We start from the raw sequence: 144,179 nt of genomic DNA on the forward strand, positions 1-144,179 counted from the left end.
ACAGAACTATTCTCCCTGGAAGATGTTTCTTACTAACCATGTAATATAACATAACTAGTTGGGCACTTGTCTGATAAAGCACTAATGACCCCTACGCTTGGTCTCCATGCATGCCCCGGTTTTTTCATAACCGAGAAGGTATTCGGACACACTCCGGACTCTAGGGTCCCGAGGTTGAAGCGAAAAGGTCGGCAAAGACAAACGATCTACAATCCGGCTAGAAGGCATTTTACATGTCATTTTAAATACATCGTCAAATCGACTGACTGTACTCCTCCTCAATCCCGTCTAATAGGCTGTCTAATTTACAGTCCCGTTGGGAATACTTAGCAGCCAACTCTACTTGACCGTACACTAAGCTCACAGGGATCTCCTTCCCATCGGGCCCCACAGGTCCAACCTCAGCCATGTGGTTTGGATCCGCTTTCTTGTACCGCATCTTCACCATGGCCCAGGCCTCCCTGGCGCCTTGACGGCAGGCCGATATCTTCCATAAACGGAAGCGCTGTCATGCTCCCTGAAGCTTCTCCGCAAGCTCTCCAAGGCCCTCGGGCAGGGAGACGGATGGCCATAAGGCCTGGGCGATGCCACTCATTGCCTGCCGAACACGTTCGAGCAGTTGCACCAGCTCGGGAAGTTGGTCACCCGTTGAACCGGGCATTTCCTCCGCAGGGCAACCTGTGAGAACACCTACAGACATATTTCTGTCAATCGACTTCCTCGCTGAACTCTTATTTTCAAAAGAGTTTGCTCAAGCACTTACTATAGATGCCGCGATGAAGCAGCTGATTCTCCTTCACGGAGCCAGACAGCTGGGCCCGCACACCTTTTAGCTCTTCTCCGAGCTGGGTGTGGGCATCTTGGAGTTTGTTCCTCTCCTGCTGCACCTTCATAAGCACCCTCTCGCCGGCCTTCAGCTGGCGCAGTAGTTGTTGCTTGTCCGGATCAAGTCCAGCAACATCTGCAATATTATTGTCAGAATTATACGAAAGCTGCACGCCATAAAACATTTTTCGAAATATGTGTTACCGGAGGGGGTCTCTGTGTCTCCTCCTGCAGCGGCTAGTGCAGCCTCAAGTTGGGCCTTGCACTCTTGAAGCTCCTGAGACAATTGGGTATTCTTCTCCGTAAGATCCTGCATATTGAATGATCCTTAAATCAGTTATTCTACACTGCTTTAAGTCTCGGGGGCTACTGGCATATATAACTATTAAAATTCCTTAGCCGTATGTCCTTCACATACTGCTCCGTGGCTCTAGTCAAACCATCTTGAGCGGCGCGGAGGTGCACGTCTCCCGCATTAAAGGCATTTAACGCCTCTAGGGAGAAACACGCGTCACGAAGAACTGTTCGGCGGCGCCTATGATTCATGGCGCTCTCCACCTCAGACCTGGTGGCAGACAGCCTGTCGGCATCCTCCGTTGGAGGAGTATCCGGCTCGCGCCTTGCGCTCGCCTCCCCCTCCGGACCAGGTGTTGGAGCCTGGCTGGTGGAGGCTTGGTTGGCAACCTCTCCGGGCACAGTCCGGCGAGCGCTTTTTCTCTTGGAAAAGTCATGAGCATTAATACACCTCCTAGGAATCTTTTCCTTAAAACAATGGTGGCGAGCTATACCGTTGCGGCGACATTTCGATTAGCACCGCACCCCTCTTCCGCCTGCTGGGCCGAACTGACCCTTGTTGGTCAGCCGCCGTGGCTTTGGCTTCCCGCCTTGAAGGCACCTCCTGCAAGACACCATTGGTATACGGTGATCAGAAATACGCAAGGACGAAGTAATGGTGTCAGGACTCCGGTCATAATTACCTGGGAAGCCGAAGATAAACCGGGGTAGTCAGCCGTAATGGCGACTAGAGCATTATCCATGCTAAGTTGGTGGAACACCCCATCAATTAGCTCCACCTTTATGTCCGGATCCTCTTCGGAGGCTGGATCAAGGGATCTTCCCGGATCCTCGGGTTGTGGAGCCGGACTGTGTATGCCCTCCACATCCCGACGCAGTTCCTGCGTCGAAATCATAAAGTAAGGCACTTAACTTTGAAAGCACGGGTCGGATGAATAAAAGTCCGCTTACCTAGCTCCGAGGGTTATTCATGGAGAACCCATTCAATGGGCTCGTTTGGAGGAAGTCCTAATTCTCCCCCTTGTACAAGCCGGACAGGATCTTCACCAGATCGGCGGCCGATCCCGGCCCCTTGCGGCCATGACGTGTGGCATCATTCTCCCTATTGAAATCCCACATGGGGTGGCCCCTATATTGGAGCGGCTGCACCCCTCACATAATGCACGTGGCCATGACTCCAATCATGGTCAATCCGGAATGGGCCAACAACCTTATCCGGCCCATCAGATAATGGACGCTCCTGTCATCCTCCCGTTCAGGGCTCCGCGGGCGCCAACTCAGGCGTTTCTTCAGAGGAGCGTTGCTGCACTCCGGGAGGCCGATCCGAACTGGGTCCGACAGTGGAGCGTCTTCTATGTAAAACCATTCCGAGAGCCAGTCTTCAGACGCCTTCTTTGGGGTTCCGGAAAGATATCCGGTCCCGGCGATGCGCCATATTTCGGCTCTGCCCACTTGATATATCAACCCCTCGTGAGAACGGGGTACGAGGCAAAACAATCTCTTCCACAGTGCGAAATGGGGCTCGATGCCCAAGAACAGCTCGCAAAGAGCTACGAAACCCGCAATGTGCAGAACGGAGGCGGGCGTAAGGTGATGAAGCTGGAGTCCGTAGAACTCCAGAAGCCCCCGGAGAAACGGATGTATGGGAAATCCAAGCCCCCTTATTAGATAAGGGACGAAACACACCCGCTCTCCTTTGGAGGGACTGGGGGTATTCTCCGCCTGCTTTCCACCTTTGTAGGTGGCCAGCCCGGCTCGAACCGGGACCATAAAGGCCGGATGAAGATATCCCTCCGGTTGGAGCGTCATCAGCTCGCTGTGCGGGACCGAACATCTCCTCCAATCCCCAGGCTGAGGGCTGGGAGCGCGAGAGGAGGAGCCGCGTCGACGGTCCATGGTGGAATGGATTTTTGTCAGAAGCACTCCAATGAGACCTCACGGAAGGAGGATGGTGTGATTTGGATCTAGACTCTTGCCTCTCTTATAGGCAACTTATTCGTGCAGCTTGGGGGATAAAACGTAAAAATACCCTGGTTTTTCGCATTCGTATAACACGTGGAAGAGGGCCATTATTGGGCGTGGAAGCCAAGGAGCGCCACATTTATAAGGAAGCCGGACACTATTCGGCGAGCACATAGAATTTGGAGGAGAACCCGCCTAGCAACGCCGAAGACAATATACGCGCCAGACTCGTCGTCATTGAAGCCTGGTTCGGGGGCTACTGAGGGAGTCCTGGACTAGGGGGTGTCCGGATAGTCGGACTATCATCATCGGCCGGACTCCAAGAGTATGAAGATACAAGATTGAAGACTTCGTCCCGTGTCTGGATGGGACTTTCCTTGGCGTGGAAGGCAAGCTTGGCAATACAGATATGTAGATCTCCTACCTTTGTAACCGACTCTGTATAACCCTAGCCCTCTCCGGTGTCTATATAAACCGGAGGGTTTTAGTCCATAGGACGACAACAATTACAACAATCATACCATAAGCTAGCTTCTAGGGTTTAGCCTCCTTGATCTCATGGTAGATCCACTCTTGTACTACCCATATCATCAATATCAATCAAGCAGGAGTAGGGTTTTACCTCCATCGAGAGGGCCCGAACCTGGGTAAAAGCAACGTGTCCCTTGTCTCCTGTTACCATCCGCCTAGACGCACAGTTCGGGACCCCCTACCCGAGATCCGCCGGTTTTGACCCGCTTCTCCGCGGGAGAGGACAACTGGCTAGCTCGTAGTAACAACCTGACCAAAAACCCTGGTAGTTCGGATACCAAGGACAGCAACGGCAGGTCACGTCGCAACAAGCACAAGCGCCGCATTAACGGCGATAATACTGAAGATACGGCAGTCAATGCCATATTCAGAGGCTCTAAACCCGGTCAGCGGAAAAAGCCATTCAAAAGAAATACTCCGGGCCCGTCCAATTTGGACCGAATACTCGATCGCTCGTGCCAGATACACGGCACCCCCGAAAAGCCAGCCAATCACACCAACATGGATTGTTGGGTGTTCAAGAAGGCAGGCAAGTTAATTGCCGAAAACAATGACAAGGGGCTACATAGCGCTGACGAGGAAGAGACCCGGCCGCCGAACAATAGAGGACAGAAGGGTTTCCCCCCACAAGTGCGGATGCTGAACATGATATACGCCACCCACATACCCAAAAGGGAGCGGAAGTGTGCACTCAGGGACGTATATGCGATGGAGCCAGTCGCCCCAAAGTTCAATCCGTGGTCCTCATGCCCGATCACTTTTGATCGAAGGGACCACCCCACTAGCATCCGCCATGGCGGATTCGCCGCATTGGTTCTAGACCCAATCGTCAACGGATTTCACCTCATTAGAGTCCTGATGGACGGTGGCAGCAGCCTGAACCTGCTTTATCAGGATACAGTGCGCAAGATGGGCATAGACCCCTCAAGGATTAAACCCACAAAAACGACCTTTAAAGGTGTCATACCAGGTGTAGAGGCCAATTGTACAGGCTCAGTTACACTTGAAGTGGTCTTCGGATCCCCGGATAACTTCCGAAGAGAGGAGTTAATCTTCGACATAGTCCCGTTCCGCAGCGGCTATCATGCACTGCTCGGACGAACCGCATTTGCAAAGTTCAATGCGGTGCCGCACTACGCATACCTCAAGCTCAAGATGCCAGGCCCTCGAGGAGTCATTACGGTCAACGGAAACACCGAACGCTCTCTCCGAACGGAGGAGCATACACTGGCTCTCGCGGCGGATGTACAAAGCAGCCTCTTAAGGCAATTCTCGAGTCCGGCTATTAAGCGGCCGGACACAGCCAAGCGCGCCCGGAGTAACCTACAACAAGACCACCTGGCACGTTCCGAGCACGCATAGCAATGCGGCCCCAACCCCAGCCCTCGCGAAATCACGAGACCAGTACCACGTGTACATAACAACGCTCTGGAGATACCATGGGCACAGGGGGAGGGGCACGACCACGGCATGCCCGGAGAGCGACTCAACCGCACCAGGGGCTCCCAATTGTGTCATTCTTTTTTTTCTCTTATTCGCAGGACTCCGTTTTCCAGAAGCCCTGTCCGGTAGTAGACTTGCCGAACTCACGATGCAACAGCCAGGGAAGCAGAAAAGCTACATCGAGTGTCCATGTGGTCTCTATTACGAGCATTATACCTGTTTTGCATACCATCCCGCAGCCTACCCCTGGAGGGGGACATGTTAAATAGTCCAATCCCTTGCTTACCGCACTATTTGTATCGCTCTGCTTCCATTGCAGTATTTTTTGAATAAACAATGCATCGGTTTTTGCCTATTATTGCATTCCCTTTTTTATCTATACATGTTCACTTATGACATGTTGCACCCGTACACTTTGGTACGGCCAAATACACCTGGGGCTTAAGTTCCCCAAAATATGGTGTGATAAGTCCGAACACTTTCACAAGTGCGGCACCCCGAACTTATAGCATTATATGCATCGGCTCCGAAACATGTCTTGGGTCAATAGTTGGGTTTGCCCGGCTCCCATGTTTTGGTACCTTACGTTCCGTTATATCGGCTAAGGTAGCGCTGGGAGAACCACTGCGATTGTGCCCTAGTTGAGCTGGGTTGAGCACCTCAGTGGAGAAAGCTAAAACTAACCGTCATGATAGGGCGAGAGCCGGTCGCTGTTTGAGAGGTTTTTTCGAATCCCTAAAGACTTATGCCGCTTAGAGCAAGGAGCCGGCTTTGTCCGGCCCAGGCGTGGATAGCGCCCTGAATTCGGTCTTCCGAACACTAGGGGCTTCGCCGAAAATTAAAATTATAGAATTCAATGGCTAAGTGGGAGTGTTCAAGCATTATAAGTCCGGTTGCCATGTTCATCGTGTTGATCGCCTCCCTCGAAGGACCCAAAAATGGGAACAAGAGCGCTCAAGTTTATCCCGAACACCCCAGCACTCGTGGCATGGGGGCTGAAGCCAATGACTTGCCATCTCTGAAATTTGATAAACGGCCGCACAGAAGGTAATATTTTAAATTAACAAGCATTGCTTAGCGCATATGAACAAAGTTTTCAGCGCACAGGATAACAAAACGCGAGTCTACTCAAAAATTACATCTTTGGAGCATTCACCCGCTATAAGGCGGGCACCCTTCAGGACACCCTTATAGTACATCTCGGGCGTGCAATACTCCTTGCCCGGCGGTGGCGCGTCCGTCACAAGCTTCTCGGTGTCCATCTTGCCCCAGTGCACTTTAGCACGGGCAAGGGCCCGGCGGGCACCTTCAATGCAGACGGAATGCTTGATGACTACAATCCATGGACATGCGTCCACCAGCCGCCGCACCAGACCGAAGTAGCTCCCAGGCATGGCTTCTTTAGGCCACAGCCGAACTATGAGGCCCTTCATGGCCTGTTCGGCCACCTTGTGGAGCTCGACCAGCTGCTTCAGCTGGTCACTTAGGGGCATCGGATGTCCGGCCTCAGCATATTGAGACCAGAATACCTTCTCCATCAAGCTCCCTTCCTCGGCCCGGTAGAATGCAGCAGCATCGGATACACTGCGGGGCAGATTTGCGAATGCTCCTGGAGAGCTCCGGATTCGGGTAAGTAACAAGTAATTCACTTTTACATGCTTGCTTTGCATGAAGAATGCCTTACCCGCCGCTATCTTCTTTACTGCCTCAATTTCCTAGAGGCTTTTTGGGCTTCGGCCTTAGCGGCTTTGGCACTCTCAAGAGCCGAGGCGAGCTCGGACTCTCGAGTCTTCGAGTCACGCTCCGAACTCTCGTGTTTTTCCACGAGAGCCTAGAGCTCTTGCCACACCTCCGCCACCCGCGCCTCCTGCTTCTCTCGCTCGGTGCGTTCCGCGACCGCATTGCGTTCGGCCTCGGACACCGCTTCCTTCAGGGTCGCCACCTCGTTCGTGGCCCCTGCAATACTCACGTTATTCCTGTCATTTTTTGCAACCAAATCCTTTCTATAAGGTATTACTTTAACAAGGTATCACTTGCCTTCCTTATCCTCGAGCTGCTTCTTGGCATGGCCGAGCTCGTTCTCGGACCGCTCGAGGCTCTTCTTCAATGCATTGACCTCCGCAGTCAGTGCGGCAGAGGTCAGCAGCGCAACCGGCATTCCCATATTGACATGCTTATGTTAGACTCCTGCGTATATCTTTGTAGATCCTCAGTTCGGCTTTTCTTTCCGAACACCAAACTGAGCATCAGGGGCTACTGTCTATGTGGTACTATTTTTTACATATCTTATTTACATACCTCAAAGCCTGTTAGAAGGCTGGTACAGGCTTCAGTCAGCCCGCTCCTGGCGGACTGAACTTTCCGGATCACCACACTCATAACAGTGCGGTGCTCCTCCTCGATGGATGCGCCATTAAGTACCTCCAGCAAGTCATCTGGTGCCTCTGGTTGGACGGAGGCCAACGGCGTCACAGTCTTGCCCTTCTCACAAAGGGGCTGCCTGCCAGACTCCGGAACCACTAAGGGTTCCGGTGCGGAGTCCGGCACAGGTCCGGACTCAGAACCCTTTGGGGGTTGATCCCCCTCGTGCCCAAAGTCCGGGAGGTTGCCTTGCGGCACCTCCGGGACCTCCTCCTCCTGGCTAGGCCCCTTTTGGGACCCCACCTCGGCGTCATCAGCAGCGCGAGGAGAGGAGGCGGCCAGAAGTGAAGTACTATTCACGCTCGATGGAGCCAGGGAGCTGCTCGTTGAAATATCGAGCCCGTCCTTGGGTGGGCTGCGGGGTTGTATTCGGCGTTACGAAATTCTATGTGACAAATGAAATGCCTTGAATTATTCTGGTGTCCGGACACTTACGATGTCGCCAGGGGCTTAGTCCTTGGTGGCCACTCCTCTTCATCATCGTCGGTGTTGGTGGAGTAGTCCGGGGGGAGGGTCCTCCCCTTCTTGGACCCTTCGGCCTCCCCCGTTGGGGCCTTTTCTTCTCTCCCCCCGCTGGGGGAGAGGCCTCTTTTTTCTCCTCCTCTTCTTCGCGGGAGGAGTCCGCCTCTGTGTCATCGGACGATGGGTCCGATAACACCTGGCACCGGGAACTCCTCCGAGTTCCCGTGGCCTTCTTCTTGGCCTTCTTCTCCGGCACCACGTAAGGCGCCGGAGCGAGCAGCACCGTTAATTGGGCGTCTGCTGGGTCTTCTGGCAAGGGAGCCAGATAGTTAACCTGCCCAGACATCTTTTGCCAGGCCTTTCAGAGGTAGGGGAGTTTTAGATCCCGCATAGAGTCAAACTATGAAAAACAAGTGTCCCGTAAAGGGTAAAATAGCTTACCTCGCTGGCATGACGCTGCAAGCCGAATCCGCGATCTTCGGTAGCGGATGTGGGAGCCTCGGCACCCTTGAACAGCACCCTCCAGGTGTCTTCGTACGTAGTGTCGAAGAGCCTGGTCAAGGTCTGGTGCTGTGCCGGATTAAACTCCCACAATTTGAAAGCCCGTTGTTGGCACGGGAGGATCCGGCGGATGAGCATGACCTGGACTGCGTTGACGAGCTCTATCTTCTCGTTCACAAGGTTTTGGACGCAGGTATGGAGTCCGGTCAGCTCCTCCAAATCACCCCATGTCAGGCCCTTCTCTTTCTAGGAGGTGAGCCATGTGGGGATGCCAGATCTAAATTCGGGGGCCACTGCCCATTCAGGGTCACGCGGCTCGGTGATGTAGAACCACCCCGATTGCCACCCTTTGATGGTTTGCACGAAGGCGCCCTCGAGCCATGTGACGTTGGGCATCTTGCCCACCATGGCGCCTCCGCACTCCGCCTGCTGGCCGCCCACTTCCTTTGGCTTGACATTGAAGGTCTTCAGACATAAGCCGAAGTGGGGTGTGATGCGGAGGAAGGCCTCGCACACAACGATAAACGCTGAAATGTTGAGGATGAAATTCGGGGCCAGATCGTGGAAATCCAGGCCATAGTAGAACATGAGCCCCCGGACAAATGGATGAAGTGGAAAACCTAGTCCGCGGAGGAAATGGGGAAGGAACACCACCCTCTCATGGGGCCTGGGGGTGGGGATGAGCTGCCCCTCGTCTGGAAGCCGGTGCGCAATATCGTTGTGCAGGTATCCGGCTTTCCTCAACCTTTTGATGTGCCCCTCTGTGACGGAGGAGGCCATCCACTTGCCTCCCGCTCCGAACATGGCAGGGAAGGTAGAGGCGAGACGTGCGGACTTGGGCGCTAGAGCTCGAGTACGCGGAAATGGATAAGCAAAGGAGGAAGAAGGCGTAGGTAAAAAGGTGGATCCTTATCCCCTTATATGGATGGACGAAAACTATGCGTCCCCACCAGCCTGGTAAAACTCGCTTATCTCCCAAGCGCCGCAATCAATGGCGCGGTTGGGTTACCCATGCCCGTATTGATGAGAATCCCGGAGTAAGGGGACACGATATCTGCTTTGACAAGACATGCCAAGGAAACCGCTTCGCTAAACGTGCTGAGGTGGAACAGTAAAAACAACTCGAATAAAGGCTTGGCCGTGGTGTGATGTCATGCCGCGAAATATGTCAGCAGATTGAACTTGTGTAAATATTATTCTCCCTACGGTGGTATGTGGAATTTATTTTGCAGAGCCGGACACTATCCTGGTGTTCAAAATTGTCTATGAAGTATTCGGAGGAGGAACCCGCCTTGCAATGCCGAAGACAATATGCGCGCCGGACTCGTCATCATTGAAGCCTGGTTCATGGGCTACTGAGGGAGTCCTGGACTAGGGGGTGTCCGGATAGCCGAACTATCATCTTTGGCCGGACTCCAAGACTATGAAGATACAAGATTGAAGACTCCGTCCCATGTCCGGATGGAACTTTCCTTGGCGTGGAAGGCAAGCTTGGCGATACGGATATGTAGATCTCCTACCATTGTAACCGACTCTGTGTAACCCTAGCCCTCTTCGGCGTCTATATAAACCGGAGGGTTTTAGTCTGTAGGACGAACAACAATCATACCATAGGCTAGCTTCTAGGGTTTAGCCTTTCTGATCTCGTGGTAGATCCACTCTTGTACTACCCATATCATCAAGATTAATCAAGCAGGAGTAGGGTTTTACCTCCACCGAGAGGGCCCGAACCTAGGTAAAAACATCGTGTCCCTTGTCTCCTGTTACCATCCGCCTAGACGCATAGTTCGGGACCCCCTACCCGAGATCCGCCAGTTTTGACACCGACAGGGGGGAAGAGCTCCGAGACGACGAAGTGGTGCGTGAGAGAGTTACGGGCAAAGAGCCAAGGAATTTGTGTGCGTACGATGAGTGCACCCAAGATATCTAGCTTGGACTAGCTAGAGTATCATACATAGTGTGCGAGAGAGACCTATAGATGGTGTATATATGCATGCGAACTAGAAAGACCCCCCCCCACACACACACAAAGAGAGAGAGAGAGAGAGAGAGAGAGAGAGAGAGAGAGAAAGGGAGAGGGACCAACAAGGTTTTTGTGTTGGATGCGTGCGACAGAATTGAAGATTGTTGGAGAGAGAGAGAGAGAGAGAGAATAAGAGTCCGGGAGAGGGGGGGTCGCGTTTTATGCATCAAAGACTGATATAAACCATGTTTCAATATAAACTTGCATTCAAATATTTAAATTGGAGAACATGTTGTCTGCAATCCACACATCAACGGGTATATGCGTATATCAAACAAGTTCATTAATTTGACTTTCAACATGTTCATGGAGTACTATAATACTGTACAACATGCTACTCGATTGAGGTGTTCAATTTTGGATTTAGTTCACTATTTTGACCTAGTGAATGAGCTATTTCATTGAATTGAGATATTTCATTTTGGGTTTGATTCACGTTTTTGAGTGGGTCAACTATTTTTCATATAGTAAATCGCTAGCAATGAGCATGTAAAAACACATTACTCCTGAGCATCATCTCTCCATCTAAAAACGAAGTGGCAAGCTAATATTTCAAAATTTGATTCGAATCGACTTGGTAAGGTAGACGTCGATGCTTGTTCTCCCAAAATTTGAATGAACCGTTAAACATCCTCTCTGCTCGGTGGAATTCTCCCGAGCAAATAAATGGGAGACGCGAAATTACCGTCCTATGTGGGGCACACATCAATTGGCCCATTGTACATTGAGGGTAGGTTCGTAACTTCATCCAAGCGCGCCTTCTCCTCAGCCGAAATGACATGTGCCGAATAATTCATAAACCATGGTCGGCAAAACACGCTCTCCTCGCCCGAAATAGCTCGCGCCCACTATTTCAAAACACGCTCTCGTCGCCTGAAATCGCTCGCGCCCACTATAGTTCAAAACACGCCCTCCTCGCCCGAAATCGCTCCTGCCCACTATTTGGGGAGAAGCAAAGTTACTCTACTATCCCCGACCCTCAGTACACAGACCCAAGCCGAGAAGCCTAAAGGCAAGGGTAGAACTGTAACTCTCCCTCACATTTCAGACAAATGCGACCGTAAGACATGGTTCCACTCCCCTCCCAACTCCCCCCCCTGCATTCATACCTCGTGGGCGCCAAATCACCTTCTCCTGAGCCGCGAAACCTCAGCCCCACCTCCATGGCGCCCCCCACCGCACCAATTTCACTGCCGCCCTCCTCCCTAATGCCGGAGACGCTGTCCATTTGCCGTCGTGCACTGGGCCATGTGCCTCTTACTCCGTGCTGCTGGTGCTGCCTCGACGACGGTCGCGTGAACTGTACCGAAGCCGATTCACACCCGCCATTGTTCACGGCGCCGGAGCGGCTCCAACTTAGGATCCATCCAGAGTCTTGGCGCTGCTTCCCCGTAGCCGTCGACCATCGCGACTTCGTTGTTTCCCTGTCGCCGGTCGCCACCACAACTGCGCTGGCCTCACCGACTCGGCAGATGGACCTGCCTACTTCACCATGCCGCCAGATAGGTCGCACCCTCATCTCAAATCACATTATTTAGGCGTAAGTTGTCTGAATTTTTATTCTGGGCCAATCGATTCCCAATGGGAAGCAACACCCCTCGAGGCGGCGGAGCTCCTAGGCTGCCGGTTGGCTGGTGTCTAACGTAAGGGTGCGGGGCTGCAAGTTCGCCGTGGAAGCCGCGCTTAGATGGCTATCTTTTAGAGTTGCGTGGGTTGAAGGTACTGCCGTCGCCGGATCTAGATGACGGGGAGTCTTTGTGGATTGGCCCGGGGGCGGTGCAACCATGGTAGTGGGGCGGGGAGCGGGGTTTTGGCCGGGGCCACGGACGGCGGAGGCAAGCTGCTCTGCCGTTGGTCGCTGGCTCTTCGGGGAAGATTCCAAACAGTGTCAGCAGGAAGGCACAAGATGGCCATCAAGCCATCCCGCGTAGATCGGACAGTACCAAAATAAAACAAAATCGTGTGACCCCAATTTAGTCTTCAATCAACAAACGTGTGACCACTCTCGTACCTTGCTGTTGATCTCTTAGTGTATTTCTTCAGATCAAAGAGATATGTCATTTTTAACATTATGCGTCATCTGCATCTTCAGACACACCGTCTTCCGACTCACCACAGCTGCTCCAACAAGGGAAGCATACACCAAAAGGGAGCTATAGTCCCCACTCAACAGTTCCCTGCATCGAATGCGCATGCCCGACATGTACAGCCACAACAACTGCAGGGCCATCGACAAGTCAGGACATGATGCTCACTCCTATGGATGGCAGCGAGATAGGTTGTACCCTCATCTTACTTGTGTGCAACATTTATGGATTTGTTATTCATCTAAGCATGGAAAATAGATCATCACATTTCACTTTATATTCATGTTGATCTCTTATGGTTCTTGTTCAGGAGTTAACGTTGTTCCATAGTTCAGCTAAGATACTTCTTCTTTAGGTAACGATGTTCCATAGTTATCATCCATCAGCCAATGCTATCCCACAGGCTGGTGATTATAGTATTATACCACTTCTAGTATTACCTATGTTGTTCTTTAATACTTTTGTGTGCCATCTAGTTAATCTCGAGTACAAACGATACATATTCTGTAACTTTCATCTGTGTTCTCCCTTTAGTTTATGAGACCTGTTGCTGCTAGTTAACCCCAGTCCTACTATTTGTGTCGTCTCCTATAGGCACTCATTACATAAATCTAACTACTAGTTGTCTTCCATGCATGTCAGATATAATTGCACACATTGATATATCCACAAGAACCTCACGGAGCAATGTAAAGGCCAATAAACTTGATGTCAATGATACCCAATATGATGGAACATGTAAAGGCACTTCTTCAGAAGACTTGCAAAAACATGATGAATCCTCTTCACCCCACAAGGTCCTTGCTCCAACTTGGCCTGTGATATGGGTACAACATGCATATAATGTCCTGGAGTGCATCTACTCTGTTGCAATGCCATGTGCTTAGCATGCTGATCATGCATGTAAATATTTCATGCCTTCCTGTTTTTCAGTACCTATTCCATTCATGATAACATGTTTTCAAATTCAAGTACTGTCATTCTACTCTATCACAATGCCATCTGCTTAATTTGGACATCATGCTTCTGAATATCTTATGCATTGTTATTCATCAATATGTACTTCATCTGTCTACAATACCATGTTTTTTTACATTGAAGTGTTGTTCTAGTGCTTTGTTGCAATGCCATCTTAGTTTCCCAATCATACACGTGTATGTTGCCTTAGTTATTTCTGTACGTATTCTGCTAGCATACAGTTTTACATTCAACTAGTGTTTTTTTGCTGTGTTGTCCTGTCGTATCCCTAGCTCTTACACCATACTCCATCCGTCCGGATTACATGTTCTCGAAATGGATAAAAAAAGGATGTATCTAGAACTGAAATACACCTAGACCCATCCATTTTTTTCAGATGGAGGGAATACATGTCAATATGTCATGCCTTTCTATTCTTCAGTACCTATTCCATCTCTCTGTTGTCGCATGTTTTATAATTAAAGCACCATTCTTCTATACAAGGCATGCAAAGGGAAGACGACTATGTTAAAATCTGAAGGGTTTCAAACAAGGACTTTGGAAAAGATCCAAACGCTAGGAGATAATAAACCAACTCCAGTTTTTATAGATACTGCTCCAGCACAGAGAAACCCAACTCCTACTGATAATAAGCAGATTCCAGTGGCCAAAGAACTAGTCCGCTCCAGTCCAGCAAAAATATGTCAACTCCATTCTAAGAAGCATGTGTGTATCCTTGCATCATGAAATTTTATAGCATGCTGATCATATTTTCTACATGTTTCTTAGCCATCTCTCTTTTAGAAAATAAGCTTAACAGATAGAAGAATTTTTGCAATGGTATCGTTTATGAGGAAAGATTCTTGCAGGAATTCTCTGTGCTCCAATGTAGATGTAAGTACCTATTGTATATCACTATATTTTTACATCAGCATGTATTTTGTTAATCGACGTGAATCCAACCTTTATCTGATCTAAATTTAGTTGTAGCAAAATGTATGATTAAAGGCCACAATGTTGATTTTTGTAAGGAAAACTGCCTGGTAGTTTTGCATCCTGAGCTGCATGAGTGTACTATCTCATATCAGTGGGTTTGAATACTTTGGTTCTCGGGTTTTTTAGTGTTTTTCTACTGTGTTGTCCTGTCGTATCCCTAGCTCTTACATCATACTCCCTCCATCTGGATCACATGTCGCAAAAATGGATAAAACTGGATGTATCTAGAACTGAAATATTCCTAGACCCATCCATTTATTTCTGGATGGAGGGAATACATGTCAATATGTCATGCCTTTCTATTCTTCAGTACCTATTCCATCTCTGTTGTCGCATGTTTTATAACTGAATCACCATTCTTCTATATAAGGCATGCAAGGGGAAGACGGCTATGTTAGAATCTGAAGGGTTACAAACCAGGTCTTTGCAAAAAATCCAAATGCCAGGAGATAATAAACCAACTCCATTTTTCATAGATACTGCTCCAACACAGACAAACCCAACTCCCACTGATAATAAGCAGATTCCAATGGCCAAATAACTAGTCCGCTCAAGTCCAGCAAAAGAATGTCAACTCCATTCTAAGAAGCGTGTGCGTATCCTCGCATCCTGAAATTTTATAGCATTCTGATCATATTTTCTACATGTTTCTTACCCATCTCTCTTTTAGAAAATAAGGTTAAATGAAAGAAGACTTCCTCCATTGGGATCGTATTCGAGGAAAATATCTTGCGGGAATTCTCTGTGCTCCAATGCTGATGTAAGTACCTGTTGTGTATCACTATATTTTTACATCAGCGTGTATTTTGTTAATCGGCGTGAATCTAACCTTTAACTAATCTAAAATTAGTTGTAGAAAAATGTTAAAGGCACCAATGTTAATTTTTGTAAGGAAAACTGCCTGGTAGTTTTGCATACTGATCTGCATGAGTGTACTATCTCATATCACGCACATCACTAAATTGTAGTGCTTCTCTGGTTGCCCATTCATTCATTGTGTCAATGTTGCTTTCGTATTACCTTACCTGGCTGATGATAGCTGTGCCATATTGTGTTAATTTGGTTTAGGATAGTTGTCCAAATGTTCGTTGTGTCAATGTTGCTTTCCTATTATCTGACTTGGCCAATGATAGCAATGCTAGTGTGTTAATTTGGTGCGGGCTGCTGAAGATAAGAAGACAAACTCTGAAAACAGCAAGGCAACCCCATTGTTTCTTTCCAGTAAATCTAGGCCAGGTATATGGCAATAACTCATGATTAATCTTTTTGGTTCTCGTCCTAATTTATGTTATGATGCAGTGATCGAGACACTCTCCACTATCAATAATACAAGCCTGCCAAAATCGCCATCTGAATTTGTTCAGTATCCTCTGTCTCGAATGCAATGGAATAAATGTATGTTCGTGAACCAATTAATGGTTGAAGCAATGATGGAAACGGTGGATGAATCGGAGGTGCAGAGTTGTGCGACACAACAACTGATCAATGTTTTCACAAACAATGTAGCAAAGCAGCAAGAACTTGCCCACATGTTTATGGGCGTCATCTGTGCTAAGGTTGCAGATTGTGATGTTGTAGATGGTTAGGTTCTGCTCATTTATTTGCACTGGCATCAATCTTTGATTGCCCAGTGGATGTAATTTCCTGTAATATATGCTGGATGTGTAACATTATCCCCTGTATGCCGTACCTTTGCTTGATCGGTTTTGGTCCTGTGCATAATTGCTCGTCGTAATGGGCTCAAATTATCTATTTGGCCTAAAGACATGTACGAACTTTAGTGGGCCCATTAAGTTAATGGGCCGTTACTAGGCCGATTAATGGTCGGCCGTCTTACCTCCCGGGTCGTTAACAGGCCGACATCAAAGCGGGCAACAGGTGGGCCCAATTTATTTCACGGGCCGTTAACAAGCCGTTACTAAGTTTGGGATACATATGGCCCAACTATACTGTAGGCCTTTAGCAGGCCAAAAGAGACAGCGGGCTTGTACTGGACCATGAAGAGCATGGGCCCCTAAGAGGCCGAAAGTTAGGTCATATTGTAAATGGCCCAAATGTGTTATGGGCCTTTAACAGGCCGAAAGAGAAATCGGGCTGGTATTAGACCATGAAGGGCATGGGTCATTAAAAGGCCAAAACTAAGGTCCGACTACAAATGGCCCAACTCATTTATGGTCCGTTAACAGGCCAAAAGGCACACAGGGCCGGGAATTGGCCCAACACTTAAATGGGTCGCTAAAAGGCCAAAACTCAGGTCCGACTACAAATGGCCCAACTGATTTATGGGTCGTCAACAGGCTAAAAGTGACACCGGGCCGGAAATTGGCCCAACACTTAAATGGGCCGCTAAAAGGCCAAAACTCAGGTCCGACTACAAATGGCCCATCAGATTTATGGGCCGTCAACAGGCTGAAAGACACACCGGGCCGGAAATTAGCCCAACATTTAAATGGGTCGCTAAAAGGCCGAAAGATGTACATCCTGAAAATTGGCCCATCCACTGAATGGGCCGTTAATAGGCCGAAATCTCATCGAGCCGATATTGAGCCCAAATATATAGCGGGCTATTAATGGGCTCGAACTGACAATGGGCTGCAATGGTGTCAAATCTTTAACGGGCCATTGACGGGCCGAATTGGCACATCTCGTATGGGTCGTGGGCTTAAATGGACCTGACACAAGTAGGCCTTATATGGGCCAGCCTGCTAATTTTTACTGGGTCGGCCTTTTTCATGGAATGGGCCACTGTTGGGCCGTGCCACGTGTTGACCTATCATAGGCTCCTCCTGTCTAATGAGTGGATGACATCTGTCCCAACATTGAGGCAACACGTGTTTCCTATGGCCAATGATGATTTTACACGTGCAAAGTCCCCATTGGTCCGGGCTGTTAACGGGTTCTCGGATCCAAAACTGGACCCGATAGCTTAAAGGCGTTCCGTTACGGTGGATGCCACGTGTCGGTCACCCTTGACGAAAGCACTTCTATGACGCGCGATTTATCGTCATGGAAGTGGACACTTCCGTGATGATAATTTTGGTAATGTCATGGAACACTTCTACGACAGCACATGTATGACTATCTTGATTCTTTCATAAAATCGTCATGGATGTACATGCATGACAAAAAACACGACCTACTGTGACAAACACGTATCATCACGGAAGGGTATTTTTTTGTAGTGTTTGTGCATATCCAGTTTAACCGCTGTCAGTGTCAAAACCGGAAGATCTCGGGTAGGGGGGCCCAAGCTGTGCTTCTATGGATCGATGGTAACAGGAAGCTTGGGGACACAGTGTTTACCCAGGTTCGGTCCCTCTTGATGGAGATAAAACCTTACTCCTGCTTGATTGTATTCGACGAGTATGTAGATTACAAGAGTTGATCTACCTCAAGATCGTAATGGCTAACCCTCGATGTCTAGCCTATGAGGATTCTAGTGATGATGAAAAAGGTGCCTTCTATGGGCTAACCCCTCCAGTTTATATACACATGGAGGGGGCCTAGGGTTTGTACAAGGTCTGTTTATCAGGGAGGGAAACCCCCAGACTCTATTCTTGCCGTCCACGTACTGAGAAGTCCCTTCCGAACATGGTAGAGAATCTTCAGCTTGATCTTGTATGGCCCATGCAACTCGGTCCATACTCCTAGGCCGGACACCTAAGGACCCCTGAATCCAAGACTCCCTTAGTAGCCCCCGAACTTGCCTTTAATGACGATGTAGTATGCGGACGCAAGTCTTTGGCTTTCCAAGGCGGGTTCCCCATTATATTCCGGATTGATGATAGTCCGGCATTGGTTTCCGCGCCAGTATTTATGATTCCTCCCTACCGTCGCCTTGATTTCCACACGTGTGAGTGAATGCAAACAGTCTGTTATCCCTGTATTTTAATATTTTTACAGGCACAGGCCGCGCCTATAAAACAAGGGGAGATCTTCAAGATGCCATCCCGCATCACACCAAGAGCAACAGAGCAAGCCACGAAAAATTTCAAATCATGGCGAGTGCCCCTGGCTCCTCCTCGCGCCCTCATGGCCCTCAAGAAGGGGACTGGTAGAGTTACTTCATATCCCACCTCTAGCTCAGTCGGCTCCAAACGCAAGGATATCTTCCTCTCTCGGATCTAGTCTTCGTACGGGTGGGGTTAACTTGTATAGGTGTTAATGCATTGGCAGAGAATTTCCGCAATCCCAGCCAAGGGGAGAGGGTGTGCTTCATCTAATTCCTTTTGAGGGGTGTAGGATTCCCAATCCACCCCTTCCTAAGGGGCCTACTGGAACACTACGGGATCCAGCTGCACAACCTCACACCAGGTTTTATTTTACATATCTCTGGTTTCGTCGTCCTTTGTGAATTATTCTTGGGTTTCGAGGTTCACTTTGAACTATGGAAAAAGTTCTTCTGCCTCGTCCCCCGCCATTAGGGTGGCGGGTCTATTTTTGAAGTGGGCGGTGCCAAAGTATGGCGTATAGCCGGATCCGGCTACCCAGTCGGGACATCGAAGAAGGGATCCGTCGAATGGTCTTCAAAATGGTTCTATATCGATGATGTACCTCTTCTGACCCTGTTCGGCGCGAACTGCCAGAATTTTCCAGTGCCCCCTTAAAGAAGCTATATAGCTAGCGTCCCAAGTCCCCTGCTCAGGAGGACAGCACGGAAGTGATGAGATTGGTAAACAAGGTCAAGGTACTGACCCATTCTGGACTCTCCATAGTGGAAGTTATGGCCATTGCGATACAGAGGTGTATCCAGCCGCTTCAATCCAGGGTAACCCCCTTATGGAACTATAGTGGGGAGTGAGGGAGTCCTGGACTAGGGGGTGTCCGGATAGCCGGACTATCATCGTCGGCCGGACTACAAGACTATGAAGATACAAGATTGAAGACATCGTCCCGTGTCCGGATGGGACTTTCCTTGGCGTGGAAGGCAAGCTTGGCGATACGGATATGTAGATCTCCTACCATTGTAATCGACTCTGTGTAACCCTAGCCCTCTCTGGTGTCTATATAAACCGGAGGGTTTTAGTCCATAGGACGAACAACCATTACAACAATCATACCATAGGCTAGCTTCTAGGGTTTAGCCTCCTTGATCTCGTGGTAGATCCACTCTTGTACTACCCATATCATCAATATCAATCAAGCAGGGGTAGGGTTTTACCTCCATCGAGAGGGCCCGAACCTGGGTAAAAACATCGTGTCCCTTGTCTCCTGTTACCATCCGCCTAGACGCACAGTTCGGGACCCCCTACCCGAGATCCGCCGGTTTTGACACCGACATTGGTGCTTTCATTGAGAGTTCCTCTGTGTCGTCACCGATAGGCTTGATGGCTTCTTCAATCAACAACAACACAGTCCAGGGTGAGACTTTTCTCCCCGGACAGATCTTCGTGTTCGGTGGCTTTGCACTGCGGGCCAATTCGCTTGGCCATCTAGAGCAGATCGAAAGCTACGCCCCTGGCCATCAGGTCAGGTTTGGAAGCCTAAACTTCACGCCTGACATCCGCGGAGACTTGATCTTTGATAGATTCGAGCCACAGCCGAGCGCGCCGGACTGTCACGATGGGCATGATTTAGCTCTGCCACCGGACAGTACCCTGGAGGCCGCACATGAGTCCGCTCTGACCCATAGTTCGGAGCCGACCGTGCAGATGGAGGATAGGTGGCTGGACACCGCCTCGGGGGCTGCAACTTCTACGGCGAATACTGACCTTCTCCTTTGCAAAGCTCATGACTCCAAGGTGCCGGACTCCTCGCCGGACTCCGAACCTCCTGCGCCCCTGCCAATCGAATCTGATCGGGCACCGATCATGGAGTTCACCGCTGCGGACATCTTTCAGCACTCACCCTTTGGCGACATCCTGAATTCGCTAAAATATCTCTCGTTATCAGGAGAGCCCTGGCCGGACTGCGATCAGGATGGTTGGGATGCGGACGACGAAGAAATTCAAAGCCCACTCACCACCCACTTTGTAGCCACTGTCGACGATCTAACTGACATGCTAGACTATGACTCTGAAGACATCGACGGTATGGACGACGATGTCGGAGACGACCAAGAACCAACGCCTACGGGGCACTGGAAGACCACCTCGTCATACGACATATACATGGTGGACATCCCAAAGGATGGGAACGGCGAAGAAGCAGCGGAGGCAGATTCCTCTAAAAAACAGCCCAAGCGCCGATGTCAGCGGTGCCGCTCTAAATCCCGCCACAACAAGAATGGAGATTCCGGCACCAGAGATAATAACACCCCATAGAGTGCCGAAGATAACCCCCTCCAGCAAGATTCAGCACAGGAGGACGGAGAAGCCAGCCCTCAAGAGAGAGCGGCAGACGAGGAGATAGAGGATGACAATTACATGCCTCCCTCCGGAGACGAGGCAAGCCTCAACGACGACGAATTCGTCGTGCCCGAGGATCCCGTCGATCAAGAGTGTTTTAAACGCAGGCTAATGGCCACGGCGAACAGCCTAAAGAAAAAGCAGCAACAGCTTCGAGCTGATCAAGACCTGCTGGCCGACAGATGGACCGAGGTCCTCGCGGCCGAAGAGCATGAACTCGAACGCCCCTCCAAAAGCTACCCAAAACGCAAGTTGCTCCCCCGATTAGAGGAGGAGGCATACAAACCTTCATCACCAGCGCACAATACGGCAGACCGACCACCTCGTGGCCGCGACAGAGAGGCATCTAGGCCCTCCACCAAAACCGTACCCCGGCACCGCTCGAAAAGTGCGAAGCCACGGGGGAATGCACCGGACTTGCGAGACATATTGGAGGACAAGGCAAAACAATCAAGATCTATCTACGGATCACGTGGGTGCCCCACGATCCACGACGACTACCGTCGCGCCGGATACAGCAACTTCGGCCGGGCCGAGCACAGCAGACAAAGCTCTCTTGAGCTACGTCGTGATATTGCCCAGTATAGAGGCGCCGCACACCCACTATGCTTCACAGATGAAGTACTGGATCATCAAATCCCTGAAGGGTTTAAACCCGTGAACATTGAATCCTACGATGGCACAACAGACCCCGCGGTTTGGATCGAAGACTATCTCCTTCATATCCATATGGCCCGCGGTGATGATCTCCACGCCATCAAGTATCTCCCACTCAAGCTTAAAGGACCAGCTCGGCATTAGCTTAATAGCCTGCCAGCAGAGTCAATTGGGTATTGGGAGGACCTGGAAGCCGCATTTCTCGACAACTTCCAGGGCACATATGTGCGGCCACCAGACGCCGATGACCTAAGCCACATAATTTAGCAGCCAGACGAATTGGCCAGACAGTTCTAGACACGGTTCTTAACAAAGAAAAATCAAATCATTGACTGTCCGGATGCAGAGGCCCTCGCAGCCTTCAAACATAACATCCGCGACGAGTGGCTGGCCCGGCACCTAGGACAGGAAAAGCCGAAATCCATGGCAGCCCTCACATCACTCATGACCTGCTTCTGTGCGGGGGAGGACAGCTGGCTAGCCCGCAGTAACAACCTCTGCAAAAATTCTGGCAGTCCGGACAACAAGGACCGCAATGGCAGGTCGCACCGTAACAAAAACAAACGCCGCATTAACGGTGATAACACTGAGGATACGGCAGTCAATGCCGGATTCAGAGGCTCTAAACCCGGTCAGCGGAAAAAGCCATTTAAAAGAACTACTCTGGGTCCGTCCAATTTGGACCGAATACTCGACCGCTCTTGCCAGATACATGGCACCCCAAAAAGCCAGCTAATCACACCAACAGGGATTGTTAGGTATTTAAGCAGGCAGGCAAGTTAATTGCCGAAAACAATGACAAGGGGCTGCATAGCAATGACGAGGAGGAGACCTGGCCGCCGAACAGCAGAGGACAGAAGGGTTTCCCCCCACAAGTGCGGACGGTAAACATGATATACGCAACCCAGATACCCAAGAGGGAGCGGAAGCGTGCACTTAGGGACGTATATGCGATTGAGCCAGTCGCCCCGAAGTTCAATCCATGGTCCTCTTGCCCGATCACTTTCGATCGAAGGGACCACCCCACCAGTATTTGCCATGGCGGGTTGGCCGCATTGGTTTTAGACCCAATCGTCGATGGATTTCACCTCACTAGAGTCCTGATGGACGGCGGCAGCAGCCTGAACCTGCTTTATCAAGATATAGTGCGCAAGATGGGCATAGACCCCTCAAGGATTAAACCTACAAAGACGACCTTCAAAGGCGTCATACCAGGAGTAGAGGCCAATTGTACAAGCTCAGTCACACTAGAAGTGGTCTTTGGATCCCCGGACAACTTCCGAAGCGAGGAGTTAATCTTTGACATAGTCCCGTTCCGCAGTGGCTATCACGCTCTGCTCGGACGAACCACGTTTGCAAAGTTCAACACAGTGCCGCATTATGCATACCTCAAGCTCAAGATGCCAGGCCCTCGTGGAGTCATCACGGTCAACGGAAACACTGAACGCTCCCTCCGAACGGAGGAACACACAGCGGCTCTCGCGGCGGAAGTACAGAGCAGCCTCTTAAGGCAATTTTCGAGCCCGGCCGTTAAACGACCGGACATGGCCAAACGCGCCCGGAGTAACATACATCAAGACCACCTGGCACGTTCCAAGAACGCGTAGCAATGCGGCCCCAACCCCAGCCCTTGCATGATTGCAAGACTAGCCCTTCGCGTACATCATTACGCTCTGGAGATACCATGGGCATAGGGGGAGGGGCACGACCACGACAGGCCCAGGGTGCGGCTCAACCACACCAGGGGCTCCCAAGTGTGTCGTTTTTTTTCTTTATTTTTTTATTTTATCCACAGGACTCCGTTCACCAGAGGCCCTGTCCGGCAGTGGATCTGCCGAACTCACGACGCAACAGCCAGGGAAGGACGAAGGCTACGACGAATACTCAGGTGGCCTCCATTATGAGCATTAAATCTATTTAATACACCATTCCGTAGCCTACCCCTGGAGGGAGACATGTCTAATAGTCCAATCCCTTTCTTACCGCACTATTTGTATCGTTCTGCACTCATGGCAGAATTCCTTGAATAAACAATGCATCACTTTTCGCTTATAATTGCATTCCTTTCTTACATATATGTTCATTTGTGACGTTTTGCATCCGTACACTTTGGTACGGCCGAATACACCAGGGGCTTATGTTCCCCACATTATGGTGTGATAAGTCCGAACACTTTCACAAGTGCGGCACCCCAAACTTATAGCACTATATGCATCGGCTCCGAACCATGTCTTGGGTCAATAGTTGGGTTTGCCCAGCTCCCATGTTTTGGTACCTTACGTTCCGTTCTATCGGCTAAGGTAGCACTGGCAGAACCACTGCGATTGCGCCCCGGTTGAGCTGGGCGAGCGCCTCAGTGGAGAAAGCTAAAATTGACCGTCATGATAGGGCGAGAGCTGGTCGCTGTTCGAGAGGTCTTTTCGAGTCCCTAAAGACTTATGCTGCTTAGAGTGAGGAACCGGCTTCGTCCATCCCAGGCGTGGATAGCGCCCCGAACTCGGTCTTTCGAACACTAGGGGCTTCGCCGAAATTTAAAATTATAGAATTCTATGGATAAGTGAGAGTGTTCAAGCATTATAAGTCCGGTTGCCTTGTTCATCGTGTTGAGCGTCTCCCTAGATGGACCCAAAAATGGGAACAAGAGCGCTCAAGGTTATCCCGAACACCCCAGCACTCGTGGCATGGGCGCTGAAGCCGACGACTTGCCATCTCTCAGATTTGATAAACGGCCACACAGAAGGTAATATTTTAAATTAATAAGCGTTGCTTAGCGCATATGAACAAAGTTTTCAGCGCATAGGATAACACATTGCGAGTCTACTCAAATATTACATCTTTGGAGCACTCATCCGCAATCTTGCGGGCACCCTTCAGGACACTCTTATAATACATTTCGGGCGTGCGATACTCCTTGCCCGCCGGCGGCGCGTCCGTCAGAAGCTTCTCAGCATCCAGCCTGCCCCAGTGCACTTTTGCACGGGCAAGGGCCCGACGGGCACCTTCAATGCAGGCGGAGCGCTTGATGACCTCCACCCAGGGACATGCATCCACCAGCCGCCGCACCAGGCCGAAGTAGCTCCCAGGCATGGCCTCTTCGGGCCACAGGCGAACTATGAGGCCCTTCATGGCCTGCTCGGCTACCTTGTGGAGCTCGACCAGCTGCTTCAGCTGGTCGCTAAGGGGCACCAGATGTCCGGCCTCAGCATACTGAGACCAGAAGACCTTCTCCGTCGAGCTCCCCTCCTCGGCCCGGTAGAATGCGGCAGCATCAGACACGCTGTGAGGCAGATCTGCAAACGCTCCTGGAGAGCTCCGAATTCGGGTAAGTAACAGGTAATTCACATTCACATGCTTGCTTTGCATGAAAAATGCCTTACCCGCTGCTATTTTCTTCACCGCCTCAATCTCCTGGAGGGCCTTATGGGCCTCGGCCTTAGCGGCTTTGGCACTCTGAAGAGCCGAGGCAAGCTCGGACTCTCGAGTCTTCAAGTCGCGCTCCAAACTCTCATGCTTTTCCACGAGAGCCTGGAGCTCTTGCTGCACCTCCGCCACCCGCACCTCCTGCTTCTCTCGCTCAGCTCGTTCCGCGGCCGCATTACGCTCGGCCGTGGACACGGCCTCCTTCGGGGTCGCCACCTCGTTCGTGGCCCCTATAGTGCCCACGTTATCCTTGTTATTTCTCTCGCAACCAAAATCCTTTTCTGTAAGGTACAAATTTAATATGGTGTTACTCACCTTCTTTGCCCTCGAGCTGCTTCTTGGCAAGGCCGAGCTCGTTCTTGGACCGCTCGAGGTTCTGCTTCAAAGCATCGACCTCCGTAGTCAGTGCGGTAGAGGTCAGCAGCGCAGCCTGCAATCCCATATTGACATAATTTTTAGAACTCCAGCGTATATCTTTTTAGATCCTCAGTCCGGCTTTTCTTTCCGAACACCGAACCGAGCACCAGGGGCTACTATCTATGCGGTATTACATTACATATTTTAAAATTTCTTACCTCAAAGCCTGTTAGAAGGCTGCTACAAGCTTCGGTCAGCCCGCTCTTGGCGAGCTGAACCTTCTGAATCACCGCACTCATGACAGTGTGGTGTTCTTCCTCGATGGAAGCGCCGTTGAGCGCCTCCAACAAGTTGTCCCGCGCCTCCGATTGGACGGAGGCCGCCGGTGTCACGGTCTTGCCCTTCTCACGAAGGGGCCACCTACCGGACTCCGGAACCACTGCGGGTTCCGGGGCGGAGTCCGGTGCGAAGTCCGGGAGGTTGCCCTGTGGCACCTCCGGAGCCTCCCCCTCCTGGCAGGTCCCCTCCTGGGATCCCACCTCGGCGTCTTCAGAGTCACGAGGGGTGGAGGCGGTCGGAATGGAATCCACATCCGACGGAGCCAAGGACCCGCTCGAAGAAGCGGGAAGATCGTCCTCGGCCGGACTACAGGTTGTACGCGGCATTAGAAGGACACCATGTGGCAAAAAAGAGAAATTATAAATCATTCAGGAATCCGGATACTTATGATCTTGCCTGGGGCTTGGCCCTTGAGGGCCACCCCTCGTCGCCGTCGTCGGCGTTGGCGGAGCAGTCCGGAGGAAGGGTCCTTCCCCTCTTGGACCCTTCGGCCTCCCTCGTTGGGGAAGCCTTCCTCTTCTTCTATCCCCCCTCCTGGGGAGAGTCCTCTTTCTCCTCCTCATCTTCGGGGGAGGAGTCCGCCTTGGAGCCATCGGACAATGAGTCTGATACCACCTGGCGCCGGGAACTCCTTCGGGTTCCCGTGGCCTTCTTCTTGGCCTTCTTCTCCGACACCATGTAAAGGGCCGGAACCAGCAGCCCCGTCAAACGGGTGTCCGCTGGGTCTTCGGGAAGGGGAGCCGGACAGTTAACCTGTCTGGACGTCTTTTGTCGGTCCTGTTAAAGGCATTGGGAGTTTTAGATCCCACATAGAGTCAAACTATGAAAGAAATAAGTGTCCCATAAAGGATAGCAAAGCTTACCTCGCCGGCCGGGCACTTCGTGCTGAATCCGCGATCTTCAGTTGCGGATGCGGGGGCTTCTCCGCCCTTGAACAGCACCCTCCAGGCAGCTTCATACATCGTGTCGAAGAGCCCGCTCAGGGTCTGGTGCTGTGCCGGATCAAACTCCCACAAATTGAAGGCCCGTTGCTGGCAGGGGAGAATCCGGCGGACGAGCATGACCTAGATCACGTTGACAAGCTTAAGCTTCTTGTTCACCAGGGTCTGGAGACAGGACTGGAGTCCTGTCAGCTCCTCCGAACTACCCCATAGCAAGCCCTTCTCTTTCCAGGAGGTGAGCTGCATGGGGATCCCAGATCTGAACTCGGGGGCCGCTGCCCATTTAGGGTCACGCGGCTCGGTGATGTAGAACCACCCCAATTGCCACCCTTTGCCAGACTCCACGAAGGCACCCTCGAGCCGGATGACGTTGGGCATTTTGCCCACCATGGCGCCTCCGCACTCCGCTTGGACGCCCTTCACCACCTTCGGCTTGACATTGAAGGTTTTAGCCACAAGCCGAAGTGGGGCTGGATGTGGAGGAAGGCCTCGCACATGACGATAAACGCCGAGATGTTGAGGATGAAGTTTGGCGCCAGATCGTGGAAGTCCAGGACGTAGTAGTACATGAGCCCCCGGACGAAGGGATGAAGTGGGAAGCCCAGTCCATGGAGGAAGTGGGGAAGGAATATGACCCTCTCATGAGGCCTGGGGGTGGGGATGAGCTACCCCTCGTCGGACAGCCGGTGCGCGATGTCGCTGGATAGGTATTCGGCGCCGCGCAGCTTCTCGATGTGCCCCTCCGTAACGGAGGAGGCCATCCACTTGCCTCCCGCTCTGGACATGGCTGGAGAAGGTTGAGACGAGATGTGCGGACTTGGTCGTTGGAGCTCGAGTGCGCGGAGATGGATAAGCAAAGGAGGAAGAAGGCGTAGGTAAAAAAGGTGGATCCTTATCCCCTTATATATGGGCGGACGAAGACTATGCGTCCCCACCGGCCTGGTAAAACTCGCTTACCTCCCAAGCGCCACAATCAATGGCGCAGTTGGGTTACCCACGTCCGTATTGATGAGAATCCCGGAATAAGGGGAACACGATCTCTGCTTCGACAAGACGTGCCAGGGAAACCGCTTCGCTAAACGCGCTGAGGTGGTATAATAAAAATGATTCAAGTAAAGGCTTGGTAGTGGCGTGATGTCATGCCACGAAATACGTCAGCAGGTTAAACTTGTGTACATATTATTCTCTCTACGGTGGTATGTGGAATTTATTTTGCAGAGCCGGACACTATCCTGGTGTTCACAATCTTCTATGAATTATTCGGAGGAGGAACCCTCCTTGCAATGCCGAACAATATGCGCGCCGGACTCATCGTCATTGAAGCCTGGTTCAGGGGCTACTGAGGGAGTCCAGGACTAGGGGGTGTCCGGATAGCCGGACTATCATCATCAGCCGGACTCCAAGACTACTAAGATACAAGATTGAAGACTTCGTCCCGTGTTTGGATCGGACTTTCCTTGGCGTGGAAGGCAAGCTTGGCGATATGGATATGTAGATCTCCTACCATTGTAACCGACTCTGTGTAACCCTAGCCCTCTCCGGTGTCTATATAAACTGGAGGGTTTTAGTCCGTAGGACGAACAACCATTACAACAATCATACCATAGGCTAGCTTCTAGGGTTTAGCCTCCTTGATCTCGTGGTAGATCCACTCTTGTACTACCCATATCATCAATATCAATCAAGCAGGAGTAGGGTTTTACCTCCATCGAGAGGGCCCGAACCTAGGTAAAAACATCGTGTCCCTTGTCCCCTGTTACCATCCGCCTAGACGCACAGTTCGGGACCCCCTACCCGAGATCCGCCGGTTTTGACACCGACAGGGAGGATGATGCATCCTGCTACAGGCGAAAGGGTCCGGATAGCCAAGCCGCATTAGCCGCAGCACTTGCCGACCTTTATAAATGAGAAGAAGAAGACTTCCTTCATTTAAATTGCCGAGAGGACTTCTCCATGTACAATCCCATTGAATGGGTAAGTTTTCTAACCGCTTAGTACTTTTTTACTCATTGAGATGCATTGACCGAATACCATGGTTACTTTTTAAAATAGTCATGGAGACAAATTGTCGAGAACATTAACTGCCCCACCCCCCAGTCAGAGGATCACAATTGCACTGAGGACCCCGGATTCCATGAGGATCCGGACATATTTGTAGTGTTTGAAGATGGAGTATACTAATAGGCGAGCCTTGACGGCTCAGAGGTATTTATTGCGACTGACTACCCCGACCTCTATCCTTTTGTAAAGGTAAGTATTCGGGAATTGTATTCTCAGGGAAGAGAGATACTTTTGCTCGTCTCTTTATCCTCCGCATTGGACCATGTTTCACAGGATCGGCGCTCAGCGAGCCGTGGTCAAGGGCAGGAGACCAAGAGAAGGTCAGCACCTTCATGGAAGGGTCGTGCGAAACAAAAGGAAGTTGGAAGCACCACTGAACCTGCTCCATCACCGAAAAGGTATATTACTCTTATTTAGTATTCAGGTGTGAAGCCGGATTGTCATTCGAATCCTCATTCTATCATCATAGGAGGGGTATACGGTGGACCGTGAGTAAGATCCCAGCCAGCCGAGCCGCGACTAATGCGGCACCGGAGGTACCAAATTTGACGGGGTGCATGCTGATGTGGCACAGACTCGTTCATCTCACGAAGAGCCGGATGAGATGTCCGTTACCAACTCCGAAGTCGAGAGTGCGATGAATCATCGTCACTTAAAAGAAGCCTTGAGCGCCCCTGCCTTATCGGAGCCGGAGTTTACCGCCCTAAGCACTTTAGGTGCATATATCCGAGCTGCCCGGGATGGACTCACCAGGGTCGCTCGCCTGTTCTCAACGGATATGCAGGTACAAATCTTTATGAACTTAGTGGATAGATAGTAGTAGCCCCCAAGACTTAAGCGGGTGGACAAACCTGATTTAAGGGTCGTTTAATGACCACAGGTTCTCAAGGAGAAGAACCGTGTGTTAACCCAGGAGCTCGAGACAAGCCGGACATAGCTAAATGCTGCTGCCTCTGAGCTTGAAGAAATAACGAGTCCCAATGTATTACGGCAAAGATAAGAAACTAGAAGAAGAGGTGAAGAAACCAGCCAAAGAGATAAATAGCTTGAAGGCTCAACTTTTGGAGGCACAACAGGAAAACCAGAAGCTGAAGGGCGGCATATTCGGTATGATTTGTGAACCATCCGGATTGTTGATTGATAACCCACAACTGTAGGGGATCGGTTGTAGCCTCTTTCGATGAGTAAGAGTGTCGAACCCAACGAGGAGCTAAAGGTAGAACAAATATTCCCTCAAGTTATATCGACCACCAGTACAACTCTACGCACGCTTAGCGTTCGCTTTACCTAAAACAAGTATGAAACTAGAAGGACTTTGTAGGTGTTGTTGGATAGGTTTGCAAGATAATAAAAAGGACGTAAATAAAAAGTAGGGGCTTTTTAGATAAAGAAGCAATAAAGTAAATATAGCGAGTGTGGAAAAGTGGTGGTAGGAGTTGTGAAATTGTCCCTAAGCAATTGACTACTTTACTAGACCGATAGCAAGTTTTATGTGGGGGAGGCATAAGCTAAAATACTTTCTCTTATTGGATCATATGCACTTATGATTGGAACTCTAGCAAGCATCCGCAACTACTAAAGATCATTAAGGTAAAACCCAACCATAGCATTAAAGCATCAAGTCCCCTTTATCCCATACGCCACAACCCCCTTACTCGGGTTTATGCTTCTGTCACTCAAGCAACCCACTATAAGCGAATCATGAATGTATTGCAACACCCTCCAGCAGGAATCCCTCACGCTTGCACGACACGGAGGGCACAATAAGACAACAACATAACCACAAGCAAATTAAACCAATCATAGCAATTCATCAATCACCGGTAGGACAACGAAAATCTACTCAGACATCATAGGATAGCAACACATCATTGGATAATAATATGAAGCATAAAGCACCATGTTCAAGTAGAGGGTACAGCGGGTTGCGGGAGAGTGGACCGCTAAATATAGATGGGGGAAGGTGATGGAAATGTTGGTGAAGATGATGGAGGTGTTGGTGTAGATCACGATGATGATGATGGCCCCCGCCAGAGTTCCGGTGCCACCGGAAGCAAGGGGGAGAGAGCCCCCCTTCTTCTTCTTCCTTGACCTTATCCCTAGATGGGAGAAGGGTTTCCCTTCTGGTCCTTGGCTCCCATGGCGTGGGAGGGGAAAGAGCCCCTCCGAGATTGGATCTGTCTCTCTGTCTCTCTCTGTTTCTGCGTTCTCAGATTCTGCCCTTTCACCATTTCTTTTATATCCGGAGATCCGTAACTCCGATTGGATTGAAATTTTCGCCCAGATTTTCTCTGAAAATTAGCTTTCTTGCAGCAAAAGAAGAGTGTCAACCACCTTACGGAGTGCCCACGAGGGTCAGGGGCGTGCCTGCCCCCTGGGGCCCGCCCCCTGCCTCGTGGCCCCCTCGGGCACCGTCTCGCGTTGATTTTTCTTCCATAAAATCATAAATATTCCAAAAATATTCTCTGTACGTTTTTATCCCGTTTGGACTCTGTTTGATATGGGGTTTCTGCGAAACATAAAACATGCAACAAATAGGAACTGACACTAGGCACTGGATCAATATGTTAGTCCCAAAAATAATATAAAATGTTGCCAAAAGTATATGGAAGTTGAATAATATTGGCATGGAACAATCAAAAATTATAGATACGACGGAGACGTATCATTGATATAATCATATAATGCAGAATGTTATAGTTTGGTTGATGCAGGTATGTTGACCGGCCACCCCGAAGAAGAAATGCCCATCCTACAAAGCGACGTTCTGAAGGAGCTGGCAAAGCTGCACGAGCGTGCTCGGAAGGCTATGAAGAACATGGCCAAAGCCTTATAGCCTTCCAACGTCCCTCCAGAAAGTACGGAGGGGTTGGCTGAGGGAGTCCTGGATTATGGGGTCCTCGGGGAGCCGGCCTATGTGACATGGGCCGAACTAATGGGCCGTGAAGATACAAGAACAGAAGGCCTCCTCCCGTGTCTGGATGGGACTCTCCTTTGTGTGGACGGCAAGCTTGGCGTCCGGATGAAAAGTTTCCTTCGTCTGTAAACCGACTTTGTACACCCCTAGTCCCCTCCAGTGCCTATATAAACCGGAGGGTTTAGTCCATAGCGACGATCACAATCATATAGGCTAGACATCTAGGGTTTAGCCATTACGATCTCGAGGTAGATCAACTCTAGTAACCCCTATACTCATCATAGTCAATCAAGCAGGAAGTAGGGTATTACCTCCATTAAGAGGGCCCGAACCTGGGTAAACATCATGTCCCCTGCATCCTTGTTACCTTCGATCCTTAGACGCATAGTTCGGGACCCCCTACCAGAGATCTATCGGTTTTGACACCGACATTGGTGCTTTCATTGAGAGTTCCTCTGTGCCGTCGACAGAAGGATTAATGGCCCGCCTTGTCATCAAAGACAGCATCACTTCCAGAGAGGCCTTGGATTCAGGGCAAACTCTCTGACTCGGCAGCTTCATTAAGGGCGCTCACCCGGCCATTAAGCCAGAAGCAACCCAACTCATCGCCAAAAATCACCTCTGTATCGGCCCTGAATACTCTGAAAAGTTGGATCCGGCAGATGTTTCGGCCTTAAATGAACTGCTGGATCGCATCACCGTCCTGGGGGTCGCAACCGACTACGATCGGATTGGGCTTAAACCAGATCAGAGAGAAATCAGGTCTCCGCCGATCACCCATCATGTGGCAATCGTGGAGGAACAAGCCGACGATGACTCTTCTCCCATGTTGAGGACCTGGTATGTTCAGCTTTCTGAACCCGGAGAGCCAGACTCTCGTCTTCTAGAAGACACTTCTTGTCCTCCAAACATGGAATTGGGCGCTGAGCCTAAAAACACACCGGATGCTCCGGAGCCCTGGCCTTTAACCTCGGAAATTCTTTAGAATCCGGACTCCTCGGCAGGTCAGGGTTCGGATTCGATCCCACCCACCCACCACAAACAATATTCTCCAACAAACTCCGGTCCACCGGACATATGCAACTTAATGTATGTGCGGCAGCAGCCCCAGGAAACAGTCCACCACTTTTGGGCTAGATTTCTGCTTGTTAAAAACAAGATCAAGGACTGTTGCGACGACGACGCGATCTCAGTATTTTGCAACAATTGCACAGATGAGGGAATCCTGAATGCCCTCAACCGCCATCGCGTACTGCACTTTGCCGATTTGACACACATAGTATACAAGTACTGCGCAATGGAAAGCGCCTGGAAAACCCAGACAGCCCGCTGGGAACCGCATGCCTTTAGGCCATCCCCGGGACGGGCAAAGAGAACACACCCTCGCGGAGCACCTAATCATCATCCCGTGGACAAGAAAATTAAACCCATTATGACGCATTAGACTGTCCTTGATGAATGGCTCGACAAACCCTGCAAAATTCACGTGACACCGGACAATGAACCAAGGCATAGCCTTCGAGCATGTTGGATACTCCAGTAGGTGGCCAAAAGCGGTGAGGGTCTCCTCACTAACAACACTCCAGAGAACTATTCTTCGGAGGACAATGATCCTGAAGTATTCACGGTCTTCGAGACCTTTCCATCAAATAATCGGCACAAGAGAGCGCTCTGCAACCTCGCCGAAGTCTGCCAGGCGGCAGCAGTAATAATCCCTTGGAACGACACGTCTATCGCCTTTAACGCCGATGACGAACCAAGAGCTCGTTCAGTCTGGGCACCAGCCGCCTTGGTCCTAAACCCAATCGTAGATGGCTTCCGCCTCACTAAAGTGCTCATGGACGGCGGCAGCAGACTGAACGTCATTTACGAGGACACGCTCAATAAAATGCAAATGGACAGGAGTCGCATTGAGAAAAGTGACACAACCTTTCGCGGTATTATCCCCAGCTGAGAAGCCAGAAGCTCAAGAAAAATAAAACTCGATGTAGTATTCGGCACACCAGAGAATTACAGGTCCGAATAGTTACTCTTCCATGTGGCACCAATCAACAGCAGGTATCATGCTCTGCTGGGGCGAGATGCATTCACGCGCTTCCAAGCCATACCCCATTACGGGTATATGAAGCTCAAAATGCCAGGTCCCAATGGAATCATCACTATAGTCAGCTATCCGTACATCGCCCTCCGAGACGAAAACAAAACCGCATCTCTGGCCCTTGAGGTGTTATTCGAGGCCCTCACGGCCGAGGAACTGACCACTCTATGTTCCACAGTAGACAGGGACAATGTAATCCTCGATAAGAGACCAAAGTCTACCTCCTTCAAGCAGATGACGAGATAGTCAAATTTTAAGTCCACCCGACGGACCCCAATAAAACAGCTTCCATTGGGGCACAGCTGGATCCAACAGTGGCCACCACACTATGCACATTCTTGTGTGAAAACTGGGACATTTTTGCCTCGCATCCTTCCGATATGCCAGGTATCCCACAAAGACTAGCCGAGCATAGTCTTAGTATATTGAAAGGATACAAACCAGTCAAACAAACTCTTTATCGATTCTCCGAACCCAAACGACAAGCTATGGGTGAGGAGTGATACGTCTCCAACGTATCTATAATTTTTGATTGTTCCATGCTATTATATTACCCCTTTTGGATGTTTATGGGCTTTATTTTACACATTTATATCATTTTTGGGACTAACCTACTAACCGGAGGCCCAACCCTTATTGTTCTTTTTTTGCCTATTTCAGTACTTCAAAGAAAAGGAATATCAAATGGAGTCCAAACGGAATGAAACCTTCGGGAGCATGATTTTTGGAATGAACGTGATCCAGAGGACTTAGAGTGCAAGTCAAGAAGCAGCCGAAGCTTCCATGATATAGGACGGCGCCCCCCTATAGGGCGCGCCCCCTGTCTCATGGGCCCCTCAGGCATCCACCGACATACTTCTTCCTACTATATAAGCCTACGTACCCCGAAAACATCCAGGGAGCAACCGAAACACAATTTCCACCGCCACAACCTTCTGTATCCGCGAGATCTCATCTTGGAGCCTTCGTCGGCGCTCTGTCGGAGGGGGAATCGACCACGGAGGGCTTCTACATCAACATCCTTGCCCCTCTGATGAGTTGTGAGTAGTTTACCACAGACCTACGGGTCCATAGTTATTAGCTAGATGGCTTCTTCTCACTTTTTGGATCTCAATACAATGTTCTCCCCCTCTCTTGTGGAGATCTATTCGATGTAAACTCCTTTTGCGGTGTGTTTGTCGAGATCCGATGAATTGTGGGTTTATGATCAAGTTTATCTATGAATAATATTTGAATCTTCTCTGAATTCTTTTATGTATGATTGAGTTATCTTTGCAAGTCTCTTCGAATTATCATTTTGGTTTGGCCTACTAGATTGATCTTTCTTGCCATGGGACAAGTGCTTAGCTTTGGGTTCAATCTTGCGGTGTCCTTACCCAGTGACAGAAAGGGTTGCAAGGCACGTATTGTATTGTTGCCATCAAGGATAACAAGATGGGGTTTATATCATATTGCTTGAGTTTATCCCTCTACATCATGTCATCTTGCTTAATGCGTTACTCTGTTCTTATGAACTTAATACTCTAGATGCAGGCAGGAGTCGGTCGATGTGTGGAGTAATAGTAGTAGATGCAGGCAGGAGTCGGTCTACTTGTCACGGACGTGATGCCTATATACATGATCATGCCTAGATAATCTCATAATTATTCGCTTTTCTATCAATTGCTCGACAGTAATTTGTTCACCCACCGTAATACTTATGCTATCTTGAGAGAAGCCACTAGTGAAACCTATGGCCCCCGGGTCTATCTCTTATCATATTTGCTTCCAATCTACTTTTATTTGAATCTTTACTTTTTGCATCTATATTATAAAATACGAAAAATATATTTATCTTATCTTACTATCTTTATTAGATCTCACTTTTGCAAGTGGCCGTGAAGGGATTGACAACCCCTTTATTGCGGTGGTTGCGAGTTCTTTGTTTGTTTGTGTAGGTGCGTGGGACTTTTGAGGAGCCTCCTACTGGATTGATACCTTGGTTCTCAAAAACTAAGGGAAATACTTACGCTACTATTGCTGCATCACCCTTTCCTCTTCAGGGAAAACCAACGCAAGCTCAAGATGTAGCAAGAAGGATTTCTAGCGCCGTTGCTAGGGAGGTCTTCGCTCAAGTCAAGACATACCAAGTACCCATCAAAAACTCATCTCCCTCGCATTTACATTATTTGCCATTTGCCTCTCGTTTTCCTCTCCCCCACTTCACCCTTGCCGTTTTATCCGCCCTCTCTTTCCCAATCTCCTCCTCTCTTTTCTCTTGCCTTTTTCCGTTTGCCGTATGTTAGTTCGTTTACCTTGTCACCATGGCTAGTCCTCCTATCCTTATTATCACTCTTGAACAAGAAATTCTCAATTTTAAGCAAAGGGAGGGAGAAAATTTAAAAGATGCCCGGCATAGAATTTGCAATGCCCAATATAAATCTTCTAGGAAGCTTTCCACTTCTGTTCTTCTTTGCAATTTTTATGTAGGCATTACTCCTTGGAATAGATGTGTTCTTGATATTGCTACCGGAGGTGATTTCATGAGTAGCCATACGTTTGATGCTTATAATGCTATGTTAGATTTGTTTGGTCCACCACCTCTTTTGATCAATGGAATTGTTTTAACTTTAGAACACGTTATGCAATGGCTTGAGATTATTGAAAATAAAATTTCCACTGTTGAGTTGATTGAAAATTTGGATAAAAAGATTCATAATCACATTACCCAATATGGATCTAGGGTTGGAGTTACTTTGAAAAATCTTAAAGAAAAAGAACCTATAGTTAATGAGAAAATAGATCTAGATTCTGCTAGAATCGGTAAACTTGAGGATATCATTACAAACTTAGGTTCCGCATTTTCCCCCATGAAAAACACTCCAAAATCCCCTACTAAAACTGCCAAGTTTATTTATATTCCTAAAAATAAGGGTGAATCTTCTAGTAAGGGAGACGCGGATCTCAAATCTATAAGTGTTCATCCCAATTGTCTCTCTATCGTTAAAGAACCTTTTGCTACCAATGAATTTCTTGATTTTTTGCCTAAAGGTTTAGCCATTGCTAAAAGAAGAGAGATCCCTAAAGATCACAAGTGCTCTATTGATGAATTTAGTGCCAAAGATGGCACTACTTAGATCTATCTTCGCTCTTATGCCTAGCTAGGGGCGTTAAACGATAGCGCTAGTTGGGAGGCAACCCAATTTTCTTTATGTTTTTTGTTTTTGCTCCTGTTTAGTAATAAATCTTGCATCTAGCTTCTGTTCAGATGTGTTTTTATCTTTTAATTAGTGTTTGTGCCAAGTAGAACCTATAGGATAACCTATGATGATAGTTGATTTGATTCTGCTGAAAAACAGAAACTTTGCACGCATAAATTTAGTTTTGTTAAATCACAGAAACATGATTTTGCGTTGATTATTTTTTTGATGATCAATAAACAAATTTTCCAGGACTTTCTATTTTGGTAAGATTTTTAGAGTTCCAGAAGTTTGCGTTAGTTACAAATTGCTACAGACTGTTCTGTTTTTGACAGATTCTGTTTTTCGTGTGTTGTTTGCTTATTTCGATGCATTTATGGCTAGTAAATTAGTTTATAAACCATAGAGAAGTTTGATTAAAGTAGGTTTAACACTAAAAAAATAAAGAATGAGTTCATTACAGTACCTTATGTGGTGGTTTTGCTTTCTTTCACTAACGGAGCTTATAAGATTTCCTGTTGAATTTTGCGTTGTGAAGTTTTCAAGTTTTGGGTAAAGCTTTTATGGACTATGGAATAAGGAGTGGCAAGAGCCTAAGCTTGGGGATGCCCATGGCACCCCAAGATATTTAAGAATAGCCAAAAGCATAAGCTTGGGGATGCCCCGGGAAGGCATCCCCTCTTTCGTCTTCGTTCATTAGTAACTTTACTTGGAGCTATATTTTTATTCGCCACATGATATGTGTTTTGCTTGGAGCATCGTGTATTATATTAGTCTTTGCTTTTTAGTTTACCACAATAATCCTTTCTGTACACACCTTTTGGGAGAAGCCTATTTGATTAGAATTTGCTAGAATACTCTATGTGCTTCACTTATATCTTTTGAGCTTGATAGTTTTTGCTCTAGTGCTTCACTTATATCTTTTAGAGCATGGTGGTGACTTATTTCTGTAGAAATTGCTAGTCTCTCATGCTTCACTTATATCTTTTTAAGAGTCTTGTAGAACAGCATGGTATTTGCTATGGTTATAAAATTGGTCCTAGAATGGTAGGCATCCAAGTTGGGTATAACAAAAACTATCATAGGAAGTGAATTGGATGCTATGATCAATTTGATACTTGATAATTGTATTGAGATATAGAGGTAGTGATATTAAAGTCATGCTAGTTGGGTGATTATGAATTCAAAGAATGCTTGTGTTGAAGTTAGCAAATCCCGTAACATGCACGTATGGTTAAAGTTGTGTAACAAATTTGAAACATGAAGTGTACCTGGCTTGAGCATCCTTATGAGTGGTGGTCGGGGACGAGCGATGGTCTTTTCCTACCAATCTATCCCCTAGGAGCATGCGTGTAGTACTTGATTTTTGATGACTTCTAAATTTTTGCCATAAGTATATGAGTTCTTTTGACTAATGTTGAGTCCATGGATTATACGCACTCTTGCCTTTCCGCCATTGCTAGCCTCTTCGGTACCGTGCATTGCCCTTTCTCACCTTGAGAGTTGGTGCAAACTTCACCGGTGCATCCAAAACCCGTGATACGATACGCTCTATCACACATAAACCTCCTTATATCTTCCTCAAAACAGCCACCATACCTACCTATTGTGGCATTTCCATAGCCATTCCGAGATATATTGCCATTCAACTTTCCACCATTCCGTTCATCATCATCATGACATACTTTACTTTTGTCATATTGCCATTGCATGATCATGTAGTTGACATCGTATTTGTGGCAAAGCCCCCATGCATTATTTTTCATACATGTCACTCTTGATTCATTGCACCATCCCGGTACACCGCCAGAGGCATTCATATAGAGTCATATCTTGTTCTAGTTTCGAGTTGTAATTCATATGTTGTAATCACTAGAAGTGTGATGATCATCATTATTAGAGCATTGCCCAAAGAAAAAAAGAAGAAAAAAAAAGAAAAAAAAGGAAGAAAGGCCAAAAGAAAAAAAGGAAGGCCCAAAAAAAGAAAATAAATAAGGGCAATGTTACTATCTCTTTTTCCACACTTGTGCTTCAAAGTAGCACCACGTTTTTCATATAGTGAGTCTCATAAGTTGTCTTTTTCATACTAGTGGGAATTTTTCATTATAGAACTTGGCTTGTATATTCCTACGATGGGCTTCCTAAAATGCCCTAGGTCTTCGTGAGCAAGCAAGTTGGATGCACACCCACTAGTTTTCTTTTGTTGAGCATTCATTTATAGCTCTAAGTGCATCCGTTGCATGGCAATCCCTACTCCTCATGTTGACATCAATTGATGGGCATCTCCATAGCCTGTTGATTATCCTCATCAATGTGAGACTTTCTCTTTTTTTGTCTTCTCCACACAATCCCCATCATCATATTCTATTCCACCCATAGTGCTATATCCATGGCTCACGCTCATGTATTGCGTGAAGGTTGAAAAAGTTTGAGATTATTTAAGTATGAAACAATTGCTTGGCTTGTCATCGGGGGTATAGAAGTTGGGAACATCTTTGTGTGACGAAAATGAAGCATAGCCTAACTATATGATTTTGTAGGGATGAACTTTCTTTTGTCATGTTATTTTGAGAAGACATGATTACTTTGATTAGTATGCTTGAAGTGTTACTATTTCTTTTTTCAATATGAACTTTTATTTTGAATCATTTGGATCTGAACATTCATGCCACAATAAAGAAAATTACATTGAGAATTATGCTAGGTAGCATTCCACATCAAAAATTTCTTTTTTATCATTTACCTACTCGAGGACAAGCAGGAATTAAGCTTGGGGATGCTCGATACGTCTCCAACGTATCTATAATTTTTGATTGTTCCATGCTATTATATTACCCCTTTTGGATGTTTATGGGCTTTATTTTACACATTTATATCATTTTTGGGACTAACCTACTAACCGAAGGCCCAGCCCGTATTGCTGTTTTTTTGCCTATTTCAGTATTTCGAAGAAAAGGAATATCAAACGGAGTCCAAACGGAATGAAACCTTCGAGAGCGTGATTTTTGGAACAAATGTGATCCAGAGGACTTGGAGTGCAAGTCAAGAAGCAGCCGAAGCTTCCACGAGATAGGACGGCGCCCCCCACCCCACCCCATGGGCGCGACCCCTGTCTCATGGGCCCCTCGGGCGTCCACCGACGTAATTCTTCCTCCTATATAAGCCTACATACCCTGAAAACATCCAGGGAGCAACTGAAACACAATTTCCACCGCCGTAACCTTCTGTATCTCGAGATCTCATCTTGGAGCCTTCGTCGGTGCTCTGCTGGAGGGGGAATCGACCACGAAGGGCTTCTACATCAACATCCTTGACCCTCCGATGAGTTGTGAGTAGTTTACCACAGACCTACGGGTCCATAGTTATTAGCTAGATGGCTTCTTCTCTCTTTTTGGATCTCAATACAATGTTCTCCCCCTCTCTTGTGGAAATCTATTCGATGTAAACTCTTTTTGCGGTGTGTTTGTCGAGATCCGATGAATTGTGGGTTTATGATCAAGTTTATCTATGAATAATATTTGAATCTTCTCTAAATTCTTTTATGTATGATTGAGTTATCTTTGCAAGTCTCTTCAAATTATCAGTTTGGTTTGGCCTACTAGATTGATCTTTCTTGCCATGGGAGAAGTGCTTAGCTCTGGGTTCAATCTTGCGTGTCCTTACCCAGTGATAGAAAGGGTTGCAAGGCACGTATTGTATTGTTGCCATCAAGGATAACAAGATGGGGTTTATATCATATTGCTTGAGTTTATCCCTCTACATCATGTCATCTTGCTTAATGTGTTACTCTGTTCTTATGAACTTAATACTCTAGATGCAGGAAGGAGTCGGTCGATGTGTGGAGTAATAGTAGTAGATGCAGGCAGGAGTCGGTCTACTTGTCACGGACGTGATGCCTATATACATGATCATGCCTAGATAATCTCATAATTATTCGCTTTTCTATCAATTGCTCGACAATAATTTGTTCACCCACCGTAATACTTATGCTATCTTGAGAGAAGCCACTAGTGAAACCTATGGCCCCCGGGTCTATCTCTTATCATATTTGCTTCCAATCTACTTTTATTTGCATCTTTACTTTTTGCATCTATATTATAAAATACAGTAAATATATTTATCTTATCTTACTATCTTTATTAGATCTCACTTTCGCAAGTGGCCGTGAAGGGATTGACAACTCCTTTATTGCCTTGGTTGCGAGTTCTTTGTTTGTTTGTGTAGGTGCGTGGGACTTTTGAGGAGCCTCCTACTGGATTGATACCTTGGTTCTCAAAATCTGAGGGAAATACTTACGCTACTATTGTTGTATCACCCTTTCCTCTTCAAGGAAAACCAACGCAAGCTCAAGACGTAGCAAGGAGCTAGCCAAGCAACTCGAAGCCGGGTTCATCAGAGAAATCAAACATCCGGATTGGCTAGCAAACCTGGTCATGGTACCTAAGAAGGATAAATCATGGTGCATGTGTGTCGATTTCAAAGACCTTAACAAGGCTTCCCCAAGGACCCCTTCCCACTACCTCGAATCAACCAAATTATCGACACTACCGCAGGGCACGGTTTCTTGTGCTTCCTAGACGCATATTCCGGATATCATCTAATTTAGATGAAAGAATCCGATCAGCCCACAACGGCATTCATCACTCCGTACGGGCCCATCTGCTTCAATACTATGCCTTCCGGGCTCAAGAAAGCCGGCGCAACTTACCAACGCACGATTCAAACATGCTTGGAAAAATAGATCGGCAAAACAGTGGAGGCATACATAGATGACATAGTCATCAAGACCAAAAATGTCAATTCATTGGTCGATGACTTACGCCTTACATTTGACAACCTCCGAACAAATGACATACGGCTCAATCCGGAAAAATGTGTTTTTGGCATTCCAACCGGAAAACTGCTTGGGTTCATCATCTCCAATAGACGAATTTAAGCGAACCCCGCTAAAATCCGAGCCTTGTCACAGTTGGCAACAACAACAGACCTCAAGCAGGTCCAAAAAATTAGTCAGGTGTGTGGCATCTTTAAGCCATTTTATCTCAAGATTAGGGGAAAAGGTATTGCCATTATATTGTTTGGTGCGCCGCACTGACAATTTTGTGTGGACGGACGCTGCCACAGCCGGACTGGAGGAAATAAAGGCTTTGTTAGCAAGCAACCCAATCCTGGCCGCATCAACTGTCGGCGAACCAATGCTGCTCTACAAATCTGCAACTCACCAAGTAGTGAGTGCGGTGCTCGTCGTCGAATGGAATGAGGAGGGACACAAATTCCCACTTCAAATACCGGTATATTATGTATCAATGGTCCTTACACCATGTAAATCCCGGTACCAGCATTACCGAAAGATAGCATATGCAAACTTCATGGCATCCCGCAAGCTGCAGCACTACTTTCAAGAGTGCTCCATCACGGTCGCTTCCGAAGTACCACTTAACGATATTATAAACAACTGGGACGCCACCAGCCGGATTGCCAAATGGGCCATTGAGCTCCTACCATTTGAAATAATTTACAAGCCACACCGAGATATTAAATCTCAGGTGTTGGCTGACTTCGTCATCGAATGTACAAAGGCCGAAATCCCTAAAGAATACGGCACATACTCCAACTGGGTGATGCACTTCGACGGCTCCAAGATGTTAGCCGGATTAGGGGCTGGTGTCGTCTTGACATCCCCCACAGGAGATACAATCCGTTATGTTCTCCAACTACTGTACACAGATTCTAACAATGCAGCCGAATACGAGACCTTATTACACGGTCTCCGGATTGTCGTCTCCATAGGCATACAATGCCTTGAAGTGCGTGGGGATTCAAACCTCGCAATACCTCAGATAAATGGAGACTTCAACGCAAAAGATTCGAAGATGGCGGATTATCGTAATGTCGTACTCAAAATTTCAGCTTGATTTGAAGGGCTCGAGTTTCATCTTGTGGCTCGAGAGAGTAATCAAGCGGCGGACATACTTGCCCACATGGGCGCTAAACGCGACCCCGTCCCACCTAACACCTTTATTGAGAGGCTTTTTAAGCCGTCCGTAGTGTGGCAGGACAATAGCGGCAACATTGTTCTAGAGCTAACCATACCCCGGATTCCAAACACAACTTCGATATCATCGGGGGTTTGGACACCGAGATAACACCATCGACCCACGAAATCATGGTTGTAATCTCCCCATGGACCGAACATTTCCTCTCCCACCTTACTAGGAACAAGCTCACTGATGATCGGACAGAGGCCCACCGCATTGTTCGACGTTCGAAGGCTTACAAAGTTCATAAGGGGGAACTGTACAAGAAAAGTACACCCGGAGTCTTACAACGGTGTATCTCCGAAGAAGAAGGGTGACAGCTCTTGGACAATATACACACTGGTCTTGGTGGCCATCATGCCGCTTCTCGGGCCCTTGTAAGTAAGGCCTTCTGTATGGGTTTCTTTTGGCCCACAGCCCGAGCAGACGCACAAGACCTCGTACAGCGATGTGTTGGATGCCAGCTTTTTGCAAATCAAAGCCATATGCCGCCCACTGCTTTGCGAACAATCCCCATTATGTGGCCTTTTGTGGTCTGGGGGCTTGACATGGTCGAACCCCTTAAAGGGGGGAGCCATAAGAAGAAATATTTACTGGTCATGATCGACAAATTCACTAAGTGGATAGAAGCCAAACCAGTCAAAAAGGCCGAGGTTGGACCAGTTATAGACTTCATATCCGGTGTGGTGCACCGTTATGGTGTACCGCATTGTATCATTACTGACAATGGTTCCAACTTTACGGATGATGAGGTAAAAACCTGGTGCGCTAATTTGGGCATTAAGCTCGATTACGCCTCTGTATATCACCCTCAGACAAACGGACAGGTCGAACGGGCTAACGGCTTGATTATGAGCGGCATTTAACCCAGACTAGTATGATCCTTGCACGAATCAGACAAGCACTAGGTTGAAGAACTCGATTCCGTACTGTGGGGGCTACATACCACGCCCAATCGCATGACCGGATACACACCTTTTTTCATGATGTACAGCGCCGAGGCAGTACTGCCTTGTGACATTATTCATGACTCACCTCGAGTGCACATGTATGAAGAGAGGGAGGCCGAGCTCGATCGGCGGGATGATCTGGATGGCTTGGAGGAGGAGTGCGATGTCGCGAAGGCCCGTTCCGCATTTTACCAACAGCAAGCCCGGCGATATCAAAGCAGGGAAGTACAGGCAAAGACCTATAATGTCGGTGAACTCGTCCTGCGCCTACCAGAGAAGAAAAAGGACAAGCTCCAACCCAAATGGGAGGGTCCCTTCATCATAGATGAAGTCCTCACTGGAGGAGCCTATCGCCTGTGCAACACTTCAAATGATCGTTTAGAGCCAAACCCATGGAACGCTGCTCGGCTCCGCAGATTCTACGCCTAAATCCACACTTGTAACTTTTTCGTCTTTTCTCCTTTTCACCCCTCTTTTCTCTTTTTTCGTTTTTATAACTTCTACCAGTGTCCGGATCAACCGTACACTCAAGGGATATACATCATCAAATGTACACACCCCTTATCACCTGGGGGCTTCCTTTTACAAAAGCTTATTCTGATTATTATATTAGAGCGTCAAGCTCACCGTACATATGTGTTGTCTATGTTGGGGAACGTAGTAATTTCAAAAAAATTCCTACGCACACGCAAGATCATGGTGATGGCATAGCAACGAGAGGGGAGAGTGTTGTCCATGTACCCTCGTAGACCGTAAGCGGAAGCGTTATGACAACGCGGTTGATGTAGTTGTACGTCTTCACGATCCGACCGATCCATGCACCGAACATACGGCACCTCCGAGTTCAGCACACGTTCAGCTCGATGACGATCCCCGGGCTCCGATCCAGCAAAGCTTCGGGGATGAGTTCCGTCAGCACGACGGCGTGGTGACGATGATGATGTTCTACCGGCGCAGGGCTTCGCCTAAACTCCGCGACGATATGACCGAGTTGGAATATGGTGGAGGGGGGCACCGCACACGGCTAAGGAATGATCCGTAGATCAACTTGTGTGTCATGGGGTACCCCCCTGCCCCCGTATATAAAGGAGCAAGGGGGGAGGAGGCCGGCCCTAGGAGGGGGCGCGCCAAGTGTGGAGTCCTACTAGGACTCCCTAGTCCTAGTAGGATTCCACCTCCCTTGTTGGAGTAGGAGAAGGGGAAAGAGGGGGAGAGGAAGAAGGAAAGGGGGGCTGAGCCCCTTGTCCAATTCGGACCAAAGGGGGGCGCAGGCCTCCTTCCTTTTGGCCTCTCTCCTCTATTCCCGTATGGCCCAATAAGGCCCATATACTCCCCGGCGAATTCCCGTAACTCTCCCGTACTCCGAAAAATACCCGAATCACTCGAAACCTTTCCGAACTCCGAATATAGTCGTCCAATATATTGATCTTTACGTCTCAACCATTTCGAGACTCCTAGTCATGTCCCCGATCTCATCCGGGACTCCGAACTCCTTCGGTACATCAAAACTCATAAACTCATAATATAACTGTCATCGAAACCTTAAGCGTGCGGACCCTACGGGTTCGAGAACTATGTAGACATGACCTAGAACTATTCTCGGTCAATAACCAATAGCGGAACCTGGATGCCCATATTGGCTTCTACATATTCTACGAAGATCTTTATCGGTCAAACCGCATAACAACATACGTTGTTCCCTTTGTCATCAGTATGTTACTTGCCCGAGATTCGATCGTCGGTATCCAATACCTAGTTCAATCTCGTTACCGGCAAGTCTCTTTACTCGTTCCGTAATACATCATCTCGCAACTAACTCATTAGTTGCATTGCTTGCAAGGCTTATGTGATGTGCATTACCGAGAGGGCCCAGAGATACCTCTCCGACATTCGAAGTGACAAATCCTAATCTCGAAATACGCCAACCCAACAAGTACCTTCGGAGACACCTATAAAGCACCTTTATAATCACCCAGTTATGTTGTGACGTTTGGTAGCACACAAAGTGTTCCTCCGGTAAACGGGATTTGCATAATCTCATAGTCATAGGAACATGTATAAGTCATGAAGAAAGCAATAGCAACATGCTAAACGATCGGGTGCTAAGCAAACGGAATGGGTCATGTCAATCAGATCATTCAACTAATGATGTGATCCCTTTAATCAAATAACAACTCTTTGTCCATGGTTAGGAAACATAACCATCTTTGATTAACAAGCTAGTCAAGTAGAGGCATACTAGTGACACTCTGTTTGTCTATCTATTCACACATGTATTATGTTTCCGGTTAATAAAATTCTAGCATGAATAATAAATATTTATCATGATATAAGGAAATAAATAATAACTTTATTATTGCCTCTAGGGCATATTTCCTTCAGTCTCCCACTTGCACTAGAGTCAATAATCTAGATCACATCACCATGTGATTAATATCGATAGTTCACATCATCATGTGATTAACACCCATAGTTCACATCGCCATGTGACCAACACCCAAAGGGTTTACTAGATTCAGTAATCTAGTTCACATCGCTATGTGATTAACACCCAAAGAGTACTAAGGTGTGATCATGTTTTGCTTGTGAGAGAATCTTAGTCAACGGGTCTTTCACATTCAGATCCGTTATGTATTTTGCAATTTTCTATGTCTACAATGCTCTGCACGGAGCTACTCTAGCTAATTGCTCCCACTTTCAATTTGTATCTAGATCGAGACTTAGAGTCATCCAGATTGGTGTCAAAACTTGCATCGACGTAACTCTTTACGACGAACTTTTTGTCACTTCCATAATCGAGAAACATATCCTTACTCCACTAAGGATAATTTTGACCGCTGTCCAGTGATCTACTCCTAGATCACTATTGTACTCCCTTGCCAAACTCAGTGTAGGGTATACAATAGATCTGGTACACAGCATGGCATACTTTATAGAACCTATGGCCAAGGCATAGGGAATGACTTTCATTCTCTTTCTATCTTCTGCTGTGGTCGGGTTTTGAGTCTTACTCAATTTCACATCTTGTAACACAGGCAAGAACTCTTTCTTTGACTGTTCCATTTTGAACTACTTCAAAATCTTGTCAAGGTATGTACTCATTGAAAAAAGTTATCAAGCGTCTTGATCTATTTCTATAGATCTTGATGCTCAATATGTAAGCAGCTTCACCGAGGTCTTTCTTTGAAAAACTCCTTTCAAACACTCCTTTATGCTTTGCAGAATAATTCTACATTATTTCCGATCTACAATATGTCATTCACATATACTTATCAGAAATGTTGTAGTGCTCCCACTCACTTTTTAGTAAATACAGGCTTCAGCGCAAGTCTGTATAAAACTATATGCTTTGATCAACTTATCAAAACGTATATTCCAACTCCGAGATGCTTGCACCAGTCCATAGATGGATCGCTGGAGCTTGAGTATTTTGTCAGCACCTTTAGAATTGACAAAACCTTCTGGTTGCATCATATACAACTCTACTTTAAATCCATTAAGGAATGTAGTTTTGTTTATCGATTTGCCAGATTTCATAAAATTGCGGCAATTGCTAACATGATTTGGACAGACTTAAGCATCGCTACGAGTGAGAAAATTTCATCGTAGTCAACACCTTGAACTTTGTCAAAAACCTTTTTCGACAAGTCTAGCTTTGTAGATAGTAACACTACTATCAACGTCCGTCTTCCTCTTGTAGATCCATTTATTTTCTATGGTTTTCCAATCATCGGGCAAATCCATCAAAGTCCATACTTTGTTCTCATACATGGATCATATCTCAGATTTCATGGCCTCAAACTATTTTGCGGAATCTGGGCTCATCATCGCTTCCTCATAGTTCGTAGGTTCGTCATGGTCAAGTAACATGACCTCCAGAATGGGATTACCGTACCACTCTGGTGCGGATCTCACTCTGGTTGACCTACGAGGTTCGGTAGTAACTTGATCTGAAGTTACATGATCATCATCAGTATCTTCCTCACTAATTGGTGTAGTAGTCACAGGAATAGATTTCTGTGATGAACTACTTTCCAATAAGGGAGAAGGTACAATTACCTTATAAAGTTCTACTTTCCTCCCACTCACTTCTTTCGAGAGAAACTCCTTCTCTAGAAAGGATCCATTATTAGCAACGAATGTTTTGCCTTCGGATTTGTGATAGAAGGTGTACCCAACAGTTTCCTTTGGGTATTCTATGAAGACGCACTTCTCCAATTTGGGTTCGAGCTTATCAGGTTGAAAACCTTTTTCATATAAGCATCGCAACTCCAAACTTTAAGAAACGACAGCTTAGGTTTACTGCTAAACCATAGTTCATACGGTGTCGTCTCAACGGATTTTGATGGTGCCCTATTAAACGTGAATGCAGCTGTCTCTAATGCATAACCCCAAAATGATATTGGTAAATCGGTAAGAGACATCATTGATTGCACCATATCAAAATAAAGTACGATTATGACGTTCGGACACACCATAACGTTGTGGTGTTCCAGGTGGCGTGAGCTGTGAAACTATTCCACATTGTTTTAATTGAAGACCAAACTCGTAACTCAAATATGCATCTCCACGCTCAGATCGCAGAAACTTTGTTTTCTTGTTACGATGATTTTCCACTTCACTCTAAAATTCTTTGAACCTTTCAACTATTTCAAACTTATGTTTCATCAAGTAGATATACCCATATCTGCTCAAATCATCTTGTGAAGGTCAGAAAATAACGATACTTGCCACGAGCATCAACACTCATTGGATCGCATACATCGGTATGTATTATTTCCAATAAGTCAGTAGCTTGTTCCATTGTTCCGGAGAACGGAGTTTTAGTCATCTTGCCCAAAAGGCACGGTTCGCAAGCATCAAATGATTCATAACCAAGTGATTCCGAAAATCCATCTCTATGGAGTTTCTTCATGCGCTTTACACCGATATGACCCAAACGGCAGTGCCACAAACAAGTTGCACTATCATTATTAACTTTGAATCTTTTGGCATCAATATTATGAATATGTGTATCACTATGATCGAGATCCAACAAACTATTTTTATTGGGTGTATAACCATCGAAGGTTTTATTCATGTAAACAGAATAACAATTATTCTTTAACTTCAAATGAATAATCGTATTGCAATAAACATGATATTATCATATTTATGCTCAATGCAAACACCAAATAACATTTATTTAGGTTTAACACTAATCCCGAAAGTATAGGGAGTGTGCGATGATGATCATATCAATCTTGGAACTACTTCCAACACTCATCGTCACTTCCCCTTCAATTAGTCTCTGTTTATTCTGTAACTCATGTTTCGAGTTACTAATCTTAGCAACCAAACAAGTATCAAATACTCAGGGGCTACTATAAACACTAGTAAGGTACACATCAATAACCTGTATTTCAAATATACCCTTGTTCACTTTGCCATCCTTCTTATCCGCCAAATACTTGGGGTAGTTCTGCTTCCAGTGACCAGTCCCTTTGCAGTAGAAGCACTTAGTCTCAGGCTTAGGTCCAGACTTGGGCTTCTTCACTTGAGCAGCAACTTGCTTGCTGTTCTTCTTGAAGTTCCCTTCTATCCCTTTGCCCTTTTCTTGAAACTAGTGGTCTTGTTAACCATCAACACTTGATGTTCTTTCTTGATTTCTACCTTCATCGATTTCATCATCATGAAAAACTCGGGAATCATTTTCATCATCCCTTGCATACTATAGTTCATCACGAAGGTCTACTAACTTGGTGATGGTGACTAGAGAATTCTGTCAATCACTATCTTATCTGGAAGATTAACTCCCACTTGATTCAAGCGATTGTAGTACCCAGACAATCTGAGCACATGCTCACTAGTTGAGCGATTCTCCTCCATCTTTTAGCTATAGAAGTTGTTGGCGACTTCATATCTCTCAATTCAGGTATTTGCTTGAAATATTAACTTCAACTCCTGGAACATCTCATATGGTCCATGACGTTCAAAACGTCTTTGAAGTCCCGATTCTAAGCCATAAAGCATGGTGCACAAAACTATCAAGTAGTCATCATATTGAGCTAGCCAAATGTTCATAACGTCTGCATCTGCTCCTGCAATAGGTCTGTCACCTAGCGGTGCATTAAGGACATAATTCTTCTGTGCAGCAATGAGGATAAACCTCAGATCGCGGATCCAATCCGCATCATTGCTACTAACATTTTCAACACAATTTTATCTAGGAACATATCAAAATAAACATATGAAAGCAACAACGCGAGCTATTGATCTAAAACATAATTTGAAAAATACTACCAAGACTAAGTTCATGATAAATTTAAGTTCAATTAATCATATTACTTAAGAACTCCCACTTAGACAGACATCTCTCTAGTCATCTAAGTGATCACGTGATCCAAATCAACTAAACCATAACCGATCATCACGTGAGATGGAGTAGTTTTCAATGGTGAACATCACTATGTTGATCATATCTACTATATGATTCACGCTCGACCTTTCGGTCTCCGTGTTCCAAGGCCATATCTGCATATGCTAGGCTCGTCAAGTTTAACCTGAGTATTCTGCGTGTGCAAAACTGGCTTGCACCCGTTGTAGATGGACGTAGAGCTTATCACACCCGATCATCACGTGGTGTCTGGGCACGACGAACTTTGGCAACGGTGCATACTCAGGGAGAACACTTCTTGATAATTAGTGAGAGATCATCTTAAAATGCTACCATCAATCAAAGCAAGATAAGATGCATAAAAGATAAACATCACATGCAATCAATATAAGTGATATGATATGGCCATCATCATCTTGTGCTTGTGATCTCCATCTCCGAAGCATCGTCATGATCACCATCGTCACCGGCGCGACACCTTGATCTCCATCGTAGCATCGTTGTCGTTTACGCCGTCTATTGCTTCTACGACTATCGCTACCACTTAGTGATAAAGTAAAGCAATTACAGGGCGTTTGCATTTCATACAATAAAGCGACAACCATATGGCTCCTGCCAGTTGCCGATAACTTCGGTTACAAAACATGATCATCTCATACAATAAAATATAGCATCACGTCTTGACCATATCACATCACAACATGCCCTGCAAAAACAAGTTAGACGTCCTCTACTTTGTTGTTGCAAATTTTACGTGGCTGCTACGGGCTGAGCAAGAACCGTTCTTACCTACGCATAAAAACCACAATGATAGTTCGTCAAGTTGGTGCTGTTTTAACCTTCGCAAGGACCGGGCGTAGCCACACTCGGTTCAACTAAAGTTGGAGAAACTGACACCCGCTAGTCACCTATGTGCAAAGCACGACGGTAAAACCAGTCTCATGTAAGCGTACGCGTAATGTCGGTCCGGGCCGCTTCATCCAACAATACCGCCGAACCAAAGTATGACATGCTGGTAAGCAGTATGACTTGTATCGCCCACAACTCACTTGTGTTCTACTCGTGCATATAACATCAACGCATAAAATCTAGGCTCGGATGCCACTGTTGGGGAATGTAGTAATTTCAAAAAAATTCCTACGCACACGCAAGATCATGGTGATGGCATAGCAACGAGAGGGGAGAGTGTTGTCCACGTACCCTCGTAGACAGTAAGCGGAAGCGTTATGACAACGCGGTTGATGTAGTCGTATGTCTTCACGATCCGACCGATCCAAGCACCGAACAAAAGGTACCTCCAAGTTCAGCACACGTTCAGCTCGATGACGATCCCCGGGCTCCGATCCAGCAAAGCTTCGGGGATGAGTTCCGTCAGCACGACGACGTGGTGACGATGATGATGTTCTACCGGCGCAGGGCTTCGCCTAAACTCCACGACGATATGACCGAGGTGAAATATGGTGGAGGGGGGCACCGCACACGGCTAAGGAATGATCCGTAGATCAACTTGTGTATCATGGGGTGCCCCCCTGCCCCCGTATATAAAGGAGCAAGGGGGGAAGAGGCTTGCCCTAGGAGGGGGCGTGCCAAGTGTGGAGTCCTACTAGGACTCCCTAGTCCTAGTAGGATTCCACCTCCCTTGTTGGAGTAGGAGAAGGGGAAAGAGGGGGAGAGGAAGAAGGAAAGGGGGCTGCGCCCCTTGTCCAATTCGGACCAGAGGGGGGGCGCAGGCCTCCTGTCAGGACCCCAACTCAATGCCACATCGATCTAGCATGTAACACCTCATATCACTTTGCGGCCTCACGCACGGTATTCCCACGGGTGTCGCCTTACCTTTGCCCGGGACCGTTTGCGCCTTTTGGCACACGTATATGATAGTGTCACTAGCATCCATATGATAAGGAGCCCGGGCTGACATGGCTAGTCGTAAACCCAAAGTGGCACAGACTTACAGGGACAGGCATCCATGACCCAGCATCGAACGTGTCGGTCATCAGCAAATAAGTTCCGGGCTGTAGCACTGGGCTAGCAGGACTCCGGTAAACCGGGCTATAGCGGGCTAACAGGACTCCGGTATTCATCGCGTGACATTTCCCCGAAGGGACAGACACGGGAACGAAGAAGGACACATGCCGGCCAGCCTAAGTGTTCCGGAGCAGTAGCAAGCTACCATGGCTCGGTGGAAACACTAGGAGACATTTCCCGGTAAGAGAGGCTACTAAAGATAAACAACTAGATAGTCAGATCCCACACATACCAAGCATTTCAATAACATACACACAATATGCTCGATATGTGCAAATACAACATGGCATCACAACATGACTCTACGACTCAAGTATTTATTCATTAGGCTCCGAGGAGCGAGATATTACAAACAGGGGTCTCATGACCCAACATTCAGAGCATACAAATCAAAGCACAAGCGGAAGCTAATATGTCTGAGTACAGACATCTACAAATGGAAAAAGGCTTAGAAGCCTGACTATCTACCAGATCCTGCCGAGGGCACAAGATCGTAGCTGAGGTATCAAGCTAAAAGTCGAAGTCCACGCGGAACTACTAGCGAGACCGAAGTCTCTCTGCAAAAACATAAAATAGGCAAACGTGAGTACAAATGTACCCAGCAAGACTTACATCAGAACTAACTACATATGCATCATTATCAACAAAGGGGATGGTGGAGTTTAACAGCAGCAAGCCAGCTTTGACTCGGTGGCTATCCTAAACTACGACTGCAAGTAACTCTTTTGAGGTGGCACACATGAGTCCACATATTCACCATATCAATACACCACTATGGATCCGCTCTGTCTCCCTACGAGAACGCCATCCATATCACTCACACTTATCTTGCGTATTTTAGAGTATCCACTTTCACTTGTCTATGAACTATTATAGGCAACCCAGAAGTCCTTTACCGCGGACACGGCTATTCGAATAGATGATGTTAACCCTGCAGGGGTGTACTTCTTCACACACGCTCTCACCACTTACCGCCGTTTACACGACATGTACTCGGCAACCTTCAAGCGGAAGCCCAACGAGGGTGTCGGCCATGACCTACCTAAACACTCAAGTCCCTAGTCCAGGTTTATCGCCTATTCGGGTTCCATCCATGAGGAGATCCGGCCGACGTTTCGCTCACAGCCCCAAACGATGTGAGCAGGGTTCCCGAGACACCAAACGGGCGCCCGGTACATCGTGCCACGTGCCTACCGCATCACAGCCCACCCCTACAGTCAGCGCTGCGCACGGCCTCCAGCATACTACAAACACCAGAAACTACTTGCAACTCCTGGACAGAGGACAAGGGTGATTAAGAAGCCAAGAGGGTCCATTGGTTTTGGGCCCAATGCGTGGTAGTAGCTGAATCATGGATCACAAACACAGAACTCAGTTCCTGAGGGCGGCTGCAATGAGACAACCCACCATGTACTCCTACATGGCCTCTCACCGCTACCTTTACCAAATCGTGTTCACACACTTAGCTCACACACAGTAGGACATGTTCACGCACCTCTGATTCATCCTCGATGAATCAGACCCGACTCAACTCTAAGCAGTAGCAGGCATGACAAACAAGCATGTATGAGTAGGCACAACAAGGCTCAAACAACTCCTACTCATGCTAGTGGGTTTCATCTATTTACTGTGGAATGACAGGTCATGCAAAGGATAAAGGGGTTCAGCTACCGCAGCAAGTAACAGATGAATCGTTGTTGTCCTAATGCAGTAAAAGAGAGCAGTAGCGAGAGAGTGGGATTGTATCGGAATGAACAAGGGGGTTTTGCTTGCCTGGCACTTCTGAAGATATTATAGCTCTTCATCGGTGTCATCGATCTCATCGTCGAAACCACGTCTATCGAGAGGGGACAGTTACCGGCAAATAAAGAGGGACACAATCAATGCAATGCAACAAATATCATGCATGATAATGTCATGGAAATATGTTGTTGATTGAGCTAATGCAACTAGCAGCAAGTTAAATGAAGTTGGTTTGAACCCAAGGTTCAAATTCAAACTCCATATGTGAAGGTTTAAATGCCATTAATATGATTTGTGCTAAACAGCAGCTGTAAGTTGTTCTAACATGCATGAAAATGGTACAGATGGATAGATTGGATTTTTCTGATCATTTTTCATATATAATTTATTTCATTTGGAGTTACGGTTGAATTTCTATGAATTTTAGAAGTTTTGGTTATTTTCTGGAATTTCCTATATAAAAATAAATCCAGAAAATAAGTTACTGCGTCAGCCTGACATCATCATGACATCAGCAGGTCAACGAGGCACGGTCCAGGTCAAACCTGACCAGTGGGGTCCACTGGTCAGTGACACAGTGTTGTTCAGTGTCAATGACATGTGGGGCCTGGTCAACGGCCACGTCAGCACAGTCAACTCTGACTGGTGGGTCCCGTGTGATTATAAACTAATCTAAACAAAAATAGAACCTAGGTTATTTAGGGTGTGGGGCCCGGGTGTCAGTGAGATAGGTGGGTTGGTTAGTGGTGTGTTTAACCGCTAATGATGGCCACGTCATCAGTCGCCGGAGTTTGGCCGGCGGCGACCTCAAGCCGCGGCGGAGGCGCACTAGAGTGGCTCGGGTTTTGCCCATAGTCGACCAAATCAACCGCGGTTTGGTCCTACGCGTAGCTGGGGCTCGCGCGCATCTAGTAGGCCAACCGGGAGGAGCTGGGGTGGTCTGAGTTGACGGCGGCGAGCACGAATGCGGCGGCCAGAGTTCGGGCGAGGTTGGAAATGGTGCTGTGGGGCACGGCGGGGCGAACGGCTGGGTGCTACGGCCTCCTGGTGATGTGCTGAGCACGGTGACGTGCCCGGGATCGAGCCAACGTGGCTGTGGCCATGACGGCGACGTGCGGTGGCGGCGGCGGGTGCGGCCGAGCTCGGTGTGGTCGCTGTGGTGCTCAAGAAGGCAAACGGAGAGGGGGAGAAGGGGCAGGGGCTCACGGCGGTTGCAACGAGGCGAACGGAGAGCTTGGGGAAGCACCGGGGCGAGCGGGGCGGCGATGGCGATGTCGGCGGACCGAGGTTGAAGAAGACGGCGTGGACGGTGAGGCAGGGCCTTCGGCGTCGTGTAGCTCGGTGGAGAAGGTCGAGGAAGACGCGGCGGAGCTCCTGGACTGGTCGGGGAAGCGAGGGGGAGGCGGTGGGCATGGCAACGCCGAGCGGCGTTGACAGCGGCGCTCGGGCGTGTTCGGTAGAGGGGGCAGGGAGGAGGAGAGAGGCCAGGGAGCGAGGGGAGCGGTCGAGGGGGGTCCAGGGGGGTCTGGGTGGCAACTCCAGAGGCGCCCCGGCCCTCGGCGACAAGCAGGAGGTGGCGCACGGCGGTGCGCGCGCGTCGGGGACGCGCCCGTCCTCCTGGCAAAGGAGAAAGACGACAGGGAAGGAGGCGGTGGTGGGCTGGGCCAGTTGGCTGGGCTGCCAGCTGGGCCGGCCAGGTGGGCTACGGCCAGGTAAGTGGCCCAGGTAGGTCTCTGCTCTGTTTTATTTTTCTGTTCTGTTTTCTATTATTCTGTAAGTTTAGGGCTTTATTAAAAATGCCAGGGTATTACCAAAAATCATGAAACTGCTCCATGTCACTGTTTGGAATATTTCCAACAGTAAACATTTCAGTTTGTGATTATTTGAGCATTTAAAATATTATTAGCAATTAAATGCCCAAATGCAAATACTATATAATTTAATTCAAAAATCCAGGAATAGCCTATAAATATGTTCATCATTTTTGGAAGAGGTTTTCACCTTTAACAGAAATTATGAACATTTCCAAAGGGCATTCTGGGTTATTGAAAATATTTTTATTGAACCTAGTTAAATTTCATTTGGTGCTAGGGTTTCAACAATCCCCATTTCAAAAAAATTTGGAATTTAAACATGATGGCATGATGAACAAGCAAAGTCAAGCAAGGGTTGAACTGGGGCTGTGACAACTCACCCCCACTAAAACAAGAATCTTGTCCCGAGATTCAAGACGTGAGGTAAGAAGACAGAGGGGACACGGAACTGACACAGTCTTCATGATCCATTGCATTCCTCGAAGACGTTGATTCATTGCTTCAAATTGATCTTGACGTCTTGCTTTGAGAACTACATCCAACATGACAACGAGAAGAAGGGGAGGATCTTGGAGGAATCGATCTTCTTGAGGTTCGAGCAACTTAGGATCATCTTGAGGATCACAAGACCAATTCACGGAATGAGACATAGAACATCTCTGGAGCTGAGAGGCAAAACTTGCATCAGGAGCGACGGAAAAAACAATTTGACGAGGGTTTCAAAGTGGCGAAGAAATAATTGCCATGATCCCGTAACGGGGCACCTTAGGGAAGGTAACTCGTAGAATCATCCCTTAAGTGGCAAAAAGAATTACCTTTGATTCAAAGATCACTGAGGCTCTTTATACCAGCTTAAGGCAAATCACAATCGATCATTTAAAGGAGTCCGAAAGAAAGACATTCTCGGGCCAGAATGGATGATGTGGACTACCTTGTTGAAGACAACACAAGGAATGATTTTAGTAACTGGGGAGAAGCTCAACGGTAGAGAGTGAATCCACTGTTGGAGTGGTTATAGCATAACCGAGGAAACTGAGAGCAATCCCAGTTAGTAACTATGATAGCACCTAATGCTTGTGCGTGCTTTCAAGAGTTTGAGCATTTCCGTATTCATCAAGGTTTTATCAACATCCGTGTCAAGGGTGCTGACAACACAACATACTACCATGATGAGTAGCGATGGACGATGCAGATACAAAGGAAGACAACACTTTCTCAGATTTCACCTTAGGGGGGCCAAGGAAACAAAATCTGGATGATTGACCGAGAGACATTTAGCACTCCGCTTCTAATGTTCTCCTTGATGTGCTAGTGTATCCCATTCATTGAAATGGTCTGGTATCTAGAACATCAAGTAACAGGTCGGACTTCGGGAACACCAAAAATCCATAAGGAACAACTACTAGTATAAATTCTGCGAGATCCTTATGGGGAGGTGGCCAACTTCTTCAATCAAGATACTACAATAATAGGTCTTCCGGCGGGGTGTGTTGGCCACGGCATCCACCTTACCGGTTATCACGAGACCAATATTATAGTTCTTGGGAAATGTTCCAACCATCACATCTGCCTGAGATTCAAATCTGGTTGGTGTCAGCATAATTCAGACTCGTCGAGTCTAGAGAGAAAAATAAAAGTTTGCAACACAAATCGACGAGATAACGTTGTGAGATTCTCGGGGAATGGACTACGGTAGTAAGCTCCAAAACACGAGCTGCTTCTGCTACAAACATGTGGACACGCTGCCTCAGGCAAGCATGACCAAGTAGTAGTCTTATAATAAAACACTACCGGGTTCAGGAGGGGACCATCATCGAGGATATCAAAGTCCTTGCATAAGGTATACTCTTAAGAAGGAACTTATTCTCCTTGAACAAATCAATCAGTGGCTTGGTATGCTAGGAATACATATAGAATGAAGGTTGCAAGTCTTCGAACCATAGAATACTTCGCACGTATGCATGAATGATTTGGGATGATTCCAAAGGAAGCAACATTGTCTTTCTCGAATCCATGGCGGCAACTTGCATCAAATGCACATGAACTAGAGGAAGTCACTTCTTACATTCGAACATATGCTTCATGAGCTAGCATGAACAAATGCTTTTAAAAATTTCCAACACTAGCTTAATGTCCAACAAAACTATGGAGAAGACAGGATGTTGTCGATGGGCTCAACAGCAATTCATCCAGACTCCCATGGAGATGGAATTCCATAACTATGTGAACAAGGTGATAGTATTGGTCAGACCCAAAAGACATAATGGGGTATGCTCGAGGAAAATCCACGAGTAAGACAACATTACGAACATCGTTGGTTCTGATTTGATTTGAGAATAGCCCACACTCAAATCAAAGTTTTTGGCAAGACAATAGCTCCAACAACTGGTCACGAGGATCAATCGATGAAGATACCATCTTTCTTCAACACACACACAAAAACATCCCTTTGGAATGAGCTAAGTCGGACAAGCTTTTATCTTCCAATTCTCCAAGTTGTTGTTTAGCTTAACCAACTAGCTCAGGGGTACCCAACACAGACTCTTGGAGAAGGGGTGGTTTACAAGAAACCAACTTGATCACGAACTCAACATAGCGGTCAGGTGACAACCTGGTGATACCCCCGAGAAGAAATTCGGAAAATCACGAACCACCGATATGTTACTAAGCTCGAGAACAATCTTGCTTTTCAGGGCAAGACGATATGATCAATAGAGCAAGGGTTTGACAAAATCCTAGATCATTGATCGAAGAGTGCACCAGAAATAGAGACTAGGTAGCACAATCAGTCTTAGGGTGACGATTCAATAATCAACACACTAAGAATGAGGTTATCGTCCATTTAACTACCAAGCAACGGAGTTGCTAGCAGTATTGATTTCACACACCACGATTCACTTGTCGGCATTTCGGTTACAATAACACGGAAAACCGAGGAGTGAACAATGATGGCAAGAAGTATTACTGCGTCAAGAATTCATAAGAGGTAGTGCAATTCTCATGACAGTCCTGACATAAAGATGGTAACACTCCAAGGTAGAACAGAACAAAAGCTGGATTGGCATTTTGATCTATGGAATACAACTGCTTTGACCCAATCCTAGATATGGATCAGGTTCTGGAGTTTGTTTCTCCTAGTCATTCTAGAATAGAATGGCTTGATGGACCACAAGAGTAATAGGTATCGATGAACGATCGCACGCATAATCTTGACTATCAAATGATAGACAGGGGTCAGAATACAACTAAAGAGGGACAACCCAAAAGGACATACGATTTTCTGAGTTGTGGATGCACAGATTAGTATGTCGAGCAAAGCTCAACATTTTTCTTCCGGATAACCCATGCGGGGAAGGTAGGACTGGCAGATTCACAATGTAGAATGAAGAACTCATCAAGAGCATTCTTATTGTGATCTTTTGGTTCAGAGAACTTCTGCCATAATGGTTCATGGTATTGGAAGAACGGTATACCACAGACCTCGAGGACTAATGCAAAGGTTACTAATAACCTAAGGGAGCTAGCAATTACTAACAACATGAAGTAAGTAGGGTGAATCTCGGGTTCAAGAACCCAGGAATAGAATACCTACTACTAAATGGCATCACAGGATGCTTTCGAGAATGATGGCCAGAATCTTCACACTGGAAACACAAAACATTGCTAGATTACTAGGTGATCCCCTAAGACACCTAGGGTCATAATAATAATTCCAACATATATGTCGAGGCAATAGAATACCTCAACTCACCGATTAGTGTGGTTAATATGGCCCAAAGGGACATCAGAATGGGAGGAAGGGATTTTGTCAATGCTTCAAACTATTTAGAAACCTGGGATGACTCGGACAGCATAACGGCTGTAAATGCTCAAAATGATTTGAGACATCCTGCAAAGTAGTGGCATGACCACTCAACATCACAATAACATGGTTCTGAGACCAGCTATGAACACACGGAAGTAGTAAAAGCTGAACTGAGATTTGAAACTAATGATTCTATAGGTCTATGGATTAGTAACACGTCATCCTGATAGATAGATGAGAAGGCCTAGTTCTTAATCCCCGTAGAAGAGAAGAGGATGACTCAGATCAGAAGGCCATGAGGTATGAGGAGTAAAAAGAGCCTTACGTTCCCTTCCCCAATCAATTCCCTTACATAACTAAAGCATTTCTAGACACAACTTCGACCAGTTTGGCTTGGTAATCCTACAGGCACTCAAGCTCTGATACCAAAGCTGTCAGGACCCTGACTCAATGCCACATCAATCTATCATGTAACACCTCATATCACTTTGCGGCCTCACGCACGGTATTCCCACGGGTGTCGCCTTACCTTTGCCCGGGACCGTTTGCGCCTTTTGGCACACGTATATGATAGTGTCGCTAGCATCCATATGATAAGGAGCCCGGGCTGACATGGCTAGCCGTAAACCCAAAGTGGCACAGACTTACAGGGACAGGCATCCATGACCCAGCATCGAACATGTCGGTCATTAGCAAATAAGTTCCGGGCTGTAGCACTGGGCTAGCAGGACTCCGGTAAACCGGGCTGTAGCGGGCTAACAGGACTCCGGTATTCATCGCGTGACATTTCCCCGAAGGGACAGACACGGGAACGAAGAAGGACACATGCCGGCCAGCCTAAGTGTTCTGGAGCAGTAGCAAGCTACCATGGCTCGGTGGAAACACTAGGAGACATTTCCTAGTAAGAGAGGCTACTAAAGATAAACAACTAGATAGTCAGATCCCACACATACCAAGCATTTCAATAACATACACACAATATGCTCGATATGTGCAAATACAACATGGCATCACAACATGACTCTACGACTCAAGTATTTTTTTCATTAGGCTCCGAGGAGCGAGATATTACAAACAGGGGTCTCATGACCCAACATTCAGAGCATACAAATCAAAGCACAAGCGGAAGCTAATATGTCTGAGTACAGACATCTACAAATGGAAAAAGGCTTAGAAGCCTGACTATCTACCAGATCCTGCCGAGGGCACAAGATCGTAGCTGAGGTATCAAGCTAAACGTCGAAGTCCACGCGGAACTACTAGCGAGACCGAAGTCTCTCTGCAAAAACATAAAATAGGCAAACGTGAGTACAAATGTACCCAGCAAGACTTACATCAGAACTAACTACATATGCATCATTATCAACAAAGGGGATGGTGGAGTTTAACAGCAGCAAGCCAGCTTTGACTCGGTGGCTATCCTAAACTACGACTGCAAGTAACTCTTTTGAGGTGGCGCACACGAGTCCACATATTCACCATATCAATACACCACTATGGATCCGCTCCGTCTCCCTACGAGAACGCCATCCATAGCACTCACACTTATCTTGCGTATTTTAGAGTATCCACTTTCACTTGTCTATGAACTGTTATAGGCAACCCAGAAGTCCTTTACCGCGGACACGGCTATTCGAATAGATGATGTTAACCCTGCAGGGGTGTACTTCTTCACACACGCTCTCACCACTTACCGCCGTTTACACGACATGTACTCGGCAACCTTCAAGCGGAAGCCCAACGAGGGTGTCGGCCACGACCTACCTAAACACTCAAGTCCCTAGTCCAGGTTTATCGCCTATTCGGGTTCCATCCATGAGGAGATCCGGCCGAAGTTTCGCTCACAGCCCCAAACGATGTGAGCAGGGTTCCCGAGACACCAAACGGGCGCCCGGTACACCATGCCACGTGCCTACCGCATCACAGCCCACCCCTACAGTCAGCGCTGTGCACGGCCTCCAGCATACTACAAACACCAGAAACTACTTGCAACTCCTGGACAGAGGACAAGGGTGATTAAGAAGCCGAGAGGGTCCATTGGTTTCGGGCCCAATGCGTGGTAGTAGCTGAATCATGGATCACAAACACAGAACTCAGTTCCTGAGGACGGCTGCAATGAGACAACCCACCATGTACTCCTACATGGCCTCTCACCGCTACCTTTACCAAATCGTGTTCACACACTTAGCTCACGCACAGTAGGACATGTTCACGCACCTCTGATTCATCCTCGATGAATCAGACCCGACTCAACTCTAAGCAGTAGCAGGCATGACAAACAAGCATGTATGAGTAGGCACAACAAGGCTCAAACAACTCCTACTCATGCTAGTGGGTTTCATCTATTTACTGTGGAATGACAGGTCATGCAAAGGATAAAGGGGTTCAGCTACCGCAGCAAGTAACAGATGAATCGTTGTTGCCCTAATGTAGTAAAAGAGAGCAGGAGCGAGAGAGTGGGATTGTATCGGAATGAACAAGGGGGTTTTGCTTGCCTGGCACTTCTGAAGATATTATAGCTCTTCATCGGTGTCATCGATCTCATCGTCGAAACCACGTCTATCGAGAGGGGACAGTTACCGGCAAATAAAGAGGGACACAATCAATGCAATGCAACAAATATGATGCATGATAATGTCATGGCAATATGCTGTTGATTGAGCTAATGCAACTAGCAGCAAGTTAAATGAAGTTGGTTTGAACCCTAGGTTCGAATTCAAACTCCATATGTGAAGGTTTAAATGCCATTAATATGATTTGTGCTAAACAGCAGCTGTAAGTTGTTCTAACATGCATGAAAATGGTGCAGATGGATAGATTGGATTTTTCTGATCATTTTTCATATATAATTTATTTCATTTGGAGTTACAGTTGAATTTCTATGAATTTTAGAAGTTTTGGTTATTTTCTGGAATTTCCTATATAAAGATAAATCCAGAAAATAAGTTACTACGTCAGCCTGACATCATCATGACGTCAGCAGGTCAACGAGGCATGGTCCAGGTCAAACCTGACCAGTGGGGTCCACTGGTCAGTGACACAGTGCTGTTCAGTGTCAATGACATGTGGGGCCTGGTCAACAGCCACGTCAGCACAGTCAACTCTGACTGGTGGGTCCCGTGTGATTATAAACTAATCTAAACAAAAATAAAACCTAGGTTATTTAGGGTGTGGGGCCCGGGTGTCAGTGAGCTAGGTGGGTTGGTTAGTGGGGTGTTTAACCGCTAATGATGGCCACGTCATCAGTCGCCGGAGTTTGGCCAGCGGCGACCTCAAGCCGCGGCGGAGGCGCACTAGAGTGGCTCGGGTTTTGCCCACGGTCGACCAAATCGTCCGCGGTTTGGTCCTACGCGTAGCTGGGGCTCGCGCGCATCTAGTAGGCCAACCGGGAGGAGCTGGGGTGGTCTGAGTCGACGGCGGCGAGCACGAATGTGGCGTCCGGAGTTCGGGCGAGGTTGGAAATGGTGTTGTGGGGCACGGCGGGGCGAACGGCTGGGTGCTATGGCCTCCTGGTGATGTGCTGAGCACGGTGACGCGCTCGGGATCGAGCCATCGTGGCTGTGGCCATGACGGCGACGTGCGGTGGCAGCGGCGGGTGCGGCCGAGCTCGGTGTGGTCGCTGTGGTGCTCAAGAAGGCAAACGGAGAGGGGAAGAAGGGGCAGGGGCACACGGCGGTTGCGACGAGGCGAACGGAGAGCTCGGGGAAGCACCGGGGCGAGCGGGGCGGCGATGGCGATCTCGGCGGACCGAGGTTGAAGAAGACGGTGTGGACGGTGAGGCAGGGCCTTCGGCGTCGTGTAGCTCGGTGGAGAAGGTCGAGGAAGACGCGGCGGAGCTCCTGGACTGGTCGGGGAAGCGAGGGGAAGGCGGTGGGCATGGCAATGCCGAGCGGCGGCGACAACGGCGCTCGGGCGTGTTCGGTAGAGGGGGCAGGGAGGAGGAGAGAGGCCAGGGAGCGAGGGGAGCGGTCGAGGGGGGTCCAGGGGGGTTTGCATGGCAACGCCAGAGGCGCCCAGGCCCTCGGCGGCAAGCAGGAGGTGGCGCACGGCGGTGCGCGCGCGTCGGGCACGTGCCCGTCCTCCTGGCAAAGGAGAAAGACGACACGGAAGGAGGCGGTGGTGGGCTGGGCCAGTTTGCTGGGCTGCCAGCTGGGCCGGCCAGGTGGGCTACGGCCAGGTAAGTGGCCCAGGTAGGTCTCTGCTCTGTTTTATTTTTCTGTTCTGTTTTCTATTATTCTGTAAGTTTAGGGCTTTATTAAAAATGCCAGGGTATTACCAAAAATCATGAAACTGCTCCATGTCACTGTTTGGAATATTTCCAACAGTAAACATTTCAGTTTGTGATTATTTGAGCATTTAAAATATTATTAGCAATTAAATGCCCAAATGCAAATACTATATAATTTAATTCAAAAATCCAGGAATAGCCTATAAATATGTTCATCATTTTTGGAAGAGGTTTTCACCTTTAACAGAAATTATGAACATTTCCAAAGGGCATTCTGGGTTATTGAAAATATTTTTATTGAACCTAGTTAAATTTCATTTGGTGCTAGGGTTTCAACAATCCCCATTTCAAATTTCTTTGGAATTTAAACATGATGGCATGATGAACAAGCAAAGTCAAGCAAGGGCTGAACTGGGGCTGTGACACCTCCTTCCTTTTGGCCTCTCTCCTCTATTCCCGTATGGCCCAATAAGGCCCATATACTCCCCGGCGAATTCCCGTAACTCTCCGGTACTCCAAAAAATACCCGAATCACTCGGAACCTTTCCGAACTCCGAATATAGTCGTCCAATATATCGATCTTTACGTCTCGACCATTTTGAGACTCCTCGTCATGTCCCCGATCTCATCCGGGACTCCGAACTCCTTCGGTACATCAAAACTCATAAACTCATAATATAACTGTCATCGAAACCTTAAGCGTGCGGACCCTACGGGTTCGAGAACTATGTAGACATGACCTAGAACTATTCTCGGTCAATAACCAATAGCGGAACCTGGATGCCCATATTGGCTCCTACATATTCTATGAAGATCTTTATCGGTCAAACCGCATAACAACATACGTTGTTCCCTTTGTCATCGGTATGTTACTTGCCCGAGATTCGATCGTCGGTATCCAATATCTATTTCAATCTCGTTACCGGCAAGTCTCTTTACTCGTTCCGTAATACATCATCTCGCAACTAACTCATTAGTTGCATTGCTTGCAAGGCTTATGTGATGTGCATTGCCGAGAGGGCCCAGAGATACCTCTCCGACATTCAGAGTAACAAATCCTAATCTCGAAATACGCCAACCCAACAAGTACCTTCGGAGACACCTGTAGAGCACCTTTATAATCACCCAGTTACGTTGTGACGTTTGGTAGCACACAAAGTGTTCCTCCGGTAAATGGGAGTTGCATAATCTCATAGTCATAGGAACATGTATAAGTCATGAAGAAAGCAATAGCAACATACTAAACGATCGGGTGCTAAGCTAACGGAATGGGTCATGTCAATCAGATCATTCAACTAATGATGTGATCCCTTTAATCAAATAACAACTCTTTGTCCATGGTTAGGAAACATAACCATCTTTGATTAACAAGCTAGTCAAGTAGAGGCATACTAGTGACACTCTGTTTGTCTATCTATTCACACATGTATTATGTTTCTAGTTAATACAATTCTAGCATGAATAATAAACATTTATCATGATATAAGGAAATAAATAATAACTTTATTATTGCCTCTAGGGCATATTTCCTTCAGTCTACTCATATATGTCTTGTCTTCGCCATTATATGCACCATTATGACTTAAGTTTTTGCCAAGCTGGGTTGCCTGGCTCCTATGCTTATGCCCTAAGTTCCCGCTTGTTCGGCTAGGGCATAAAGGGAGCACCTATGCGATTGTTACAGCAGGGTTATCCGGACGTGTACCTCAGACGGGTGAAACCGAAAGCTAGCGTTCTTAAGGAATAATCGGTTTGCGGACAAGAGACGAACTGCCCACGTTGCAATATACGCCCCCATATTATAAAGTGTACTGTGATCTCTCCACCTTAGTTTATGTATGCGCAAAAACGCATCCTGGCCCAGGGAAAGGAACCCTTAACGGAACTATTCTCTCTTGAAGATGTTTCTTATGATCAAATGTAATATAACATAACTCCCCGAATACAACTTGTCTATTCAAGCAACTATGACCGAATTGCCTGGTTTCCTAACATGCCTTGGTATTTACCAATGGTTTAAAATATTCGGAAACACTCCAAACCTCGGGTTCTAGAGGTCGAATCGGAAAGTCTACCATGACAATTGTTTTACAATTCGGCTGGAGAAAAGTTTGTTGACAAAGTACATTGCTACTTGGACTCAAAACTTCCTCTTCCACTAGACCCTCTAGTAGGTTGTCTAGTTTACAGTCCCATTGAGAAAACTTAGCTGCTGTTTTCACTTTGTCATACACCAAGCTAACAGGAATTTCTTGTCCGTCTGGTCCCCGAGGTCCGACCCGGGCCATATGATTCAGATCCATCTTGGTGTAACGTGTTTTCACCATGGCCCGGTCTTCTCAAGCACCTTCTCGACATGCTGATATCTTCCATAGCTCCAAACTGTGATGAGCTCACTTGAGTAAATTCACAAGCTCATCCATACTTCCTGGAGGGGAATTGGATGGCCATAAAGGCTTAGCCATGTTCCTCATTGCTTTCTGATCTTGCTCGTGCACTTTGGACAACTCTTGTAGAAGGTCGCCTTGGAATCCGGACACTTCTCCTTCGGGACGTCCGGTTAGCACACCTACAGAAGCAAACTTGTCAAAATTTCAAACAGGAGACAATTCTTGACAGATAGGTTACAAAGCATACTGAATATGCCGCCTTTCAATTTATTGTTCTCCTTCAAGGCATCCGATAACTGGGCTCTCAAATCCTTTAGTTCTTAGGCCTGCTTGATGTTTGCATCCTGACATTTGTTCTTCCCATTAATGGTCCGTGTCAAAACACGTTGACCAGCAGCCTCTTGCCCTTCGGCATGCTGTTTATATGCTTGAGCAGCCCTTAGTTTCTCCCCCAGCCGATCTGTCGAGCCTGCCAATGAGACACAAGCATAATTAGGAAACCTCGTCATATTCACGGAGCCTTATCTCCAAACTGCTGCTGCCCTTACCATCAGGTGCCTTCTTGGATTTCTTCAAATCTTCGAGTTCGGCAGTAGCAGCAGACAACTTTGTTCAGCATTCTTCAAGCTCCCTGGATAACTTGTTACTCCTCTCCGTGAGTACCTAACAAAATAACGACTCTTAAATCAGTTGGGCCAACTGCTTCAAGACTCAGGGGCTATTGGCATATGATTATTAAATCTACCCAAAAACATTTTACCCGCATATCCTTTGAAAGCTAGTGAGTGGCTCCGGCAACTCCATAACGAGCAGCTCGGATATAAGCATCCGCTGAGCTGAGAGCATTAAAAGCCTCTTCGGTAAAATGTGGGTCGCGCATAGCCGCTCTCCGCCACCGGTGACCCATCGCACTCTCCACTTTGAAATTTGTGATGGATACATTCTCTGAATATTCTGGGAGATGACAATCTGTCATTGTTCCCGCATCCCCTCCAGTCCTTGTGGCAGGGTCCGGGGCCGGATTAGTCCATGCAAGGCCGGCCTGGTCTACGGAAGCAGTCCGGCATACACTCCTCCTGCAATATGGCACCGAAGGGAACGTCAGTGTTCGGTCTATCCACGGAATGTATACTAAAGGATTATACCTCTTCGACGCTGAGGAGGGACCGGTTGTATCATTGTTCGCCTTTCTTTTTCAAGAGGCACCCTGTACGAGCATCGTCTTCTTAGAGGACGCCTTTGTTCTAGTACGCTGGTGCGAGCGTCGCCCCTTGGAGCATGATACAGTATGATGGGTGAGTCATGATGGGAAAAACTCTTTTTTATGAGATGTCTCCTGGATACTTACATGGGAGGAAGGAAGAAGGCCGGGGTAGTCAGCTATAATGGCCACCTCCGTGCCATCATAACTTGTCTGGTAAAAGACTCCATCCTCAAAATCCACGAATATGTCCGGATCTTCTTCGTATCCAGGATCAAGGTCTCGATTATGGTCCTCCGGCTGCGGAGCGGAGTTGTAGATCCCCTCAACGACCTTTCTCCATTCCTGTTAAAAACAGCCGGATGAAATTCGGCTATAGTCAAGGGAAAGAAGATCAATTTAAGTCCTATAATCTAAGACTCACCCATTCAATGGGGGTATACATGGAGAAACCTTCTCGACACTTCAGGCGAGCAAAATCTTCCTTTTCCCCTTTGAAAAGGTCAGTCAATGTGGCACCCAGCGCGGCAAAATTAGCCAGACCTTTGCGTCCGCAACGTGAGGCGTCGTCCTCACCATTGTAGTGCCACATAGGGAACCCTCTAGATTGAAGCGGCTAAACGCATCGCGTTATTGAAATCGCCATCACTTCTACTATGATAGTCCGGAGTGGGCAAGCATTCGGACCTTGGCCGCTAGCCACTTAACCTCCGCACAATCTTCTTCTTCATAACTTCACGGATGCTAGATGGCACGCTTATTTAAACAAGCGGAGGAGAATTCAGGAAGACCTTGCCGGATCGGGTCCGGAAGCACAATGTCTTCAATATAGAACTACTCTGAGGGCCACTCTTCGGATGCCTTCTTCGGAGTACCGGGCAGATATCATGTTTTGCCTATACGCCATACTTTGGCACCGCCCACCTCGAAAATAGATCCCTTCTGGGAGAGGGGAACGAGGCAAAAATACTTCCTCCATGAATCTAAATGGGCCTCGCAACCTAGGAACAGCTCACAAAGGGCAATAAAGCCCGCGATGTGTAAAATGGAGCCCGGCGTGAGGTTGTGCAATTGGAGACCATAATACCCCAGAAGACCTTTGAGGAAAGGGTGGATTGGAAAGCCCACGCCCCTCAGCAAGAAGGAAAGGAAGCACACCCGCTCCCCTTGAGTGGGATTGGAGAATTTCTCCGCTAGGGCTTCGCCATTATAGGTGGTTAACCCCGCCCGAACAGAGACCAGACTCAATGGAGGGAGGTATCCCTGCACCTGCAGCTTGGCCAATTGAGCGTGGGACACTGAGCAGCTCTCCCAGTCGCCTTCTTGAGGGACTTGGGGCGTGAAGAAGATCAAGGAGCGTTGGCCATCTTTGGCTGGTTTCTTGTGGCAAGCCCCAAGGATTTCTGTTTGGTGAAGAATGGAATCTGAGATTTGATCTCTCTTTTATATATAAGCGCCTTACCCACATGGTCAAGGGGTTATTTGTAAAAATACTTAGACCCTTCAAATTCATCTGCCACGTGGAAGCCAAGGCGACGGCAGCGCAAAAGATGGAGAGTGCAGTATTTAATGTAAAAGCTGAGTTATATGACACAGTGGAGAACTTACCTTGCAAAAGCCAAAGACATGAAGCCAGATACAATGTCGTCATTGAAGGCAAGTTCGAGGGCTATTGAGGGAGTCCTGGATTATGGGGTCCTCGGGGAGCCGGCCTATGTGACAAGGGCCGGATTAATTAGCCGTGAAGATACAAGAATAGAGGGCCTCCTCCCGTGTCCAGATAGGACTCTCCTTTGCGTGGATGGCAAGCTTGGCGTCTGGATGAATAGTTTCCTCCCTCTGTAAACTGACTTTGTACACCCCTAGTCCCTATTGGAAATATGCCCTAGAGGCAATAATAAAAGTATTATTATATTTCCTTGTTCATGATAATTGTCTTTTATTCATGCTATAACTGTATTATCCGGAAATCGTAATACACGTGTGAATACATAGACCACAATATGTCCCTAGTGAGCCTCTAGTTGACTAGCTCGTTGTGATCAACTGATAGTCATGGTTTCCTGGCTATGGACATTGGATGTCGTTGATAACGGGATCACATCATTAGGAGAATGATGTGATGGACAAGACCCAATCCTAAGCATAGCACAAGATCGTGTAGTTCGTTTGCTAGAGCTTTTCCAATGTCAAGTATCTCTTCCTTTGACCATGAGATCGTGTAACTCCCGGATACCGTAGGAGTGCTTTGGGTGTATCAAACGTCACAACGTAATTGGGTGACTATAAAGGTGCACTACAGGTATCTCCGAAAGTGTCTATTGGGTTGACACGGATCGAGACTGGGATTTGTCACTCTGTATGACGGAGAGGTATCTCTGGGCCCACTCGGTAATGCATCATCATAATGAGCTCAAAGTGACCAAGTGGTTGGTCAGGGATCATGCATTACGGTACGAGTAAAGTGACTTGCCGGTAACGAGACTGAACAAGGTATTGGGATACCGATGATCGAGTCTCGGGCAAGTAACGTACCGATTGACAAAGGGAATTGTATACGGGGTTGTTTAATCCTCGACATCGTGGTTCATCCGATGAAATCATCGAGGAGCATGTGGGAGCCAACATGGGTATCCAGATCCCGCTGTTGGTTATTGCCCGAGAGTCGTCTCAGTCATGTCTGCGTGTCTCCCGAACCCGTAGGGTCGACACACTTAAGGTTCGGTGACGCTAGGGTTGTATGAATATGAGTATGCAGCATACCAAATGTTGTTCGGAGTCCCGGATGAGATTCCGGATGTCACGAGGAGTTTCGGAATGGTCCGGAGGTAAAGAATTATATATAGGAAGTGGTATTTCGGCCACCGGGAAAGTTTCGGGGTCACCCGGTAATGTACCGGGACCACCGGAAGGGTCCCGGGGGTCCACCGGGTGGGGCCACCCATCCCGGAGGGCCCCATGGGCTGAAGTGGGAGGGGAACCAGCCCATAGTGGGCTGGTGCGCCCCCCTAGGCCCACCCCCTGCGCCTAGGGTTGAAACCCTAGGGTGGGGGGGCGCACCACATGCCTTGGGGGGCACTCCACCCCCCTGGCCGCCGCCCCCTTGGGAGATTGAATCTCCCAGGGCCGGCGCCCCCCCTGGGGGCCTATATAAAGGAGGGCAGGGGGGAGGGCAGCCGCACCCTGTGCATTGGCACCTCCCTCCCCTTGCTACACCTCGTTCTCCTCCCGTAGTCGCTTGGCGAAGCCCTGCTGGAGTTCTGCTGCATCCACCACCACACCGTCGTGCTGCTGGATCATCATCAACCTCTCCTTCCCCCTTGCTGGATCAAGAAGGAGGAGACATCTCCCGTCCCGTACGTGTGTTGAACGCGGAGGTGCTGTCCGTTCAGCACTTGGTCATCGGTGATCTGAATCACGGCGAGTACGACTCCATCATCACCATCCCCTTGAACGCTTCCGCACTCGATCTACAAGTGGTATGTAGATGCAATCTCTCTCCCATGACTCGTTGCTTAGATGAACTCATAGATGGATCTTGGTGAAACCGTAGGAAAAATTTTAATTTTCTGCAACGTTCCCCAACAGTGGCATCATGAGCTAGGTCTATGCGTAGTTCTCTATTGCACGAGTAGAACACAATTTTGTTGTGGGCGTGGATCTTTTCAACTTGCTTGCCACTACTAGTCTTTTATTGATTCAGCGGTATTGTGGGATGAAGCGGCCCGGACCAACCTTACACGTACGCTTACGTGAGACCGGTTCCACCGACAGACATGCACTAGTTGCATAAGGTGGCTGGCGGGTGTCTGTCTCCCCCACTTTAGTTGGAGCGGATTCGATGAAAAGTGTCCTTATGAAGGGTAAATAGAAGTTGACAAAATCACGTTGTGGTTATTCGTAGCTAAGAAAACGTTCTTGCTAGAACCCAATTGCAGCCACGTAAAAGATGCAACAACAATTAGAGGACGTCTAACTTGTTTTTGTAGCAATTGTCATGTGATGTGATATGGCCAGAAGTTGTGATGAATGATGAATGATATATTGTGATGTATGAGATCATGTTCTTGTAATAGGATTCATGACTTGCATGTCGATGAGTATGACAACCGGCAGGAGCCATAGGAGTTGTCTTTATTTTTTGTATGACATGCGTGTCATTGAAGAACGCCATGTAAATTACTTTACTTTATTGCTAAACGTGTTAGCCATAGAAGTAGAAGTAGTCGTTGGCATGACAACTTCATGAAGACACGATGATGGAGATCATGATGATGGAGATCATGGTGTCATGCCGGTGATAAGATGATCATGGAGCCCCGAAGATGGAGATCAATGGAGCTATATGATATTGGCCATATCATGTCACTACTATATAATTGCATGTGATGTTTATTATGTTTATGCATCTTGTTTACTTAGAACGAAGGTAGTAAATAAGATGATCCCTTACAACAATTTCAAGAAGTGTTCTCCCCTAACTGTGCACCGTTGCTACAGTTCGTCGTTTCGAAGCACCACGTGATAATCGGGTGTGATAGATCCTTACGTTCACATACAATGGGTGTAAGACAGTTTTACACATGCAAAACACTTAGGGTTAACTTGACGAGCCTAGCATGTACAGACATGGCCTCGGAACACGGAGACCGAAAGGTCGAACACGAGTCGTATGGAAGGTACGATCAACATGAAGATGTTCACCGACGATGACTAGTCCGTCTCACGTGATGATCGGACACGGCCTAGTCGACTCGGATCGTGTAACACTTAGATGACTAGAGGGATGTCTAATCTGAGTGGGAGTTCATAATTTGATTACATGAACTTAATTATCATGAACTTAGTCTAAAACCTTTGCAAATATGTCTTGTAGATCAAATGGCCAACGCTCATGTCAACATGAACTTCAACGCGTTCCTAGAGAAAACCAAGCTGAAAGATGATGGCAGCAACTATACGGACTGGGTCCGGAACCTGAGGATCATCCTCATAGCTGCCAGGAAACAATATGTCCTAGAAGGACCGCTAGGTGACGCTCCCGTCCCAGAGAACCAAGACGTTATGAACGCTTGGCAGTCTCGTGCTGATGATTACTCCCTCGTTCAGTGCGGCATGCTTTACAGCTTAGAACCGGGGCTCCAAAAGCGTTTTGAGCATCACGGAGCATATGAGATGTTCGAAGAGCTGAAACTTGTTTTCCAAGCTCATGCCCGGGTCGAGAGATATGATGTCTCCGACAAGTTCTATAGTTGTAAGATGGAGGAAAACAGTTCTGTCAGTGAGCACATACTCAAGATGTCTGGGTTGCACAACCGCCTGACTCAGCTGAACATTAACCTCCCTGATGAGGCGGTCATTGACAGAATCCTTCAGTCGCTCCCACCAAGCTACAAGAGCTTTGTGATGAACTACAATATGCAGGGGATGGTGAAGACCATTCCTGAAGTATTTTCAATGCTGAAGTCAGCAGAGGCTGAAATCAAGAAAGAACATCAAGTGTTGATGGTCAATAAGACCACTAAGTTCAAGAAGGGCAAGGGCAAGAAGAACTTCAAGAAGGACGGCAAGGATGTTGCCGCGCCCGGTAAGCCAGTTACCGGGAAGAAGTCAAAGAATGGACCCAAGCCTGAGACTGAGTGCTTTTATTGCAAGGGGAAGGGTCACTGGAAGCGGAACTGCCCCAAATACTTAGCGGATAAGAAGGCCGGCAACACCAAAGGTATATTTGATATACATGTAATTGATGTGTACCTTACCAGTACTCGTAGTAACTCCTGGGTATTTGATACCGGTGCCGTTGCTCATATTTGTAACTCACAGCAGGAGCTGCAAAATAAACGGAGACTGGCGAAGGACGAGGTGACGATGCGCGTCGGGAATGGTTCCAGGGTCGATGTGATCGCCGTCGGCACGCTACCTCTACATTTACCTACGGGATTAGTTATAAACCTTAATAATTGTTATTTGGTGCCAAGTTTGAGCATGAACATTGTATCTGGATCTCGTTTGATACGAGATGGCTACTCATTTAAATCCGAGAATAATGGTTGTTCTATTTATATGAGAGATATGTTTTATGGTCATGCCCCTATGGTCAATGGTTTATTCTTAATGAATCTCGAGCGTAGTATTACACATATTCATAGTGTGAATACCAAAAGATGTAAAGTTGATAACGATAGTCCCACATACTTGTGGCACTGCCGCCTTGGTCATATTGGTGTCAAGCGCATGAAGAAGCTCCATGCTGATGGACTTTTAGAGTCTCTCGATTATGAATCATTTGACACATGCGAACCATGCCTCATGGGCAAAATGACCAAGACTCCGTTCTCCGGAACAATGGAGCGAGCAACCAACTTATTGGAAATCATACATACCGATGTGTGCGGTCCAATGAGCGTTGAGGCTCGCGGAGGATATCGTTATGTTCTCACTCTCACTGATGACTTGAGTAGATATGGGTATGTCTACTTAATGAAACACAAGTCTGAGACCTTTGAAAAGTTCAAGGAATTTCAGAATGAGGTAGAGAATCAACGTGACCGAAAGATAAAGTTCCTACGATCAGATCATGGAGGAGAATACTTAAGTCACGAATTTGGTTCACACTTAAGGAAATGTGGAATCGTTTCACAACTCATGCTGCCTGGAACACCTCAGCATAACGGTGTGTCCGAACGTCGTAATCGCACTCTATTGGATATGGTGCGGTCTATGATGTCTCTTACGGATTTACTGCTATCATTTTGGGGATACGCTCTAGAGACAGCTACATTCACTTTAAATAGGGCACCATCTAAATCCGTTGAGACGACACCGTATGAATTATGGTTTGGGAAGAAACCTAAGCTGTCGTTTCTAAAAGTTTGGGGATGCGATGCTTATGTCAAGAAACTTCAACCTGAAAAGCTCGAACACAAGTCAGAAAAGTGCGTCTTCATAGGATACCCTAAGGAAACCGTTGGGTATACATTCTACTTAAGATCCGAGGGCAAGATCTTTGTTGCCATGAACAGATGCTTTCTAGAAAAAGAGTTTCTCTTGAAAGAAGTAAGTGGGAGGAAAGTAGAACTCGATGAAGTACTACCTCTCGAACGGGAAAGTGGTGCAGCGCAGGAAAATGTTCCTGTGATGCCTACACCAACTGAAGAGGAAAATAATGATGATGATCAAGGTACTTCGGATCAAGTTGCTACTGAACTTCGTAGGTCCACAAGGACACGTTCCGCACCAGAGTGGTACGGCAACCCTGTCCTGGAAATCATGTTGTTAGACAATGGTGAACCTTCGAACTATGAAGAAGCGATGGCGGGCCCAGATTCCAACAAATGGCTTGAAGCCATGAAATCCGAGATAGAATCCATGTAGGAAAACAAAGTATGGACTTTGACAGACCTGCCCGATGAACGGCGAGCGATAGAAAACAAATGGATTTTTAAGAAGAAGACGGACGCGGATGGTAATGTTACCATCTATAAAGCTCGACTTGTCGCTAAGGGTTATCGACAAGTTCAAGGGATTGACTACGACGAGACTTTCTCTCCCGTAGCGAAGCTCAAGTCCGTCCGAATCATATTAGCAATTGCCGCATACTATGATTATGAGATATGGCAGATGGACGTCAAAACGGCATTCCTTAAAGGACATCTTAAGGAAGAGCTGTATATGATGCAGCCGGAAGGTTTTGTCGATCCTAAGAATGCTAACAAAGTATGCAAGCTCCAGCGATCCATTTATGGGCTGGTGCAAGCATCTCGGAGTTGGAACATTCGCTTTGATGAGATGATCAAAGCGTTTGGGTTTATGCGGACTTATGGAGAAGCCTGCGTTTACAAGAAAGTGAGTGGGAGCTCTGTAGCATTTCTCATATTATATGTAGATGACATACTCCTGATGGGAAATGATATAGAACTTCTGGACAGCATTAAGGCCTACTTGAATAAGTGTTTTTCAATGAAGGACCTTGGAGAAGCTGCTTATATATTAGGCATCAAGATCTATAGAGATAGATCAAGACGCCTCATAGGTCTTTCACAAAGCACATACCTTGATAAGATTTTGAAGAAGTTCAAAATGGATCAGTCCAAGAAGGGGTTCTTGCCTATGTTACAAGGTGTGAGATTGAGCTCGGCTTAGTCCCCGACCACGGCAAAAGATAAAGAAGAGATGAGTGTCATCCCCTATGCTTCATCCATAGGATCTATTATGTATGCCATGTTGTGTACCAGACCTGATGTAAACCTTGTCGTAAGTTTGGTAGCAAGGTACCAAAGTAATCCCGGCAAGGAACACTAGACAGCGGTCAAGAATATCCTGAAGTACCTGAAAAGGACAAAGGACATGTTTCTCGTTTATGGAGGTGACGAAGAGCTCGTCGTAAAGGGTTACGTCGATGCTAGCTTCGACACAGATCTGGATGACTCTAAGTCACAAACTGGATACGTGTATATGTTGAATGGTGGAGCAGTAAGTTGGTGCAGCTGCAAGCAGACCGTCGTGGCGGGATCTACATGTGAAGCGGAATACATGGCAGCCTCGGAGGCAGTGCATGAAGCAATTTGGGTGAAGGAGTTCATCACCGACCTAGGAGTCATACCCAATGCGTCGGGGCTGATCAAACTCTTCTGTGACAACACTGGAGCTATTGCCCTAGCCAAGGAGCTCAGGTTTCACAAGAAGACCAGGCACATCAAGCGTCATTTCAACTCCATCCGTGAAAATGTTCAAGATGGAGACATAGATATTTGCAAAGTACATACGGATCTGAATGTCGCAGATCCGTTGACTAAACCTCTCTCGCGAGCAAAACATGATCAACACCAGAACTCTATGGGTGTTCAATTCATCACAATGTAACTAGATTATTGACTCTAGTGCAAGTGGGAGACTGTTGGAAATATGCCCTAGAGGCAATAATAAAAGTATTATTATATTTCCTTGTTCATGATAATTGTCTTTTATTCATGCTATAACTGTATTATCCGGAAATCGTAATACATGTGTGAATACATAGACCACAATATGTCCCTAGTGAGCCTCTAGTTGACTAGCTCGTTGTGATCAACTGATAGTCATGGTTTCCTGGCTATGGACATTGGATGTCGTTGATAACGGGATCATATCATTAGGAGAATGATGTGATGGACAAGACCCAATCCTAAGCATAGCACAAGATCGTGTAGTTCGTTTGCTAGAGCTTTTCCAATGTCAAGTATCTCTTCCTTTGACCATGTGATCGTGTAACTCCCGGATACCGTAGGAGTGCTTTGGGTGTATCAAACGTCACAACGTAATTGGGTGACTATAAAGGTGCACTACAGGTATCTCTGAAAGTGTCTGTTGGGTTGACACGGATCGAGACTGGGATTTGTCACTCTGTATGACGGAGAGGTATCTCTGGGCCCACTCGGTAATGCATCATCATAATGAGCTCAAAGTGACCAAGTGGTTGGTCACGGGATCATGGATTACGGTATGAGTAAAGTGACTTGCCGGTAACGAGACTGAACAAGGTATTGGGATACCGACGATCGAGTCTCGGGCAACTAACGTACCGATTGACAAAGGGAATTGTATACGGGGTTGTTTAATCCTCGACATCGTGGTTCATCCGATGAAATCATCGAGGAGCATGTGGGAGCCAACATGGGTATCCAGATCCCCCTGTTGGTTATTGCCCGAGAGTCGTCTCGGTCATGTCTGCATGTCTCCTGAACCCGTAGGGTCTACACACTTAAGGTTCGGTGACGCTAGGGTTGTATGAATATGAGTATTCAGCATGCTGAATGTTGTTCGGAGTCCCGGATGAGATCCCGGACGTCACGAGGAGTTTCAAAATGGTCCAGAGGTAAAGAATTATATATAGGAAGTGGTATTTCGGCCATCGGGAAAGTTTCGGGGTCACCCGGTAATGTACCGGGACCACCGGAAGGGTCCCGGGGGTCCACCGGGTGGGGCCACCCATCCCGGAGGGCCCCATGGGCTGAAGTGGGAGGGGAACCAGCCCATAGTGGGCTGGTGCACCCCCCTAGGCCCACCCCCTGCGCCTAGGGTTGAAACCCTATGGTGGGGGGGCGCACCACATGCCTTGGGGGGCACTCCACCCCCCTGGCCGCCGCCCCCTTGGGAGATTGAATCTCCCAGGGCCGGCGCGCCCCCTGGGGGCCTATATAAAGGAGGGCAGGGGGGAGGGCAGCCGCACCCTGTGCATTGGCGCCTCCCTCCCCCTGCTACACCTTGTTCTCCTCCCGTAGTCGCTTGGCGAAGCCCTGCTGGAGTTCTGCTGCATCCACCACCACACCGTCGTGCTGCTAGATCATCATCAACCTCTCCTTCCCCCTTGCTGGATCAAGAAGGAGGAGACGTCTCCCGTCCCGTATGTGTGTTGAACGCAGAGGTGTTGTCCGTTCAGCACTTGGTCATCGGTGATCTGAATCACGGCGAGTACGACTCCATCATCACCATCCCCTTGAACGCTTCCGCACTCGATCTACAAGTGGTATGTAGATGCAATCTCTCTCCCATGACTCGTTGCTTAGATGAACTCATAGATGGATCTTGGTGAAACCGTAGGAAAAATTTTAATTTTCTGCAACGTTCCCCAACAGTCCCCTCCGGTTCCTATATAAACCGAAGGGTTTAGTCCACAGCGACGATCACAATCATACAGGCTAGACATCTAGGGTTTAGCCATTACGATCTCGAGGTAGATCAACTCTTGTAACCCCTATACTCATCATAGTCAATCAAGCAGGAAGTAGGGTATTACCTCCATTAAGAGGGCCCGAACCTGGGTAAACATCGTGTCCCATGCCTCCTTGTTACCTTCGATCCTTAGACGCACAGTTCGGGACCCCCTACCCGAGATCTGCCGGTTTTGACACCGACATTGGCTGATCTATTCATGGGTGCCCGGCGTTGTTTCAAGCTGTGTAAGATGTCCGCATGCCGTGAAGGCGCTCGAGAGGCATGGGCCATGGTGAAGACACACTATAGCGGTCTTGACCCGAACCATATGGCAAGAGTTGGACCGTAGGGACCGGACGGGAAGGAAATTCTCGTAAGATTGGTATATGGCCAAGTAATGACAGCGGCGAATTTTCGCAACAAGATTGTACATTAGATAGTCTATTGGATGGCATAGAAAGGGAGTAGGCGTTCGATTCGATGTACCATGTGCTTTATGACTGAACTTATTTCCTACTGAATTGTATGAAAATTTTGTCATCGCAGAACTTCGGCTTCTACCTCCAAACCAATAAGTTGGAGTGTTTCCGTATACTATGTTTCACTAGGAAACATTTAGTATTGTCGGAAACTAGGCAATCCGGCCATATTGCTCGAACAGACAAAATGTGTTCGATGGAGTTATGTTATATTACTGTTTAACGTAAGAAACATCTTCCAAGAAAAATAGTTCCGTTAGGGGTTCCTTTCCTTGGGCTGGGTTTGTATCTGAAGTACAGACAGCCAGTTTCATAATTTTGTGTGAAAATAGCCTGATGGATATGTGCGGACCAATTATTCTCTTAAGAACACTAGCTTTCGGCTTCACCCGTCTGAGGTACAGGGCCGGATAACCCAGTTGTAACACGTAGAGGTGCTCCCTTTACACCCTAGCCGATCAATCGGGAACGTAGGGCATAAGCACGGGAGCAAGGCAACCCAGCTTGGCAAAAACTTAAATCATAGAGGTGCATAAAATGGCAGAAACAACAGATAGTATGGACAAAAGAACCTTGTAAGCTTTCCAATAAAATGCTTCTTTTAAAAGAAGCCCTTGTGTATGGTGGGGTGTATACATTTAAAGATGCATACTCCCAACAATGCGGCTGAACATACAATTAAGAAGAAAAGGGAAAATGTAAAAGGGGAGAGAAAATAGAAAAACCTAGTTTAGAATGAGACCTAAGGAGGTCGAACTATGCGTAAAATCTTCGGAGTCGGGCGGCGTTCCATGGGTTCAGCTCAAGGCGGTTATCCTCTGCATTGCGAAGGCGATAGGCTCCTCCAGTGAGGACTTCATCTATTATGAAGGGGCCCTCCCATTTAGGTTTGAGCTTATCCTTTTTCTTCTCTGGGAGGCGTAGAACAAGTTCTCCGACATTGTATGTTTTAGTCCGCACTTCTCTGCTTTGGTAATGCCTGGCCTGTTGTTGATAGAATGCGAAACGGGCCTTGGAAACATCGCGCTCCTCTTCAAGTCCATCTAGGTCGTCCTGCCGATCTAGTTCGGCTTCTTTCTATTCATACATGCGCACTCTAGGTGAGTCATGAATAATATCACAGGGCAGTACAGCTTCTGCGCCATACACCATAAAGAAAGGTGCGTACCCGGTCATTCGATTGGGCGTGGTCCGGAGTCCCCAGAGTATGGAATCGAGTTCCTTAACCCAGTGCTTGTTTGATTCTCGTAAAGACCGCACTAGTCTGGGCTTAATACCACTCATGATCAGGCCATTGGCCCGTTTGACTTGGCCGTTTGTTTGAGGGTGATATACGGACCCATAGTCGAGTTTAATTCCCAACTTAGCGCACCAAGTTTTCACCTCATCAGCTGTGAAGTTAGAGCCATTATCAGTGATGATACTGTGTGGGACACCATAACGGTGGACTACGCCGAATATAAAGTCAATCACCGGTCCGGCCTCAGCTATTTTTACTGGTTTGGCCTCTATCCATTTAGTGAATTTATCCACCATGACCAGCAAGTATTTCTTTTTGTGGCTTCCCCCTTTAAGGGGTCCAACCATGTCCAGCCCCCAGATCGCAAAGGGACAAGTAATGGGGATTGTTCTTAATGCGGTGGGAAGCATGTGGCTTTGATTGGCGAAAAGCTGACAGCCCATGCAGCATTGGACAAGGTCTTGAGCATCAGCTCGAGCCGTGGGCAAGAAAAAAGCCTGTCTGGAATGCCTTGCGTACAAGGGCGCGAGCTGCGGCGTGATAACCGCCGAGACCTACATGTATTTTTGCCAAGAGTTGCCTTCCCTCCTCTTCGGAGATACATCTTTGAAGGACTCCGGTAGTACTTCTTTTATATAGTTCGCCCTCATGCACTTTAAAGGCTTTGGAGAGCCGAACTATGCATCACGATTCGTTTGGATCATCGGGGAGCTCTTGCCTATTAAGGTAGGCCATGAATGGTTCAGTCCAGGGAGCGATAACCGCCATGATCTCATGAGCAGAGGGTGTTATGTCGATATCCGGACCCCCGACGTTGTCTGTGTTGTGTTCGGCGGTTGGGGTTGTGATTAGGTCCGCATTGCCTTCCCTGTTTTCACCTTGACACACCACAGATGGCTTAAAGAGCCTTTCCACAAAGGTGTTGGGTGGCACAGGGTCGCGCTTAGCGCCCATACGAGCAAGGATGTTGGCTTCCTGATTACTTTCTCGGGCGACATGATGGAACTCAAGTCCGTCAAACTGAGTTGTTAGTTCTAATATGACATTTCGATATGCCACCATTTTTGGGTCCTTTGCATCAAACTCTCCATTGACTTGGGAAATAGTGAGGTTCGAATCGCCGCGCACCTCCAAGCGTTGAATACCCATGGAGACAGCCATGCGAAGACCGTGTAGTAGCGCCTCGTATTCGGCTGCATTATTAGAGTCTGTATACATAATTTGCAGTACATGGCGGACTGTGTCCTCAATAGGGGGTGTGAGGATTACACCAGCCCCTAGTCCGGCCAGCATTTTGGAGCCATCAAAGTACATAATCCAATTGGAGTATGAGCTGTACTCTTTAGGGAGTTCAGCTTTCGTCCATTCAGTGATGATGTCGGCCAATACCGGGGATTTAATAGCCCAGCGTGGCTTGTATATGATTTCGAACGGTAATAGCTTGATGGCCCATTTGGCTATGCGACCAGTGGCGTCCCTATTATTGATGATGTCATTCAGTGGCACTTCGGATGCCACTGTTACCGAACACTCTTGGAAGTAGTGTTGAAGTTTGCGGGATGCCATGAAGACTGTGTAGGCTACCTTCTGAAAGTGAGGGTATCGGGATTTGCAAGGTGTAAGGACCTTCGATACGTAGTAGACTGGTTTTTGGGTGGGGAATTTATGTCCCTCCACCCCTCGTTCGATGACGAGGATAGCACTTACTACTTGATTGGTTGCCAAAATATATAGTAACATAGGCTCTCCAATACCTGGTGCTGCCAGGATTGGGTTGCTTGTGAGGAGGGCCCAATATGGTTGTGGCTGCATTCGTCCATTTGAAGTTGTTAGTGCGGCGCAGTAGCTTGTGAGTGGTAATGCTTTTTCTCCTAATTTGGAGATAAATCGGCTTAAGGACGCGATGCATCCAGCCAGCTTATGGACCTGCTTAAGGTTTGTTGGGATGGCTAATTATGACAGAGCTCAGATCTTGGCTGGGTTTGCTTCAATTCCTCTATGGGAAACAATGAAGCCTAGCAATTTTTCGGCTGGTACTCCAAAGACACACTTTTCTGGATTAAGTCGTATGTCGTATGTCTGAAGGTTGTCAAAGGTGAGGCGGAGATCATCTACCAGTGTCTCGACGCGTTTTGTCTTAATGACCACGTCGTCCACGTATGCTTCGACTGTTTTGCCAATTTGTTTTCCCAAGCAAGTTTGGATCATACGCTGGTAAGTAGCCCCGGCGTTTTTAAGCCCGAAGAGCATAGTGTTGAAGCAGAAAGGACCGTAAGGGGTGATGAATGTAGTTGCAGCCTGGTCCGATTCCTTCATCTTAATCTGATGGTATCTGGAATAGGTGTCGAGGAAACACAAAGAATCGTGTCCTGCAGTTGCATCAATAATTTGGTCAATGTGAGGCAATAGGAAGGGATCTTTGGGGCAAGCCTTGTTGAGGTCCTTGAAGTCCACACACAAGCGCCACCGTTTGTCCTTTTTTAGGTACCATGACCAGGTTGGCTAACCAATCTAGATGTTTGATTTCCCCAATGAACCCAGCCTCTAATAACTTGGCTAGCTCTTCTCCCATGGCTTGACGCTTGGGTTCAGAGAATCGCCGTAGTGTCTGCTTTACGGGTTTGAATCCTTTGATTATGTTGAGACTGTGTTCAGCCAGTCTTCGTGGGATGCTGGGCATGTCTGAAGGATGCCAGGCAAAAATATCCCAATTCCCATGCAGGAATGCGCGTAGGGCAGCGTCCATTGCCAGACCCAGCTGTGCTCCGATAGATGCTGTTTTATTAGGGTCTGTTAGGTGCACTTGGAATTTTACTATTTCTTCTGCTGGCTTGAAAGAGGTGGGCTTGGATCTTTTATCAAGGATCACATCGTCCCTATCCACCGTAGCTCGTAAGGTGGTTAATTCCTCTGCCGCTAGGGCTTCAGATAGTGCTTCAGGGCCTAAGGGTGCGATTTTATTTTCGGCACAAAGGGCTTTGTCCGGGTCGCTCGAGATTGTGATGATTCCATTAGGGCCGGGCATTTTGAGCTTCATGTACCCATAATGGGGTATAGCTTGAAAGCGTGAGAAAGTGTCCCGGCCGAGGATAGCATGATACCCACTGTTGAACGGGACCGCATGAAAGAGCAACTCTTCGGATCTATAGTTCTCATGTGTGCCAAACACCACATCTGCTTTGATTTTTCCCGAGCACTGTGCCTCTCGACTGGGGATAATACCTCGAAAGGTGGTGTTGCATATGCCATCTTGTCGAGCGTGTCCTCATAAATGAGGTTAAGTCCACTACCGCCATCCATGAGCACTTTAGTAAGCCGAAAACCATCAACGATGGGGATTAGTACTAAGGCAGCGGGTGCTCGGACTGACCGGGCCTTTGGTTCGTTTTCGGCCGTAAAGGTTCGCCATGTCGTTCCATGGGCTCAGTGCAGTAACTTGGTGAACTTTGGCGAGGTCGCGGAGCACCCCTTTGCGCCGGTTGTTAGAAGAGAAACTCTTGAAGACTGTTAGGACGTTAAAGTTGTCCATCTCCGATGAGTAACCTTCTAGAGTTGTGGTGAGGATGGCCTCTCTACTTTTTGCTACTTGTCGGAGTACCGAGCATGCCCGGAGACTATGGGTTGGGACAGTGTGCGGAGTGGTATGGATCGGGCAGGGTTTGTCCAATAGTTCGTCAAGAACAGACCTGTGTCCCGCGAAGGGCTTGTTCTTCCTGCCCATAGCCCAGTGGTCTGGTGATCTGCCGGGGTATATTCTTTTAGCCCGGGCCGCACGCTGCGACAAGGTGGGGGGCTCCAGCTGAGTTTTTTGGGGCCTCCATATGCTTTCCATCGCACAGTACTTTTGTACTACATGTGATAATTCCGTGAAACTCTGTATGTGGCAAGGGTCGAGGGCATTCAGTGTCCCTTCGTCTATGCAATTACGATGGAAAACCGAAACTACGTCGTCGTCCGAGCAGTCCTTGATCCTGTTTTTAACAAGCAGGAATCTGGCCCAAAAGTGGTGGACCGTTTCCTGGGGCTGCTACCGCACATACATCAGGTCATATATATCTGGAGGACCTGAGTTGCTTGGAGAATATAGATTGTGGTGGGTGGGTGGATTAAAATTTAGATCATGTCCACGTCTGTGTTTGGAGCCGATATGGCTTCCAAAGTGACCGGTCGGGTCCGCTTAAGCGCAAAGGCTCCGGAAATCCTATGCCTGAACCAGAGTCCGGTGGGAGTAAAGTCCCATCCAAAGGGGAAGTATCCGGCTTAGGGGATTCGGGGACCCGAACATACTTGGTCCTCAATATGGGGAGGGAAGTGTCTATGGCCGGTTCCTCGATGACCGCCATGAAGTGGGTGATCGGAGGGTCATTAATTTCCCTCTGGTCGGGCTTGAGCCTGATTCGATCATAGTCCGTTGAGACCCCCAGGGCGGCGATGCGGTCTAGCAGTTCGTTTAAGGACGAAACATCTGCCGGATCCAATCTTTTGGAGTACTTAGGGCCAATGCGAGGACGGTGTCCGGCGGCCACGGGAGGAGTTGCAGGCTCGACGGTCGTGTGGGCCGTCATCGTGAAACCACCGAACCGGAGGGTCTTCCCCAAAGCCGGGCACCCTCCGGAAGTGATATTGTTGTTGATGACTAGGCGAGCCATAAATCGCTTTTTTGCGGACAGCACAGCGGAGCTCTCAATGAAAGCACCAATGTCAGTGTCAAAACCGACAGATCTCCGGTAGGGGGGCCCAAGCTGTGCGTCTACGGATCGATGGTAATAGGAAGCTTGGGGACACAGTGTTTACCCAGGTTCAAGCCCTCTTGATGAAGGTAAAACCCTACTCCTGCTTGATTATATTCGACAAGTATGAAGATTACAAGAGCTGATCTACGTCGAGATCGTAATGGCTAACCCTCAATGTCTAGCCTATGAGGATTCCAGTGATGATGAAAAAGGTACCTTCTACGGACTAACCCCTCCAGTTTATATACACACCGGAGGGGCCTTGGGTTTGTACAAGGTTGGTTTATCAGGGAAGGAAAACCCCGGACTCTATTCTTTCCGTCCACGTACGGAGAAGTCCCATCCGGACACGGTACATAATCTTCAGCTTGATCCTGTACGGCCCATGCAACTCGGCCCATACTACTAGGCCGGACACCCGAGGACCCCCGAATCCAGGACTCCCTCAACCTTACACACTCCATATTTTCCTTTTACCTTTCTCTTGATTGCGTGATATGATTCAAAAGCTACCAAGAAGTTGTCCATGATCAGTCGTCCTGGTAACAACACACTTTGGTTTGGCGAAATAATTTCTACTAGAAGGAACTTCAATCTGTTAGCCAATAGTTTGGATATCACCTTGTACACAACGTTACATAAGCTGATTGGCCAGAACTGTGTGATCAACTCTGGGCTCTCCACCTTCGGGATTAGCACGTTGGTGGTATTGTTCGAGCCTTCCAGGATTTTCCTCATGTTTACTGCCAACAAGACTTCATCAGTTAAATTTGCTCCAATAATATGACAAAACCTTTTATAAAAAAACGGCATGAAAACCGTCCGAGCCAGGCGCCTTGAGGTCACCAATATTAAACATTGCTTTTTTAACTTCATCATGCGTGTAAGGTTTATTCAATTCTTCATCCATTGCTTCTGAAACCATCGGCTTAACTTTGTTTAAAACATGTTGGTACGGTTCTTGCACACCCGATGTAAACAGAGAAGAAAAATAGGACGCCACATGCGTCATAATTTGATTCTAGTCCTGTATCCAATCTCCAGCATCATTCTTCAAACGTTTTATAAAATTCTTATTTCGTCTGCCTGTCCCTGCACGATGAAAGAAATATGTGTTCTGGTCACCATGACATAGCCAGTCTGCACGACCCCGTTGCATCCAATATATCTCCTCATGTTCTAGGAGGTTTTCAATCCGCATATGTAGGTCATGCTGCTCGGCTATTGCATCATCCGACAGCGGCCCCGTCATCACCTTGTTTAGTTTTTTTTTTTAAGCTCACGGAGTCGTGTCCGTGGCCCTTTCAATATTTCCGTGTCCCATCTCTGCAAGGCAAGATGTACATCACCAGTAATCTGCGTGAAAGGCTCTATACCTAACGCTGTTGCCCTGTCCCATGCGACCTGCACCAGGGAGCGCCTATTCGGCGCCTTCAGCGCCGCCGAAGGCAGCTGGCGCCTGTGGCAGCGCCTGCTGGGCCGGCCCACGAACGCGCACGCAGAAAAAAGGTTATTACGCGAAAAGACATCCAAAAAAGTGGCTCCCTGCGATTCGAACTCACGCCAGTCTGCACGACCCCGTTGCATCCAATATATCTCCTCATGTTCTAGGAGGTTTTCAATCCGCATATGTAGGTCATGCTGCTCGGCTATTGCATCATCCGACAGCGGCCCCGTCATCACCTTGTTTAGTTTTTTTTTTAAGCTCACGGAGTCGTGTCCGTGGCCCTTTCAATATTTCCGTGTCCCATCTCTGCAAGGCAAGATGTACATCACCAGTAATCTGCGTGAAAGGCTCTATACCTAACGCTGTTGCCCTGTCCCATGCGACCTGCACCAGGGAGCGCCTATTCGGCGCCTTCAGCGCCGCCGAAGGCAGCTGGCGCCTGTGGCAGCGCCTGCTGGGCCGGCCCACGAACGCGCACGCAGAAAAAAGGTTATTACGCGAAAAGACATCCAAAAAAGTGGCTCCCTGCGATTCGAACTCACGCACTCACGCTCGTCGTCGAGGTTGGCCAACCAGTACACCTATTGCCTGCTAGTACTTCATTCCAACGTAGCAGCGGCACTTATTGTATAGCCCCGCGCTTACATATTGACTTATTTGTAAATATTAATAAAAAACGTGAATGTATGGAAAATATGTGAACGAATTTGGAAAGTTGATGAACATGCAAAAAGAAGTTGACCAATGTAAAAAATGGTTCATATATTCTTTAAAGTTCATGAATTCAAAAATAAAAGTTCATGAAATGAAAAAAAAAGTGCAATATTTTGAAAAATCAGTTCACAACAATGAAAAATGACCATGAGTTTGAAAAAAGTTCATGGATTTGAAAAAGAGTTCATCGAATTTGGAAAAAGTTCACCGAAATTTGGAAAAAGTTCATCGAATTTCAAAAAAGTTCACCAACTTTTAAAAAAGTTCATCGAATTTGAAAAAGTTCACCAACTTTTAAAAAAGTTCATCGGATTTGAAAAATAGTTCATCAAATTTGAAAAAACTTTATCGAATTTGAAAAAAAGTTCACCGACATTTAAAAACATATTATCATATTTGAAAAAATTCAATTTAGGTAAAAGGTTCACAAATTTTTAAAAAGCGCGCATTAAAGAAAACAAAAAGAATTAACAGAAACAGATAAGAAAAAAGTAAAACAAAAAAAACGAATGGAACTAAAGAAGAAGTGAAAAAGAGTACAATGGTTCAGTAACTGGAGCGTAGCCTGCTGGTAGGAACGAACAGTTCGCCCCGGATTGGTTGTGGGTTTGAATCCTCGTTGCGGCCTTTCTTTTGGGATAGTGAATTACTAGATGGGCCGGCCCAGCGGGGGGCGCTGCAGGCGCCCGTTTGCAGAATGCACATTAACGGGCGCCTGCAGCGCCAAATAGGAAATGCCCCTGCACCATGGTGTCCACATCCTCCTCAACGAGCCAACGTGCTTCAAACTTCCTCGGTCCAGCAGGACCCCTCGGCTGCAGCCTCAACTAAAAATCAGTATCTATCAATATAGGGCGATGATTAGATTTATTAAAAGGTTCATTTGAAACTCAAAAGCAAGGGAATAGGACAGCCCAGGAACTATTCCCTACTGCCCTATCCAACCTTTCACGTATACGGCCTCTACGCCAGCCGAAGATGTCACCCGATTAACCCAAGTCATCAACGTTGCAATCATTAAGAGCATCACTAAAGAGTTGTATACACCGTTGTGGCCGGGCCGCGCCTCCCTCTTTCTCATGTGCATGCAGATTTCTTAATTAGGTTTCCTTTGTCCGTTTCTTGGTTTTCATCTATTTTATACGTTTTCCACAGTTTTGCATCGCTTTCTTGGTTTTTCTATTTCTTTTTTTTCGTTTATGTTTCCCTTTTCCTTTTCATTTTCTTTTCTTTGTGTTTTTTTCGTTTTCATCGGGTTTTTTCTTTTCCTTTTTCTTCAACACATGTCTACCTTTTATATACATTTTATATTATTCACATAAAATAGGAACATTTTTGTATATATACTGGACACTTTCCAATGCATGTTTATTGTTTTTTGAATATATGTTTGATGTCACAATTTTTGTACACATTCTGCATTTTTTCGTATACAATAGGAATATTTTTGTATATGTATTATACACTTTCAAATATACAAGGTTAACATGTTTTTCACATATATGCTTTAATTTCTAATTTTTTCATACACATTGTACATTTTTTGTATACACCTGAAAACATTTTGCACATTAAATATGTTGCCAATACATGACTTACAATTTTTTGAATATATTTCCATTTCTATTTTTTCATACACGTCGTACATTTTTCGTATATACACCTCAAATGTATGCATGTTCAATATTTTTCAAAAACATGATTAACATTTTTTCGAACACAAGTTACTTAACTTTTATTTGAACTAGCAGAGTGGCTCGCTCGATGCGCGGGCTAGAACTTTATAAAGTTATATGGTGAAATTATATTATTTGATTTATCTAAAGGAATAGTTAAAACCAAATGTGAGACATTTTTTAATATAAGACTTTGCGAACATAGTTTTTTCTTCTGCATGTTTGGGTTTTTATTGATATATAAATATATGTTTTATCTCTTCATCATTCACTTGTTCATTATGCATGGGGTACTTAATTTTGTTTATAACCGGTCTGTTCTTGAAGTTATATTTGTACGATCGCAGGGAGTACTATTATTTTTAGTAATTATCCTAAGAGTGAGTTAGTACATTCTAAAAGCAAAAAATATTTCTACTTTTGGAAATTATAATGGTATAATTCTTTGTAACGCTAACTTCCTTAATAATTCTGTTATAATGAACATATAGTATGTATCATAGAGAGTTTTATATATATACTATGTATGTTCGAGGACAAATGACTTCAAAAAAATTATGAAGTCATTTTTGTATCTTGATTACCAATATGCATGAATATTAGGTTGATCACCTTAAATTTAAATATTATCATTAGTTTTTTCATATAAATTGTTTGCATTATATAGATTTTTATTGTTTTGTACTAACATATTCCTAGATAAACTAATGGTCAAATATGCATATGCATAGCAAACTGAGCCTAACTCTGATGGCTAGGTTTTTTGTGGTGGAACCATCCCAACAGGGTTCAAATCCTACGTGTGGCACTTGGTGCTCACGTTTTCTTGTACTTATTCCAGGCTTCCGGCGATGTTCGTTCAGCAAAGGAGACATTCCAATTTACTATGGAAGTGCTCGTGCTGACTTCGTAAATCTGAAGTTGATTTGTCGGCTCAGTCTCTTGAATGTGCTCATTGGGGTAGGGTGTGTGTGTGCACGTTCATAGGGGTGAGCGTATGTGTGTATATATGAGCGTCTATGTCTGTATTGTGTTAAAAAGTAATGCATATGTATATTAGAGAAAGTTTACATACATGAAACATCTTAATCTTTAGTACTATTTTTCTCAAAAATGTACCAACTAAGAACACGCACATTATAAGTCATGGAAATTTTTACTTTATAATTTAAATTAAATATGACAGTTATGAGTATATATGACGACATAGTGTAAGATTATAATATTATGGTGAAAATATATAAATTTTTAACCAAGTACTTATATTGCATATAAATATTTACATAATTTAAACTAATAATTAAAGGAATTGATTTATGAGGTGAATAAAAGAAAAGAATCCCTCCATGGTCACTGGTGGTCAAACAAAATGATGTTTTCTTTATCTGAGTCTTCTTTTTCTTATTTACTCACATGTTCGACAATGCATGACGTTCCAGAAATGGTTACCATCACCAAAATATAACTTTGATTGCTATTTTGTATATGAATGTATTGTTAAAAATAAATTTCTTCACAGTACATTCATTTTTAGAAAATATAATAATATTATTTTGGTTTGACAGTTTAATGCATCCATAATTTTATAATGACACATGCTCGTGGTTGTTCTCTATGATCAAACACACTTATCACATGTAGACTTGCTTTTATAAATTCCTTCCACTCTCTCATCGCTCTTTAATCCACACATCCTATGTACAATCTCACATGTGTTTGTTTTGTGACGTGGAAGGATCTCTACACTTGCTTGGACAACATATTTCCAACAAAATTATTATTTTTATTAATTAGTGGTTCATTTCACTACGCTGTCTTCGCCCTCAGAATCATTTCTATTAGCTCTGAGGTTCCAAAATCTTTCACATTTGGTCATGAATGCTCCTTAGTAGAGAACTGGGTTGTGCTTTAGGATTGCCGACAAAGGCACATCACCGCCGGTTTCCTATATTTGCTAACCAACTATAATTTTCTCATTTTCCAAGGGTGACAACTTGGATTGTTGTATACTTGGATGCGTAATCCAGTTTAAATCAGTCACAAATTTGAAGATGGTACTCGCCAATACTGCATCAGCATCTTCTCCTCACTTTGTCTAACCACATGTCTGACCACCAGTGTCGTCTTCTATCGCCATGTTCCATGCTTACCGCACGACTCCCTTCTATCATCACGCCGAGCCTCTGTTGTTCTGGTCGAGTATCTTGGGTAGCTAGCCCACACATTCCAGGTTTTAACCAACCTTGAAAGTAGAACAAAGATTGTATTAACTCCGTCATTAATTATGGATACAAAATACTCCCGGTCTCTTGGCATTGCCATGGTACATGAACTGGTAGATTGCTTGCTAGGAAGTACACCACAATAACACTCCATGCAGCACATGCGTTTCTTAATTTGCACCAGTGTTGCTTGATGACCATATGGTCATAGCCAATAGCTCTCAAATCCCATGATCTGCTTCATAGATCCAGAGTCATGTGCAGACAAATACTCAATTTAGCTTTATAGTTTATACATTGTGTCATAATCACTTACGTTTTGCAACTCAAGTGGGAGTCCAAATCAATGGTGGGGATCTTTTATGAAGAAAATACTATTGTTGTAAGATTTTGAAGAATAGAATTGGCCATGTCATATTATCTTAATGTCTTGATTGGTCACAAACCACGTATGTTATCTCTTATACTTGGTTTCATCTAGGTGATTCAGATGCTTAATTTGCAGTTTCACCTAGCATGAATGGCTACATAGTACGTTGCTAAACTCTACGGTTATCTTTGTCTAACTTTCATCTCATTATATTCTTGGTTTGCCCAAGTAAGTACATACAAGGAGCAAGTACGTACAAGGTTGTATGTCTCTCAACTATGATCCACAGAATTAGGCGCAGCCATCGTCTATTTTTTTTCATGCTCAAGCAATATAATCATGCAAAAAATAGTACGTATCTTGTTTGTCAAATATGCCGCCAACATGGAAACTCCCACCGTATAGCTGCTGCTGCTCCTTCTTATCAAGTTACTTCATCGTACATGCCATTGGTCCATTTTTAAAGAAAAACTGTTGCTGGCTTTTTTTATGGTGTGAGAAGAATTAAGAGATCTCTCTGGAACTGCAGAATTAAGAGTCTTTAACTTTGCCCTCAGTTAAGTACGTACATGATCAATGGAACCGCCATGCCGTCCTGTAATTCTTCTTCCATTCTCAAGCAATATTCTCATGGAAAAAATAGTACTCCCTCCGTTCTAAATTACTTGTCTTAAATTTATCCAGATACAGATGTATCTAACACTAAAATGAGTCTAGATACATCTGTATCTAGACAAATCCAAGACAAGTAATTCGGAATGGAGGGAGTAGTACGTACCTTTTTTTGAAACGTGCAGCCCAACCTGGAAACTTCCCCCATAGCTGCCGTTGCTCCTGTTGGTAAAAAAAAAGCTTCCGCTGCTCCCCCTTGCTTGATCGTACCTGCCGCACGTTGTTTTTTTTCTTGGAGTCTACCTACGGCTGGTCTCTTTTTGTGACGTGACCAGAATTAAAAGATCTCCTTTGATCTGTTGGACTAAGCTTTTTTTTTTTTACTTTACCTGCCCTTAAAAAAATTTCTGTGATGTGGGCAGAATTAAGAGATCATCTTCGATCTGTTGTACTAAGTTTTTTTTTACTTTATGTGTCCCTTATTCTTTTTTTGTGACGTGGGTAGAATTATTATTATTGAAATGGAACACTAGGATTCCATAGATCACACTGGTCCTGCTAAAATGCTGGCCAACCGGACGTTTACATCATTTGGAAGGTCCTCAGACCAAAGCTCCTGAACTACTTGGCGACTAGCACCAACCGCAGCTAAAGCATGCGCAAGATTATTACATGCCCTCGGGGCAAAAGAGAAAGAAACATGGTATAACAAAGAGATCTAGTCCAACGTTATATAGATCTATAAACATGGTATGGGCCCAGATTTACTTATAAAGATCTAAGGGTCATGTTTTGTTGATTAATAGAGGGTCCACCATATCAATGACCGGATGTTTCTGATTATTGTGGTAATTTCTAGCATATTTATCTTTTTCTGGTTAACCTGTCAAGCACTTTTTATATATAATAAATACGGTTAAACATTTTCCATATAGACGTTGAAATATTTTTCTGAATGATATCAACATATATTTAAACTATGATAACAAATATTTTACATTGCATTAACATTTTATAAATATATGATTAACATTTTTTAAATATAAATTTTCATGTCTACTTTTCTTCTTTGGATAGAGATACACATCTTACATTTTGTTAATACACTAGAAACATTTTTCTATACAAGTTTTGTTTTTTTTTTACCTGCATAATTTTCAAATATATGTCTTTGATTTTTTATATGTATTAAATATTTTTTAAATTCATATTTTTTTTTAAGTTTTTATGTATTGGAAATATGAACAAAAGAAAAAATAAAATAAGAAAAACTAACTTTTTAGGCAAACTCGCAAGCTTTATTAAGACGTCAAAATGTTTACAGGGACGAATAAAAGATCTCCGGGATGACCTAACCAAGCATCGTGGCCGATTCCTAGACCAAGTGCATGGTTTGCGAGATTGTGAGCCTGGACATTCGAGGTCATATACTTATGGCTAAAGTTACATTACTCAAAGCCTTTCGCTCTATCTATTGTTTCATGTACTACTACTGCAAGCGATGCTCCACTTCCCTCCTTCATAACTTCCACATCTACTTTACAATCTGATGCCACGACAATCCTTCAAATATATAAATCGTCCGCCAGTGCAAGTGCCTCCCTGGTAGACAAAGTTTCAACTGTCGTTGGATCCTCCAGATGCTTGTAAACCACAACCGAGGATCACTGATAAACACCCCCTTGATCGCGATAAATTGCAGTTGCCGCTCCTCGGCCTCCAACTCTCAGTACAGTCAGGTTAACTTTATTTTTGCATGCCCCACGCATGAGACTGTCAGCACCTTGTCCTACGTACTGATTGCATTGGGACCGAAGCAACAATAGGCTAACTGACATGCACACTCCAAACTCACAAGTACTACTACTCGCGAGCAACGGCCCACCTAGCCCGTGTAAGAGGCGACGCAGGCGAGGGTTTCTTCCAACTCGTTGCGACAACACATAGCTCTTGGGCCGGCCCAAAACGGGGGCGTGTTCCCTTACGTCATTTGGTGTGTTGATTGTTCGCCTGCTGCTAACTAGTCGCGGTTGACCAGTCAACCATTGACTTATAAAAAAATAGAAAAAAATTGAGAATTCAAAAATGTGGATGAAATTTTTAAAAAGAAATCACAAATTAAAAAAAACTCATTGGATTTGAAAAAAGTTCATTGGATTTGAAAAAAACTTGATCACATCTGAAAAAAGTTCATCCATTTTGAAAAAAAACATCAAATTTGATAAAAAGTTCATCAAAATTGGGAAACAAATCATCAAATTCAAAAAAAGTTCATTGCATTATAAAAAAAGTTCATCAAATTTGAAAAAAATTCATCCAATTTGAAAAAAAGTTCATCAAAGTAAAAAAAGTACATTGAATTCAAAAAAGGTTAATCAATTTTGAAAAAAAGTTCACAAATTTGGAAAAGTTCATCGATTTTTTAAAAATAAAATAATCATTGATTTTGAAAAAAAATATTAAAACAAATTTAAAATAGAACAAAGAGTAGAGAAAAGGAAAAATAAAACACAAATAAAACGGCCCCAGAAGTGACCAGTGAACCGAAAAAAACCGGTTTGGGAGGTTTCCCAAAACCGGAGGACTCCCGCAATTGATGAGAACAAATAAATAAAAATAAGTTATAAAACACTAGCTTTTTAGCAAACACAGCAGGGTAAAAACCCTACTGTAACTCTATTTTTCATTAATATGGGGGGTGGTATACACAGATGGGTTACATCAAGGGAGGGGTACATGAGAAGTTTAGTGTTTACAAATAGTCCAGCCAGCTTTGCATACCCTCCTTTAAACTAGGCTTAACTCTTTTGATGATGGTACCATAATGGTCCTTGAAACAGGAGATGCAGTAGTTCATGTCCCTTTCCTTGTTGTCAAAAATGATGTTGTTTCTGTGTTTCCAGATGGTCCAACAACTAGCAATTAGGCATTCTTTGAAGGGCTAAATCTGAAAGCATATCATTACAATTCAGATCAGTGTTCCATTCAAAACCAAGTGATAACCAGAAGTTTTGGCTAAAATCACATGAAAAGAAAAGATGTTTCATGTATTCATTGGGTTCATCATCACATAGAACACATTTGGAGTTCTCAATGTAGAAGTTTTTCCTAGTGAGTAGATCTCTGGTATTTAATCTATCCAAGAGAAGGAGACAGAAAAGGAATTTTTGCTTAGGATGGCATCCAGACTTCCATATCCATTGAAAAGGTTTGGGAGCTTTCTCAAGGCATCCCAAATACTCAAAATAGACCTTCTTTGCATTGTATAGTCCAGAGGCCCATTTAAACTTCCAGATGTCAGAGTCACTGTTATTAATCACTCCATTAATGAGGATCATGAGCTTGGTGCTCTGTTGGACAGCCACAGAAGACATAGGAAGGTGGAACATACTATAGAAATCATTCTCAGTTTTGATGCAAGCCTTCTGGAGTGTGATGTCTTTGTTTATGGCATAGGAGTACAAATGTGGGAAGTTGTCTTTCAGTGGGTTGTCATTCCATTTGTCGTGCCATAAAGAAATGGTGTCACCAATACTAGCATTGTAGGAGGTGAGGTCTTTGTAGTTATCAAGAATAGAGTAGCAATCTCTCCACCAAAATGAGCCAAGCCTTGTTGGAAATTGTGGGAGCTCACCATTTCCATAGTATTTACTCCAAATAAGTTGCACCCATGGGATATCCATCTTATTGAAGAACTTGTGTAGGAATTTAGTCAAGAGTGCTTTGTTGTGTGCTCTAAGATCCAAAACACCAAGACCACCAGCATCCTTGGGCAAGCAAACTTGTTCCCATTTGACAAGGCATTTACCATATTTGTTAATGTCTTTATCATACCAAAGAAAGGATCTGCAAGACTTTTCAAAGTGATCCAAGATGGTGAGAGGCACCCTGATACAGCACATAGCAAATATAGGTAGAGCAGTAATGATGGCCTTGAGGTGAGTCAGTCTACGTGAATAGGACATCATTGTTGCAATTCCAGATAACCTTTTATCCAATCTAGATACCATTGGCATGAACTCATCAACTCTGGGTCTGGTGGACCCCATTGGCAGTCCCAAATAAGTGAAAGGCATGCTTTCTTTTTTGCAGCCCAGGATGTTGGCAAGTTGAGTGGCTTTCTCATCAGAAATGGTAATGGGAACAAGTGAGGATTTGTGGAAGTTCACATGCAAGCAGTGAAATCTGAAAAAGTCTATAAAGTCTCCATAACATATGAGATCTGATGAGGCACAGCTAGCATAATTATTAGGGTGTCATCAGCATATTGGACAATAGGGTATGACATGGATGCTGGTTGCTCAATGAGAGTGTTGATGTGGCCATTGTGCCAAGCTTGGTTGATCAAGATAGCAATTCAGCAGCAATAACAAATAAGAGTGGGGAGAGTGGGTCCCCCTGTCTTACTCCACATTTGCATTTGATCTTCTTCCCAGGTATACCATTTAAAATGACTGAAGCAGAAGCTGTCTGTAGGATGTTATTGATCCATCTAATCCATTTGTCTCCAAACCCCGGGTGTTTGAGCATGAAAAGGATGGCCCCATTGTTGATCTTATCAAATGCTTTCTCAAAGTCCACTTTGAAAATGACAATTTCTTTCTTAGATTTGTGGCACATATGGATGTACTCAAAAGACCATGCAAGACAATCCTGAATATTTCTGGTTTTGACGAAACCATATTGATTCTTGCTAATCACAAGGATGATACATTCTTGGAATTTGTTAGCAACCAACTTAGTAAGGATTTTGATGGGCATACTTACCAAGGATATGGGCCTGAAATCATTTGGAGTTTCTGGGTTTTCTTTCTTAGGGATCAAGGCAATATAAGCAGTATTGATTGTTCAATGGAGTAGTTGTTCCTATCTTTGGTGCCGAAGGAAGTGATCGTGAGTTTGACTCCACGAGCGCACCTTCTTTGAATGTTTTTACTGAAAATACATGGACCGGCCCAGCTCGCAGTGGAGGGGATGCGCTTTAGGCGCCCCATTTGCGAAAAGAATTATAACGGGCACCTAAAGCGCCAAATAGGAACTGCCTGCGCCTCCCTATTCATGTAGGCGTCAAAAGACAAGGTGACACCGAGGCGAGACGCTAATGGGCCAGCACACACTGGTGTAGTCAAGTTTAGTTTGATTTTTTCTCTTTCATTTTCCTTTTAAAGGGATCTGAATAAAACTATTTTAAAAACATAAACAATATGAAAATAATGTTCGGTGTGAATATTTCAAAAAGTCAATGTGTTATAAAAATTTCACCGTATGTAAAAATACTCATCATATATTAAAAAGTGTTCAATATGTATCTGAAAAAATGTTCACTCTACATTAAAAAAAATCTAGTGCGTATTTAGAAAAAGTTCAACGTACATTAGATAAATCTCTATTTAGCAAAGACTATAGAAGTGAAAATGTTTAGACAAGATCAGGTGGCAAAAACGTGTGCACGAAGGATGGACGTGAGCATTTGGTTTGGTGGTGATTCCATTGAGTGATCCGATAATGGATAGCATAAATGTTCCCTGCCTCTTTCCTAGAGAGTGAGTCTGAGTTATCGAACCCATGAGAGGACATGGACTATGACAATGGTTTCTAATAAACTTTTGCAAGAGTATAAATTTCAGTTTTTGGTAACCGGATCGTGACACCCACAAGTGTAAGCAAGAGAACTAGAACAAGCATGAGTATGAGGACTTCATTTTTACAACCATATATTTGTTGATTGGGATATGCATGATATTAATTTGTGCTCTAGAAGACACTTGTTAAGATGTGCTTGCAATGAGACGAAGTGGGGAATGTTTCCAAATTACATCTTGACAGGCACGCATTCTGCTACAAGAGTCTGTTGTCCAACCGTATGCGAGCCTTGCCTTTCTCTTTTTTGCTCTGCTGTGGAGTTCTTTGATGGTCTATCTTCGCACCTGGCGCTTCTAGCGCTTTCTTCCTTCCACCTTCCTCTTTTACTCGACTCTTCCCCGATCACTCCCCAACAAAGGCTTGCTCGTCTTCGTATCCGTCGAGCAGAGTTGCCTCAGTTATTAAGAATAATTCAGACAAAAGCATTGTGCGTTTAATGACTACACCTCATGTACCACCAATGATTGGCTTTCCTCTACCGTACTAAACCTTTCTGTCACCAGTTTTCATAATAGCGTTCCATGTCCTCCTTGCTCCTAACTTCCTCTTTGATCGAACTCCGTGATTCTAGGTACCCGTAGGGTCGAAGTACGAGAAAGAGACAAGAGACAACTACGATGCATTTTTATTTCACACATACATGGCGTTCATTCAAAGTCATTCCATCATACATCAGGTTGCAAGACTATGACTCAACCCATTGCCTTATGGAATTACTCACATATGACGATCGGATCGCACGAAAAAAATCACTGAAGGAGACATAAAGATGAATGTTTTATGATAATATGTCTTACAGTGGTTGCCGGATGCGATACATGATTACAAGTATGGCTAACTTGTAGGTGAATTGTTGCGATGATGGTGATGGATATGAAGATGAGATGGGAAATGGCAACGGCTAGGCTTGATGAATGGCTTATGTTGCGGAGATGAGCGTTTCGATGATTCTCTCTTGCATTTCTAGAGACGACCCCATTACAAAAGTGGTGTGGTAGGATGCAACAGAGCCGTTTGCACTTGTACCAGACATCGTCTTCTCCACTGGATTGATTGTTGCGCCTTTCAATTAATTTTTCTCTCTCTCCATTTTGCCTCTTTCCTTGTACTAGATGATACCCCGCACGTTATTGCGGGAATATTTTGCTATATATTTCAATGAACCATAAATATTTGAAGTAATAATATAATGAACTAAAACTAAAATACATATTATTTATTATGTTCGATTACTATATAATTGTCAAATGCTTATTAAATATAAATAGCATAATAGAATGAAAAGTCTCATGTATGTTTGCATGTTGAGATTGGTATTTTTTCCATGCATGTTTAATGATGAAGTGGCATGCTTGCATGATGAGAGACATATGGAAGTGCGGGTGGGCCTTTTATCATGCATGTTTGTGATGATGTGGCATGCTTGTATGTTGAGAGAAATAGTTAATAAGGGCTAGTTCTTCAGACATAGAAGATATGATTGATGTTCTCCCTATATGTCCTATTTTCATTTGGAAACAAAATAAAGAGGGGATTCCTTATCTCACGCATTCATTCACTAGTAGAAAACGGAGCTTTAAAACCGGTTTGTAAGGGCCTTTAGTGCCGGTTCTACAACCGGCACTAAAGGGTGGAGACTAAAGCCCCCCCCTTTAGTACCGGTTCGGCATGAACCGCCATTAAAGGCCCACCATGTGGCGTGAGCTCGCGCCGTGGTATGGGGGACCTTTAGTACCGGTTGGTGTTACCAACCGGTACTAAAGGTTTTTTTTTGAATTTTTTTTAAATTTTGTAAAAAAATATTTTATTTTTTTCAATTTTCAATTTTCTGAATTATTTGATGATTTAGTCTCTAATCACCCCTCTTAACTGCTCAAGTGTGGATCACTCATTCCAAATCATCTAACTTCCCGGCCGGTCACCCATCCTCTCACTCCCCCAGCCTGATCATGCTTAACTTCGGAGTTCTATTTCCCCTACTTTTCAAGTCTGCACTTGTTATTTTCCTGACAAATGTAAGCTGTCAATCCTATTAACCCTCAGCAGTTTAGCTTGAGCATTAGGTCACACGTTTCACCGTTTGAGTTTGGAACTATTATTCTAAAAAACAGTTAGTAACCGTAATATTTCTTGAATAAGTTTGACCACAATTTGACCATAGTTTGACCACAGTTTGACCAGATTTGACCAAAATTCAAAAAATTGAAATAATTATTTAGTAACACTAATATTCTTGAATAATTATGTTGCAACGTTAATACATCTTGAATAAGTAGTTTGACCATAGTTTGACTAGATTTAACCAAAATTTTAAAAAACTGAAATTTGAGCATATCTTTTTTTCCTTTTGGAATTTGAGGGTTCTAAAAAATTGCAAACAGGCCATGGGCTGTCAAAATCGGATGTGGATTTTCTTGCTGAATTTTTTGATATATTATACGTTTTGTTCCGACATCGTATGCAAAAGTTATAGCCGTTTTACATTTTCCCTACAATTTTTGCAAAACATGTCCAAATTTAAGTTTTTTAATTTTCCTAACTAGTAGATGTAGTAATATAACTACTTCTCAAGAATTTTATTTTTTGAATTTTTTATCATTTTCTTTTGTATTTTTCAGAACTGAAATGGCGATACACGAGGAGCGGGGGGGGGGGGGGTAGAGTTTGAAAATATCCCTATAGTCCCGGTTTGTGTCTCCAACCGGGACTATAGGTCAAACCCCTTTAGTCCCGGTTCGTAGCACGAACCGGTACTAAAGGTTAGCCCTTTAGTACCGGTTTGTGCCATGAACCGGTACTAAAGGTGATCATGGGGCCCCGGCCTGACGCCAGCCTGCCACCACCCCTTTAGTACCGGTTCGTGGCACGAACCGGTACTAAAGGTTCATAACGAACCGGCATTAATGCATAGCCGTTCGAACCAGCACTAATGGTACCATTAGTACCGGGCCAAAATCGAACCGGGACTAATGTGTCTCACATTAGGTCCTTTTTCTACTAGTGATTAGTCATTAGTGATAATATTGGAGGAAATATGATGTAGGGTGGAAACCCTAGGGCCGATCTTTCACGTTTTGGAGGGGATCCCATGAAGAACACGAGGGAAATCACGAGAGGAACACTCAAGAACAGGTCCAATCACACATCCACTAGACAATCAAACACACAAGATCCACAAGGGTACATGAACAACAAAGGAAAAGATACAAGGTAAAGTTCATCCCAAATCCAAAGGAGATGGGGGCTTGAATCCTAAAAGGATCTTCTCCATGAGGAGGTCTTGAATCCCTTGGGATCTTCTCCTAGATGGAGGTCTTGGCCTCCAATTAATGGAGTAGTCTCTCTCTCTCGAGAGAGAGAGGAGAAGGCAGGAGCAAAGCTCACATGCAAATGAGCTATCATATTTGCTAACCCTAGAGAGGAGGTGGAGGTGGAGGTGGAGTATATATAGGCAAGTCCACGAAGGGGTAAGTGAGAGGGGGATACATGGGCCTCGAGCCCTGCTCATGCGCCTAGGCGGGCGCCGGATGTCCAGCTGGGGGCCCGGATGACCGGCTATTCGTGGGACGCTGGATGTCCGGGGCACTCGCCGGATGTCCGGCCTGGCGGTGGTCATTGTCGGTGTCAAAACCGGCGGATCTCGGGTAGGGGGTCCCGATCTGTGCGTCAAGGCTGATGGTAACAGGAAGCAAGGGACACAGATGTTTACCCAGGTTCGGGCCCTCTCGATGGAGGTAAAACCCTACTTCCTGCTTGATTAATATTGATGATACGGGTAGTACAAGAGTAGATCTACCACGAGATCGTAGAGGCTAAACCCTAAGAGCTAGCCTATGATGGTATGATTGTAATTGTGATCAGCCTTCTAAGGACCAACCTCTCCGGTTTATATAAACACTGGAGAGGGCTAGGGTTTACATGGAGTCAGTTACAAGGAAGGAAATATAATATCCGGATCGCCAAGCTTGCCTTCCACGCCAAGAAGAGTCCCATACGGACACGAGCCGAAGTCTTGAGTCTTGTATCTTCACGCTTCAATAGTCCGGAAGTTGTACACAGTCCGGCTGTCCGGATACCCCCTAATCCAGGACTCCCTTAGTAGCCCCTGAACCGGGCTTCAATGACGATGAGTCTGGCACGTAGAATTGTCTTCGGTATTGCAAGGCGGGTTCCTTCTCCGAATACTCCAAATTAGTCATCGAACACTCAAATCGTGTCCGGATCCACAAAATGATCTTTACACACCGCTGTAGAGAGAATGATATTTCACAAATGCAATCTGCTGACAACTTTTTCTGATGACGTGACATGTTATTACAGTCGGATCATTATTCAAACCGTTTTCCCACAACCAGCTACAACGCATATTGCGAGGCGGTTTCTTTGACACGTCTTGTCAAAGCAGAGATCATGTCCCCTTATCACGGGATTCTCATCAATATGGGTATGGGTAATCTAACCGTGCCGCTAATTGCGGCGAGTGGGAGGCAGACGGGTTACACCAGGCAAGTGGGGAGGCACAAAAAGCATCTATCGCCCCTATAAGGAGGTTAGGTTCCTTTCTCTTTTACCCACGCCTTCTCCTCTCGCTAGCTCATTCCCCTCTGTTCGAGCCCTAACGCCCAAGCACTCTTCTTCTCCATCAAAGAGAGGTTTTCCAAAGATGTCCGGATCCGGAGCGGGAGGCAGATGGATGGCCTCGACCATCCAGGAGAAGGACATCAAGAAGCTCCGGGGAGCCAGGTATCTAGCCCAGAAGATCGGCCACCATCTTCCACCGGCGGGACAGGTCGTCCCCACTCCGGAATCTCATGAGAGAGTTGTGTTCCTTCCCCATTTCGTCCGTGGGCTCGGGTTTCCCCTTCACCCGTTCATTCGGGGAGTCATGTATTACTATGGGATCAATTTCCATGATCTTTCCCCCAACTCCTTCCTCAATATCTCGACGTTCATCGTCATGTGCGATGCTTTTCTCCGGATCCCACCTCACTTCGGCCTATGGCTGAAGATCTTCAATGTGAAGCCCAAGGTGGTGAGTGGCGAACACGCCGAGTGCGGCGGTGCCATGGTAAGCAAGATGCCCAAGGTCGTTTGGCCGAAAGGCGCTTTAAATGACTCCGTCAAGGAGTGGCAGCAGTAGTGGTTCTACATCACCGAACCACGCGGCAAAAAGTGGGCGGTAGCTCCAGAGTTCAGATCCGGAGCTCCACTGCGGCTCACATCTTGGCCTGAGAAGGGTTCGAACTGATGCTCGTCCGATGAGCTGTTACTGCTCCAGACGTGCATTCAGGATGTGGTCGATAGGGACGTCAAACTCGTTGACATAGTCCAGGTGATGCTAGTTCGCCTGGTTCTCCCCTGTCAGCGCCGAGCTTGTACTCTATGGGAGTTCGATTCAGCCGAGCACCAAACCCTTCGGGAGCTTTACGATTCCTCCCATAAGGATATCTGGAAGGTGCTCTTTAAGTCCGACAAATCATGGCTGGGCCCCGCCGAGGACTGTGGGTATCAATCATCCCATTCTCCAAGCTCGGTAAGTCACAGCCATGCTCTATCTATTCATGCTTCAGCTGGCATGTCATGAGGGAGACGCCTTAATCGTGTTTCATTGTGACCTCAGGGATGGATAAAGAAGGTGGAGCGGATACACTGTCCAGCCCCCCTGTCGGAGGAACCGGCAGGACCTCTTCTGACGAAGATGCTGGTCCCCGCGCCCTACAAGGCGCCAAAGAAAGAAGCCTCCAAGAAGGTCAAGAAGACCCGGGGTGGCCTTCGCCGCCGCGAGGCTTCGGATGCGAAATCCGAAGACTCCAGCGACGATCCTTCGTCTGAGGACAAAGAGGAGGAAGCAGAGGAGGATGAGCCTCACTCTAATGGTGGGAGGAAGAGGACGGCCTCCACATCTCTGGAGGCCGGATCGCCCAAGAGGGGGGAAAATTCCCTCCCAGGGGCATCCCCCACGGCTGTCGATAGCAGCCTGGAGTGGGATCCCAGGGCCCAGCCCCTGGAGAAGTCGTAAGTATCCGAACACCCATATGCGTCCGGGATTGTTTTTGGGTATAGTAGTCTTGACTGTTGCCTACATATTGCACAGTCCGGCAAGGTCCTGCGCCGGTTGGTCCTTGTCGGAGGATTCACTGGGCTCAGACGCCTTGGCGAGCGAGACGCCTCCGCAGGCCCCTTCTTCCCCAAAGTCCGGTCGCGACACTGAGGTGTCATCTCGACAAGACCCGGACCAGGGAGGACATGTCCCTGGTGCCGGACACGCGGGGATGGATACGGCCCCCGGGACCTCTAGGGTTCCCGGATCGAGCAAGCAGCCACCCCCGATGGTGGGGGGCCTGCCTACCCCACCAGCGTCCTCTGTTTGAGCAGAGCTGCCTGGCAGTCTATCGACAGCGTTAAAGAACACGTCTATTGTTGATGAGCATCGGGCCCTCATGCGCGATGGTCGAGAAGATTCAGTCCGCCGAGAGCGGGCTGAATGAGTCCTGCCTTGGCCTTATAAAGGCTTTTGAGGTATGTTTCCTAGGAAACCTTTGAGGAATTGTCATAGTATGAGTAGTAGCCCCTGATGCACTGTCCGGCGAAGGAGACAAAGTCGGGCAGGGGATCAAATCCCCTGCTCTCGCAGGAGCCTATGTGAATGACGTATGCCCTTTTGCGTGAAAACAGGCATCTGCAGAGAGGACGGACGCTTATAATGCGGAAGTGTCCGAACTGAAGCAAAGCCTTACACGGGCCGAGGAGGAACTCGGCCATGTGAAGAAGCAATTGGAAGACAAGCAAGATATGTTGAAAACATTTGTCTTGAAGTTGGCACGAACAAATAGTTGTGCATAATGAAAAATATTTGTATTGTGTGCTCTAGGAGTGGGTGCCGAATACGAGGCACTAAAGAAAGCTTTGGCTGAACAAGAAGGCTGAGGCCGAATAGGCGCTTCATGAAAAACACGAAGCCAGGGTTATTGCCTTGCTGCCCATTGTTTATGGCTACCAAATACTCCCACGGTCCTAAATAAGTGTCTCAACTTTGTACTAACTTATTTTGGAATAGAAGGATTATATGTTATGGTCTGTAAAATGTCATATTGTGGAAACAAATTAAATTGCATGTGATCTCTTGCTGACTCGCACTGCTTCCTCGCCGGTGCCCGAACGTACGGCGAGTCAGAGGGAGCGACAGTGGGGTGGGGAGGGGGTTGGCCGGCTGACCCCTGGTTGTGTGATGCTAGATGTGCACGAGATGTCGCAGTCGGATTGTAATACCGTAATAGGCCTAGGTGCCACTGTGGAGTGCCACTGCCGGCTGCAACCAGGAGAAACTACAACGCTGCTACACGCGTGAGAGTGGCGACCGGCAAGCGAGACCTGGAGCGCTCGGGATCCACCGTGTGTGCTTACTGGCCTGCAGGAGGGCTGTGCTCCGATGTGTGTATAGGGCAAATAGTACAAAAAACCTGGGCGGGCCATGGCCCAGTCCGGCCCCAATGAAGCTTCGCCCTACATGAGCGTGTGGCATGCTCTCAGGCTTTCCATCGAGCGGATGGAGTAGGCATGTGTCGATGCCTAGTATTCTGCCTCTGCATCCTTCTCTGCCCTGATGGCCAGCAGCTCATAAAAGGGTGCCCCTTTGCCTCCTCACGCTATGGTGATCGTCCAGGTGCATATTACCGCCTCGGCGTTCCCCCATGTCGGTAAGAGCACACAGGTCGCATCCCGCACGCGTCGTGCAGGACATAGTGCACCAAGAGCATCTGACGTACATAGAAGGACCCGTAACCCACGAAGATGATGCACGAGTCGACAAGGAAGCAGTCGAGCACAATGGTATGGCTTCGGCGTCAGCCTGGGCGTGGTGGAAGACGAAGCGGTGATGGCCTGCGCAACATGATGTCTACTACACAACCTTCTTCTTGTAGACATTGTTGGGCCTCCAAGTGCAGAGATTGTAGGACAGTAGCAAATTTCCCTCAAGTGGATGACCTAAAATTTATCAATATGTGGGAGGCGTAGGATGAAGATGGTCTCTCTTAAACAACCCTGCAACCAAATAACAAAGAGTCTCTTGTGTCCCCAACACACCCAATACAACGGTAAATTGTATAGGTGCACTAGTTCGGCGAAGAGATGGTGATACAAGTGCAATATGGATGGTAGATATAGGTTTTTGTAATCTGAAATTATAAAAACAGCAAGGTAACTAATGATAAAAGTGAGCACAAACGGTATTGCAATCCTAGGAAACAAGGCCTAAGGTTCATACTTTCACTAGTGCAAGTTCTCTCAACAATAATAACATGACTAGATCATATAACTATCCCTCAACATGCAACAAAGAGTCACTCCAAAGTCACTAATAGCGGAGAACAAACAAAGAGATTATTGTAGGGTATGAAACCACCTCAAAGTTATCCTTTCTGATCGATCTATTTAAGAGTCCGTAGTAAAATAACATGAAGCTATTCTTTCCGTTCGATCTATCGTAGAGTTTGTACTAGAATAACACCTTAAGACACAAATCAACCAAAACCCTAATGTCACCTACATACTCCAATGTCACGTCAAGTATCCGTGGGAATGATTATATGATATGCATCAAACAATCTCAGATTCATCTATTCAAACCAACACAAAGTATTTCAAAGAGTGCCCCAAAGTTTCTACCGGAGAGTCAAATGAAAACGTGTGCCAACTCTTATGCATAAGTTCACAATGTTACGGAACCCGCAAGTTGATCGCCAAAACGTACATCAAGTAGATCACATGAATATCCCATTGTCACCACAGATAAGCACATGCAAGACATAAATCAAGTGTTCTCAAATCCTTAAAGACTCAATCTGATAAGATAACTTCACAGGGGAAAACTCAATCCATTACAAGAGAGTAGAGGAGGAGAAACATCATAAGATACAACTATAGATACATCTGGATCATGCCAAATCAAGAACACGAGAGAGAGAGAGAGATCAAACACATAGCTACTGGTACATACCCTCAGCCCCGAGGGTGAACTACTCCCTCCTTGTCATGGAGAGCGCTGGGATTATGAAGATGGCCACCGGTGAGGGATCCCCCCTCTGGCAGGGTGCCGGAACAGGGTCCCGATTGGTTTTTGGTGGCTACAGAGGCTTGCGGCGGCGGAACTCCCGATCTATCGTGCCCCTGGATGTTTTTGGGGTATATGGGTATATATAGTAGGAAGAAGTACGTCGGTGGAGCTGCGAGGGACCCATGAGGGTGGGGGGCGCCCAGGGGGGCAGGCGCGCCTCCCTGCCTCATGGCCTCCTCACTTCTTTCTTGATGTCCACTCCAAGTCCTGTGGATCACGCTTGTTTCAAAAATCACTCTCCCGAAGGTTTCATTCCGTTTGGATTCTGATACGTCTCCAACGTATCTATAATTTATGAAGCATTCATGATATTTTATTATCTGTTTTGAATAATTATGGGCTTTATTATACACTTTTATATTACTTTTGGGACTAACCTATTAACCGGAGGCCCAGCCCATATTGCTGTTTTATTGCCTGTTTCAGTATTTCGAAGAAAAGGAATATCAAACGGAGTCCAAATAGAATGAAACCTTCGGGAGCGTGATTTTTAGGAAGAATATGATCCGGAAGACTTGGAGTTCACGTCAGAAGAGCATCGAGGAGGCCACGAGACAGGGGGCGCGCCCACCCCATTGGGCGCGCCCTACCCTCTCGTGGGCCCCTCGAGGCTCCCCCGACCGACTTCTTTCGCCTATATAAGCCTACGTACCCTAAAAACATTGAATATGAAGATAGATCGGGAGTTCCGCCGCCGCAAGCCTCTGTAGCCACAAAAAACCTCTTGGGAACCCGTTCCGGCACCCTGCCGGAGGGGGAACCCATCACCGGTGGCCATCTTTATCATCCAGGCACTATCCATGATGAGGAGGGAGTAGTTCACCCTCGGGGCTGAGGGTATGTACCAGTAGCTATGTGTTTTATCTCTCTCTTTCGTGTTCTCTCTATGGCACGATCTTGATGTATCACGAGCTTTGCTATTATAGTTGGATCTTATGATGTTTCTCCCCCCTCTACTCCATTGTAATGGATTGAGTTTTCCCTTTGAAGTTATCTTATCGGATTGAGTCTTTAATGATTTGAGAACACTTGATGTATGTCTTGCCATGTTTATCTATGGTGACAATGGGATATCACGTGCCACTTGATGTATGTTTTGGTAATAAACTTGCGGGTTCCGCCCATGAACCTATGCATAGGGGTTGGCACACGTTTTCGTCTTGACTCTCCGGTAGAAACTTTGGGGCACTCTTTGAAGTACTTTGTGTTGGTTGAATAGAGAATTTGAGATTGTGTGATGCATATCGTATAATCATGCCCACGGATACTTGAGGTGACAATGGAGTATCTAGGTGACATTAGGGTTTTGGTTGATTTGTATCTTAAGGTGTTATTCTAGTATGAACTCTTGAATAGATTGATCCGAAAGAATAACTTTGAGGTGGTTTCGTACCCTACCATAATCTCTTCGTTTGTTCTCCTCTATTAGTGGCTTTGGAGTGACTCTTTGTTACATGTTGAGGGATTGTTATATGATCTATCTATGTTATTATTGTTGAGAGAACTTGCACTAGTGAAAGTATGAACCCTATGCCTTGTTTCCTACCATTGCAATACCGTTTACGCTCACTTTTATCATTAGTTACCTTGCTGTTTTTATTATTTCAGATTACAAAAACCTATATCTACTATCCATATTGCACTTTTGTCACCATCTCTTCGCCGAACTAGTGCACCTATACAATTTACCATTGTATTGGGTGTGTTGGGGACACAAGAGACTCTTTGTTATTTGGTTGCAGGGTTGCTTGAGAGAGACCATCTTCATGCTACGCCTCCCACAGATTGATAAACCTTAGGTCATCCACTTGAGGGAAATTTGCTACTGTCCTACAAACCTGTGCACTTGCAGGCCCAACAACGTCTACAAGAAGAAGGTTGTGTAGTAGACATCAAGCTCTTTTCTGGCGCCGTTGCAGGCAGGTGAGTGCTTGAAGGTATATCTTTAGATCTTGCAATCGAATGTTTTTGTTTCTTGCTTTATCACTAGTTTAGTTTATAAAAGAAAACTACAAAAAAATGGAGTTAAGTTTGTCTCATACGCTTCATCTTTTTAATATCTTTCGTGAGTTTGATGAAAAGGAAAATTGTGCTCAAGTGCTAGAAGAAGAAATCTATAGAATGCTTGGTACTAGATCTTTGTATGATGAGCATGATTGCAATGTTGTTAGTATGAATTCCTTGAATATCCATGATGCTAATGATATGCAAAGCCACAAGCTTGGGGAAGCTATGTTTGATGAATATGATATATTTTGTCCCCCAAGCTTTGATGAGAAAATTTATTTTGATGATAGCATGCCTCCTATTTATGATGATTATATTGATGAAAGTGGGTTTGGAAGAGTGTCAACTTTAGGAAGTAGTGATCCCACTATTTTGGAGGATGTTGAATCTTATTGTGATGAACATGAAAGTGGATTTGGAAGAGTGTCAACTTTATTTAGTGATGATTCCACTATTTCGGAAGAGGTTCCAATTGATTATGAGAACAAAGTTGCTATCTGTGATGATTATTGTGATGACTTGTATGCTATTAAGAATAATGATAACCATGAAACTTGTCATCATGATTTTAGTTTTCAATTGGATTATGCCTCACATGATAATTATTTTGTTGAGTTTGCTCCCACTACTATTGATGAGAAGAATTATGCTTATGTCGAGAGTAGTAAATTTTCTATGCTTGTAGATCATGAAAAGAATTCTTTAGGTGCTGATTTTTGTTGAATTCATTCATGATGCTACTGAAAATTATTATGAGGGAGGAACATATGCTTGTAGGAATTGCAATAATGTCAAGTTTCCTCTCTATGTGTTGAAAATTTTGAATCTATGCTTGTTTTACCTTCCTATACTAGTTGATTATTATTCCCATAAGTTGTTTGCTCACAAAATCCCTATGCATAGGAAGTGGGTTAGACTTAAATGTGCTAGTCATATGCTTCATGGTGCTCCCGTTATGTTTCAATTCTTATCTCCTATGTGAGCATCATTGTCATCATCATGCCTAGCTAGAAAGGCATTAAAGAAAAGCGCTAGTTGGGAGACAACCCAACATTTATCCTTACTGTTTTTGTGTGTCCACATGATTATGCTACTGTATTAATCATGTTTTATAGCTTTTATTTCAATGAAGTGCCAAGTAAGACCTTTAGGATAGCTTACGGTGATAGTTGTGTTGATCCTGCTGAAAATCAGAAACTTTTGCACCCAGTAAATTAGTTTTGTTAATTCACAGAAACATGATTCTGGTCTGATTCGTTTTGCTCTGGATTGGTACACAAATTGCTCAGGTATTCCTAATTTGGTAGAATTTTTGGAGTTCCAGAAGTAAACGTTTGATATAGATTACTACAGACTGTTCTGTTTTTGACAGATTCTGTTTTCTATGTGTTGTTTGCCTATTTTGATGCATCTGTGGCTAGTATTAAGTGGTATGAACCATAGAGAAGTTGGAATACAGTAGATATTACACCAATATGAATTTAGAATGAGTTCATTATAGTACCTAAGTGGTGGGTTTATTTTCTTATACTAACAGAGCTTACGAGTTTTCTGTTGAGTTTTGTGTTGTGGAGTTTTCAAGTTTTGGGTAAAGATTCGATGGACTATGGAATAAGGAGTGGCAAGAGCCTAAGATTGGGGATTCCCAAGTCACCCCAAGGTAATATTCAAGGACAACCAAGAGCCTAAGCTTGGGAATGCCCCAGAAGGCATCCCCTCGTTAGTCTTCGTTCATCGGTAACTTTACTTGGAGCTATATTTTTATTCACCACATGATATGTGTTTTGCTTGGAGCATAATTTTCTTTTGTTAGTTTTGCTTGATGTTATTTATAATAATGTTTTTCATCTTTAGTTTCAATAAAAATGTCAAGGATAGCCTTTACCATGCTTATATTGCTAGTATACATGTTGCTGTTTGAAAACAGAAAATTTACCGCTGTTGCAAAAATTCCCTAGAAAAGTCAGAGAATCATATAATGATGAAACCTTTTGCATAATGATCTCTGATAAATTTACTACAGTGGGAATTTTTTTCTCATAATTTTTGGAGTTAGGGAAGTATTTATACTCTTGCATTCTTTACAGACTGTACTGTTTTGGTAGATTGCTGTTATGTTTGCATTCTTTGCATATGTTTGCTTGTTTAATGATTCTATTTGAGGATAGGAGTGTTAAATATGCAGAGGAATTTAATATTCAATGTTGAATAATAATTTTAGTGATTTGTTACAGTAGGAGATGATAAGGTTTTGCATTGGTTTATACTAACCTATCTCACGAGTTCTTGTTGAGTTTGTTGTGGATGAAGCCTTTGAGAAAAAGAGAAACCATGATATAAGAGGAATTAAGGAGACACAAAAGTTCAAGCTTAGGGATGCCCAAGGCACCCCAATATAATATATCAAGAAGTCTCAAGCATCTAAGCTTGGGGATGCCCCGGTAGGCATCCCACCTTTCTTCTTCAACAATTATCGGTTAGTGTCGGTTGAGCCTAAGTTTTTGCTTCTACACATGAGTTGTGCTATCCTTGCAATGTTATTTTATTTTATTTTGCTTGCTGTTTGAATAAAATACCAAGATTTGAAATTCTTTAATGAGAGAGAGAGAGTCTTCATATAGCTACATAATTATTTAGCTACTCATTGATCTTCACTTATATCTTTTTGGAGTAGTTTGTCATTTACTCGTGTGCTTCACTTATATCCTATGAGTAAATGGTTGAATGAGTTGATTGTCATAAATCTGAAATTATTGTTTCATTTTCTTATCCCATGGGAAGTAATGACTTCACATCTAGGAAGTAGAGGTTGTAAATTTATTGAAGGTTAGCAATCATTGTATTGGTCATTTGAACAATTCATGAAAGAATATTGAAGGAAGAGAGATTTCATATATAAATACACTATCCTAGACATCTTTTATAATTGGGAGCACTCATTAAGTATGACATGCTAAAGAGTTGATGTTGTACAAGGAAGACAACGTAATGGGTTATGTTTTCGCACATCTCAGTTAAAGTATATTGTCATGGATCATTCAAACATGTTGAGCTTGCCTTTCCCCCTCATGCTAGCCAAGATTCCTTGCACCAAGTACAGATACTACTTGTGCTTCCAAATATCCCTAAACCCAGTTTTGCCATGAGACTCCATACCTACCTATGGATTGAGTAAGATCCTTCAAGTAAGTTGTCATCGGTGCAAGCAATAAAAATTGCTCTCTAAATATGTATGATCTTTTGGTGTGAAGAAAATAGCTTTATACGATCTTGTTATGGAGCAATAAAAGCGACGGACTGCATAATAAAGGTCCATATACAAGTGGCAATATAAAGTGACGTTCATTTGCATTAAGATTTTGTGCATCCAACCCTAAAAGCGCATGACAACCTCTGCTTCCCTCTGCGAAGGGCCTATCTTTTACTTCGTATCTTTTACTTTATGCAAGAGTCAAGGTGATCTTCACCGTTCCCTTTTTCATTTTATCCTTTGGCAAGCACCTCGTGTTGGAAAGATCCTGATATATATATCCAATTGGATGTAAGTTAGCATGAACTATTATTGTTGACATCACCCAAAGGTGAATACGTTGGGAGGCAACACTATAGGCCCCTATCTTTCTCAGTGTCCGATTGAAACTCCATAACCGTTAGCATTGTGTGAGTGTTAGCAATTGTAGAAGACTATATGATAGTTGAGTATGTGGAGTTTGCTATTCCTGAAAATAAGTTGAATTGCAATTGTTTGATGACTAAGAATGAAGTTTGCTAGCTTTCAAGAAAGTTTATGGTCTATGCTTTAACATGTGAATAGCTTGTTACTTTATCGTGAGAAGTTTTATGAGATGAATTACTGTTATGACATATTATCATGCTAGAAAATGTGATTGAAATTATCATTGATCAAACTTGTGCACCTTCTAGCATTCACACTTCATAAATTCTTTCTTTATCATTTACCTACTCTAGGACGAGTAGGAATTAAGCTTGGGGATGCTGATACGTCTCCAACGTATCTATAATTTATGAAGCATTCATGCTATTTTATTATCTGTTTTGAATGATTATGGGCTTTATTATACACTTTTATATTACTTTTGGGACTAACCTATTAACCGGAGGCCCAGCCCATATTGCTGTTTTATTGCCTGTTTCAGTATTTCGAAGAAAAGGAATATCAAACGGAGTCCAAACGGAATGAAACCTTCGGGAGCGTGATTTTTAGGAAGAATATGATCCAGGAGACTTGGAGTTCACGTCAGAAGAGCATCAAGGAGGCCACGAGACAGGGGGCGCGCCCACCCCCCTGGGAGCGCCCTACCCTCTCGTGGGCCCCTCGAGGCTCCCACGACCGACTTCTTTCGCCTATATAAGCCTACGTACCCTAAAAACATTGAATATGAAGATAGATCGGGAGTTCCGCCGCCGCAAGCGTCTGTAGCCACCAAAAACCTCTCTGGAGCCCGTTCCGGCACCCTGCCGGAGGGGGAACCCATCACCGGTGGCCATCTTCATCATCCCGATGCTATCCATGACGAGGAGGGAGTAGTTCACCCTCGGGGCTAAGGGTATGTACCAGTAGCTATGTGTTTGATCTCTCTCTCTCTCGTGTTCTCTCTATGGCACGATCTTGATGTATCGCGAGCTTTGCTATTATAGTTGGATCTTATGATGTTTCTCCCCCCTCTACTCTCTTGTAATGGATTGAGTTTTCCCTTTGAAGTTATCTTATCGGATTGAGTCTTTAATGATTTGAGAACACTTGATGTATGTCTTGCCGTGTTTATCTGTGGTGACAACGGGATATCACGTGCCACTTGATGTATGTTTTGGTGATCAACTTGCGGGTTCCGCCCATGAACCTATGCATAGAGGTTGGCACATGTTTTCGTCTTGACTCTTCGGTAGAAACTTTGGGGCACTCTTTGAAGTACTTTTGTGTTGGTTGAATAGATGAATCTGAGATTGTGTGATGCATATCGTATAATCATGCCCACGGATACTTGAGGTGACAATGGAGTATCTAGGTGACATTAGGGTTTTGGTTGATTTGTATCTTAAGGTGTTATTCTAGTACGAACTCTTGAATAGATTGATCCGGAAGAATAACTTTGAGGTGGTTTCATACCCTACCATAATCTCTTCGTTTGTTCTCCGCTATTAGTGGCTTTGGAGTGACTCTTTGTTGCATGTTGAGGGATTGTTATATGATCTATCTATGTTATTATTGTTGAGAGAACTTGCACTAGTGAAAGTATGAACCCTATGCCTTGTTTCCTACCATTGCAATACCGTTTAGGCTCACTTTTATCATTAGTTACCTTGCTGTTTTTATTATTTCAGATTACAAAAACCTATATCTACTATCCATATTGCACTTGTATCACCATCTCTTCGCAGAACTAGTGCACCTATACAATTTACCATTGTATTGGGTGTGTTGGGGACACAAGAGACTCTTTGTTATTTGGTTGCAGGGTTGCTTGAGAGAGACCATCTTCATCCTACGCCTCCCACGGATTGATAAACCTTAGGTCATCCACTTGAGGGAAATTTGCTACTGTCCTACAAACCTACGCACTTGCAGGCCCAACAACATCTACAAGAAGAAGGTTGTGTAGTAGACATCAGATTCCGTTTGATATTCCTTTTCTGCGAAACACTGAAATAGGCAAAAAAACAGCAATTTGCACTGGGCCTCCGGTTAATAGGTTAGTCCCAAAAATATTATAAAAGTGTATAATAAAGCCCATTAAACATCCAAGACAAATAATATAATAGCATGGAACAATCAAAAATTATAGATATGTTGGAGACGTATCAAGCATCTCCAAGCTTAATTCATGCTCGTCCTCGAGTAAGTAAATGATAAAAACAGAATTTTTGATGTGGAATGCTACCTAACATAATTCTCGATAATTTTCTTTATTGTGGCATCAATGTTCAGATCCAAAAGATTCAAGATAAAAGTTTAATATTGACATAAAAATAGTAATACCTCAAGCATACTAACAAGGCAATTATGTCTTCTCAAAATAACATGGCCAAAGAAAGCTATCTCTACAAAATCATATAGTCCGGCTATGCTCTATCTTCATCACACAAAATATTTAAATCATGCACAACCCCGGTTTCAGCCAAGCAATTGTTTCATACTTTAGTATTCTCAAACTTTTTCAACTTTCACGCAATACATGAGAGTGAGCCATGGACATAGCACTATGGGTGGAATAGAATATGGTGGTTGTGGAGAAGACAAAAAGGAGAAGATAGTCTCACATCAACTAGGCGTATCAACGGGCTATGGAGATGCCCATTAATAGATATCAATGTGAGTGAGTAGGGATTGCCATGCAATGGATGCACTAGAGCTATAAGTGTATGAAAGCTCATCAAAAGAAACTAAGTGGTTGTGCATCCAACTTGCTTGCTCACGAAGACCTAGGGCAATTTGAGGAAGTCCATCATTGGAATATACAAGCCAAGTTCTATAATGAAAAATTCCCACTAGCATATGAAGGTGACAACATAGGAGACTCTCTATCATGAAGATCATGGTGCTACTTTGAAGCACAAGTGTGGTAGAAGGATAGTAACATTGTCCCTTCTCTCTTTTTCTCTCTTTTTTTTTGGGCCTTCTCTTTTTTTATTTATGGCCTCCTTTTTCTCTTTTTTTCTTTCATCCGGAGTCTCATCCCGACTTGTGGGGGAATCATAGTCTCCATCATCCTTTCCTAACATGGGGCAATGCTCTGATAATGATGACCATCACACTTTTATTTACTTACAAGTCAAGAATTACAACTCGATACTTAGAACAAAATATGACTCTATGTAAATTCCTCCGGCGATGTACCGGGATGTGCAATGATTCAAGAGTGACATGTATGAAAGAATTATGAAAGGTGGCTTTGCCACAAATACGATGTCAACTACATGGTCATGAAAAGCAATATGAAATGATGAAGCATGTCATAATAAATGGAACGGTGGAATGTTGCATGGCAATATATCTCGGAATGGCTATGGAAATGCCATAATAGGTAGGTATGGTGGCTGTTTTGAGGAAGGTATATGGTGGGTGTATGGTACCGGCGAAAATTGTGCGGCACAAGAGAGGCTAGCAATGGTGGAAAGGTGAGAGTGCGCATAATCCATGGACTCAACATTAGTCATAAAGAACTCACATACTTATTGCAAGAATCTACAAGTCATCAAAACAAAGTACTATGCACATGCTCCTAGGGGAAGGGTTGGTAGGACTTAACCACCGCGCGATCCCGACCTCCACCCAAAGGATGACAATCAATAAATAAATCATGCTCCAACTTCATCATATAACGGTTCACCATACGTGCATGCTATGGGAATCACAAACTTTAACACAAGTATCTCTCAAATTCACAATTACTACACTAGCATAACTCTAATATCACCATCTTCATATCTCAAAACAATCATAAAGAATCAAACTTCTCATAGTATTCAATGCACTTTATATGAAAGTTTTTATTATGTCCTTCTTGTATGCCCATCATATTAGGACTAAATTCATAACCAAAGAAAATTACCATCCTGTTCTAAAAGACTCTCAAAATAATATAAGTGAAGCATGAGAGTTCATCAATTTCTTCAAAAGTAAAACTACCACCGTGCTCTAAAAAGATATAAGTGAAGCACTAGAGCAAACGACAAACTACTCCAAGAGATATAAGTGAAGATCAATGAGTAGTCGAATAATTATGAAACTATGTGAAGACTCTCTAACATTTAAGGATTTAAATCTTAAGTACTTTATTCAAACAGCAAGCAAAACCTAAGAAAATAAAATGACGCTCCAAGCAAAACACATATCATGTGGTGAATAAAAATATAGCTCCAAGTAAAGTTACCGATGAACGAAGACGAAAGAGGGGATGCCATCCGGGGCATCCCCAAGCTTAGGCTCTTGGTTGTAATTGAATATTACTTTGGGGTGCCTTGGGCATCCCCAAGCTTAGGCTCTTGCACTCCTTATTCCATAGTCCATCGAATCTTTACCCAAAACTTGAAAACTTCACAACACAAAACTTAACAGAAAACTCGTAAGCTCTGTTAGTATAAGAAAATAAACCACCACTTAGGTACTGTTGTGAACTCATTATAAATTCATATTGGTGTAATATCTACTGTATTCCAACTTCTCTATAGTTCATACCCTCCGATACTACTCATAGATTCATCAAAATAAGCAAACAACACATAGAAAACAGAATCTATCAAAAACAGAACAGTCTGTAGTAATCTGTAACTCTAGAATACTTCTATAACTCAAACAATTCTACCAAATTAGGAAAACCTGAGAAATATGTGTAAAAATCCATAGAAGAAGGAATAAGAGCAAAATATCGTTTCTGTGAATTATCAAAACTAATTTACTGGGTGCAAAAGTTTCTGATTTTCAGCAGGATCAACACAACTATCACCGTAAGCTATCCTAAAGGTCTTACTTGGTAGTTTATTGAAACAAAAACTATAAAACATGATTATTACAGTAGAATAATCATGTGGACACACAAAAACAGTAAGGATAAATATTGGGTTGTCTCCCAACAAGCGCTTTTCTTTAATGCCTTTTAGCTAGGCATGATTGCATGATGATGACAATGATGCTCACATAAAAGATAAGAATTGAAACATAATGGGAGCATTATGAAGCATATGACTAGCACATTTAAGCCTAACCCACTTTCTATGCATAGGGATTTTGTGAGCAAACAACTTATGGGAACAAGAATCAACTAGCATAGGAAGGTAAAACAAGCATACCTTCAAGATTTTCAACACATAGAAAGGAAACTTGATATTATTGCAATTCCTACACGCATATGTTCCTCCCTCATAATAATTTTAAGTAGCATCATGAATGAATTCAACAATATAATCATCACATTAAGCATTATTTTCATGATGCACAAGCATATAAATTTTAGGACTCTCCACATAGGCAATCTTCTTCTCATGAATAGTAGTGGGAGCAAACTCAACAAAATAACTATCATCTGAGGCATAATCCAATTGGAAATTAAAATCATGGTGACAAGTTTCATGGTTATCATTATTCCTTATAGCATACGTGTCATCACAATAATAATCATAAATAGGAGGCATGCTTTCATCATAATAAATTTGCTCATCAAAACTTGGGGGACAAAAAATATCATCTTTATCAAACATAGCTTCCCCAAGCTTGTAGCTTTGCATAGCATCATGGGTATTCAAAGAATTCATACTAACAACATTGCAATCATGCTCATCATTCAAAGATTTAGTGCCAAACATTTTAATGCATTCTATCTCTAGCAATTCAGCACAATTATCGGAATCCTTATTTTCATGAAAGATATTAAAAAGATGAAGCATCTGAGGCACCCTCAATTCCATTTTTTGTAGTTTTCTTTTATAAACTAAACTAGTGATAAAACAAGAAACTGAAAGATTCGATTCCAAGATCTAAGGATATACCTTCAAACACTCACCACCCCGGCAACGACGCCAGAAAAGAGCTTGATGTCTACTTCACAACCTTCTTCTTGAAGACGTTGTTGGGCCTCCAAGTGCAGAGGTTTGTAGGACAGTAGCAAATTTCCCTCAAGTGGATGACCTAAGGTTTATTAATCCGTGGGAGGCGTAGGATGAAGATGGTCTCTCTCAAACAACCCTGGAACCAAATAACAAAGAGTCTCTTGTGTCCCCAACACACCCAATACAATGGTAAATTGTATAGGTGCACTAGTTCGGTGAAGAGATGGTGATACAAGTGCAATATGGATGGTAGATATAGGTTTTTGTAATCTGAAATTATAAAAACAGCAAGGTAACTAATGATAAAGGTGAGCACAAACGGTATTGCAACGCTACGAAACAAGGCCTAAGGTTCATACTTTCACTAGTGCAAGTTCTCTCAACAATAATAACATAACTGGATCATATAACTATCCCTCAACATGCAACAAAGAGTCACTCCAAAGTCACTAATAGCGGAGAACAAACGAAGAGATTATTGTAGGGTACGAAACCACCTCAAAGTTATCCTTTCTGATCGATCTATTCAAGAGTCCGTAGTAAAATAACACGAAGCTATTCTTTCCGTTCAATCTATCCTAGAGTTCGTACTAGAATAACACTTTAAGACACAAATCAACCAAAACCCTTATGCCACCTAGATACTCCAATGTCACCTCAAGTATCCGTGGGCATGATTATACGATATGCATCACACAATCTCAGATTCATCTATTCAAACCAACACAAAGTACTTCAAAGAGTGCCCCAAAGTTTCTACCGGAGAGTCAAAACGAAAACGTGTGCCATCCCCTATGCATAAGTTCACAATGTTACGGAACCCGCAAGTTGATCACCAAAACGTACATCAAGTAGATCACGTGAATATCCCATTGTCACCACAGATAAGCACATGCAAGACATACATCAAGTGTTCTCAAATCCTTAAAGACTCAATCCGATAAGATAACTTCAAAGGGAAAACTCAATCCATTACAAGAGAATAGAGGGGGAGAAACATCATAAGATCCAACTATAATAGCAAAGCTCGCGATACATCAAGATCGTGCCAAATCAAGAACACGAGAGAGAGAGAGAGAGAGAGAGAGAGAGAGAGATCAAACACATAGCTACTGGTACATACCCTCAGCCCCGAGGGTGAACTACTCCCTCCTCGTCATGGAGAGCACCGGGATGATGAAAATGGCCACCGATGAGGGATCCCCCCCTCCGGCAGGGTGCCGGAACAGGGTCCCGATTGGATTTTGGTGGCTACAGAAGCTTGCGGCGGCGGAACTCCCGATCTATCATGCCCCTGGATGTTTTTGGGGTATATGGGTATATATAGGAGGAAGAAGTAGGTCGGTGGAGCTGCGAGGCGCCCACGAGGGTGGGGGTGCGCCCAGGGGGCAGGCGTGCCTTCCTGCCTCGTGGCCTCCTCGCTTCTTCCTTGACGTCCACTCCAAGTCCTGTGGATCACGTTTGTTCCAAAAATCACTCTCCCGAAGGTTTCATTCCGTTTGGATTCCGTTTGATATTCCTTTTCTGCGAAACACTGAAATAGGCAAAAAAACAGCAATTTGCACTGGGCCTCCGGTTAATAGGTTAGTCCCGATAATAATATAAAAGTGTATAATAAAGCCCATTAAACATCCAAAACAGATAATATAATAGCATGGAACAATCAAAAATTATAGATACGTTGGAGACGTATCACAACACAACAAGTTGGTCAGAGGCGATGTCTGGTGCCCGTCCACTTGGCCATGACCGTAGCGGAGGAGGTCCCAGTGTAGCGGTCTGTCGGTATAGTCCAGCGTGCACGTCAGCCGAATGGGTGGTGGTGTTGGCGGTGACATGAATGGTGTAGGCGTTTTGGGCGCAGGTGGAGCGGCAGAGGCATGTGGCTGTGAAGTTTGATGAAGCGTCTCAACCCCCATACATGGGTGCCCGTAGGTATTTATTGATTAGATCGAGAGGTTGGCTCTCGTTGGTTTATAGGGATACGGTGGCTGAACCGTATATAGGATTACATGGAGAGATAGAAAGATAAAACATAAAGATCTCTAACTACTCCTTAATCCCATACGTGAAGCACAAGTACTATGAGGCTCTAAAGTACTACGAGGATTACATGGAGAGATAGAAAGATAAAACATAAAGATCTCTAACTACTCCTTAATCCCATACGTGAAGCACAAGTACTACGAGGCTGTCACATGTACATAATATTTCCAACACGCCCCCTTAATCACAACTACACTAAGTTGAGATTACGCCAAAATTCCTCAAAACTTCTTGTGGGTAATGCCTTTGTAAATCCATCTGCAAGTTGACCCTTTGAATGAATAAATCTGACCTCTAAATGTTTTCTTGCAACTCATTCTCTGACGAAGTGAAAGTCTATCTCAATATGCTTGGTCCTGGCATGAAAAACTGGATTAGCCGAAAGATAAGTTGCACCAAGGTTGTCACACCAAAGACACTGAGCTTGTACTTCTGGAATTCTAAGTTCCTTCAACATAGACTGAATCCAAATAACTTCAGCTGTTGCATTTGCCATTGCTTTATATTCTGCTTCTGTACTTGACCTGGAAACTGTTGCCTGTTTCTTTGCACACCATGAGATTAAATTTGACGCATAAAATATAGCAAACCCACTAGTGGACCTTCTATCATCCAAGCAACCAGCCCAATCCGCACCAGAGAATGCACTTATAAGAGCAGACGATGATTTTCAGAATGTGATACCAATAGTCAACATACTCTTCACATACCTCAAGATTCACTTGGCTACTGTCCAATGGGTTGTAGTGGGTGCGTGAAGAAACTGGCAAACTTTGTTAACTGCAAAGGACATATCAGGCCAAGTGAGGGTCAAATACTGAAGACCACCAACTATGCTTCTATAACTGGTGATGTCCTCCTTGTCCAGGAGTTCTCCCTCTGTCAGAGATAGAGGTTCTGAACTGGATAAAGGTGTTGGTCAGGGTTTATAGTTTTGCATGCCAATCCTATTCAACAGCTCGGTTGCATACTTAGCTTGAGACAAATGAAGACCATTACTATTTTTATTAACCTCAATACCCAAAAAGAAATGTAGGTCTCCCAAATCCTTGAGAGCAAACTCAAAACCTAAATTCTTGAGCAATTTTGTCACTGCATCATTGGATGAGCTAGTAACAATAATATCATCAACATATATGAGAACAAACATGGATATCTGAGGTTTGTTGAAAATAAATAAGGAGGTGTCAGATTTTGCTGGAGTAAACCCAAGTGCTTGGAGCTTAACACTTAGTCTTGAGTACCATACTCTCGGGGCCTGTTTTAAACCATACAGTGCTTTATCAAGATTTAATACATGGAATGGCTTATTTCTATCTTCAAACCCAGGAGGTTGTTTCATGTACACCTCTTCTTCCAGAACACCATGAAGAAACACATTCTGTACATCTAGCTGTCGAAGGCTCCATCCCCTAGAAACATCAATGGACAGTACAAGGAGAATTGTTGCAGCTTTAACAACTGGACTAAAAGTGTCCTCATAATATATCCCATACCTTTGCTTGAACCCCTTCGCCACAAGTCTTGCCTTGTAACGATCTATGGTGCTATCTGATTTTCTCTTAATCCGGTATACCCACTTGCAGTCAATCAAGTTTCTGCTTTGTTGACGAGGAACAAGATGCCATGTCTTATTCTTCTGCAAGGCCATGTATTCATCATTCATGGCCGCTTTCCATCTATCATCACCGAGTGCATCCATTAAGCTCGGCTGTGGGCTTCCTGGTGGCCGGCAACAACTGCAGGGTTCGAGGCGCGGGGAGGACGAGGGGTTCAGGAAGGACGAGAGGTGGCAGTGCTGGTGGGAGATCGAGGGGGTGAGGAGGAGTTCGAGCGGAGGGAGATGGGGATCAGGGCTCCTGGCGGCGCTGGAGGGGGGCAACGAGGGAGAGAGTGAGTGGAGGGGTCGGGGCTAGGGTTAGGAAGGGGCGGCTAGGCCTAGGGGAAGAGAGAAGAGATTTGGGGCCGGCCGAGCTGTTGGTCGGAGGCCTAGCTGGGTTGAGGAAGGCTAGGGAGAGAGAAGAAGATGGGCCAGCCTAGAAACTAATTGATCTTCCATTTATAAAGTAAACAGAACTTTGGAGAAAAGAAAGAGAGGGTTAGAAAAAGAATTAGACCAACTGAGATATTTTCCCTGGACCAAGAAAATATGAAGGATTTAACAAAAATGGTTGGAAGAGGTTTTGGCAATCTAAATCCAAACTCATTTGAACTTAATTCAAATGGGTCTGGATAGAAAGTGGGTGAGGAAGGTCCAGATATCTTGAGATTTTGGTGGAGCTCGGGAAAGTGATGAAATAATTTATGGACAAAGTTTGAGGTCAAGAAGTGAGATAACAAAGGCATGGGGAGTTATTTTGCAGATGTGTCAAAGGTAATTCCACAAAAATGGAATATTTTATAATAGCTCCCTAATATTGGGAGGATATGTTATAAAGAGAAGTCACCCTTCCCTCGATTTAAATGGATCAAAGATCCATACAATTAATTTAAAAGAGTTATAAAATTAAAAGATGGCATGATGAAATGATGCAATGCAAGAGATGCAATGATGAATGCAACAAACAAAACAAATCACACGACGAAACTCGGAATACATGGAAGGCATCTAGAGCGTCGGTCTCGGGGCGTCACAACTCTCCCACACTAACAAAGGATCTCGACGTGAGATCCTAGGGATGGCACCGGAGAGAAGCGGAAAAGGAAGAGGTAAAACAAAGTTGCTTCTACGGCAAACGAGTGAAACCACGAACCTTGAGAGGTTGAACAACTTGACAGAAAGAATACAATGGAGATGAACGAGATTGCAAACACTCCGTTAGAAAAGAGGAACAAAGAACATTACGAGAACCTTGTAGGTTGAAAGACATGAAACACGAGCTTAACGAAACACAAGGATATGAAACCGCAACGGTATAACAAGATAGCCCAGGAGCAAGATTGACAGAATTTGGACAGCACTCCGGTTGGACATGGAGGGAATTGAACATGAACTTCGCAAAATGAAAGCACTTGGGTGAGGCTCCGGTTAAAAGACGAATGATAGACACAACACTCCGGTTAAATGGATAAGCAACAAAGAACATGATCTTGACAACACAAGATGATGGGTCTAAGAGTGCAACACTACAATGCCCCCGGAATGAAAGAATAGAGGCTGGATCGTTGGAAAGAAGAACAAACAAGAAAATGATAACTTCTTCCATAATTGAAATTGAAAGAGCAAGCTTACGTGGAATGCTAGAACAGAGTTGTTGAAGGAATCAACAACAAAAGATATGCTCCTCGTGGTCTTATGAAAACATCTCAAAATTATGAGGTGACAACCAGCCACTAAAGGAAACAATTGCTTGCTTGAGAGCAACCAAGAGATGAAAACTTCATTCACTGAGAGGATAGGAGAAAACTTGGATCATTGATAAGCACCACAATAGCAACATTCCTTATGGAATGCGTTAGGTTAAATCTATACCAAGATAACCTCCAACGAAGCAATTATGATGGGTGAAACAACTCATGATCAAAGAGAAAATGATGGTTTTAAAATATCTCATTCTTGACAACTTGTGAATCATGAAACATGAAGAGAAATTGACAAGGATGGCATAACACCATCTCAAAAGATAAGATAGAAGGAATTGCACTTCAGAATGTAAGATAAAGAATGCTTGAACTCCTTCAACAAGAATCTTGAAGAACACTTCGAGAATGAATTAAATCCTTGATGAACCACCATTTATAGCTTCCATGAAGAACTCCGGTAAAAGAGAGTGATAGAAAGAAAAGAGAAATTGAAAGAACAAGATGAAGCCTTGCAATGATTTAGATGGAGCTTCGTGACTAGATAACCGAGAAAACTTGGAACTCCGGAAAAGAAAGGTGAGCAACTTGAATCGAGAATTGATACCATGAATGAACTCCTGAGGAACGAATTAAATCACCTTGAGGGAAAACAAGAATAAGGATTATGGCATGCTCACCCTTCACCATCTTAAATTGATGACAAGCAACGGATAGGCATGCTACTTATTCTCGTTGAAAGGATTAAGAGAGATATAGGGCAAACTTGAAGAAGTCTTCGACGAATCACTGGTTGGATTGGAAGGAATGAATGCAATGATACGATAATAAAGGAATAGGAATGTTGAATGAACCATCGTAAGGATTGAAAACAATTGAAGAAAAGTGGACGAATCACCGAGAAGAATTAGAAATGAACAAAGATACTTGAGGGAATTGAGATACAAGAGAACGAAGAGGTCACGAGCTGACTAGGAATACTTGAACAAAGCAACGGAAGAATATGGAGACGAACGAAGAGGCATCAATTTCAAATAATTGGAGAACAAAGCCGAATGAGCAGGGAGAGAAATCTTGAATGCGACACCTGAAGAATTGGAGAACAAGAGTTGAAAGTTGAGAATTGAAGAATTTTGAAATGATGGCCTTCGGAGGAATAAAATGGAAATAACTCATGAAATGTTTCAGATGGGTATGAAAATAATTGTCACAATCGAAAACAATTATGAGAGGATGGCATCAAGCTTGAACTAAGCATCTTCAATAGAACGGACCAAGATTTAGGAGAAATCCTTCTTCAGTCTTCAAATGTTGAGAATGATGATGAGAACCACCATGAATTGTTGAGGCACTCCGGAATGAAGAATAGAAAGGTTGAACCAATGATGAAAAGAATATGAAAGCAAACTTGGAGGATACATTTGACTGATGAGAAATCATTCTTATGTCAAACTTTGAAAGAATTTGAGAATCGCTCCGGATAAATTAGAAGAGTCAGGTAAGATCCTGGGAAAAGACCTGTGGGTTAGGCCCACTAAAAAGAAAACACCGTTGAACGATTGCTTAGGAAGAGATAATGCACCGGTTGATTTGAACGTCTTGAATGAGGTAACAACCTCGAAATAGCTTGAAAGGAATAAGAATGGAAACTTGAATCTTCTGGGATATCTTCAGCACTCCAGATAAATATGAATAGCAAGAAGTGGATGATTAAGAGATGCACCGACATGAGAAGACATTTGAAACGAGGAAAGGAATACGATCAACACTGAAAGCATGAATTGAATCCACCGGAGAAGAAAATAGAACGAAGAATGATGCACCTATAGCTCCTGAGCATCTTCACAAGAAATCACCAGGCGAAACTTGAAACAAAAGACTGAAGAGACTTCACATGAATAAGAGGATATTTGATTAATAATTCTAGCTCCATGAAGAAAAAGGGCGGGAGGGTGGGAAAACAAAGGAAACTTGGGTCAGATGAAACGAACACCGTTGAGAAAAAACTTAGAATTGATCTTGCAAATGTTGGAATGATCGGATGCACTTGAAGAGAAGCACGCCGGTTGGAAAAGAATTGACATGACAACCTCAGTGGTCAAGAAGGATTAGTATTCATATAGAAATATGAGAACATCGCTTAGAAAGGTATGGAATCAACACTTGACATCAAAGCAAATCGAATACCACAACACAAAACAAAACAAAGGATTTGGCTTGCAGGATAAGCCAGAAACAAACATATGATTAACCCCATATCGTATCATGTGTCTGTTGGAAAGATATCCTACGTGATACTTGAATTCCCACCTATTAACTCTTGAAACTTTCTGGTTACGCAATCTGGTGTCGGGGATACAGGGACGCACAATATATATCACACAACTAACAAGCCCTACGCTCCAACTGTATCAATCCATCAACACATAACCAAGAAAACTCCAGAAATCGTGTACCTCAACCTTCAAAAAGCATCCGTTATACGAGTTGTGGTAATACTCCCGAACTCCCTCACCAGTACTGGGTGGCGTCGAGGTTATCTCACCACTAGCTGCATAAAAGAGATTTTCGATGTCGGCGAGCTCAGGTATTCCAGAACTGCAATGATAAAATTGTGACGACAACACCTCGGAGCTCAACTCCCAGGGACACTGCCACAACCCCTAAATGTCAGAAGGCACCAAGAATAATGTTCTCGTCACAAGAATATCGGAATGATCCCAAGATACCCGCGTGATCCTAAATTTTTTTTGTGAACAATGAGGAGAGGCAAGTCAAAACATCTACGTCACAAGACCTCACCAGAGCAATGAAGGGGGCTCAGGAGTAAAAAGAATCCTACTCTCCGATATATATATTCCTAAGACTCAAAACAGTTTTATTCTAGACTCAACAACATCGGCGATTAGATCAAGCAGGGGGCTCCTAAGTTGGGGATGGCTATGATACCAACTTGTAACGCCCAAGATGCGGCTATATCTCCCACGTGTCGAGGCACGACTTAGAGGCATAACCGCATTTTGGTATGGTCGCAAGAAGGGTCATCTTCACAGAATCCCATGTAATGAACAAGGAAGTAAATAGTTGGCCTACAACCGCCACATCACACAATGATCAAATAATTCATACATCAATCAGAGTACACACAAGGTCCGACTACAAACGGATCCAAAAGAAAAAAAGACAACCCCAAATGCTAAATACCGATCGTCCCAACTGGGTACCACTACTGATCATCCGGAAAGGAGACATAGTAACGGCCAAGGTCTTCATCGAACTCCCACTTGAGTTCAATGGCATCATCTGCATTGGTATCATCGGCAGCTGCAACTGTCTTTGTAGTAATCTATGAGCCACGAGGACTCGGCAATCCCATTGCCATGGGTATCAAGACTAGCAAAGCTCAATGGGTATGGAATGGATAAGTAGTGAGGTTGCAGCAAGCGACTAAGCATTGTATGGAGGCTAACTTACGAGTACAAGAATAAGATGAGAAACTACGCAAACGGTCGCAAACTAGTAATGATCAAGAAGTGATCCTGAACTACTTACGTTCAAACATAACCCCACCATGTTCTCTTCTCGAACTCACCTGAAAAGAGACCATCACGATTACGCACGCGGTTGGTGTATTTTAATTCGAATCTGGTGTCAAGTTCTCTACAACCGGATATTAAGAACTCCCATCTGCCACATAACCGCGGGCACGGCTCTCGAAAGTTTAAACCGGCAGGGGTGTCCCAACTTAGCCCATTGCAAGCTCACGATCCGCGGAGACAAACCTCCATCACGGGACATCCGATCAGACTCGGGATCTTGGTGCACAAGACATTTCTACAATGGTAAAACAAAACCAGCAAGACCTCCCGGTGTGCCGACAAATCCCGATAGGAGCCACACGTATCTTGTTCTCAGGGCACAATGGATGAGACAAGCTACGAGTAAAACCAGCCCTCGAGTTTCCCCGATGTGGCCCCGCAGGCTGCTCGGCTAGGACCAACACTTAGAGGAGCACTGGCTGGGGGGTGATTAAGAAATACTAGGGGTCCGGAGAAAATTCCCTATTTAAGTTTTAGTTGTTATTAGGCAAATGGTAAAACCAATGTTGGGCCTTGCTGGAAGAGTTTTATTCAAAGCGAACTGTTAAGAGGGTCCCATACCCCTCACCGTGTTAGGGACGCAAAATCAAGGAACATAAAACCAGTATGACGGAAACTAGGGCGGCAAGAGTGGAACAAAACACAGGGCAAAAGACTGAGCCTTCCGCCCTTTACCAAGTATATGGATGCATTAATTAAAATAAGAGATATTGTGATATCCCAAGATATCCATGTCCCAACATGGAACAACCTACAACTGCACCTGCAACTAGCAACGCTATAAAAGGGGCTGAGCAAAGCAGTAACATAGCCAAACAAAGGTTTGCTAGGAAGAGTGAAAAAGTTTAGAGGCTGTCATGGCAATTTGGGAGGCTTGATAAACAAGTGGTAGGAAGCGCGACATAGCGATAGCATCGAGACAACTAGCATAGCAATGATAGTAGTGAGATCTAGGGTAACGGTCATCTTGCCTGAAATCCCGCTAGGAAGAAGAACGAGACCATGAAGTAGACGAAGGACGTAGTCGAATGAATCCTTACAATCGCAACGTTACCGGAACTAAGAAGCAACACCGGAAAGAAGCAAACAACATGGTAAACAAGCATCACATAAACATGGCATGATGCACAACCAAGTATGATGCATGTCCGGTTTTTAATAGGCATGGCATGGCAAAATGCAACAAACAATACTACACTTTAAGTGGAGATCAATATGCAACGGGTTGCATATTGATGAAACACCACATTCAACTATTTAGTTCACTCTCGCTAAACTATTCAACAATATTAAATGTTGTTAAACATGGAAAGAGGTGAAGCATGATTAAACTAACAATTTGAGCAAGTTTAAATGAGGACGGAAACACAAACAACAATTTCGAAAAATCCCCATATGTTATTTAGCAATTTTTAAAGCAAACAACAATTTTAGACATTTCAAATGTTGTTATCATGATGCAGATGACATAAACAAGTTTTATGCAATTTTTATGAAAATGTTGAATGAGCATGTTATGAAGCATTTGTCACCATGGCAAAACGAAAGAGGTGCCACGGCAACGACAACGGAAATGATGCCACGGCAACATTCTGATGATTCGACAACCCGTTGAGATGTCGGTGCAAGAGAAAGTGTGGATGCGCGGAAACATGCAAAAGATGGTGGGGTGATCCCGGATACCAGGTTCCCACGTGTCGGTGGCATGGCAAAAGAGCGACAATTCGAACGCGGTGCAAACACGGACATCTGCATTCGTTCTCGGAAGGTCGTCTCGGTGGTATACCTTCGAAGCGTGCATCAGGACGGTTCGATGGGATGTAGTTGTTCACGGGTCGTTGTCGAAGTAGTCATACACAGCGATGGTAGTGGAAGTTGAGGTTCACGTTTCGTAGTCGAACACATTCCGTAGATGTTCGGGGTCACAACGAGGAACTTGACGTCCACAGGGTCTTCGAGGGTCGACGGTAGTGGTACACGGTCGTCGTGGTACTTGGCGTCACATCATGTAGTCGGTCTTGGCGATCCGAAAGGGTACTCGGTGAATCCGCGTAGTTGTTCATACGTTGATGTAGTGGTACTCGATGTCGACGGTAGTTGAACTTGGAGGGCCATCGGTAGTTTCCTGACTTGGGTCTCCATGTGCACGTCTTGACGGGTCCGAGGGGGGTCCCGATGGTGGCCATGGCAGCGAGCTGCCGAAGGGACGCAGTGCAAACACAAGCAGAGAGGGCTTGAGGTGCAGGAGACAGACAGCCTGCAGTTGCTGTAGTCTCTGATAAGGTGGTCACCTAGGGCTACAGCCATGGCAGCGGGCAGCAGCGAGGGAAGCCGACGCTCGGGCAGGCGCGAACGCAGAGAAGAGGAGGCCGGGCGCGGACGAGCTCGTGCTCAAGCGCCTAAAGAAGATGGCGCAGCGGCGGAGAAGCGGGCGATGACGCTGGTGGAGCTCGAACGAGTGGTGACCATGGCGTCAGGGGCAGGGGGCGGCGCGGACGAGGAGACGCAGGAGGCGGGGACCTCGGACTCGAGCGGTGGCGGGGCTCAGCAAGCTTGGTGAGGCGCGGCGGCTATGGCGCGACGAGGACGGGAACATGCGGCAAAGGGGGCTTGATCAGGAACTCGGGGTCGAGCTCCTCTCGGTCTGGATCGAGGAGGGAGCAAGAGGCTCGGCTGCGGGCCGCCTAGTGGCCGGTGACGGCTACGGGGTTCGAGGCGCGGAGAGGATGAGGGGTTCGGGAAGGACGAGAGGTGGTAGCACTGGTGGGAGATCAAAAGGGTGAGGAAGAGATCAAGCGGAGGGAGATGGGGATCAGGGCTCCTGGCGGCGCTGGAGGGGGCATCGAGGGAGAGAGCAAGTGGAGGGGTCGGGGCTAGGGTTAGGAAGGGGCGGCTGGGCCTAGGGGAAGAGAGAAGAGATTTGGGGCCAGCCCAGCTGCTGGTTGGAGGCCCAGCTGGGTTGTAGGAAGGCTAGGGAGAGAGAAGGAGATGGGCTAGCCTAGAAACCAATTTATCTTCCATTTATAAAATAAACGAAACTTTGGAGAAAAGAAAGAGAGAGTTAGAAAAAGAATTAGACCAACTGAGATATTTTCCCTGGACTAAGAAAATATGAAGGATTTAACAAAAATGGTTGAAAGAGGTTTTGGCAATCTAAATCCAAACTCATTTGAACTTAATTCAAATGGGTCTGGATAGAAAGTGGGTGAGGAAGGTCTAGATATGTTGAGATTTTGGTCGACCTCGGGAAAGTGATGAAAGAATTGATGGACAAAGTTTGAGGTCAAGAAGTGAGATAACAAAGGCATGGGGAATTATTTCGCAGATGTGTCAAAGGTAATTCCACATCAATGGAATATTTTATAATAGCTCCCTAATATTGGGAGGATATGTTATAAAGAGAAGTCACCCTTCCCTTGATTTAAATGGATCGAAGATCCATACAATTTATTTAAAAGAGTTATAAAATTAATGATATGATGGCATGCTGAAATGATGCAATGCAAGAGATGCAATGATGAATGCAACAAACAAAACAAATCACATGACGAAACTCGGAATACATAGAAGGCATCTGGAGCGTCGGTCTCGGGGCGTCACAAGGGAAGATGGGGGTGGCATGTGAGCCCAAATAATCAGTGAGAGAAGTGAGTAAAATGTGTTTCCTGACGTAACAATCACGAGGTTATGGTTTTTGTCGGACTTAGGGTTCCGGCAAAACCCTTGAGGTTCGAACACTGGGGTGTGCACGAAGATTTCCCCCTACCGAATCTCGCTCTCAGCCTCGCCGTGATCTCTAAGCTTAGCTCGATCCACTCACAACACAAGGGACACAAGATTTATACTGGTTCCGGCCACCGTTGTGGTGTAATACCCTACTCCAGTGTGGTGGTGGTGGATTGCCTCTTGTGCTGATGATGAACAGTAGAAGGGAAGAATAGCCTCCTGAGGAGAGGTGTTCTTGTGCTTGGTGGGTGTGAGGATGAACAGAGTTCTCTCTTGTCTCCCCGGTCTCGGTCTGTCTTGTTGCTAGTTCAGTTGCCCTTTCTACTGTGCTGGCTAGTCCTATTTATAGAGGCCCTGGTCCTCTCCCCAAATATTGAGCGGGAAGGGATCCAACAACGGCCAATTTGAAAGGGGGCAGCTAGTACAAGCTATCCTGACTAAAGGTGGTCTTCGCCTGTCAAAGGCGGTGGTGGTGACTGCTACGTCTTGAGCTTGCGTTGGTTTTCCTTAAAGAGGAAAGGGTGATGCAACAATAGTAGCGTAAGTATTTCCCTCAGTTTTTGAGAACCAAGGTATCAATCCAGTAGGAGGCTCCTCAAAAGTCCCACGCACCTACACAAACAAACAAAGAACTCGCAACCAACGCAATAAAGGGGTTGTCAATCCCTTCACGGCCACTTGCTAAAGTGAAATCTGATAGAGATAGTATGATAAGATAAACATATTTTTGGTATTTTATAATATATATTGGAAAATTAAAGATGCAAATAAAAGTAGATGGAAATCTTATATGATAAAAGATAGACCCGGGGCCATAGGTTTCACTAGTGTCTTCTCTCAAGATAGCATAAGTATTACGGTGGGTGAACAAATTACTGTCGAGCAATTGATAGAAAAGTGAATAATTATGAGATTATCTAGGCATGATCATGTATATAGGCATCACGTCCGCAACAAGTAGACCGACTCCTGCCTGCATCTACTACTATTACTCCACACATCGACCGCTATCCAGCATGCATCTAGAGTATTAAGTTCATAAGAACAGAGTAACGCATTAAGAAAGATGACATGATGTAGAGGGATAAACTCATGCAATATGATAAACCCCATCTTTTTATCCTCGATGGCAACAATACAATATGTGCCTTCCTGCCCCTGCTGTCACTGGGAAAGGACACCGCAAGATTGGACCCAAAGCTAAGCACTTCTCCCATTGCAAGAAAGATCAATCTAGTGGGCCAAACCAAACTGATAATTCGAAGAGACTAGCAAAGATAACTCAATCATACATAAAAGAATTCAGAGGAGATTCAAATATTTCTCATAGATAAACTTGATCATAAACCCACAATTCATCGGATCTTGACAAACACACCGCAAAAAGAGTTACATCGAATAGGTCTCCAAGAAGATCGAGGAGGACATGCTATTGAGATCCAAAAATAGAGAAGAAGCCATCTAGCTAATAACTATGGACCCGAAGGCCTGTGGTAAACTACTCACAACTCATCGGAGGGGCTATGGTGTTGATGTAGAAGCCCTCCATGGTCGATTGCCCCTCCGGCGGAGCGCCGGCGAAGGCTTCAAGATGGGATCTCGCGGATACAGAAGGTTGCGGCGGTGGAATTAGGTTTTCGTGGCTTGTTCTGATGTTCTCGGGGTACGTGGGTATATATAGGAGGAAGAAGTAGGTCGGTGGTCGCCCGACGGGCCCACGAGATAGGGGCACGCCCTCCATCCTCGTGGTCGCCTCGGCTGCTTCTTGACTTGCACTCCAAGTCCTCTGGATCATGTTCGTTCCAAAAATCACGCTCCCAAAGGTTTCTGTAACGCCCCGAGACCGACGCTCCAGAAGACTTCCAGCTACTCTGAGTTTCGTCGTGTGATTTATTTGTTTGATGCATTCATCTTTGCATCATGTGCATTGCATCATGTCATCATGCCATCATGCCATTTTAATTTTTTAAAAATCAACTAAATAAATTGTATGGATCTTCGATCCATTTAAATCGAGGGAAGGGTGACTTCTCTTTATAACATACCCTCCCGATATTTAGGGAGCTATAATAAAATATTCCATTGTTTTGGAATCACCTTAACACACTTGCAAAATATCCCAATGCCTTTATTATCTTAATTCTTGGTCTCCAACTCTGCCCATAATTTATTTCATCATTTTCCAGAGCTCCACCAAAAATCCGATCATTTTTGGACCTTCCTAACCCTCACTTCCTATTCAAACCATTTGATTTTAAATCAAATGAGTTTTAATTTGAACGTTCGAAAATACCCACTCCATTTTTTCTTGGAACATGCGCATTTTTGCGAGTCCGGGAAATTTATTCCCGTGCCCAAACTCTTTCTCTACCTTTTTTTCTTTTCTTCCCTTTTCTTCCTTTTTTTTTCTTCTGTTTTTTTAATAGAGCAGACAGAGAGAGTCCAGCCCAGCCTGGGCCTCCCAGCCTCCCGCGCCGGCCCAAGGCCAAAGCCCAGCCGACCTAACCCTAGCCCGAACCCCCCTGCCCGATCCCCTCAGCCATCGCTCCCTCGTTTCCCTCACAGCGCCGCAACCCCTCCTATCGATCCCATTTCCCTCCTCTGCGCTCGCATCTCTCGCCCTCGATCCCCATCTCCCCCCTCGATCCCCCTCTCTCTCTCGTGCCCGATCCCATCGCCTCTCCACTGCCTGCATCGCCATGGCCGCCGGCCTTCGCCCCTGCCGGCCCCGTCGCCTCTGTGCGCGAGCGCCGAGCGCCCACCTCCTCCCTCGCGCGGCTCCTTCCCTGCCTCCTCCGCAAGCCACTCATCGTCGTCGCCCTCATCTTCCACCATCGTTGCCCCTGCAGCCTCCCCTCCTCCACGTCGTCGCCTCCCCATGGCGCCGCGACCGACCTCCCGCGTCCGCCATCGGCTCCTCTGCTTCGCCCGTCCCTTGCTCCGCTTCCATCGCCGGCGACCACGACCAGCCACCTCCCTCCTTGGAGCTCCCATGGCCGCCACACCCTGTTCCACCTCGCCTCCACCTGGATCCGCTCCACCTCTCCCACGCGTCTCCTCCATCAGCAGCCGGCAACGTCCGAGGGAAGCCGAGCACCTCCATCCCCATGGTGCTGCGACCCCATCTCCTGCGCGAGATCCGCATCGCCGCAATTCTGCTCCATGCGCCCATCTCTGTTGCATCGCCGTGGCCCTGTTCGCGTGAAGCCCCGGCCTCCTGTACCCGTGCTGCACTTTGATGCCCGCTATCATCATGCACCTTCACTTGCTGTTGCTGTTGGCGTCAAGACCGTGGGTGCCAAGTTCGTCTTCCGCCATCTCTGGGATTCGCCAAGTACCATGACGCCCCCCCCCCGAAGTGTTCGGGTTCGACAAGTCCGATGTCGTGCTTGTACAACTACGCTGCCAAGTACCTCTACCGGTGACTCGAACAACTACCGCAAACGTGTACAACTACCGTCGCCAAGACCGTCAAGTTCGACTACCACCGACATGTACAACTTCAGTTGCGAGAACGTCTACTTCTACTACGACACGAGTACAACTACTTCCACTACGAGATGTACCTCTACCGTCGCCGTGAACAACTACTTCCCTCGACGACTCGAACCGCTCCGAAAACGCACGCTTCGAAGGTATAACCCCGAGATGACCGATCGTGACCGAATGCATGTGTTGAATGAGATGCATCGTTTGCTCCGTGATCGAATCGTCCTTGCGATGCCCCTCTTTTGCCGTGCCACCGTCCCGTGGGAACCCGGTAGTCGGGATCACCCCACCATCTTGCATGACTCGCTCACTTCCTTTTGCACCGGTATCTCTGTAAGCTACCGGAACTGATATGTTGCCGTGGCATCATTTTCCGTTTCATCGCCGTGGCACCCTTTTTGTTCCGCCATGGTGACCAAATGCTTCATAACATGCTCTTGTCAAGTTTTAATAAAAATTGCATAAACTTGTATATGTCATCCGCATCATGATAACAACATTTAAAATGTTTAAACTTGTTGTTGCATTAAATTGCTAAATGCATATGGGGATTTACCAGATTTGTTGTTTTTATATCCGGCCCCATTTAAATTGTTTAGATGGTATAGTTTATATTATGTTTCACCCCTTGCCATGTTTAACCAAACTTAATATTGTTGTGTTCCGTAACTAGAGAGAACTAAATAATTGATGTGGTGTTTTGTCAATATGCAACTCGTTGCATATTGAGCTCCACTTAACTTGTAGTATTGTTTGTTGCACTTTGCCATGCCATGCCTCATTAAACCGGACATGCATTATACTTGTTTGCGCATCATGCCATGTTTATGTGATGTTTGTTTACTATGTTGTTTGTTTCTTTCCGGGTTGCTTCTCTCGTTAGCTTCGGTTTCGTTCCGGAGTTGTGAGGATTCGTTCGTCTACGACCGATTGTCTTCTTCTTGGACTCGTTCTTCTTCCTTGCGGGATTTCAGGCAAGATGATCATACCCTCGAAATCACTACTATCTTTGCTATGCTAGTTTGCTCGCTCTTTTGCCATGCCAATGCTACGATGCCTACCATTTGCTTGTCAGCCTCCCAAATTGCCATGTCAAACCTCTAACCCACCATGTCCTAGCAAACCGTTGATTGGCTATGTTACCGCTTTGCTCAGCCCCTCTTATAGCGTTGTTAGTTGCAGGTGAAGATTGAAGTTTGTTCCTTGTTGGAACATGGCGATACCGTTCCTTGTTGGAACATTTATTTGCTTATTGGGATATCACAATATATCTTATTTAATTAATGCATCTATATACTTGGTAAAGGGTGGAAGGCTCGGCCTTATGCCTGGTGTTTTGTTCCACTCTTGCCGCCCTAGTTTCCGTCATATCGGTGTTATGTTCCCGGATTTTGCGTCCCTTATGCGGTTGGGCTATTATGGGAACCCCTTGACAGTTCGCCTTAAGTAAAGCTCTTCCAGCAATGCCCAACATTGGTTTTACCATTTGCCACCTAGCCTCTTTTTCCCTTGGGTTTCGCGGACTCATGGGTCATCATTATTTTACCCCCCCCCCCGGGCCAGTGCTCCTCTGAGTGTTGGTCCGAACTGGGCAGCCTGCGGGGCCACCTCGGGGAAACTTGAGGGTTGGTTCTACTCGTAGCTTGACCTATCTGAGTGTGCCCTGAGAAAGAGATATGTGCAGCTCCTATCGGGATTTGTCGGCACATTCGGGCGGTGTTGCTGGTTTAGTTTTACCCTGTCGAAATGTCTTGTTGTACCGGGATACCGAGTCTGATCGGAATGTCTCGGGTGGAGGTCTATTCCTTCGTTGACCGTGAGAGCTTGTCATGGGCTAAGTTGGGACACCCCTGCAGGGATTTGAACTTTCGAAAGCCGTGCCCGCGGTTATGGGCAGATGGGAATTTGTTAATGTCCGGTTGTAGAAAACCCGAAGTTGACCTTAATTAAAATACATCAACCGTGTGTGTAACCGTGATGGTCTCTTTCCGGCGGAGTCCGGGAAGTGAACACGGTGTTGGAGTTATGCTTGACGTAGGTTGCTATAGGATCACTTCTTGATCATACTTTTATCGACCGTGCTTTGCCTTCTCTTCTCGCTCTCATTTGCGTATGTTAGCCACCATATATGCTAGTCGCTTGCTGCAGATCCACCTCATTACTCCATCCTTCCTATAAGCTTAAATAGTCTTGATCTCGCGGGTGCGAGATTGCTGAGTCCCCGTGGCTCACAGATACTTCCAAAACCAGTTTGCAGGTGCCTATGTTACTGTGCAGATGACACAACCAAGCTCAGGAGGAGCTCGAAGAAGATCTTGCCCTTTGTGTTGTTTCATTTTAGTTGATCAGTATTGGAGCCCAGTTGGGGTCGATCGGGGACCTTTGTCGCATTTGGGGTTCTTCTTTTATTTTGGTTCCGTAGTTGGGCCTTGATTGTATTTGGTTGATGTAATGCTTTATTCATGTAATTGTGTGAAGTGGCGATTGTAAGCCAACTATGTATCTCTTTCCCTTATGTATTACATGGGTTGTGTGAAGATTACCTCACTTGCGACATTGCTTTCAATGCGGTTATGCCTCTAAGTCGTGCTTCGACACGTGGGAGATATAGCCGCATCGAGGGCGTTACAGTTTCATTGCATTTGAACTCCGTTTGATATTCCTTTTCTTCGAAATACTGAAATAGGCAAAAAAACAGCAATACGGGCTGGGCCTCCGGTTAGTAGGTTAGTCCCAAAAATGATATAAATGTGTAAAGTAAAGCCCATAAACATCTAAAACGGGTAATATAATAGCATGGAACAATTAAAAATTATAGATATGTTGGAGACGTATCAAGCATCCCCAAGCTTAATTCCTGCTCGTCCTTGAGTAGGTAAATGATAAAAACAGAATTTTTGATGTGGAATGCTACCTAGCATAATTCTCAATGTAATTTTCTTTATTGTGGCATGAATGTTCAGATCCAAATGATTCAAAATAAAAGTTTATATTGACATAAGAAATAGTAATACTTCAAGCATACTAATCAAAGCAATCATGTCTTCTCAAAATAACATGGCTAAAGAAAGTTATCCCTAAAAAATCATATAGTCTGGTTGTTGCTCTATCTTCATCACACAAAGTATTTAATCATGCACAACCCTGATGACAAGCCAAGCAATTGTTTCGTACTTTAGTAATCTCAAACTTTTTCAGTTTTCATGCAATACATGAGCGTGAGCCATGGACATAGCACTATATGTGGAATAGAATGGTGGTTGTGGAGAAGACAAAAAAGGATAAGATAGTCTCACATCGACTAGGCATATCAACGGGCTACGAAGATGCCCATTAATAGATATCAATGTGAGTGAGTAGGGATTGCCATGCAACGGATGCACTAGAGCTATATATGTACGAAAGCTCAACAAAAGAAACTAAGTGGGTGTGCATCCAACTCGCTTGCTCATGAAGACCTAGGGCATTTTGAGGAAGCCCATCATTGGAATATACAAGCCAAGTTCTATAATGAAAAATTCCCATTGTTATATGAAAGTGACAACATAGGAGACTCTCTATCATGAAGATCATGGTGCTACTTTCAAGCACAAGTGTGGTAAAAGGATAGTAGCATTGTCACTTCTCTCTTTTTCTCTCATTTCTTTTCTTTTTTTCTTCTTTTTTCTTCTTTTTTTTTCTTTTTTTCTTTTTTGGGCCTTTCTTTTTTTTTCTTTTGGCCTTTCTCTTTTTTTTTTCTTTTGTAAAGTCCGAAGTCTCATGCCGACTTGTGGGGGAATCATAGTCTCCATCATCCTTTCCTCACTGGGACAATGTTCTAATAATGAAGATCATCACACTTTTATTTACTTACAGCTCAAGATTACAACTCAATACTTAGAACAAGATATGACTCTATATGAATGCCTCTGGCGGTGTACCGAGATATGCAATGAATCAAGAGCGACATGTATGAAAATTATGAAGGTGGCCTTGCCACAAATACGATTTCAACTACATGATCATGCAAAGAGCAATATGACAATGATGATGCGTGTCATATAAACGGAACGATGGAAAGTTGCATGGCAATATATTTCAGAATGGCTATGGAAATGCCATAATAGATAGGTATGGTGGCTGTTTTGAGGAAGGTATATGGTGGGTGTATGGTACCGGCGAAAGTTGCGCGGTACAAGAGAGGCTAGCAATGGTGGAAGGGTGAGAGTGCGTATAATCCATGGACTCAACATTAGTCAAAAGAACTCATATACTTATTGCAAAAATCTACAAGTCATGAAAAACAAACGCGCATGCTCCTAGGGGGATAGATAGGTAGGAAAATACCATCGCTCGTCCCCGACCGCCACTCATAAGGAAGACAATCAATAAATAAAATTGTGCTCCAACTTCATCACAAAGCGGTTCACCATACATGCATGCTATGGGAATCACAAACTTCAACACAAGTATTCTTTAAATTCATAATCACCCAACTAGCATGACTTTAATATCACTACCTCCATATCTAAAAGAAATTATCAAGTATCAAATTGATCATAGCATCCAATTCACTTTCTATGATAGTTTTTATTATACCCAACTTGGATTCCTACCATTCTAGGACCAATTTTATAACCATAGCAAATACCATGTTGTTCTAAAAGACTCTCAAAATAATATAAGTGAAGCATGAGAGATCAACAATTTCTTCAAAATCAAGCCACCACTGTGCTCTAAAAGATATAAGTGAAGCACTAGAGCAAAAACTATCAAGCTCAAAAGATATATGTGAAGCACATAGCGTTTTCTAATAAATTCTAATCAAGTGAGCTTCTTCCCAAAAGGTGTGTACAGCAAGGATGATAACTAATATCATACACGACGCTCCAAGCAAAACACATATCATGTGGCGAATAATAATATAGCTCCAAGTAAAGTTACCAATGAACAAAGACGAAAGAGGGGATGCCTTCCGGGGCATCCCCAACCTTAGGCTTTTGGCTATTCTTGAATATCTTGGGGTGCCATGGTCATCCCCAAGCTTAGACTTTTGCCACTCCTTATTCCATAGTCCATCAAATCTTACCCAAAACTTGAAAACTTCACAACACAAAACTCAACAGGAAATCTCATAAGCTCCGTTAGTGAAAGAAAGCAAAACCACCACATAAGGTTGTAAGTGCATGTAGTGCCACCCCTAGTTGGTTTTGGAGTATTGACGACAAAGTTGGTTGAGGGACTAATGCGTTTGTGAGAATTGCAGGATAACGCAGGTAGTGTCCCTCACTGATTCGGTTTACCTATCGGAGATGACCCCTAAAAATGTATGAAGACATTGACGACAATGGTGGTATGTGAAGATATTCATATTGAAGACTATGACATGAGAAGACATTGAGTGAAGACTATGGAGCGCGAAGACTGTGTTGTTTCGCTGTTTCCTTTTCTTCTTTGTTGAGTCATAGGAACCACTATACTGTTAAGTGGGGTCCAAGTGAACAAAGTAAGAATGACTGATGTGATGCTCAACCCAAATCCTATGTCTTCGAGCGAAGACAATGAGAGCAAATCTTATCCAGAGCTGGATGAGTCAGCTTTGCTTGTAGCCCAAGTAAAGTTGCCGTGTGTGTTTGAAATCTGACCGTTGGAACACGTGTCAGTTCCTTAGTGACCCAGGGTCATTTCGGACATATCAGGTCGGGTTGCCTAGTGGCTATAAATAGCCCACCCCCTACACCATAAATTGGTGGCTGCTCAGAGTTAGTGCACGGCTTTTGTCGTTTGAGAGCAACCCACCTCGAAGCCTTTGAGAGAGAGAAATCCTTGCGAGGACCAAGCCCAAACACCCAGAGCCAAAGAGTGTTAGGCATCACTGAAGTCTTTCTGTCTGTGTGACCTGAAGACTTATTACACTTGAGGACTGTGAATCCTCCAGCCGGTTAGGCGTCGCGTTCTGAGCATCCAAGAGTCATTGTGGATTGCCGGTGAACAAAGTCTGTGAAGGTTCGGAAGTCTATCTTGAAGACTTACCAGAGTGATTGGGCGAGGACTGTGTGTCCTTAGCTCAAGGGGAATAAGGTGAAGACACGGTCTTCTGAGTTGAATCTCAGGCTCCCTAACCAGACGTATAGTTGTCACAGCAACTAGAACTCGTCCAACAAATCCTGTGTCTTCAACAAGTGACTGGTTCTATCCTCTCCCTTCCTTTACTTAGAGTTTGTCTTCGTGAAGTCATTACCTATCTGTCGTACCTGTTTGACTTCATTGCTTGACTACTATCGATGATTGGCTTCATACTATCTTCCATCCTGAACCTTACTACTTAGCTGCTACTAGTCTTGTACTTTCACATCATTGCATACTTGACTATGGTTTGCTTGTTGTAGTTTATCTTTCGCTGCATATCAATTAGGTCATTTCTATTGTTTGTCTTCGAAACTTCCATGTTTTGAACACTTTCATAAAAATTGCCTATTCACCCCCCCTCTAGTCGATAACTAGCACTTTCAATTGGTATCAGAGCAAGGTACTCTCTTGTTCTGTGTGATTCGGTTTAACCACCTGGAGTTTTAGCTATGTCGACAGCAGGGATAATCGAAGTCTCCGCTGCTTGCCCCGTGTTCGATGGAACTGAATATCCCTACTGGAAGAATAAGATGCGTATGCATCTTGAAGCCATTGATGTCGACCTCTGGTATGTCGTCAAGAACGACGTTCCCAAAACTGGTGAAGGTGTCACCCCTGCTGATGTCAAGAAGTTCATTCAACTAGACTCTACTGCCAAGAACATTATCTGTGGTCATCTGACCAAAGGATAGTATGGCCGTGTGAGTGCTCTGGAAACGTCGAAGCTAGTCTGGGATTGGCTATCTAAAGTCAACGAAGGCGTCTCAACCCAGAGAGATCAAAGGATCAGTGTTCTTCGCAACCTCTTCAACCGCCTCAAGAGAAACGACAATGAAAATGTCCAACTCACATTCGATCACCTCACTGACATCACAAATGAGCTTCAAGCTCTCGGTGCAACTGAGATTACTAAGCATGAAATCGTCAAGACACTACTGAGATCACTTGACAGCTCCTTTGACACCCTTGCCCTCATGATACAAGAACGTCCTGACTTCAAGACACTCGATCCGTCTGATATACTTGAGAGGCTCAACACACATGAGTTCCAGCTTTCTGAGAAAAGAGATATCTATGGTCCCAACTATGGCCGAACTCGCGCTTTGAAGGAAAAAGTTGTTTCCTCATCTGAAGAAGAATCTGACTGCAGTTCTGATGATCCTGAAGACATTGGAAAGGAACTTGCTATGCTTGTGAAGAAGTTCCGGAAATTCACCAAGAAGAAAGGCTTCAGAAAGTCTTCACGATCCAGCTCAAGGAATGATGAAGCTTCCACCCATGACCACAAGAAGAGAACCTGCCACAAGTGCAAGAAACCTGGTCACTACATATCTGAGTGTCCACAGTGGGACAATGAGAAGAAGAAGAAGAAGAGCAAGGAATATGATTCTGATGACAAGAAGAAGAAGAAATCCTCAAAGTCTTCTTCTAAGTCTTCTTCCAAGTCTTCATCACACAAGAAGAGCTCATCTGGCAAGGCTCGTGCCTTTGTTGGCAAGGAAATGGATTCAGAGGAGGAGTCTGCTTCTGAGGAGGCGGAGGTGGAGTCTGGAGAGGAGTCCGACCCTGGCGTTGCAAGTCTGGCTCTAGCCACAGCCTATGTTGCCAAGTCCATCTTCAACACTGAAGACAATGACTTCCACACCAACGCTGAAGCTGATGACGAAGACGATCCTACTCCCACCTACTGCTTCATGGCACGTGGTGCCAAGGTAAAATCACGTGATGCTTACTTTCAAACATCAAGTGAAGATGACTCTGATTGTGAATCCAAACCCAGCTACAAAACACTTGCTAAAATTGCAACTAAACAACCAAAGGCTATGGAACATACTCAAAAACTGTTAGACAAAAGCAATGACCTGTTGGACGTGGAAATGACACGTTCACAGTCCTTAGTTGAAGATATAAAAAATCTTCATGCTAAGTACCAAGAACTTGAAAGTCGTAATGAAACGCTCTCAACCACTTATGAGAAGCTCTCCTATGATTATCTTCAAAGGAAGCAAGAGCTTGAGAAATTGAGAGCGGCTCATGAAGATCTTCAAAAAGAGAATGAGTCACTTCGCGCTCAACAGATCAGTCCCACTCAGGATGGATTTGAACCACCATGTCTAAAATGCATTGAGCGTGATAACGCTACATCTGTTGCTGAATGTTCCACTGCTGCTAATGTTGCATTGTCTTCAACTACTGATGTGGTTACTAACCCCTCTGCAGAGGATACCACTACTATTGCTGATGAAAATGCTAGGTTGAAGACATTGCTTGAAACAGGGATGTATAAAAGTATGAAAGGACATCAGACACTCTGCGATGTCCTCAAAAAGCAGATTCTGAACCAAAACCCTAGGAAAGAGGGTGTTGGGTTCGAGAGGAAAATGAATGTTGATGGCTCCTACTGGAAGCCTGAGCAGTATCCCAAAACCACATGGGTTGCTGCAAAGGAACCTTCAGTGGATCCATCCACCTTATCTGGCTTTACCTGTGCTAATCCTATTATCATGATGAATCCTTTGATGCAAACTATAAGCTGTTCAAGAATCAGAATGGTGAAGTGTTTGCCAGGTATATTGGTACTAACTGCAGGAATGGACCACCTATGAAGAAGATCTGGGTACCTAAGCAGTGCATTGAGAATCTTCCTGTGAATGTCGTCATGACACCACCAAGGAAGAAGACAAACCCCAGACCTATGGCTTCATATGGCCCAAAGGCTTCATACAGATACAGGACTCACCTGAGTCACCCTAACGCCAATGTTTTGCAGGGAAATCATACTCAGACTTATGAATATGAGCGTGTGTCTTCAAACCGCTATGTTCATAGAACTAAGAACTTTTCTGCTTATTCATATGAGTATCATTCATCTCCTGCAAGGCTATTTGCTAGGGCTCCAAAGCCGAAATTCTCAGATGCTGCACTTAGACTCATTGCTTCTAAGCCACCCCTGAAGATGTGGGTGGTGAAGAAGAATTAACTTTCTTTTGCAGGGAAAGGTCTCCAGCCTGTAATCAAAGGCGTCCTAGGCTATTGCTGGGGACCTTAAACACATTGTGGGACGCATGATAAAATGATCTTACTATGCATTTCATGTCTGAATAGCTTACCAGTCATACTATGTGTCCTAACCTTGATCTAAGCTGTGATAATCCTTGTGTGCGTCAAATGCTTATGCTTCACAACGCTCTTTGTGAAGCCCATCCTCCTAACTGTACTGTAGGGTATGACACCAAAAGCTTTAGAATGGATTATGGACAGCGGATGCACAAATCATATGACTGGTTATCGAAGTCTTCTCATGGACTCAACCTTACGTCCATCAGACAAGAGTCACATCACATTTGCTGACACTGGTAAAAGCAAGGTATTGGGTCTAGGTAGAGTTGCAATCTCAAAGGATCAACACATGGATAAAGTGATGCTTGTTGAATCCCTTGGTTTCAACTTAATGTCTGTCTCAATGCTTTGTGACTTGAACATGATTGTGCTATTCGGAAAATATCGTTGCCTTGTACTAATGGAATCTGACAAGTCTCTAGTCTTTGAGGGGTATCGAAAAGATGATCTATACATGGTAGATTTCTCAGCAGGTCCACAACTTGTCGTATGTCTTCTCGCAAAAGCTTCTGAATGCTGGCTCTAGCATCGGAGGCTGGGGCATGCTGGTATGAGGAACTTACACACACTCGTCAAGAAGAAGCATGTCATAGGCATCGAGGGTGTCAAGTTCAAGAAGGATCATTTGTGTGGTGCCTGCGAAGCTGGAAAGATGACTAGGGCAAAGCACCCCTCGAAGGCAATCATGACAACATCTTAACCCTTCGAGCTGCTACACATGGACTTATTTGGACCTACTCACTACTCAATCCTCACAACAACTGTTTGTCTCTATGGCTTCGTCATTGTTGATGACTATTGTAGATACACTTGGGTGCATATAATTCTCTACAAGACTGAAGTGCAAGATGTCTTCAAACGCTTCGCCAATCGAGCAATGAACAACTAT

The sequence above is a fragment of the Triticum aestivum genome, chromosome 6B (genome assembly GCF_018294505.1).
Source record: "Triticum aestivum cultivar Chinese Spring chromosome 6B, IWGSC CS RefSeq v2.1, whole genome shotgun sequence".
Taxonomy (NCBI): domain Eukaryota; kingdom Viridiplantae; phylum Streptophyta; class Magnoliopsida; order Poales; family Poaceae; genus Triticum; species Triticum aestivum.